General features: G+C 37.5%; 2 protein-coding genes across 4 annotated transcripts; one reads left to right on the forward strand and one right to left on the reverse strand.

Annotated features, from left to right (window-relative positions):
- Positions 1 to 46,678: 46,678 nt before the first annotated feature.
- TTC14 (tetratricopeptide repeat domain 14) lies at positions 46,679 to 56,633 on the forward strand. Of its 3 annotated transcripts, none has more exons than XR_005723046.1 (12): positions 46,679 to 46,991; positions 47,454 to 47,578; positions 47,679 to 47,878; positions 48,782 to 48,866; positions 48,964 to 49,093; positions 49,418 to 49,573; positions 49,994 to 50,065; positions 50,476 to 50,595; positions 50,700 to 50,822; positions 53,190 to 53,771; positions 54,208 to 54,317; positions 55,113 to 56,390. XR_005723046.1 is itself a non-coding variant. In XM_040251533.1 (12 exons), exons 1-12 carry the CDS (start codon positions 46,831 to 46,833, stop codon positions 56,026 to 56,028), a joined length of 2,316 nt encoding a protein of 771 aa, XP_040107467.1. In that variant the 5' UTR covers positions 46,679 to 46,830; the 3' UTR covers positions 56,029 to 56,633. The 3 variants fall into 3 exon arrangements, 1 of the variants encoding a protein (XP_040107467.1); XM_040251533.1 differs by having other exon boundaries at positions 53,190 to 53,307; positions 55,113 to 56,633; XR_005723045.1 differs by lacking the exon at positions 55,113 to 56,390 and having other exon boundaries at positions 54,208 to 54,448.
- CCDC39 (coiled-coil domain containing 39) lies at positions 54,498 to 113,367 on the reverse strand. Its single transcript, XM_040251519.1, has 20 exons — positions 113,142 to 113,367; positions 104,879 to 104,998; positions 101,387 to 101,533; positions 99,966 to 100,124; positions 99,051 to 99,143; positions 98,829 to 98,957; positions 96,083 to 96,274; positions 93,146 to 93,249; positions 92,693 to 92,825; positions 90,080 to 90,274; positions 89,079 to 89,243; positions 85,985 to 86,122; positions 82,158 to 82,366; positions 77,808 to 77,931; positions 65,768 to 65,927; positions 65,215 to 65,321; positions 64,233 to 64,373; positions 63,912 to 64,091; positions 63,685 to 63,770; positions 54,498 to 59,808 (listed from the first exon to the last, which is right to left on the reverse strand). The coding sequence occupies exons 1-20, from the start codon at positions 113,229 to 113,231 to the stop codon at positions 59,655 to 59,657; spliced, it is 2,826 nt and encodes a 941-aa protein (XP_040107453.1). The 5' UTR covers positions 113,232 to 113,367; the 3' UTR covers positions 54,498 to 59,654.
- Between the last annotated feature and the right edge of the window lie 30,812 nt (positions 113,368 to 144,179).

The following is a 144,179-nucleotide window of genomic DNA, read 5'->3' on the forward strand; positions in this document are numbered from 1 at the left end:
AATACATAATGAAAGAGCATGGTTCAGTCCCAATTAACCTTTAATTATAGATACTGAAATTTAAATATTAAATAATTTTCATATATAACAAAAGATTATTTCACTCTTTCTTTACTTTTCAACCATGTAAAAATGTAAAATCCACCCTTAGCTCATGAGCCATACAAAAATAGGTTACAATTTACTAATACTTCATCAAGACAGATCATTCTTAAACAGTTGTCTTTGGTACCTTGGGTGCTACAATTTTCCATCAAATGATATGTGATTCAAAATTATGAGTTCCTTCTTTAGTTGATATGGGTTGAATAAATCACATGAAATGTCACAGACTTATTGTTATGTACATGAGAGGCTACTTACTAGTAACCTAAATAGCTTACTAAATATTGCTTATATTTAGTTATAAAAAAAAAATACTAAAACTGATCCAATACTGGAATTTTTTTCCCACCTCTTAGCCTTTTCAGCTTTTACAAAGATTACAATATATTCCACAAATTACCTCACAGATATTACATAACATTATGACCATAACACCCTGTACTTTGATGTACCTTTTTTATCCCATATCACTTACCATAATTTCAATTAAATTTTTTCATTAAAATATGTTATTTCCACTAGACTATTAGCTCTATAAGATCCGTGGTCATGTCTGTTTTCTTCACCACAATATAATGAGCCAAAACCATATCTAGGAAATTGTAAGTATTTGGTATATATTTGTGGACTGAATGAACAAAATGAATTGCTATCTTCATTAATTGTTTTACCTCTTGTTCTTTAATTATAAAGAACTTTTCACTTAGTCTCAACATAATCAGTTCACTTTGTTAATGGCTGTTTACTGTTTGTAATAACGTTATGTTCATACTAACAATATTTGGGGTCTATAATTTTAAACTGACAGGTCTTAAGAATGAAATGTGGCTCTGTTGACTAAAAAAAGATATACAACTTGAGTGCTGTGAGTTAAGTTTTATTTGGGACAAAATAAGGACTGCAGCCCGGCAGCGGGGGCAGCATCTCAGATATTTCTGAGAGACTGCTCCAAACGTGCAGTGGGAGAAAGTCAATATATAAGGTTTTGGTGAATGGGGAGTTCAATGCCATGAAGCACTCATTTTACAAAAGGTTTTTGTTAGTCATGAGGATCTGATGTCACCATGAAGGGATTTAGTGCTTCTCTAGATATGAGGAGTTCGCTGGTGGTTCAGAGGTTAAAGCATCTGCCTGCAATGTAGGAGACCTGGGTTCGATCCCTGGGTCGGGAAGATCCCCTGGAGAAAGAAATGGCAACCCACTCCAGTATTCTTGCCTGGAGAATCCCATGGACTGAGGAGCTTGGTGGGCTACAGTCCACGGGGTCGCAAAGAGTCGGACACGACTGAGTGACTTCACTTTCACTTTCACTTTAGATATGAGGAGATGCAAGGATTGAGCCTTTGTTGTTCAGTCACTGGCAAAGCTCTTAAGTTAAGTCGCTCAGTCGTGTCCAACTCTTTGAGACCCCATGGACTGTAGCCCACCAGGCTCCTCTGTCCATGGGATTCTCCAGGCAAGAATACTGGAGTGGGTTGCCATTTCCATCTCCAGGGGATCTCCCCAACCCAGGGATCAAACCCAGGTCTCCTGTATTAGAGGCAGACGCTTTAACCTCTGAGCCACCAGGGAATTTGTAGTTGACAGCTCTAAAATGAGTCATTCACACTTCTGTTGTTAAAATGTGAAAGTGAAAGTGAAGTCGACTCTTTGTGACCCCATGGACTGTAGCCTATCAGGCTCCTCAGTCCATGGAATTTTCCAGGCAAGAGTATAGGAATGGGTTGCAAAATTCACTCCTGGGGGCACAGGGTGAAGGATAGAGGAGGGAAGGTTAACAAGAACACTGTTATTATAAGTTACAAGTCTTATTCCAAAGGAAAAGGGTCAAAAGTTTTAAAAATCTTTTTATTTGCAAGAAATATACTCTGTGGATAATAGGGCCATATCTCTTTTAGTTGACATGCTTTGGTTCAGGGATATTTAATTTCTTGATATTCTTGCTTCTTTAGCTCAAGGCTAGACTTTCAGAACAGTTCTGCTAAGCCTCACCTCAGTTCCACTTGGAGTAATACAACTTTTACTAGCTGTTTCCAAGACAAGATGTGAAAAGGAAGGAGTTCTCCCAACTCACAGTAATGATTCCAAGTCATTAGCCCTCTGTGTACTTTGTTTTTATAAATACACAGGTAAAAACAGAACTCCAGGGATTTCCATGATAGTGCCAAACCAACATCAAGGTCTTAAAATCCAGGCCTAATGTGAGATATAAGACTTCCTTGGAAAATAAATAGGACCACTGATCTGTACTCAATAGCTTCAAATACAGTTTTGGTCTATTTAAGAAAGATCCAATTCTTACGACTCTTATTTTAAACTGTTTTACTACGGGCAGCATTAAAGGTAATTTAGGTAAAAACAAAATTTAAACAAAGCAAGGAAAAAGAATGCTAATTACTTTAGGGAAATGTGTAAATTTCCTATTCATTGAATGCTCAATGGTTATTTGTTCTAATTGCTCTTTAGTGAGTATTTATTGTGCACACTGGCAAGCTGCTCATTAGAATTGCTGATTCAAAGATAAGAGGAAAACTGCAAAACTACCAGTAAGTTCACTGGATCCTGAAATCCTTTAAGTCCTTAATTCTTCTGGCAGCACAAAGTTATCAAGGAATCTAAAGACCCAGTTCTGCCAATCCCAACCTGAAACTCTGATATGTACTCAGAACTTAACTTGCAAGTTTTATACAGATTGACCCAGCTTGCAAAGTTGAAAATGGTGGCTAAATTGTTTCTGACACTACAACAAGTCCTTGAAAAAGAGGTAATCTTGTCAAGCTGTGATGTTAGTTATGTCAGGAAAAAAAAAAAAAAAAAAAACTTAAGGAAAGAAAACTTTTTAAAATAAATGTGGAAGTGCTCCTAAAGGAGAGAGCTGCTGCTTAAATTTAAACTGTCCTTTTTTTCTTTCTTTCTTCTTTCTTTTTTTGAGAAAAAAACACTCTAGTACTGGCAAAAAAAAAAAATGTTTTGCCCTTTGGCCTAACTTACACAAGTTAACAAGGGGGGCTCTCAGAGGGCCCCCTTTCCATCTCTTCAGATTCTCCTGTTCTTCCAATTGCAGCGGAAGTCCTTCCCCTTCCAAATTCTGCCTGAGTAACCTTCCAAAAGCTTCAGCCTGTATCAATTTCCTTTTTCACTAAAGCATCATTGTCTCTGCTGCTCATTATAGTTCTTGTTTCTTGGTTGCTTTACTGCTATTGAACTGTTCCTCTTCTCCATTATCAGAGTACAAACTCCAGGAGAGCTCGAAGAGTGCTTTATCTCCTTTCAAACTAGGAGAGGATGTTATGAGGAGCTACTGGTAGGGTGTTGTGACAGCACTAACACAGACTGGGGGCTTTGGAAAGACTGTCCAGAGGAGATACCCCAATGCAACATTCCCTCATTTCTTAGGCCTCTGCTTAACCTAATGATCCAGCCGGAGCTCTGGTTTTATCTTCCTTCTGACTATATTTACCTTTTTGAAAGCACATCCACTTTATACTCAATCTTTTTGGTTCTGCTTCAACTTTAAGTCTTTCTTCATTTCTTTTTCATAGAGGCTGAAAAGGCTGAGCTAGAAACAAGCTTGCTTCAGGTTTAATTGGGTACTCTGATTTATTTTATTTTTCTCTTATACCTCTGTGTTATGTATGCTCTGGTGCTACTGCATGTGGATAGGCTCCAGGTCACTAGTTGGCAAACCTGTACTCCAGTTCCAGAGTGGTAATTCACTTGCAGACTGCACTGTGTGTTGAGCAAGCATGTTATTTGTGTCAGAACAGAAGATAAATAACATTGCAGCAGATTTTCCACCCCTGAATTTTTGTGTTTTGCAAGCAAGTGGTAGTATTATATCCACTCTATGAGTAGGTGTCTGAGGACAGAGAAAGTTTATGTATTTAGAAAGCATAGGAATAAACTCAGAAGTTCTTTTTCTAAGTTATAAAGGGGGCTTTTTCCTTCAAAAACATATTTGTATAACAATGTTGATAGCAGCATTATTTAAGAAAGCCAAAATGTGGATGCAATCCAAATATCCATCAACAAATGAATGGTTAAACAAAATGTGGCATATACATATAGGAAGGCATATACATATACATATAGGAAATATTGGAAGAAATGAAAGTCACTAAGTCGTTTCCGACTCTTTGCAATCCCATGGACTATACAGTCCATGAATTCTCCAGGCCAGAACACTGGAGTAGGTAGCCTTTCCCTTCTTCAGGGGAACTTCCCTTCTCCTGGGATCCAACCCAGGAATTGAACTCAGGTCTCCCAGTTGTAGGTAGATTCTTTACCAGCTGAGCCATAAGGAAAGCCCAATAAAATATTATTCGGCCTTAAAAAGAAAAGAAATTCTGGCACATGCTACAACATAGATGAATCCTCAAGATATTATACCAAGCAAAATAAGCAGTTCACTAAAGGACAAATATTGTATGATTCTACTTATATGTGGTACCTAGAGTAGTCAAATTCATAGAGAAAGAAAGTAGAATGGTGGTTGCCAAGGGGTAGGGGAAGCACAAATGGGGTGTTAGTATTAATATTAATGGGTACATAGTTTTGGTTGGGAAACATGAAAAAGTTTCCAATATGGAAGGTGATGGTAACTGCACAACAGTGTGAATGTACCTAATGCCACAGAACTGTACACTTAAAAATGGTTAAAATGGTAAATTTTTTATTATGCATATTTTGTGCTTGTGCTTAATCTCTGTTGTGTCTGACCCTTGGCGACCCCATGGACTGTAGCCCACCAGGCTCCTCTATCCACGGGGATTCTCCAGGCAGGAATACTGGAGTGGATTGCCTGCCCTCCTCCAGGGGATCTTCCCAGCCCAAGTCTCCTGCATTGCAGGAGGATTGTTTGCCGTCTGAGCCACCAGGGAAGCCTTTTGGAATACTATTTCTCTCTTCCTTGAAAGTAACAAAACAATGAAAGAAACTAAAAATGGGATTCTGCCCATTTCTTCACTGGATTAACCCCAGTCTAGTGGTTTCAATAATGAGTTATACAAATAAGACTAACCTGACTGTTCTCTTTTAAAGGTGTTTTTTAAAAAAAAAAGATATCTAGGGGAAATACATATTTTAAAACCATTTAAAAACTTTTCTTTAAATCACTTATCTTTCATATGCCAGGTAGATTTTATTTATTCTGCCCCTAGATATTTCCCATACCTGAAATTCAATGTATAGAGACATAAAAATTATATTCTACAATAGAAAATAGGAATTAATATACACAGGTAACTTAGGAAAGGGAACACATTTTCTTAAATTAATTAAGCCAGTATTGCTGACAGTATGATCTTACAGCTCCTTGCATTACAATTAGAGAACCTATTAAAATTCTTATTCTAGATGTACTGAATCAGCATCTTTGGGACTGGTGACTTCTAACCTGCATTTTCAATTAGCTCCTCTAAGTTAAATTAATGTACACTGAAGTCTGAGAACCAGTAAACTAAAACAAAAGTAAATAATACCAATATCAGGAGTGTATCTCCTTAGACAAGCAGGCATGAATCTGATCAGAGGGTAGAAATATGAGACTCTGTATACTGAAATCAAAATTAAGATATCTTTATCTGTACTCACTGATTCTTCAACTATGATAGACAACATTAGAGTGATGTCACAGATTTAAATAACAAAACAACAAAGAAGCAAAGACTTTCATAGGGAGTTACAAGGAAGGGAACAGTTTGTTTTTGTGAAGTGTTTTATAGAACTTAAAAGAAAAGCCTAGTGTGTCATGTGTGTAAAAATGAATAAAACAGAAACCGCAACTAAGAGTCAGGAAGCCAGAAGGGGGAGCTCTCACAATCTATGACAATAGAGCCCAAGAGAAAGATGACTCATCTTGCCTGACAAGAGGTCAGCAAATGAGTTACTGCCACAGCTCAATTAAAAGCCACTATACTTTGAATTTTCAATTCCTCTGATGGGCTAACTTTACTATAGCCCTCCCAACTTCAATTATCCTCTCTTTGAGAGGGTTATCTCTTTGTTGTGCAGGGATTTGCACTGTGGTTCCCCATGGATGTAGATCCAAAATTGCAATTATTTGTTGATCCCAAATAAACCCATTTTGCTGAAAAAATATCTGGCAGTCTATTTGGGCACAGTCCCTTGGCATTTCCATCTTTGATCAGTCAGCCTGAACTCAGATATAACTTTGCATTATTATACAGTGCTTATATTTAATTTGAATTTCTAAGTAACTTCTAACCAGGGCCACCCAAGATGTATATGCTTTTCTTCCCTGAAGATGTTTGTCTTATGTCTTTGAGAATGTAGAGTGTCTTCCTATGGACCAAAAAAAAAAAAAAAAAAAATGCTATATATGTAGAAAGTGTCAAAAGAATTAAAAGAATGCATGAAATGATTTTTGTCTCTCTAGGAACTATACTTCTGTCAAAAAATAAAAAGGAGAGGAGGAAAGAAGGCTTAAAATTGAAAGCAACAAAATATTAAATAGTTTAAAATATTGTTAGTAATGCAAAAGGCTTGGTATTTACAAAGTCTTTTCCACAGTCCCAATATATATCCTATAAAAAGTATTTCATAACACTATGATTCTAATATGTTTCATAGTCAATGTGGTTTGAGTGATAAGGTTCATTTCTCTCCTCTTCCACTTCTCTAATGTCTGTACTATGCTTTCATCCTGTCTTTTCTGCCTGTATGTCTACATTTAACTCTTTACATCCAAATAAAGAACGCTGATTCTGATTGGAACTAATAAGAACAGTTACTTTTTCAAAACAATTCTAGTTTCATAGATAAACTATATAATGATATCTGTTAGCACTTTTTTAAGTACTGTGAATAAATCTCTTTGGAACAATTATCTAGGAAATGGTCATTATCACTCCCCACCCCAGCCCTGGGTGTTTCATATCCATGCCATATTCCCAGGTGCTCTGGGTTCAGAAAGAAGCAGCTGCCTGAGAAGTATGGGAGTACATTCATCTGTAGCACCAGATGGAAAGAATGGATACAAGAAAATCCATGAGGGAAAAAGAGCTTTCTGGTCTTCCTGGATGAATGGATAGGAGAGGCTAGGGAGAGGTGGAAGAGTACAACTTGAATCAGAGGTTTCAAGCTGGGTGATAAAGAAAATCATGACACCACCAGCAGAAATAGAAAAAATAAGAATTGGTTTTGAGAGAAAAATATTGCATTTCACTTGAGACAGAATCTTAAAACTGATGACTGGATATTCAAATAGAAATGTCTAGCAGAAAACTGCTGATACAATAACACAGTTAAAGAGGGGGCAGACCCAGAAAGGGTGATTTATCACTTTCATTTATGCAGTGGTTATGACATTTAAATGGATGAAACATCTCAAGAGAAGGAATAAAGAAACAAACCAAAGCACATGGATGGAACTTTATGAAGAAGAAGAGAAGTCAGTGAAAGGGACAAAAGAATAGTAAACAAGGAAACTGGATACGAATTTTAGTGACTCAGAGTTATAGAGGTCAAGGAAGGAAGAAAAGTAAGAAAGTGGGGATCTCAGTTTTGTGGTACACAAGAAAAAGGACCAATGACCATAGAAAGATAATATGCACATATATAATTTAAAATTTTCTAGTAGCCACATTTTTAAAAAGTAAAAAGAAATAAATGAAATTAATTTTAAGAACACATTTTTATCCCAATTTCAAAAGTAAATTTTAAAATGTCAATACATGATATAAAAATTAGTGAGAATTTAACACTCTTCTTATCTTTTGCCATCTTTTAAATTTATTGTATATTTTACACTTACAACACATCTCAATCTGATTGCTATATTTCAAGTGTTTAATACATGAATAGTGGCTTCCTTACTGGACAACTCAGGGTCAGAGAATGTAAATATGCCCCAGGAAACACAGTGAAGACAGGAATGGGTTATGGAATCAAGTAAGCAAAAGTGCAAGTGGAGATAAGATAACCAGATGGATTATCTGAACCTCAGATAAAAAGTGGGATGAGAGTGGCAGTTAAAGGTCCTAGAAATGACACTGGGGAGTAAGGAGCACATCTCTGTCATGTCTAATACACTAGGAGGAAAATGAGAAATGAGGATGAGGCCACTGTGAGACGGTCAAGGGGAAGGTAGTCCTATTGGGAGAGTTATATTTGAGTCATGTTGAAGGAAATATTTGATTATGAGGAACAGTGCTGCTGCTGCTGCTGCTGCTGCTGCTGCTAAGTCACTTCAGTCATGTCCAACTCTGTGCAACCCCATAGACGGGAGCCTACCAGGCTCCTCCGTCCATGGGATTCTCCAGGTAAGAATACTGGAGTCGGGTGCCATTGCTTGCTGCTGCTAAGTCACTTCAGTCATGTCCGACTCTGTGCGACCCCGTAGATGGCAGCCCAGCAGGATTCTCCAGGCAAGAATACTGGGGTGGGTTGCCATTTCCTTCTCCAATGAGGAAGAGTAGTATGGAAATAAAGATCAACCAAATTAAAACAAGCAAAGGCTATTTATGCAGAACTTGCTATAAAAGAGGAGTTAGCTACTATCACTTGCATTTTGGCAGAAACTCAAAGCAGGCAAAGAAATGGGGAAAGCTTTGCAGTGGAAAAAAAGAAAAGGTTTCAGGTATCCCTTGAATGGAGGCTGTTAGTGTGGAGAAGTTGCAGGCTGGCTAACTAGAAGTGGGACATCCTATGCAATTAGTTAGAGGTACATATTTGGCTTTTTCTGTTTGGTCCTAACTAGGAATCTGGGACAAAAATTAGGGAAGCTGTTAATTATTAATTAAATCCTAATTTGGAGCAAATTCTAATAGGGTTATTATTTGGTTGAGTTTTTTTTTTTTTAATTGTTACGAGAGGTATTCCTACCAGTCAGATTTATAGCAAGCTGGATTCCTCAGCTGCTTACTATAGGCAATGAGTCAGTTTCCTGGGCAGGTTACTGCAAATTGTGGGCCAGAGTTCTATTCATATATATGGTCTGGCCATTATCCATTTGTATATTATGTCTCTCACTAGCCTTGCTTCTGTTATTCATTGTAAAACTATACTTCTGAATTTAGTATAGCTCAGGAATGTCACATGTTAGATGTCAAAAGACCTGAGTCATTCTCTCCATTCTTTCACAATTAGTAGTGGAGAAGGCAATGGCACCCCCACTCCAGTACTCTTGCTTGGAAAATCCCATGGACGGAGGAGCCTGGTAGGCTACAGTCTATGGGGTCGCACAGAGTTGGACACGACTGAAGTGACTTAGCAGCAGCAGTGTGACCCTAAACTCATCATTAAGCTTTTCTGTACCTCAAATTTTCTCGTCCACAATTGAAGAGAAATCAAAAGTTTTAAGCTGCAAAAAATACAAAGAGAAGACAGAAAGGAAAATATGAAGGAAGATGGCAACTGCAGAACAGAGAAAATTAACAATGCTTCCATATAAATAAAATGTAATTAGACAATAAATTATAAATATAAAAATATTAAAACTCAATCTAGAAGTGAACAAGGAACAGAGAAATGAGAAGTCATAGTTAACCAAACAATGGGAGAAATTAGAAAAAAAAGTATGTCAACAATTAAGACTAAATTACAAAATGTCTATGTACCAACACAGGCAATAGGTGAGAATCAAACAATGTCATCTGAAAGTCATAAACTAAACAAAGGCCTAAGTAAGAAAAAGTGGTACTGAAGGGTATATATAAAGAAAATTATTAGAATTAGTATAAAATAAAATATGCTGGAATAAAAATACAAACTTTCTAAACCAATATAAAAAAGAACAAAGGAAACATAATAAATGTGAATGACAAACACCAAAACATCAATAATATTAACTAGTTAAAACTCATATATTACAAGTACAACCCCCCTCTATACCATATATAAGAGAAATCCCTAAAACAAACTTATTCAGAAAATTTAAATATAAAGAGATGGACAAAGGTATACCAAAATAAAAGCAAACAAAAAAGAAGGAAGGAATAGTGATCTTAATACCTGACAAACTAGAGTTCAGTACCTTAAGCAATAAAATAAATGACAATAAATGACATGTCATTAGCAGAAGAATATGGATATATAATAGTTTTGAATACTTATGTGCTATCACCTCATAAAGCAAAAACTACAAGAAATATAGGGGCTTCCCTGGTGGCTCAGACAGTAAAGAATCTGCCTGCAATGCAGGAGACCAGGGTTCAATCCCTGGATCTGGAAGATCCCCTGAAGAAGGGAATGGCTACCCACTCCACTATTCTTGCCTGGAGAAGTCCATGGACAGAGGAGCCTGGCAGGCTACAGTCCATGCGGTTGCAAAGAGTCAGACACGACTGAGCAACACAAGAAATGTAAGGAAAAATAGCCAGAAACACACAGTAAATGCACAATTTTAATATTCTACTCTCAGTCCCAGATACTTGACAAAAAATAAAGATATAGAAATCCTAAACAACATAAGCAATAAGGTAAGTTATATGAATATATATCAAACTTTGCAAGCCAAATATATCTTCAAGATCCCATAAACATTCATGAAGACAGTCAATATATTATGGTTCAAAGAAAATCTCAATAAGCATAATAACAAAGTAGAAGCAATACAAAAATAATTCTCTCATATTAAAAACACAAAAATCAATAACAAAATTAAAACATAAATAGACCTTTCCATATAAAGTTAAGTAATGATTAAACAACTCAAGGCAAAGGGGAACTAAAATTTCACAATTATTTATAAATAAAAATAATGGAAATGAAGTATTATTTATCAGTATCAATGAGATACAATCAAAGTGAAGGTCAGAGAAAAAAATCATAGCCTTAAATGGTTATATAGAAAAAAATGAAAGGATTGCAATAAATAAATATCCACTTGAATTGACAGACATTTCTTGTTCTTAAATAGGACTTATTTAATACAGAGGTGTCAATTCTTCACCAGTATATAAAATTTCACTTGGGAGTAATTAAAAATAAACAGAAAATGAAAAAAGGCAATATTAAAAATAATGGCAAAATAATGAGTTATAAATATAAAAAAGAATAAATTAAAATGTTCAGTTTTGGAAAATATTAGCAAAATAAGAATCAGCTAGCTAATTATTCAAGCAAAAAAGGAACACAAATATATAAAAGTAACCATTAAACAGGAACTTTTTAAAAAAAATCATAAGACATTGCATGGTACAACTCTGCTAATAAATTGTAAAACCTAGATGAAATATATACATTCATAATATTAACCCTAGTGTATATAAAATGTCCAACAAACTAATTTTCATAAAAGAAATAAATATAGTTTTTCACAACAGCAGCCCACAGAAGGCACAAGGCCAAAATGGTTTCATGAGGGAATTCTAGCAAAACGTCCAAAAATCTGTCTATCCTCCTCCTAAATACCTCTTTAATTATGATCCATACCCAGAACCATTCATTGCCTGAGCTCAGAGCTTCATAATTTTTGCCTGGATGGTCCATTCTTTTTCCTCTATTTTTTTCCTAGAATCTGATGCTGGAGTGCTATTTTGAAAATGAAAATATGATCACAATTTTATTTACTTTTTCAACTTTAATGTACTGGTAATTGAAGTCATAGGTGTGAAAATTACAATGGGGCAAATTCTGCCATCATCTTAAACATACTCTAGGAAAAGAAAGGAAAGTGAAGTCGCTCAGTTGTGTCCAACTTTTTCGGACCCCATGGACTGTAGCCTACCAAGCTCCTCTGTCCAGGCGACTGGAGTGGATTGCCATTTCCTTCTCCAGGGGATCTTCCCGACCCAGGGATCGAACCCAGGTCTCCCACGTTTTAGACAGACACTTTACCATCTGAGCCACCGGGGAAGTCCTTAAACACACTGTAATAAATCTTATTATCAATATACTTTCTGAGTATGTGGACTTAAGGTACCTTTGGTACATTCAGACTGTTTCTTTGGAAGACATTAATAGTAAAGAATCCACCTGCAATGCAGAAGATGCAGGAGCTGTGGGTTCAACCCCTGGCCTGAGAAGATACCCTGGAGGAAAATAAGGCAACCCACTCCAGTATCCTTGCCTGGAGAATCCCAGGGACCGAGGAGCCTGGCGGCTACAGTCCATGGGGTCGCAAAGAGTCGTACACAACTGAGCAACCGAGTACACTCACAGAATTGAAAACACAGGTAAAGATGGAGTTCTAGATAATATATCAAAGGACACTAAAGGGAAAAAAAAGAGGATTTAGTAGGGAAAAGATGAGGGCATAAGACATCTTTCCAGTGATTTTATGGCATAGTCAGGTAAGTAACCATTTCAATCTTAAGAACCTTGTCTCAAGATAGTCAGGGTCATATAACTAGCATGTGCTATAGCCAGGACTAAAGCCCAGATTGCAGCCATAGCCAGCATTCTGTAAATAACTGTCTTTCTTCATCTAATAGTCCTCCACATATCTATTCTTTGAAATGTCAAGATAAAGAGTATACTTTTATACTTTTGATAACTCACTTCTCTTAAATTTTATTCTCCTTAAAAGCAAGAAACATATTTTATGGTACCCTTTAATCAACAAGGGTGCCTAGCATAGTGAAGCACCAATTCATGCTGCTTAATTCTTGTATGTTATTAACCATTATTATAAAACATATTTTATTAAATCTATTAGATTTCTGTGAAGACTGGTACATACTTTTAATACAGTTTTGAATATGTCAAACAATAATCAGTATTGATGCTGCAAAAAACAAAGAGCTTTATTTGAGGGTCTTAGGAATTGCAATTTGGGGACTTCCCTTGTGCAGTGGAAAAGAATTCTGCCAGTGCAGAGGACATGGCTCAATCCCTAGTCTGGGAAGATTCCACATGTTATGGAGCAACTAAAGCCCATGCACTGTAACTACTGAGTCTGAGCTCTAGAGCCCATGAGCTGCAACTACTGAACCTGTGTGCCACAACTACTAAAGCCCGAACACCATAGAGTCTGTGCTCTGCAATGAGAAGCCACCACAATAAACCTGTGCACCGCTATGAAAAACAGCCTCTGCTTGTCACAAGTAGAGAAAGCCCATGCAAAGCAACAGCAACAAAGACCCAGCACAGCCAAAAATAGATTAATTAAAAAAAAAAAAAACAATTTAAAGAATCGTAATTTGGGACACACAGATTCAGGTGAAACCAAAAGACTGTTCTGAAGAAAGTTAGGAGTTTAAAAAGACAAAAACCACAGGATGTTAAATTGTGAGAGAATTGTGATAGATTCTGATGCAAATAGATGGGGAAACAATGGAAACAGTGAGAGACTTTATTTTCTTGGGCTCCAAAATCACTGCAGATGGTGACTGCAGACATGAAATTAAAAGACACTTACTCCTTGAAAGAAAAGCTATGACCAAACTAGACAGCATATTAAAAAGCAGAGACATTACTTTGCCAACAAAGTTCCATCTAGTCAAAGCTTTGGTTTTTCCAGTAGTCATGTATGGATGTGAGGGTTGGACTATAAAGAAAGCTGTGTGCCGAAGAATTGATGCTTTTGAACTGTGGTATTGGAGAAGATGTCTTCTGCAAGGAGATCCAACTAGTCTATCCTAAAGGAAATCAGTCCTGATTATTCATTGGAAGGACTGATGCTGAAGCTGAAACTCCAATACACCTGATGTGAAGAACTGACTCATTGAAAAAGACGTTGAGGCTGGGAAATATTGAAGGTGGGAGGAAAAGGGGACAACAGAGGATGAGATGGTTGGATGGCATCACCGACTCCTTGCACATGAGTTTCAGGACGCTCCAGGAGTTGGTGATGGACAGGGAAGTCTGGCGTGCTGCAGTCCATGGGGGTCACAAAGAGTGGATACGACTAAACGACTGAACTGAACTGAATTGATACAAGTCAGGGGATATTTGTCCTTAAGGAATCACGAGTTGTTTTAAGGTAAGGATTCAGTAAGTAGATAAGCTGTCACAAATTTATATTAGGGTACATGATGGATAATATCTTGAGTAGGATGATAAGTGTTCAAAAGGTCAGATTCCATCTGGACTGAGAGGTACATAAGTCACATTTCCTCAGTAGCTTCTCAGTCTCCATTTTAGAAAGCTCTCTTAGCAATACTGACTCTATTTTGATTTTCACAAAAGAGATTAAGAGGAAGTGTGTCATGCATAAAACCTGTACACATAGCAATCTTATGGCTTAGATATTTTTTCCTTAAACCAGAGACAATTTCAAATATTTTGATCCATTATCACAATAAAAAGTTCCAAAAATTATAGCAGCCATATATTTATTATTAGTTTGAACTGCTGTTGCATGTAAAAATTGTGCTGTAAATGATGTCAGGTAAATCTAATGACGTGGAAAAATATCTTGATTGATTTAATAAAGTATTCTCAACCTAACGTGTAAATAATATTTTGCTTAATCTTGACTACTGGATATACTTCACACTCTCAGGCTAATACTGAATATCTGAAAGAAGTGTGAAAGTATTAGTCACTCAGTCATGTCCAACTCTTTGCAATCCCACGGACTATAGCCCACAAGGCTCCTCTCTGCATGAGATTTTCCAGGCAAGAATACTGGAGGGGGTTGCCATTTCCTTTTCCAGGGGATCTTCCCGATCAAGGGATTGAATTTAAGTCTCCTACATTGCAGGCTGAGCCACTAGCTGTTAATCCATTATATACATTCAAGGGTTAATTTTTTAATATTATATCAGGAAAAATGCTCATCAGGGCTCATCATTCAGACTAACTGAAGTAAAGGCTAATGTGGTAAAAAGTTTGAAAGATGTATTAAAGTAAACTTACTACTTAAAATATACACAATAAATACATGATACCTAGTTAACTGCTTCAGTGAATAATTGGAAATTAGCATTTTACAACTGTGTCTTTCTGAAGTATATAAAGACCCATGGAAAGTTTGCTCTCTTAAGTGGTTTTTAACATAAACATGCAAATTTTATTAACATTGTTAATTTTCTTAGGAAACCCTTTTTACATAGATGGTACAAAAAAAATTTAAGCAAATTATCAGAGTGTAAATTCAGCGACTGAACTGAACTGAACTGAAATTCACTAGATGTAAATGAATATTTATGTGCATATAGATTGCTGCCATTTAATTTGGTGTGCATTTCTAGATTATTTATTCATTTTTATTCAAAGAAATTCAAGTTGCCTTCTTTTTACAACCTGAAGAAGTGAAAATGTAAGTTTGTGAGAGCATTGTGACTCTTACTTAGAGCTACTATGGATAACAAAGAAGACTCCCATCATGGCTGCACTAAAAGGTAGTTTCTAGAAGTGACAGACTAGGAAAGAATCCAAAAAATCTTAAATAAGCCCCAGCTCATATAGATGCCAACAGGCCTCAGTTCCCCTCACCGAAGACTTCCTAAAATTCTATGCATTGCAAAAAGTCTGAAGCCTTGTCTTGATACTCAACTGAGCATTCAATACCAAGCAATAAATTATTCAAATAGAAAGACTGATTGTCTTTAAACTACCACATATTTATGTGGTATATGTTTTTTTTTCCTTTATATTGAAAGTGAAAGTGTTACTCAGTAGTGTCTGACTCTTTGTGATCCTCTGTCCATGGAATTCTCCAGGCAAGAATATTGGAGTGGGTTGCAATTTCCTTCTCCAGGGGACCTTACTGACCCCAGGAAGCCAAGTCGAAGCCAGGTCTCCCGCATTGCAGATGGATTCTTTACCATCCGAGCCACCTGGGAAGCCCAAATAATCAGAGTAAGAACCACTCAGGTTCTGACACAAAGAGAGAACTCTGGATTAGCCTGAAATTGGATGACTGAGGATAATTTAATAGACTATAAAAGTATGGGAAGGGTTACAGGAAATCAATTAAGCACAATGCTTTAATCCAGGGCTAGCAGTTGTAGGGTGGTACTATTCCCCTATATCTGAGGGTATGAAGGGAGAAAATGGCTATTCAAACCTGGAGAGAGGACAAGACAGGATCTACATCCGCTGCAGGAAAGAGTGAGAACCCCTAAGAATAATAGGGAGTAACTGCCCTGACTTAAGCTTCCAGAGAGATTTCCATTGGCTGAACATAACCAGAAGCCAGAGGGTAATAGAACTCTCTGATGAAGTCCAGATAGGTTAGCCCTCTGGGGCATAGACAGAACGGAGAAGAGTAGGGAGTAAAGTTGGAAGGCAAATGGAAAATATCTACTATAGTACTCTTTTGCAGATAACATAAAATCTAACTCAAGCTTAGAGAAGAGCTACCCTGCGTCCGAAGTCAGGAGCGGCGGCCGAGAGGAGCTACCCTGCGTCCTAGTCAGTGGCAGCGGCTGGGAGGAGCTACCCCGCCTCTGAGGTCAGGGGCGGCGGCCGAGAGGAGCTACCCCGCGTCCAAGGTCAGTGGCGGCCGGGAGGAGACACCCCGTGTCCGAGATCAGGGGCGGCCAGGAGAAGCCACCTCGCACCGGAGGCCAGGGGCAGTGAACTTGAGGAGCCACCCCGAGCCCGAGGCCAGGGGCAGCAGCTGGGAGGAGCCACCCATGCCCGAGGCCAGGGCCGGTGGCCGGAAGGAGCAACTGGAGGAGTGGTGGCTGCGCAGGCACAGAAGGGCCTAGAGGAGCTATCCCACGTTGAAGGTCAGGAACGGCGGCGGTAAGGAGATACCCCTCGTCCAAGGTAAGGAACAGTGGCTGTGCTTTGCTGGAGGAGCCGTGAAGAGATACCCCAGGCCACGGTAAGAGAAACCCAAATAAGATGGTAAGTGTTGCAAGAGGACATCAGAGGGCAGACACACTGAAACCATACTCACAGAAAACTAGTCAGTTTAATCACACTAGGACCACAGCCTTGTCTAACTCAATGAAACCAAGCCATGCCTGTGGGGCAACCCAACATGGGTGGGTCATGGTGGAGAGGCCTCCTGTGGTCCACTGGAGAAGTGAATGGCAAGCCACTTCAGTATTCTTGCCTTGAGAACTCCATGAACAGTAGGAAAAGGCAAAATGATAGGATACCAAAAGAGGAACTCCCCAGGTCATTAGGTGCCCAATATGCTACTGGAGATCAGTGGAGAAATAACTCCAGAAAGAATGAAGGGATGGAGCCAAAGCAAAACCAATACCCTGTTGTGGATGTGACTGGTGATAGAAGCAAGATCTGATGCTGTAAAGAGCAATATTGCATAGGAACATGGAATGTCAGGTCCATGAATCAAGGCAAATTGGAAGTGGTCAAACAAGAGATGGCAAGGGTGAACGTCGACATTCTAGGAATCAGTGAACTAAAATTGATTGGAATGGGTGAATTTAACTCAGATGACCATTACATCTACTACTGTGGGCAGGAATCCCTTAGAAGAAATGGAGTAGCCATCATGGTCAACAAAAGAGTCCGAAATGCAATACTTGGATGCAATCTCAAAAACGACAGAATGATCTCTGTTTGTCTCCAAGGCAAACCATTCAATATCACAGTTATCCAAGTCTATGCCCCAACCAGTAACGCTGAAGAAACTGAAGTTGAACGGTTTTATGAAGACCTCCAAGATTTTTTAGAACTAACACCCAAAAAAGATGTTCTTTTCATTATAGGGGACTGGAATGCAAAAGTAGCAAGTCAAGAAACACCTGGAGTAACAGGCAAATTTGGCCTTGGAATACGGAATGAAGCAGGGCAAAGACTAATAGCGTTTTGCCAAGAAAATGCACTGGTCATAGCAAACACCCTCTTCCAACAACACAAGAGAAGACTCTACACATGGACATAACCAGATGGTCAACACCAAAATCAGATTGATTATATTCTTTGCAACCAAAGATGGAGAAGCTCTATACAGTCAACAAAAACAAGACTGGGAGCTGACTGTGGCTCAGATCATGAACTCCTTATTGCCAAATTCAGACTTAAATTGAAGAAAGTAGGGAAAACCGCTAGACCATTCAGGTATGACCTCAATCAAATCCCTTATGATTATACAGTGGAAGTGAGAAATAGATTTAAGGGTCTAGATCTGATAAAGTGCCTGATGAACTATGGATGGAGGTTCGTGACATTGTACAGGAGACAGGGATCAAGACTATCCCCATGGAAAAGAAATGCATAAAAGCAAAGTGGCTGTCTGGGGAGGCCTTACAAATAGCTGTGAAAAGAAGAGAGGTGAAAAGCAAAGGAGAAAAGGAAAGATATAAGCATCTGAATGCAGAGTTCCAAAGAATACCAAGAAGAGATAAGAAGGCCTTCTTCAGCAATCAATGCAAAGAAATTGAGGAAAACAACAGAATGGGAAAAACTAGAGATCTCTTCAAGAAAACTAGAGATACCAAGGGAATATTTCATGCAAAGATGGGCTCTATAAAGGACAGAAATGATATGGACCTAACAGAAGCAGAAGATATTAAGAACAGGTGGCAAGAATACACAGAAGAACTGTACAAAAAAGATCTTCACGACCCAGATAATCATGATGATGTGATCACTCACCTAGAGCCAGACATCTTGGAATGTGAAGTCAAGTGGGCCTTAGAAAGCATCACTACGAACAAAGCTAGTGGAGGTGATGGAATTCCAGTTGAGCTGTTTCAAATCCTGAAAGATGATGCTGTGAAAGTACTGCACTCAATATGCCAGCAAATTTGGAAAACTCAGCAGTGGCCACAGGACTGGAAAAGGTCAGTTTTGATTCTAATTCCAAAGAAAGGCAGTGCAAAAGAATGCTCAAACTACCGCACAATTGCACTCATCTCACATGCTAGTAAAGTAATGCTCAAAATTCTCCAAGCCAGACTTCAGCAATATGTGAACCGTGAACTCCCTGATGTTCAAGCTGGTTTTAGAAAAGGCAGAGGAACCAGAGAGCAAATTGCCAACATCCGCTGGATCATCAAAAAAGCAAGAGAGTTCCAGAACTGGACATGGAACAACAGACTGGTTCCAAACAGGAAAAGGAGTACGTCAATGCTGTATATCGTCACCCTGCTTATTTAACTTCTATGCAGAGTACATCATAAGAAACGCTGGACTGGAAGAAACACAAGCTGGAATCAAGATTGCCGGGAGAAATATCAATAACCTCAGATATGCAGATGACACCACCCTTATGGCAGAAAGTGAAAGAGGGGAGTGAAAAAGTTGGCTTAAAGCTCAACATTCAGAAAATGAAGATCATGGCATCTGGTCCCATCACTTCATGGGAAATAGATGGGGAAACAGTGGAAACAGTGTCAGACTTTATTTTTGGGGCTCCAAAATCACTGCAGATGGTGACTGCAGCCATGAAATTAAAAGACGCTTACTCCTTGGAAGAAAAGTTATGACTAACCTAGATAGCATATTCAAAAGCAGAGACATTACTTTGCCGACTAAGGTCCATCTAGTCAAGGCTATGGTTTTTCCTGTGGTCATGTATGGATGCGAGAGTTGTACTTTGAAGAAGGCTGAGCGCCGAAGAATTGATACTTTTGAACTGTGGTGTTGGAGAAGACTCTTGAGAGTCCCTTGGACTGCAAGGAGATCCAACCAGTCCATTCTGAAGGAGATCAACCCTGGGATTTCTTTGGAAGGAATGATGCTAAAGCTGAAGCTCCAGTACTTTGGACACCTCATGCGAAGAGTTGACTCATTGGAAAAGACTCTGATGCTGGGAGGGATTGGGGGTAGGAGGAGAAGGGGACGACGAAGGATGAGATGGCTGGATGGCATCAGTGACTCGATGGATATGAGCCTGAGTGAATTCCGGGAGTTGGTGATGGACAGGGACGCCTGGCGTGCTGCGATTCATGGGGTCCCACAGAGTTGGACACGACTGAGCAACTGAACTGAACTCTAGCTTATCTAAGTAAACAAGGGTATATATTCACCTAAGTATCTGAAAACTATAAAGGTAGCTCTATCTTCAGGCCCATCTTCACCCAGCATTTCAAAGAATGTCATGAGTGTCAGTATCTTTCCATCTGTTAGCTGTGCTCCCTTCTGTGTAGATTTAATTCAAAGCTGCAAGATATTTGATAGCAGTTTCAGGTTGAAATTTTGAATTTCAAAAATTCTTTTTGAAAAATGTAAAAGAATAATAAAATAAAAATAATAAAGTTAAAAAAAAAAAAACAACACAAGGTCTTTTCAACAAGTTTAAAGAGAGTTCCTGGGCTTAACGCTCAGCGGCCTAAGTCAAGTCACCTGCTCATTCCTAAACCAGGCAATTTAAACAGAAATGAAACATGATGGTCTATAGTGAATCACATGCCTATTCTTAGACTCAATAGTGTAAGCCACACAAAGCCCAAGGACAGAGGGTGGGGAAAAGGTGGGTAGTGTTACCAAAACTAATGAAAAGATAGGCATCCGAAAGACAAGGAATGACCACAGAAGTCTATTTGGTAATCTAATTCATGTCTCAGCTCTAATTATCATGACATTCAGGAATATATGAATCCACCAGTTTAGGCTGACCATGGAACATTAGAAAAATATGGTAAAAACTTTCACTTTTCTTTTATTTCTACATTTGATGCCAATAAAGCCATGGCACACTTATTAATATGTATGTATTTATGTGTACATATATGTAGATATCACTATATATAAATATGTATATAAAACTTTTCATCTTGGCAATAATTTGATTTGTTGTTGTATTAAACATTTATATTAGCTTTCTAGATCTAAAAGCAGTGTGCACACATAAGCATTCTCTTTAGGACACCAATTCTTGAAAAAAATGGGAGGCATTTCTTTTTTAGTTAGTGTCACTTCTTTCCAAACTATTGGCATAGAAAGATGAATTAGTGAGTCAATTTGGGGCTAATAATAATAAAATTACACTTTGGGAAATTTTTTTCTGAAAAGGAAACATCTTTACTTTCAAACATAAAGCACACTGTCACAGAAATTTAAAGCTGGAAAGGCCTGGATTATTTTAGAAACTGAGAACCAAACAAGTTCAAGTGACCTAAAAACTAGGTAACATTTTAAAATCAAATCCTGAAGAAAGGAAATTCTGTGTCCCATATAAATTATCCAGGGACACTATATGAACTTGCAGTCCACAGTAAATTAAACCATGTGAGTGGCAAGTGACTATTAAGGCTGAGCCTGGATGTATACTCCCCTTAAATCAACCTGTTAAAGAAAAAAAAGCTCAAAACAGGTAGACACAGAATTTAGTTCTCTCAGATCACATTTATAGGGTAAATGGAGTTTTTTTTACTGCAGCTGTTTATTTGCTGATAAGACGAAGTAAAGAATGCAAGTACTTAATCATCACATCTCAAAAATGATACAGAAAATCATCTATTTTTAGCTCTATACTGTGCTTTTTTTAACCTTTCCTCTTAATAATGTACCTACATATTGTTTTGAAATTGCTTACCTACACAAAGCACATAGCTTCTCATAGGTTTATAGGCTGCTGCTGTTTATAGGCTGGCTTAATGTTTATTCCTCTACAGAAAGATCACATCTCTAAAATTATCCAGTAACAAATCTAAAGCTAGATGATTAGAAAAGCAAGTGGAGAGCAGGAAATCATTTTCTTTTAGACTGTTTAACAATAAACAAACTAAGATGTATCAAAATGAAGACTCATTCCTATTTAAGATTGCTTTCCCTTTCTCCTCTTCCTCCTCCCTGTTGAGCTGGGGGCCTTAAATATACCACAGTGATATCTGGTACAAGAACTATCCATTTTGCATTTTAATCGGTCTCATCTTTGGAAAATGGTATCCTTGGAGATCATGTTTCACCACTGTGTTGTTGATAATCCATTGAGATGTGGCAGCAACCTCTTATCTTCTCCCATCTCCCTAGGGTTCTTCTTACCCAGGCTGAGAGACTGGTAAACCTCCTGCCAAGTCTGCTGAGTCTTTCTTTCTCTCTTATGTTCTGGGTCCTTTCTTGTGAACACAGAGAAATGTTCACTGTTTGATTGTTGGGGGCCAGCGTGAGGAACTCCGCCCATGGCAAAGGTCATGAGGAAGGAGGCTTGGCATAGGCAAAGGCGTGATCAAGCCTCAGGAAACCCCCTGTTCCCGAGCATCTACCCCAAAACCAGAGTCTGTTTTATGCTCTCGTCTACACCTCTGACTTTACGGGGGGCTCTCCCCCATAACCGTTTCTCTTGGAGAAGGAGTTAACTTGCAGCTCCAAGGCAATAAAAATTCTTGGGCGTGACAAGAGTGTTTCAGCTTACGGACTCCTCTGAAGGTTATCTAGCCCACCTATATAGGTTCGTCCAGCCACATGTGATTGTTTACAGCCTCCCAATCTGAGAGGCATGAGATGTTTTAGACTTACAAAAGGCAAATTCTTTTGGGGAGTTAGAAATTATCAGTATAGTGGGTTGGTTCAGAATTATATTGGTGAAGGGTTTTTCATTTGTTGTGTCAATGATTGCTGCTAATTCCCTGCTCTGGGTGGGACAAGGATGTCTCAGGTCAAACCTCTCTGCTGACAGACTAGCTTGTGTGACAGGATTATCCATACTCCTGCCACTAAACAGCACAGAGAGTTTTGGAGTATTTTGAGAGTCTTAATTAGCATAGGGCTTTTTCTTATCATTGAGTCAGTGATTGCTGCCAGGCCTCCATATCCTTAGGCACCTGGGAATATATTAATCAATGTATTTGGAATATAGAAAAGGAAATATAGTAGTTTTTGATGTTAGCAATACTAGACTTTTTGAGTTAATGGATTTTCTCTTTTGTAATAGATCATTGTGCTTTGTTATAAATCACTGTGTCCTTGTTATGTAAAAATGTAACTTTATCGCTATCTTAAGACTAAATAGATCTTAAGGGGAGCATTGGTAAAAGGATTTTCATTTGTTGGGCTGATGTTTGCTGCTAAATCTCCATATTCCCTGCCCTTATAATGAATATAACTAACATATAGGAGAAATAAGTATTAACCTTTAAACATATAGGAGAAATAAGTATTAACCTTTAAGATTAATCCTGTTAACCTTGGGTTAAATAAATTCCTTTCTTGATTGTAACTCACTACACCCTCACCCTATAGGAATGCAACTTTATCTGGAGGGTGGTGCCTGGTTTAAGAAAAAACACCCTTGGAGGAAATAAGGTTTTTGGTTATCAGAAAGAAAGGATCATAGAATGTCAGCAGGTCTTACTCATGGCCAGAAGATGATGTAATATCCCTAAGACCCCCGCGTGACTCTGTATTCATCCCTATGTGTAACAAAAGGTATATAAGCAAACCCCAAAATAAAGAAATCGGATCAGTTTCCGGAAAGACTGATTCCACCATGTCGCTTCTTTCTTGCTCCTGTTTCTCTGGCTGAATTCAGCCTCTTTTCTCCACTAATTCTCTTACTACACTATCTGTTTCTAATCTCTCTATATATCTGTAATTAAATATGTATTTTTCCAAAGATGCCGACGCTGTCCTCCCACCTTCGAATCACCCTGGATCCACTGGGGCTGGACCCCGGCATTTGATCATACATCTCTTCGACCACAAAGGTTCCATGGTGCAGCAGGCACTTGCTGTGACATACCATCTCTAGAGAACACTCTGTTCCATAATGTTCTCATGTTGTCATAGTATGGTAAACCTCAGCAAGTCTACCAAGGTCCCAGAGAGAAACAGTGATACATAGAGAGCAAACCCATCAGAGTAAGAGGGGGAGGATTCACGACCATTCTCTCCTCTCCCTATATGTGCCCCAGAATTTATTCCGAGGGAATTAATTTCATTTACATAGAAAATAACAAAGTTATCTTTTCTCTATCTCCATTACCATTCTAAATCTTTATATATATTTATAATAACTGCTTTAAAAGTCCTTGTCTATTAATTCCATCATCTCTTCATTTCTTGGTCTATTTCTACTGATGGATTTTTTTTTCACCTGGCTATGGGTCACAGTTTCATGATTCTCCATGTGTCTAGCAATGTTTTAATGAATGTTTAATATGAAGAATTTTATTGTTGAATGACTTTTGTGTTTCATTAAAGAGAGCTGAGTTTTGTTCTGATAAGTAATTAATTTACAGGCATACCTTGTTTTACAGCATCTCACTTTATTGTGCTTCATAGATACTGTAGTTTGTTACCATTTGCATTGTCAGATGATGGTAAACATTTTTTCAGGAATATTCTTAATTAAGGTATGTAATTTTTAACGGTTTTTTTAGATTGCATTCTTTATAACAGAGTTCAGTATAGTATAAACATAACTTTCACATGCACTGGAAAACCCCAAAATGCATGTGACTCAATTTATTGTGATATTCACTTTAGTGCAGGGGTCTGAACTGAACTGAACTGAACTAGAATGGAACCCACAATATCTTTGAGGTATGCCTACACCTGAAGTATAACATGATCATTTTGAAGCTTCTATTTTAACTTTATTAAGGTTAGTCTAGAACAGATTTTACTCTAGAGATAGTTTTAGTCCTTCTTCTTAGAAGTAAAATGAATGGCATATCCATTTGGGGATCTCTATTGAATTCCCTGAGCCTTTTCACCCAATTGGTCAGAACTCAAACATCTACCAACCCTGTGAAACTCTGATGGTTTTTCAGTTTATAGCTTTCTTATAGTTGCTTCTTTGCAAGTAGTCATTTGTCTTGTGGAGTCTCACTTCACATATGTACAACTTGTGTAGTTCTTGTGGAGTCTCACCTCATATATGTACAACTTAGTATTCAGTCAAAATTCTCAAAGGGACATACATCCATACAAATTTCTGGGGATCTTTCCCTACCTCCTTCCCTTGTTTTTGGCCCTCTGCCCCATAAATTACAGTTTTCTAAGCCTCTCTGAGTCTGTTATTTGTCTCCTCAGTTTAGAAAGGCTGCCATGTTTTGTCTGGGTCCCACATCTCTTCACAGCTGTCTGTCTGTGAAGTGCCTCCAGCCAGAAAACTGGGAATGGTAGGACTAATCTAGCTTGATTTCCTTCTTTCAGACACTGTAGTTTTCCACTGCCTGTTGTACGATCTCTGAAAACAGCTGTTTCATATACGTTGCCCAGTTTTATTTATTTATTTATTGTGGAAGGGTGAGTCAAGGCTTTTGATCATCTCATTTATATTATTATTATATATATATATTATAATATTATTGACAACCCCTAAAATAATGGATATCCTTTTATGTAGTGCCAACTGAGAAGAGGATCACCATTTAATCATTTATGGTAGGAAAAAAATCAATTAATAATTCATAAATCACACTATCAAAACCCACCCTAAATTTCATTAGGTATATAAAATAGATTGTATAGTCAAATTTTATTACTACTGTAATAACTATAATTCAGATATACCATGTAGAGAGATCAGCTAGTAGATTTATTCATAAAACAGAACAAAAGAGAAGTTATTGGAAGAGAAGAATATAGAAATTAAAAATGACTTCCTGGAGAACAAAGGAAAAGCAATTTCCTAGAGAACAAAGAAGGGATTAAGTTCTCCTCTTTTCTAATAAACTTGAAAAGTTTCAGAATTTAATAATATGAGTTTGCAGTAAATGACAGGATAGGGAACTGGTGTTTGTTCACTGCAAGGCCTTAGGATAACAAACCCATTAGAAGAGGGCAAATAGGGATTTAAGTAGGAATATCTAAGAGGATTTTCATGGTTCCCTCAAAAACTGAAAATGTGATAAGTTCAGACTATCCTTAGAGAAGACATTTTTGGAAAATTGGCAGAGTGTATGACCTAAATAGGACAAGCATGCCAAAAAGATGTGTATCCCAATGTTCATCGCAGCACTGTTTATAATAGCCAGGACATGGAAGCAACCTAGATGTCCATCAGCAAATGAATGGATAAGAAAGCTGTGGTACACATACACAATGGAATATTACTCAGCCATTAAAAAGAATACATTTAAATCAATTCTAATGAGGTGGATGAAACTGGAGCCTATTATACAGAGTGAAGTAAGCCAGAAAGAAAAACACCAATACAGTATACTAACACATATATATGGAATTTAGAAAGAAGGTAACGATAACCCTGTATGCGAGACAGCAAAAGAGACACAGACGTATTGAACAGTCTTTTGGACTCTGTGGGAGAGGGCAAGAGCAGGATGATATGGGAGAATGGCATTGAAACATGTAAAATATCATATGTGAAACAATCACCAGTCCAGGTTTGATGCATGATACAGGGTGCTTGGGGCTGGTGCACTGGAATGACCCAGAGGGATAGGATAGGGAGGAAGGTGGGAGGGGGGTTCAGGATAGGGAACAGATGTACACTCATGGCAGATTCAAGTCAATGTATGGCAAAACCAATACAACATTGTAAAGTTAAATTAATTAATTAATTAAAAAATAAAAATAAAAAAAGAAGAGCTAAGGCATCAATGTTTGGAAAAAAAGTTGGCTTGTAAATAATGAGACTGCCTAGAAAATTTCAGCATTTATGTGCTGTTAATTCACTTAGTATTTCTTATACAAAATGCATTTGTGTTTAATCATTTTAAATAGAAGCTGTCATAAGAACACTTGCTCACAATTCAACATTCTCTATCTCCATGAATGCTGGGAAAGGGGATTATGTTAATTCAGAATATTCCATAAAACAAATTTCCTAGTAAATGGTATAAAAATTTCAATTCCAATAATTCAGTTCTTATTCCACTAATTCCAAGGATCCTACAGATACTGTTTTGCTATATAGTACAGGAAATGAATTAGCCTTAATTTAATAAGAGCCAATGACAAAGACTTGGAAATATTTTAATTATACAGAAATAATCAATGTAATGACATGTTACTTTGAAATGATACTATAATATTGTGACGTTTATTCATCTCTAAATCTTTAAATTTTAACAAGAGTGCTAGTCCTTTTATAACTGATAAAACCTATGGAAATAATTCACTTTTGTATCCAGATCCATAGGTTTAGAATTAAGGAAGATTCATCAGGATGAAAGCAAAATATTGGCAATAACCATTCATGCTATCTTTTTCAAATGTGATGTTTCTATGACTTGTTCATCATTGAATTCCCAGCACCTCAAGATGCTTGGCACAAGTGGATATTCAGTAAACACTAGGTGAATGAATGAATAAGTTACAACTCTTACACCCATACTACTCACCATGATGCTAATAATGAATATAACAAATTCATTCAATACAAAAAATGAATGCAATAAATTCTGGACCAACAGCTAATGAAAGGTCTAAGTGTCACAGAAAAACAACCAAAAAACCCCAAATCAAAGACCTTTCCTAACATGATGGTTCTTGGTTTTGTTTGTATTTCTGGGGATGGGATTGAAATGTGCCCACAGAAATGAGCATGAGACAGTTTACAGTTAAGGCTGTTACCATAAGAAGAGATGTTTTATTCCTGCAAAAGGAATCACCTGGGGTCAATGATTCCCAGGCAGGGAATCAAAAGGCAGAAACATGTTTATGAAAAAGGCAGAAAATGTTCTACTCAAGGCTCAACATGGAAGTTATTTTGCAGAAATCAGAAGACTGAATAAGAAATCTTCTTAAGTTCTAGATCTTAGAAATAATAGCAAAATAAAAAACTACAAGCATAGAAATTTTGTTGATAAAGCCACTTAACTGAAATCAAAGCAATTTCAAGCCAAAGAACAGTGAAATGTCTACAACTCATACTATAACTCTGATATAAGATGTGATGATTCAACTCAGAAAGATACTGAGTATAAACAAGTGTGGAACTCAGTAGGCCAAACAACGCAGAATTTCTAAACAACCCTGTCCCTTCAGTTGTTCTTCACATGACATTGTCTCTAGCTGCTTTGCCATCATGGGGTTGCACAGCTCCAAATAAGCATCATTGTCTTAAAATGTGGCATTGAAGTACAACAAAAATGTGATAGTTAATTTTATGTGTCACTTTGGCTGGGACACGGTGCCTGGATATGTAGCCAAACATTCTGGATGTTTCTGTGAGGGTGCTTTGAGATAAAATTAATATTTAAGTTGGTGGATTCTAAATAAAGCAAATGCACTCCATTATGTGGGTAGGTCTCATCCAATCAGTTGAAAGGCAGAATAGCACAATAGACTGACTTCCCTCAAGCAAGAGAGAATTATGCATTTATACTTGAACTGCAACATCAGCACTTCCTGGATCTCCAGCCTGATGGCCTTCAGACTTGAACCGTAGCATCAGCTCTTTCTGCCTGCCCACCCTGCAGATTTTGGACTTGTCAGACTCTATAATCACATGAAGCAATTCCTTAAAATAAATCTCTTTATAAATATATAAATTTATATTTATTTATTAATAAATTTATATATATATATATATATATTACACACAGAGTACTGCAAAGAGATTATTCCTAGTTACACCTCAGAGAGGACAACCCTTAATCACAGATAAAATGAAATCAACAAAGATTAATACAAGATAAAGAACAACAACCAAATGTAAACCAGGAGGAAGAGAAAAAATTACATTTGCTTTTTCAATTATCACACCATTTAACTCATAATTGAGCTAAAGGGAAAAAAAAAAAAACCTCCTTTTAAGTTTTTTTAAAATAAATCAACCCATCTGCTTATAGAGTATCCAGTTACCATGCTCCTCTCACCTGTCCAGAAAGCACTTTTATTCCAAATTGAATAAATAGTGTGAATCACTTTTTTGAAATACCACCTTTTCTTTGTTGCTATAACTCTCAGATGACATGTTTTGTTTGCCATGACTACCTTGTAAGGCAAGAGGTAGTATCACAGCCCAGAATGTGAAATTATTTCCAGGTCCTCTTCATGGTTAATTAAGCCTCAGTTCAGTTTGGTTCAGTTGCTCAGTCGTGTCCGACTCTGTGGGAATCCCATGAATCGCAGCACGCCAGGCGTCCCTGTCCATCACCAACTCCCGGAGTTCACTCAGACTCATGTCCATCGAGTCACTGATGCCATCCAGCTATCTCATCCTCTGTCGTCCCCTTCTCTTCCTGCCCCCAATCCCTCCCAGCATCAGAGTCTTTTCCAATGAGTCAACTCTTTGCATGAGGTGGCCAAAGTACTGAAGTTTCAGCTTTAGCATCATTCCTTCCAAAGAAATCCCAGGGCTGATCTCCTTCAGAATGGACTGGTTGGATCTCCTTGCAGTCCAAGGGACTCTCAAGAGTCTTCTCCAACACCACAGTTCAAAAGCATCAATTCTTCGGTGTTCAGCCTTCTTCACAGTCCAACTCTCACATCCATACATGACTACTGGAAAAACCATAGCCTTGACTAGACAGACCTTAGTTGGGAAAGTAATGTCTCTGCTTTTGAATATGCTATCTAGGTTGGTCATAACTTTTCTTCCAAGGAGTAAGTGTCATTTAATTAAGCCTAGCTCAACCATATATGTGGCATGCTACATATATATGACATGCTACATCCTATCCCTACTCAGTGGGTGTGATCTCTACATGTAAATATTTCTTCATTGTTATTCATTCACTCAAACATATTTCCTTAGTACCTTATATGCACCAGACACTGAGCTAGCTATTGAGTACAAAGTCCTGAACAAGAGAATGTTCAAACTACCACACATTGCACTCATCTCACACGCTAGTAAAGTAATGCTCAAAATTCTCCAAGCCAGGCTTCAGCAATACGTGAACCGTGAACTTCCAGATGTTCAAGCTGGTTTTAGAAAAGGCAGGGGAACCAGAGATCAAATTGCCAACATCTGCTGGATCATGGAAAAAGCAAGAGAGTTCCAGAAAAACATCTATTTCTGCTTTATGGACTACGCCAAACTCTTTGACTGTGTGGATCACAATACTGTGGAAAATTCTGAAAGAGATGGGAATACCAGACCACCTGACCTGACTCTTGAGAAATCTGTATGCAGATCCAGAAGCAACAGTTAGAACTGGACATGGAATAACAGACTGGTTCCAAATAAGAAAAGGAATACGTCATGGCTGTATATTGTCACCCTGCTTATTTAACTTATATAAAGAGTACATCATAAGAAATGCTGGGCTGGAAGAAGCACAAGCTGGAATAAAGATTTCCAGGAGAAATATCAATAACCTCAGATATGTAGATGACACCACCTTTATGGCAGAAAATGAAGAACTAAAGAGCATCTAAATGAAAATGAAAGAGGAGAGTGAAAACATTGGCTTACAGCTCAACATTCAGAAAACTAAGATCATGGCATCTGGTCCCATCACTTCATGGCAAATAGATGGGGAAACAGTGGAGACAGTGGCTGACTTTATTTTTCTGGGCTCCAAAATCACTGCAGATGGTGACTGCAGCCATGAAATTAAAAGACGCTTACTCCTTGGAAGGAAAGTTACAACTAATCTAGACAGCATATTAAAAAGCAGAGACATTACTTTGTCAACAAAGGTCCATCTAGTCAAGGCTATGGTTTTTCCTGTGGTCATGTATGGATGCGAGAGTTGTACTGTGAAGAAGGCTGAGCGCCGAAGAATTGATGCTTTTGAACTGTGGTGTTGGAGAAGACTCTTGAGAGTCCCTTGGACTGCAAGGAGATCCACCCAGTCCATCCTAAAGGAGATCAGTCCTGGGTGTTCATTGGAAGGACTGATATTGAAGCTGAAGCTCCAATACTTTAGCCACCTGATGCAAAGAGCTGACTCATCTGAAAAGACCCTGATGCTGGGAAAGATTGAGGGCAGGAGGAGAAGGGGATGACAGAGAATGAGATGGTTGGATGGCATTACTGACTCGACAGACATGGGTTTGGGTGGACTCCGGCAGTTGGTGATGGATAGGGAGGCCTGGCGTGCTGCAGTTCATGGAGTTGCAAAGAGTTGGACACGACTGAGCGACTGAACTGAACTGAACTGTCTTCATGGATCTTATATTTTAGTGGATAAGACAGATAATCAATATGAAAATAAATTAGGATAACTGTTAAGATGGAAATAAATGGAGACAGAAGAGGTCACCTTTAAACTAATACCCAAATATTTAAAGAAATAATATTTTAAAGTAAGGGAAGAATATTTCAGAAAACAGCAAGTACAAAAGCTCTGAATTGGGAAAAACTTAAGAGTACTTGGAAAATATCCAAAAATCCATGTGGCTGAATATTGATGATAATGGACAAGATTGAAAATGAGATAGGATACATAGAGACCAAATTATAAACAGCTTCATAGTGAATTTATTAGGGCAAAAAATGGAGCTCTCCTGAACTTGGAAACCAGACTATTCTCTCAGAAAATGAAACTAGGAAAAATCAAAGCACAATGCACAAGAATCACCACCTGTGGAAGTTGCTACAAACAGAAGAGACATGTGTGTGTGTGACTGGAGAGTTTGAGAAATATATAATCTCAGAGTAACTACAGTATAGATACAGAGAATAATGATTAGAATATGATTAGAACTTAAGCTGAAACACAATCAATGATATTGAGCCTTGCTGAAAGAGTAATCTGTTAACAAGTCTCAGATATTACTTAAACATGCCTCTCCAGCCATGGCAGGGCAGGAAGAGATGCCAGAGATATTAATATGTTGTTCAATATCTTCCTGTCAATGTTCCAACAAAATTCTGTTGTCTGCTTTATACGCTGGGCTTCCATTTCAAAAAAGGTAAAAAAAAAAATCTTTGAAAGCTTCTTTACAAACAGAAACTATAATTTTATATATATATATAATATATGTATGCAGACTATAACTAATATATATTATATATATGGAAACTACAACTATATATGTGGGGAGGGGGGCAAGAAGAAAGATAGGAGAGAGAGAAAGTGAGAGGTGAGAGAAAGAGAGTGGAGGAGAGAAAAAGAGAAAAGAGGGAGAGACAGAGGAGGTGCCTAGGTGACCACAGTATCTGATAGCCTTAGCAGAAACACTCATATAGAGAAAATGCATAAGATTATGTGAAAATGGAGTGGCTCGGTCGTATTCGACTCTTTGCGACCCCATGAATTGTAGCCTACCATGCTCCTCCATCCATGGGATTTTCCAGGCAAGAGTACTGCAGTGGGTTGCAATTTCCTTTTCCAGAGGATCTCCCTGACCCAGGGATTGAACCCGGGTCTTCCGCATTGTAGGCAGACGCTTTACAGTCTGAGCTATTTGATGGAATTAGTCATTAACATCAAGCAACACACTGCTTTTGCTCTGATTCCAGGCTCACAAACAAACTTCTTTGAACTAAAGCTGGCGTCTCATTGAAGAATATATTGAAACTCCATGAGTTTCTGGTGCACATGACATTTCTTTTTCACCATTAAGCATCCTCAATGTTGTTTCTAAATCAATGTCTAGTTTGGTTAGTGTGTATCATTCTACCAAGCCCGACTTGAATTTCTGCATTGAAACCAGGATCCCACAGTGCAACAACTACCTCATGGAATTGTCATGACCAGTCAATGTCTCTCTGTGATTTCTGTGGCTGGTCTCTTTTCTATCCATAACCAATTGGAACTAGAGAATCCATTTAACCACAGCAGGAACCTACACTTGCCAGCAATGCAATATGATAGAAAAGAACTTCCTACCTTCTTCATAGAAAAAGAAGCACAGTGGGTTAAAGAGAGGCATGCAGTTTTAGCATTTGGACTGGTTTGTTTTTTATTTTTTATGATAGAACAGATAATGTAAAGGTTAGCTATGAAAGCTCTTGTATCCAATGTCTTAGTTTTAAAGATGACAAGAAGCTTGAGAGATTAGATGGTCTGCTTCCAAAACACAACCAGGGCTCCTGGGCTAAACTGTTTCCACTATAACTCCCTACCTCATGGTAATAGTTGCTCATATATTTAAACTTCCTGTAACCATTAAAACTTCATATTCTCATTCTATGCAATGATGGCTAAATTTTAAAATAAAATTATATTTCCTAAGAAACAAAAGATAGTTTTCTATAAAACTTTTCTCTTTCCTTTATAAGCAATAGGTTTTTAGTTAACTCCAGCCTATATGGTAGCCAAAATGATCCTTTCAAAATGAAAGTCATAATGTGCCTTTCCGCTTAAAACCCTGAAGCAACTCCTATTCCATGAAGAGTAAATGCCAGTTCCTCCCATAGCCTACAAATCCTGCACCTCTATGCTCATCTTGTTCCTGCCACACTGTTTTCCTTGATGTTCCCAATACATCAAGTACCTACCTATCCTAGGACCTTTGTACTGGGTGTTCCTTCTGCTTGGAACTCTTTTCTCCCAAAAAGCTGAATGACTAATTCCTTCATCTCCTTCAAGTCTTTGTTCAGATATCAGCTTCTCAGTGAGACCTGCACTGATCATTCTATTTAAAAGTACTACACTTACTCCTGGGTACTTCCAATGTTCATAACCCTGACTTACTTCCTTTTTTTATAGAACCTACCACCTTCTTGGAAGGAAAGTTATGACCAACCTAGACAGCATATTAAAAAGCAAAGACATTACTTTGTCAACAAAGGTACATCTACTCAAGGCTATGGTTTTTCAAGTTCAGTTAAGTTGCTAAGTCGTGTCTGACTCTTTGCAACCCTATGAAATACAGCACGCCAGGCCTCCCTGTCCATCACCAACTCCCAGAGTTCACCCAAACCCATGTCCATTGAGTCAGTGATGCCATCCAACCATCTCATCCTCTGTCATCCTTTTCTCCTCCTGCCCTCAATCTTTCCCAGCATCAGGGTCTTTTTAAATGAGTCAACTCTTCGCATCAGGTAGCCAAAGTATCGGAGTTTCAGCTTCAGCATCAGTGCTTCTAATGAATATTCGGGACTGATTTCCTTTAGGATGGACTGGTTGGATCTCCTTGCAGTCCAAGGGACTCTCAAGAGTCTTCTCCAACACCACAGTTCAAAAGCATCAATTCTCTGGCACTCAGCTTTCTTTATAGTCCAATTCTCACATCCATACATGACCACAGGAAAAACCATAGCCTTGACTAGATGAACCTTTTTTGACAAAGTAATGTCTCTGCTTTTTGATATGATGTCTAGGTTGGTCATAACTTTCCTTCCAAGGAGTAAGTGTCTTTTAATTTCATGGCTGCAGTTACCATCTGTAGTGATTTTGGAGCCCAGAAAAATAAAGTCAGCCACTGTCTCCACTGTTTCCTCATCTATTTGCCATGAAGTGATGGGACTGGATGCCATGATTTTAGTTTTCTGAATGTTGAGCTTTAAGCCAACTTTTTCACTCTCCTCTTTCACTTTCATCAAGAGGCTCTTTAGTTCTTCTTCACCTTCTGCCATAAGAGTGGTGTCATCTGCATATCTGAGGTTATTGATATTTCTCCTGGAAATCTTGATTCCAGCTTGTGCTTCCTCCAGCCCAGCGTTTCTCATGATGTATTCTGCATAACAGTTAAATAAGCAGGGTGACAATATACAGCCTTGAGGTACTCCTATTCCTATTTGGAACCAGTCTGTTGTTCCATGTCCAGTTCTAACTGTTGCTTCGTGACCTGCATACAGGTTTCTCAAGAGGCAGGTCAGGTGGTCTGGTATTCCCATCTCCTTCAGAATTTTCCACAGTTTATTGTGATCCATACAATCAAAGGCTTTGGCATAGTCCATAAAGCAGAAATAGATGTTTTTCTGAAACTCTCTTGCTTTTTTTGATGATCCAGTGGATGTTGGCAATTTGATCTCTGGTTCCTCTGCCTTTTCTAAAACCAGCTTGAACATCAGGAAGTTCGTGGTTCACGTATTGTTGAAGCCTGGCTTGGAGAATTTTGAGCATTACTTTACTAGCATGTGAGATGAGTGCAATTGTGTGGTAGTCTGAGCATTCTTTGGCACTGCCTTTCTTTGGGATTAGAATGAAAACTGACCTTTTCCAGTCCTGTGGCCATTGCTGAGTTTTCCAAATTTGCTGGCATATTGAGTGCAACACTTTCACAGCATCATCTTTCAGGATTTGAAATAGCTCAACTGGAATTCCATCACCTCCATTAGCTTTGTTCATAGTGATGCTTCCTAAGGTCCATTTGACTTCACATTCCAGGATGTCTGGCTCTAGATAAGTGATCACACTATCGTAATTATCTGGGTCGTGAAGATCTTTTTTGTATAGTTCTTCTGTGTATTCTTGCCACCTCTTCTTAATATCTTCTGCTTCTGTTAGGTTCCTACTATTTCTGTCCTTTATTGAGCCCACCTTTCCATGAAATGTTCCCTTGGTATCTCTAATTTTCTTGAAAACATCTCTAGTCTTTCCCATTCTATTGTTTTCTTCTATTTCTTTGCACTGATTGCTGAGGAAGGCTTTCTTATCTCTCCTTGCTATTCTTTGGATGTCTGCATTCAAATGGGTATATCTTTTCTTTTCTCCTTTGCTTTTCACTTCCCTTCTTTTAACAGGTATTTGTGCTTTTGAACTGTGGCATTGGAGAAGACTCTTGAGAGTCCCTTGGACTGCAAAGAGATCTAACCAGTCCATCCTAAAGGAAATCAATCCTTGGTGTTCATTGGAAGGACTAATGTTGAAGCTAAGACTCCAATATTTTGGCCACCTGATGCGAAGAGCTGACTCATTTGAAAAGACCCTGATGTTGGGAAAGATTGAAGGCAGGAGGAGAAGGGTACAACAGAGGATGAGATGGTTAGATGGCATCACTGACTCAACGGACATGAGTGGGTAAACTCCAGGAGTTGGTGATGGATAGGAGGCCTGGCATGGTGCAGTTCATGGAGTCACAAAGAGTCGGAGACGACTGAGCAACTGAACTGAACTGAAGTGAACTACCACCTTCTATCATATTATATTATTTACTTATTATGTTTATTGTTCTGTCTCCCTTCATCAGAATGTGAGCTCCATGAAAGTAGAAATCTTGGTGTATCTTTCCACTACTATATCCCTAATATCTGAAACACTGCCTAATTCTCAACAAATATCTGATGGATGAATTAAATCATTCGTTCAATTAACTGTATTTGGAAAATTGACCACTTGATGTCTACCAATAAACAAATGTCACATTTAAAGTGAATAGGATCAAAGTTGAATCTTTACCAAGATATGCTGGCTCTTCCAACAGATTCCACTAAGAAGGGAATATCCTAAAGCAATAATACATTTCTAGTCTCTGAAATTATTCTGTAGTGTTGCCATTAATAAAATAAAAAAGGGTTACTATTTAAAAATTAAAAGATGATCATCACAAGGATTTACTGTATAGCACAAGGAACTATATTCAATATTTTGTAAAACTCTATTCAATAAAATAGAAAAGAATATAGCACTATACCCTGAAATTAACACAATTTGTAAATGAAATACAGTTAATAATGTTTTTTAGAAAGATAATCAATTACTTTTTTTTCAAAGAGATGCCAAAATTGCATTAAAAATGAGTATCAAACCAACCCAAAATGTATTGACAAGAAATACTATTTATTTAGCTTCAATTAAACTGTCAATTTTTCTTGGTTATAACCTCGACATATTCTCTTGCATAATATTCTGAGAAACTGCCACAAAATGAGATTCTGAGAAGTGTATGTGTGTGTATGTTGGTATCTTTATAAACAGTCATGACAAATTACACAAAGCTAAGCATACTGATATGTCCATTGCATGTAAGTATTGCACATATCTTTCAACTGGTTTGTTTTCTCAACAGTCATAATAGATTTGTTCTTAAATATCCTCATTCTATTTCCAAGTATTTTTTGTAAACAAACATGGATTAATGGCTAAGTGAGAACAGCCCTGCAAGTGGCCACTGTGTGTGGTCAAGCATTACACATCTCTGGGAATGCCACATGTATCATACATGGACTATGATCCTAATGCGTTACCACCACCCTTCTGGAGTCACACAGTATTTACTCATGGGTCTGTTCAGTCTAACCAGCCCAGAGTGGATCTAAACTCAATGACCTTTTCTCTCATTGCTGTTCAGTTCCTCAGTCATGTCCAACTCTTTGCCACCCCATGGACAGCAGCACACCAGGCTTCCCTGTCCTTCACCATCTCCCAGAGCTTGCTCAAACTCATGTCCATTGAGTCAGAAAAAGTAATTCAAAATTACTGAGTTAATCAATCCTAGACAATGAGATATGAACTGATTTACATTAAAATAATATCCTCAAAACATTTACCAGTAAGTAAAAAAGAGAAGGTGTTAGAGACACAACTATCTTAAAATGACTTTATATGACAGGTCAGTTTCCCATTCCTGAATTTTCATTTAATGGCAGTTGGTTTTCTGGTAAAGGATAGAGAATTTGATACTCATGATGATCTTATAGCACCCTCAAGTGGCAATGTTTTTCTTAGATGTATTAGCTTTGATAGAAAATAAAATGAAAAAAGAAAGTGGTAGAAACAAAGAATTCTGAATGAACGAAGGTGTATGAACCCTTATCACAAGGGCTTGTAGCCATCAGTAGCTTATGCAGCTCAATACCAGAAAAACAAACAAAACAAAAAGTGGCCATAAGACTGAAATAGGCACTTCTCCAAAGAAGACATACAGATGGCTAATAAATACATGAAAAGATGCTCAACATCACCAGTCCATCCTAAAGGAGATTAGTCCTGGGTGTTCATTGGGAGGACTGATGTTGAAGCTGAAAGTCCAATACTTTGGCCACCTGATGTGGAGAGCTGACTCATGTGAAAAGACCCTGATGCTGGGAAAGATTGAGGGCAGGAGGAGAAGGGGACAACAGAGGATGAATGAGATGGTTGGATAACATCACCGACACAATGGACATGGGTTTGGGTGGACTCTGGGAGTTGGTGATGGACAAGGAGGCCTGGCGTGCTGCGGTGGACAGGGGTCACAGAGTCAGATATGACTGAGCGACTGAACTGATCACTCATTATTAGAGAAATGCAAATCAAAATATGATGATGTATTACCTCACACTGGTTAGAATGGCGATCATCAAAAAATCCACAAAAAACAAATACTGGAGAGGGTGTGGAGAAAAGGGAGCCCTCCTGCACCGTTGGTAGAGTCAGGGGAGTTTGCAATTTCCTCAGTTCTGTCTTGTCACAACAAAAATTTGAAGCAATGGACAGACCAGTGTTACAGCCCTCAGACAGACTGGTGTTACAACCCTCAAATGGACCAGTGTTACAGCTCCATGTTATAGCTCAGTTTGGGTTTGTTTGTTTTTTTAATTAATTTATTTTAACTGGAAGCTAATTACTTTATAATACTGTAGTGGTTTTTGCCATACATTGACATGAATCAGCCATGGGTGTACATGTGTCCCCCCTCCTGAACACCCCTCCCACCTCCCTCGCTATCCCATCCCTTGGGGTCATCCCAATGCACCAGCCCTGAGCACCCTGTCTCATGCATTGAACCTGGACTGGAGAGCTGTTTCACATATGGTAATATACATGTTTCAATGCTATTCTCTCAAATCATCCCACCCTCAACTTCTCCCACAGAGTCCAAAAGACTGTTCTATACATCTGTGTCTCTTTTGCTGTCTCTCATATAGGGTCATTGTTACCATGTATATGTGCTAATATACTGTATTGGTGTTTTTCTTTCTGACTTACTTCACTCTGTATAATAGGCACCAGTTTCATCCACCTCATTAGAACTGATTCAAATGCATTCTTTTTAATAGCTGAGTAATATTCCATTATGTATATGTACCACAGCCTTCTTAGTTTTATTTAGAAAGTAAAGGAAAATACATCCTCGAGGCATGAGGGCATGCCAACCCAAAAGACATCAAGAGAAGAGAGGCACCCCACCCCCGGCCCAATTTTGGCTCCTCTTTTTATATGTTTTTTTCTCCTCCCCCTGGACCTGCCGTATGTAAACTGGGCTGGCCAGGAGTGCTGTTTGTTTTACTTGAGGTCCTCACTCCAGTCCTCAGACTTTCCTTTGTTCTATTTTCATGGGCTTTTCCCTTCCTTGTCTTTTAGCCACCGCCATTCTAGATTCCTTTTTCCTATTCTAACTGCCTAACAGTAGGAATCTAAACTGATACAGCCACTATGTAAGACAGTATGGAGATTCCTTTAAAAACTAGGAATAAAACTACCAAACGACCCAGGAATCCTACTACTAGGTATATACACTGAGCAAACCAAAACTGAAAAAGACATATATGTACCCCAACTTTCACTGTAGGACAATTTACAGTAGCTAGGACATGGAATCAACCTACATATCCATCGACAGATGAATGGATAAAGAAGTTATGGTTCATATATACAATGGAATATTACTCAGCCATAAAAAGGAATGAATTTGAGTCAGTTCTATGAGGTGGATGAACCTAGAGCCAATTATTATACAGGGTGAAGTAAGTCAGAAAAACAAATATTGTATATTAATGTATATATATATGAAATCTAGAAAGATGATACTGATGAACCAATTGCTAGGGCAGTCAGACACAACTGCAGTGACTTAGCATGCAATGGAGATGCAGACATAGAGAAAAGACTTATGGACATGGGAATGGGGAGGAAGGAGAGGGTGGCACAAATTAAGAGAGTAGCATGGAAATATATACACTACCATATGTAAAATAGATAGCCAATGGGAATTTGCTGTATAATTCAGGGAACTCAAACCAGGCTCTGTGACAACCTAGAGGGGGAGTTGAGGTGGAAGGTGGGAGGGAGGTTCAAGAGGGAGTGGACATATGTATATCTATGGCTTATTTATGTTGATATATGGCAGAAACCAACACAATATTGTGAAGCAATTATCCTCCAACAAAAATAAATAAATAAATAAATACACAGCTTGTAGTTTGAATTATTTCTTTAATAATGAAGGTGGATTTGGGCTGGTCTAACCATACTTTCCATTTAATATTCTTCACTTTTTCTTGAGTCAATTTAGGAGGACTTTGAATAGAACCCTGAATAGACCAAAGCTACCCTATATGCAGAGTACATCATGAGAAACACTGGACTGGAAGAAATACAAGCTGTAATCAAGATTGCTGGGAGAAATATCAATAATCTCAGATATGCAGATGACACCACTCTTATGGCAGAAAGTGAAGAGGAACTAAAAAGCCTCTTGATGAAAGTGAAAGAGGAGAGTGAAAAAGTTGGCTTAAAGCTCAACATTCAGAAAATGAAGATCATGGCATCAGGTCCCATCACTTCATGGGAAATAGATGGGGAAACAGTGTCAGACTTTATTTTTCTGGGCTCCAAAATCACTACAGATGGTGACTGCAGCCATGAAATTAAAAGATGCTTACTCCTTGGAAGAAAAGTTATGATCAACCTAGATAGTATATTCAAAAGCAGAGACATTACTTTGCCGACTAAGGTCCGTCTAGTCAAGGCTATGGTTTTTCCACTAGTCATGTATGATGTGAGAGTTGGACTGTGAAGAAAGCTGAGCACTGAAGATTTGATGCTTTTGAACTATGGTGTTGGAGAAGACTCTTGAGGGTCCCTTGGACTGCAAGGAGATCCAACCAGTCCATTCTGAAGGAGATCAGCCCTGGGATTTCTTTGGAAGGAATGATGCTAAAGCTGAAACTCCAGTACTTTGGCCACCTCATGCGAAGAGTTGATTCACTGGAAAAGACTCTGATGCTGGGAGGGATTGGGAGCAGGAGGAGAAGGGGACGACAGAGGATGGGATGGCTGAATGGCATCACTGACTCGATGGATGTGAATCTGAGTGAACTCCGGGAGTTGGTGTTGGACAGGGAGGCCTGGCGTGCTGTGATTCATGGGGTCGCAAAGAGTCAGACACGACTGAGCGACTGAACTGAACTGAACCCTATATGGTAAAGCATTAGTCACTCAGTCATGTCTGACTCTTTGTGACCCCATGGACTATTGCCCACCAGGCTCCTCTGTCCACGGAATCTTCCAGGCAAAAATACTGGAGTGGGTTGCCATTCCCTTCTCCCGGGGATCTCCCTGACCCAGGGATCAGAATCCGGGTATCCTGCATTGCAGGCAGATTCTTTACCGTCTGAGCCACCAGGGAAGCCCACATGGTAACAAGTCATAATCTAAACCTCTTGGACCACATGCTTTTGAATGAAACCAAGTGTCCTTGTTACAGGAAAAAATGTTCAAGATTATCTTTAGATGTTAAGATACTAGACCTGCTTTAAATAAAATAAGTTTGATACATATATACTTATAAATTACATCCTTAAGGAGCATAATTTCAGTCGACCCTATAAACGATACAGCATGGTAGAAAGAGTACCAGATATACAGTAAAATAATGTGTATTATAAAATTATTTTTGAACAAATTATTAACCTCTCTGTATCTGTTTCTTCACACACACACACACACACACACACACACACACACACACACACACAATTAGAGTAGAAACCAGAGCAGAGAGTAGTTGGTGGCTTCTTCGTGTATTAGTCAAAGTTCTTCTGGTTCCCTAAATTTACTCAAGCTGGCTTAGGCAATAAAAAAGAACTTTTTTAACCAAAAAAAAAAAAAAAAAAGAGAGAGAGAGAGATGCTGAAAAATTAAAGGGAGGAGTAGTAACACATCACTAGGATGTTTTCAGTTCTACTCACTCTTTACTGATATACACATCCCAACCTTGACCCCAGATGAGGAATGGGCTTTGTTGAAATTGTTTATATCAGTTCAAGAAGCAGAAAGAACCTGTCTACAAATATTTCTTATAATAGTCATAGATTAATCTGTGTAAATCTTTTGCAAATGGTAATATACAACTTTCTGAGATCCAGACAGACCTTATCTGTGGCATACAGTGTTACCAGTAACCACACATGTTATTTTGGGAAAATTGGGGGATCTAAGAAAAGCTACTTTGTAATATGCTGTTTCTTCCCCTACTTCATGTGGCTACCTTTTTTCAGCTAAGTTTTTGTGCTCTTTGTTAAATAAATCAGGAACTTAATCTGTGAGTTTGTGTGTGTGCGCGCGCATTCACATAGAGACAGAGGATCTCTTACCACCAATCTATAATTTGCCTGAAAACACTTAAATAATCAAAATGTCCATTCTTAAAGTAAAAATAAAATATCCCTAATTCAATTTCAATCTTGCAATCGCCAGAAAGTATTTTGCTTTCATACATCTCTACTCCTTTAATTATGTTGTTCCTCATCCTAAAATACACATACTTGCCCCCTCCTGTCCTCTCTTACCTTCATCAATTCCCACTACCTCATCCCCCAGAAACAAAAGGGGAAAGCAGATGCATAGCAGGTGTTCACAACAATAGTACTTACCATTGTGCCATATGTGTTTCTTTTTGTGTTTATTCTTTTGTTGAATGGTGTGCCAGAAAAGAGCCAGATGTGGGTTTTTTTTTTTCATATTTAAATATCCAGAGCCTAGAGAGAATTTATTAAAAGCTGTAAATATGTATTTATTTAGAAATGAAATTTGACATAAAAATATGCCCAGGATTAAGACACCAAAGATCTAGTTGTCTTTAATGCTCTGCCCTCTTACCTCCCATATATTCATGTAATCACTCATACTGCTTAGTGTGGAAAAATTACTTTGAAAATATTTTTAATGGTCAAGCCAACAACCAAACAAATTAAATCAAGAAATGAAAAAAAGGTTCAGCTTTCTATGCCCAACTCGAAAAGCCCCATATGTAGGACTAGTTTCTCCCAGAAGCAAAACTAGTTTCCCCATTTTCTCTCCTCAGTTCCTCCAGTCCTACTTCAAAGATCCACTACTTGGTCCCCTTCAAAGCCAAAAGCATCCATCCCAGCAGAAAATGAATTGAAACACACTTGTAACTGTAAAAGGTTCAAACCCCTGCTGTGGGAGTGTTATTTGGAAAGTGAAGAACAATGTTGCCTCTACACTTAACTATCACTACTCCATTCAAGGCACTAACCAAAGATGGAAAACCCCAGCCTGAGCTTTGATTACCCCTGCTTGAAATTTATTAGCATTTGTTAAATATCACTCTTGACAACAATGCTTATCCTCTAAAAGCAGCTACTTTTTCCTATTTTCATGGCCATATCACAGTTTTAGATGTTCAAAATATGGGATAGTAACTCTGATGTTGCAATTGGGAAAAGAAGTGCTGCTGTTTAGTTGGTAAGTCGTATCCAACTCTTCTGCAAACCCATGGACTGTAGCACCCCTGGCTCCTCTCTCTGTCCATGGAATTTCCCATGCAAGAATACTGGAGTGGGTTGTTTCATCCTTATCCAGATCTTCCCCAACCAGGGATCCAACCCACGTGTCCTGCACTGGCAGGTAGATTATTTTACCACTGAGCCACCAGGGAAGCCCAAGAAGAGTAGCCAGATCCAATAGCAATGTTACTCAAGAATGGCTTTATAAGGGGACATTCTCAGAGTAGGTGCCACATCTGCTTCTCAGCCACTAGCTTCTCAGCCCCTCCAGAGATAATTCAGTTCAGTTCAGTCGTTCAGTCGTGTCCGACTCTTTGCAACCCCATGAATCGCAGCACGCCAGGCCTCCCTGTTCATCACCATCTCCCAGAGTTCACTCAGACTCACGTCCATCGAGTCAGTGATGCCATCCAGCCATCTCATCCTCTGTCGTCCCCTTCTCCTCCTGCCCCCAATCCCTCCTAGCATCAGAGTCTTTTACAATGAGTCAACTGTTCGCATGAGGTGGCCAAAGTACTGGAATTTCAGTTTTAGCATCATTCCTTCCAAAGAAATCCCAGGGCTGATCTCCTTCAGAATGGACTGGTTGGATCTCCTTGCAGTCCAAGGGACTCTCAAGAGTCTTCTCCAACACCACAGTTCAAAAGCATCAATTCTTCGGCGCTCAGCCTTCTTCTTCACAGTCCAACTCTCACATCCATACATGAGCACTGGAAAAACCATAGCCTTGACTAGACAGACCTTAGTCGGCAAAGTAATGTCTCTGCTTTTGAATATACTATCTAGGTTGGTCATAACTTTTCTTCCAAGGAGTAAGCGGCTTTTAATTTCATGGCTGCGGTCACCATCTGCAGTGATTTTGGAGCCCCCCAAAATAAAGTCTGACACTGTTTCTACTGTTTCCCCATCTATTTCCCATGAAGTGATGGGACCATATGCCATGATCTTCATTTTCTGAATGTTGAGCTTTAAGCCAACATTTTCCACTCCTCTTTCACTTTCATCAAGAGGCTTTTTAGCTCCTCTTCACTTTCTGCCATAAGGGTGGTGTCATCTGCATATCTGAGGTTATTGATATTTCTCCCGGCAATCTTGATTCCAGCTTGTGTTTCTTCCAGTCCAGCGTTTCTCATAATATACTCTGCATATGAGTTAAATAAGCAGGGTGACAATATACAGCGTTGATGTACTCCTTTACCTATTTGGAACCAGTCTGTTGTTCCATGTCCAGTTCTAACTGTTGCTTCCTGACCTGCATATAGGTTTCTCAAGAGGCAGGTCAGGCGGTCTGGTATTCCCAACTCCTTCAGAATTTTCCACAGTTTATTGTGATTCACACAGTCAAAGGGTCTGGCTTAGTCAATAAAGCAGAAATAGATGTTTTTCTGGAACTCTCTTGCTTTTTCCATGATCCAGCAGATGTTGGCAATTTGATCTCTGGTTCATCTGCCTTTTCTAAAACCAGCTTGAACATCAGGGAGTTCACGGTTCACATATTGCTGAAGTCTGGCTTGGAGAATTTTGAGCATTACTTTACTAGCATGTGAGATGAGTGCAATTGTGCGGTAGTTTGAGCATTCTTTTGCATTGCCTTTCTTTGGAATTAGAATCAAAACTGACCTTTTCCAGTCCTGTGGCCATTGCTGAGTTTTCCAAATTTGCTGGCATATTGAGTGCAGCACTTTCACAGCATCATCTTTCAGGATTTGAAACAGCTCAACTGGAATTCCATCACCTCCACTAGCTTTGTTTGTAGTGATGCTTTCTAAGGCCCACTTGACTTCACATTCCAAGATGTCTGGCTCTAGATGAGTGATCACATCATCATGATTACCTGGGTCATAAAGATCTTTTTTGTACAGTTCTTCCGTGTATTCTTGCCACCTCTTCTTAATATCTTCTGCTTCTGTTAGGTCCATACCATTTCTGTCCTTTATAGAGCCCATCTTTGCATGAAATGTTCCCTTGATATCTCTAATTTTCTTGAAGAGATCTCTAGTCTTTCCCATTCTGTTGTTTTCCTCTTTTTCTTTGCACTGATCGCTGAAGAAGGCCTTCTTATCTCTTCTTGCTATTCTTTGGAACTCTGCATCCAGAGACAATTAGATCCTTAATAACAGATCAACTCTAACTAAAATCACATACCTTATTTATCAGAAGGTCCATATAGTTTCTCTTTAGAAATCAGTTTTCCTTTTCAGTGACAGCACCCTCTTTCCTAAAAATAGCCACTGTCTGAAGCTATAGCTTAACACAAGTCAGTCTGTACCACTGATTAAACTTTCCTGATGTGCTCCTCATGACTTGAAAGTTATTATCTTTTAAAGTTACACTCATTGTTTCATTTTCTGGAGTCTCAATAAACTGTTTACCTATTTGCCTGGGTTTTTCCCAAAATAGTGTGGAGGCATTCACTATATTCTGACTGGATCTTCTATCCAGGTGGTGAGAGGGCAAACTAAATTCCCAAATATACATAGCTGAAGATGTGACAGAATAACCATTGCTATTTATTTTTGTTCAAGAGGACTATACTAAACTACACGATTTAAGTAGTACAGACGTTTGATATATTTTAATAAAACAGTCACATTATTTTAATATTAAAGACAGCCCTTCTATATAATAAAAAATACTTTCTCCAGCAACTCTGCCGGTGAAGATCTATTCAATGGTAGGTTGAAATTCTAACTAGCATTTTGCCAGCTGGTGATATTGAGCAATATACTGAGAGTCTCTGGGCTTGTTTCCTCAGTAGAGCAGTTAGGATCCAAAGTCAGTAAGTGTGGGGGAGGAGGTGAGAGCCTGTCATAATTTTCTTCGAAAAATCACTTGAATTACACAGTAAACCTTATGGGCACTAAATTTTGAGAAAACACTTAAACTAAAACAAATAAAAAGGAATGTATATATACATTTGGGCCTTCCCAGGTAGCTAGTGGGTAAAAAATCCGCCTGCCAACACAGGAGAGGGGGTTCGATCCCTGTGTGGGGAAGATCCCTGAAGAAGGAAATCGCAACCCACTCCAATATTCTTGCCTGGAAAATTCCATGTCCAGAGGAGCCCGGAGGGCTACAGTCCCTTGGGTCGCAAAAAAAGTCCCACACGACTTAGGGACTAAAGAACAAAACAAAATATGCATATGTCTAGGCATTAGAGTCATTCTGGTTTTAACTCTAAAATCACTAACAGTGAACAGGGTACGGCTAAAAAACACAACTCTGGTCTTTAATAAATGTTAATGTTCTTCCTTTCTTCTGCCCTACAACCTAACAGGAAGTCTCCCAGAGCAGTCGTTTTAATGCGGTTATGCCTGAGGCATAGATACTTATCCAGCGATAACTCCAAGGTACGAAACTTTGTAAGAGTTCAGGGTTCTTTTCCTGACACCGGCTTTTAGAAGCGCCTCGCTAAACACCTGGATGAATTATTATTTACCACAGATTAGAACTTGGGCCATTTCAATGTAATAACACCTCAGATATTTTAAAACGAAAACTTGTTACACACTGCACTACCTCAGAGCCACAACCGACCCTAAACTCCGGAAAATCTTGCCCCAATCCTCCCGGCTTCCGTAATCTCGCTCAATTTCGCGATACCAAAACTGCGCTCCGCAGCACCGCCGCTGGGGGCGGTTCCAGAACACTTCCGGGAGGCCTCTCTGGAGGTGTCTGCGATGTGTGCTTCCGGCGGCTTCCAGGCCGCTTCCTCAGCCTCCACGACAACGGCCTGAAGTAGTGGGCACCGAACCGGGGGCTAGCAGCCCACTGGCCTTTGGTCACGACAGTCTCTAGCCATGGACCGAGACCTTTTGCGGCAGTCACTAAATTTCCACGGCCCGTCTTTGCTCTCCCTGCTCCGGAGCGAACAGCAGGACAACCCGCACTTCCGGAGCCTCCTGGGGTCGGTGGCCGACCCTGCCCGGGGCCCGCCGGGCCAGCAGCAGTTTCCGGGCAGGTAATGGGACGGCGGCGCCGCTGCGAGACGGGAGAGGGGACGCAGCTCCGGGCTTCATTACCGCAGTCCGGCTGCTGAGCCGAGGCTGTTAGCACGTGAGGACTGCGGCGCAGGTTTCGAGGGCAGGGTGCAGGAGGATACCTTCTCCCTAATGTGGGCAATGCGGGATGTGGGTTGAACTTTTAAATCTAGTACTGCCACCAGAGGCGCGGATTCTTTAGCTAAAATCTTTTGGGCTTGTGTATATCTGGAACAGCGCGGCTGTGTTTTTAAGTTTCCGCGCCCTCCATCTACAGACTGGCGTATGAGGGGATCCCTGGTTAAAACTTTCTTTCGGAGGATGTGTGGCCAAGAGCTTAGGATGGTCACGATTGGGCGATGAAAGCAGAGAGCAGAAGCTTGTACGTACTAAAAAAGTTTTGCAGAAAAACCAGTTTTCATAAATTTTGTTTTCTTTTTAAGAAAAGAGAGGAGAGTTGACAACATTGAAATACAAAAATTCATTTCCAAAAAAGCGGATCTGCTTTTTGCACTTTCCTGGAAATCAGATGCACCTACAACTGCTGAAGTTAGTGAAGACAATGATGGTGTGTTTAGTCTTAAAATCGTTGCGTTTTGGTTTAACAGCACTTTGATGAAGCAGAACACAGAGCTGTTGTTAGTTAATTTTGTTACTTATTTTTTCAGATTATTATGCAGTCATGCCACCGTTAGAGCAATTCATGGAGATACCTACTATGGACCGGAGAGAACTGTTTTTTCGAGATATTGAACGTGGTGATATAGTGATTGGAAGAATTAGTTCCATTCGGGAATTTGGGTTTTTCATGGTGTTAATTTGTTTAGGCAGTGGCATTATGAGAGATATATCCCACTTAGAAATCACAGTAAGTTACTCACCTTTTAGTTATTTGTTTTTGTTTTTGATAAAAATGTCATCTCAGTGCAAAAATTACATCTTTTCATCCAGCTGTAATTAAGTGTACTCTGCAGACCTAGTTTTGAGAATTAAATAAGTACTAATAGAAAAATTAAGTACTTTTTTACTTTTTAAAAAAATTAGTAGCAGTAATATTTCTGCCACTGTTTCTAGTTTGGGGGGTTTGGTCCTTTGGCTGGCAGAAGTGGGGTCCTGTTTTAAGTGCTCAGATATTGGTGGACCTGGTGAGATTCATTAGTAGCCTGGGTTATCTCTTCTAGCTGAAAAATCTTTATTTAGTACTCAGCATTAGATACTTGCATGTGGATAATTCAGAAACAAATTCCTGTCTTTTCTGTATATTTCCAATAATTAAGTGATTTGTACATCATGATACTTTGCCCAAGCTGAATAGATCTAAATTTGAAATACACTATGTCGCTTTAATTTGAAAGATTTGATATTGTCTATTAAGACAGATAGGGAAGAAAACCAGAAGATACCGCAAACTCGATAACACATTGAAACCTAGAAGAATTCACATTTCATTTTCTTCGAAGTCTCCTACTTTCTGGACACATTTTAGTTTTATATTTAATAAGCACAAAATATCTTTTTGTTTCATCATACATACTTATATTCAGTTTCTAAAACTAATTGCAAGTTTCATGAGAGTTTAGCTTTGACCTGAACCAGAAAACTATTTTTACTTATGTTTGGGCACAGAAATTTAAATTTAGACTCTAGGTTGCTAGTTGTTTTCTTAATGTTCCTGTCAAGTCTTAGCTGTTTATACTGAACTGCTAGAATAAAAGAAGACACCTCTCTGAAGAATAGAATGTCTAGTGTTTTACAGTGCTTCTTATTGCAGGCTCTATGTCCACTAAGAGACGTGCCTTCAATCAGTAACCATGGGGATCCTTTATCATATTACCAAACTGGTGACATCATTCGAGGTGATCAGTTTCCTCATATTAGTAAAAAGTAACTGTGGTTATGTTTATGTTAGTTTGCATTGCTTTGCTAATCAACTTAATTTTCTTATATTTTAAGCTGGAATCAAGGATATTGACAGATACCATGAAAAGCTTGCAGTGTCTCTATATAGCTCATCTCTTCCACCACATCTATCTGGTATTAAATTAGGTGTAATTAGTTCTGAAGAACTTCCTTTGTACTACAGGTAATTTTATCCACATTGTCTCAACAAGTTAATTGCAAAACAGTTTCTTGGCTAAAAAATTGGAAATTTTGCCCAGCTTCTAACAAGAAAGTAGAATTCTTATTTCAAAATATGCTACTTTTATTTTTATAACCCATAAATCGGTTCAAACTTGGCAAAAGGAACCAAATCACAATTGCCACACTTTCATGTACTAAAATGGACTGAGTATTTAAATCCCATATAATAATGTTATTTCCACAGTGAAAATGGGACATGCTATTTAATTGTCTTAATCATCTTAATCATCTTTATATTTTGTGATTTTTTTTTTTTTTTTTTAAGGAAAAGCGTTGAACTAAATAGCAATTCTTTGGAATCCTATGAGAATATCATGCAGAGTTCTTTGGGATTTGTTAATCCAGGAGTAGTTGAATTCCTTTTAGGAAAACTAGGAATAGATGAATCTAATCCACCATCTTTAATGAGAGGCCTTCAAAGGTACAGTAAATCAGTATTTGTTCCGTTAAGTGTTGAGGTCTGTGGTGCTGTGAGAAGCTGCATAACTGAAGAACATAATTGGTTATCCTAAGCCTGGTGGCAGCAGTATGCCAAAGTTTGAATGAACTAGGTTATCCCTTCTCCTTCTGGAGTGGAGTCTTATTGGTGATTGATGTGTGCCATGTGACCAGGTAGATGCAGAAAAAATTTATAAGATGCAGAAAATTTACAAGAATTTCATGTATATGCTAAAGGAAAATACTTCTTAATAATAATAGTCATTCCTGAGAGTTCAAAAATTTCACGTTATAAATGGGAATACAGATTTCTTGCTTGAGATTCAGTTTTTATCTGTCAGGTAAAGTGAGATGTAGTTACCCAAAAAAGTGTTTACATTTTGACTTTTATTTTCTTTAATAGCAAAAATTTCTCTGAGGATGATTTTGCTTCTGCGTTAAGAAAGAAGCAGTCTGCATCATGGGCTTTAAAATGGTATGAACATTTTGTCATTCAACAATTGCATTATTTAACCTAACAGGTTAAGTTAAGGCAAGCATGCTTATGTCATCTTTAAGACAAAATTTGTTCATAAATGAATTTAAATGATACCTTTTTGAGATTAGCTTTTTTATAGATATAAATGCTAGTATGTTGTAAACTTTAAAGATTTACATTTTAGCCAATATTTTTTTAATTTTGTTAAAAAGGAATTAGTATATTGATATCTGGATTTCATAAATATTTGTTACAAAATTATCTAAAGACTGTTTCTTAGTTATACTGAGAATATTGAAGACTAATAACTAATAAATTTGGTTTGCTTTAAAATTTTATGTATACTAACATTTTGTTTGGATATTCTGTGAAATATTTATTATGTATGCTTTAAAATATATTTTTAGTGTGAAGATTGGAGTTGATTATTTTAAGGTTGGACGCCATGTGGATGCTATGAATGAATACAATAAGGCTCTGGAAATAGACAAACAAAACGTGGAAGCTTTGGTAGCTCGTGGTGCATTGTAAGTGGATCATGGGTTTTGAGGAATATTTACAAGATAAATGTATACAAGATTTATGAATAGCTCACAAGATAAATTCCTCTAATTTTGTCTCATGTCTATAGATATGCAACAAAAGGAAGTCTAAACAAAGCAATAGAAGATTTTGAACTTGCACTGGAAAACTGTCCAACTCACAGAAATGCAAGAAAATACCTCTGCCAGACACTTGTAGAAAGAGGAGGGCAGTAAGTGTTAGATTTGCTTAATGGTAGAGATCTAATATTTAATAGCCAACTACTATAAAATCTTAAACTTAAAGAAATAGTAGCTTTGACTTAGTTCAGATACTCTTAGTTTCAGTTTTGATTGAAAATGTTTTTTAAATATAGTTCTTTTTACATTCTCTGGTCCTTTTATCCTTCCTTATTAGTTACTTTCTTCATGATTGGAGATATTTTAGTGTCTTGAGTTCACTGTTCTGAGTATGTATTTTAATACATAGAAAGTTAATAGGTAAATCTTATCCTAGACACACACCAAAAGTTTTTGTTTAATAGAAATTTCTAACTCATTTAATCATTCTACTAATTATAATGCCAAAAATATAAACTGAGAACTCTGTAGTTCATTGTACATAAGATTTCACTGTTGTAGTCAACTTATTGCTCTACTTTGTCTAATAAAATCCATGAACTTAGATTAAATGAAGAGCAAAACATTAAGAACAAACCCTGTAACATAACCTATATTATACTGTCCTGAGATACTGGCATAGTACTTGGCATAATGACTAACAGACTAGTCTAACTTATAAAATATTTTGAAGAAATATAGTACTTTTAACATAAATAATTTGGTAACATCATGCTTTAATAATTAATGGCCAGCATCTTTTTTGCTATCTTTTTTTTTTTTTTCTTTATTTTACTTTACAATACTGTATTGGTTTTGCCATACATTGACATGAATCTGCCACTGGTGTACATGAGCTCCCAATCCTGAACCCCCCCCCCACCTCCCACCCCATATCATCTCTCTGGATCATGCTATCATTTTTTCTTAAATAGAATCATCCCCTTTCTGCTTCATGAATTTGCCAGATCATTATAGTTTGTATGATCATTTCAGAACTCCATATAAATGAAATTTTGCAATGTTTGTTTTTAACTGATAAGAACTTCTACTTGGACCCAAGTGATTGGAGCAGCTTTTTTCTTTCTTACATAGCTTACATAACTGTGCTTAGTCATTCAGTTGTGTCTGACTCTTTGCGACCCAGTGGGTTGTAGCCTGCTAGGCTCCTCTGTCCACGGGGATTCTCCAGGCAAGAATACTGGTGTGCATTGCCATGCCCTGCTCCAGGAGATCTTCCCAACCCAGGGATCAGACCCAGGTCTCCCACATTGCTGGCAGATTCTTTACCGTCTGAGCCACCAGGGAAGCCCCTAGGTATTTAGGTAGTGCCTCCTTAGATGTGGTTGTCTTACTATTCACATACTTGTGATTTTTAGCTCTCTGAATGGCAACACCATCTATTGGGTCATCCAGTCCAGAAATCTTGATCGTCTTTGGCTTGTTCCTTCCTCCCCTCATCCTATCTGACACAGAAGTGATTGCATTGAAACCACTGGGTTTATTCATTTGTTTTACAGTGAATACCTTTTCTTGCTTTCTAAAAACTGAAAATATTGTGCAAAATCCTTTCACTGATCTGTGTCTAAACTTTCTAATTCTGATATTTCACAACATAGACTTGTATCATCTTATAATGATGATTATTATCTTTTCTGCAGGCTGGTTGTGATATGTGTGCCTTGATATTTGTGATGTTAGCAGTGAATTTTCTGGAAAAATTTTTCTGTAGAAAGGAAAACTCTTCATAAACTACTAGGAGAAGCCAGCCTACATAATTCTGTGCTAAAGTTCAAGATGATAACTAAATTTCAGAGGTTGATAGTGTGTTTTCACAAATTATACTAAAATGCCACTGCTTGACCTACAATATGGCTTTAGTTATCAGTAATGAATTCCTGTTTGTTTTTTATTTGTTTAATTGAGATTTAGTTGACACATAACTTTATGTTAGTTTCAGGTTATGTTCAACACAGGATTCAATTTATGTATATATTGTGAAGAGTTGACCATTGTGTCTGGTTAACATTCATCATCGCACAGTTATTTATTTATATTTTTTCTTGTGATGAGAACTTTTAAGATGTACTCTTTTTGCAACTTTCACATATACAGTATGGTACTAACTCTAATCACCATGCTGTATATTACATCCTCAGGACTTTATTTTATACCTGGAAGTTTATAAAATGAATCATTTTCACCCATTTTACCCACCCCCAACCCCACCTCCAGCAACCACCAGTCTCTGTATCTTTGAGTTCAGTTTCTCTGATTTGTTTTATGTAGTTTTATATTGTCTTTTACAACAACACTAACAAAAAAATAGCAGAAGTATGGTATTTAAGTATTGTTCAATTTGGAAAATAATTTGCTAAACATAGTTTTCTCTCATGAACTCACATAAGCTTCTGCCCTATATGCATATTTGAGAACTTCTAATTTTTACCAAAAAAGCTAAATTTTTCTTTCGAATTTAGGTTAGAAGAAGAAGAAAAGTTTTTAAATGCTGAAAGTTATTATAAGAAAGCTTTGGCTTTGGATGAAACTTTCAAAGATGCAGAGGATGCTTTGCAGAAGCTTCATGTATATATACAGGTGATTCTTTATTTCCTCTTAGAAATGTAGTCATTTTTAAGATTAATGCCAAAACTTCTAGGGAAACTATTCTAGATCACTTAATTATGGCATTATGAAAAGTCTTTTAGATACAGCTTTTCTTAATTGGGTTTGACATTACTTCATAGTTTTGTTGAGAAAATTTCCATTGCCTGTTTGGTATGCAGTTGTCCTTGTAGAATTGTCCTTGTAGTGAGCTCTCCTGATGGTTACAAAATTCAGTATTATTACTGTAATTGAGCTAATTATAAAAACCATTCTGAAAAATATTTTAAACTGTCTTTTCCTGTAATACTGATGATGATGTTTTCTCATGCATTTTCTTCTGAATTGGACCATTGCTGCTGTGTCTGACATCTGGTGCTGCTCATCCCCATCCTCAAACTGGAAAATGATTTCTTATGTAACCATGCATCCAACTGGGCTGTGCTATTTTTTAAATGGTTTGTATTTGAACATGGTGATTCCCCTCTCAACTCACCATATCGGGATTTCTTCCTTTGAATTTTATTTATAAAATTTGTGTCCTGTTTCAATTTTTAATGGTTTTTTGAATATATATATTTTTTCATGTATTTTATTTTTTCTCTTCTTGCACTCTGGGTCATGGGTATCAATGCAATGGCTTCCCTTTTTTTTCCATGGAATACCAACTGCAATATGGTCCTCAATACTGTTCTGGCTGTTTAATGATTAATGCCAAACACCTGTGATTAATTTTTATATGTTAAAAATACTTTTTTAATGCTGGATATATGGTGATTTGGGTATACCACATTTGGTTTCTGGTTGGGGGGTGGGTTGGTCTTTTGAAAACTGGGTTTTATATATTCTGCTATTTTTAACGTGTGGTTTTTTCCGATATCTGGGTTCTAAAAGAAATCTTTGGAATTAAGAGAAAAACAAGCTGAAAAGGAAGAAAAGCAGAAAACAAAGAAAATAGAAACAAGTGCAGAAAAGTTGCGTAAGCTCTTAAAAGAGGAGAAAAGGTAAACTATAATATTCAGTATTTTTAAACTTAAAGCAAGTACTCAGTTCAACCAAAGTGCCATTTGGGAGATAAAGTAAGTAACAAATTAAAGTGTTTCAAGTCATAATCAATGATTCTTAGTAAGTATGTGTACCATAAATTTTTCTGTAAAAGAGATAGAGCAAAGTAGAGTTCTGCAAAAAAAAAAAAAAAAAAATACAATTAAAATGTTATTTTAATTATCTGTATTTTAGGGAGAAATGTTTCAAAATTAGAGCAGTAGTTCTCAAATGGGTGTGGTTTCCCATGGGACATTTTTGGTTTTCATAGCTGGTAGGTGCTACTAGTATATAGTAGATAGAGGTCAGAGATGCTGCTAAACTTAAACAATGATATAGAATTTCCCCACTACCACCCTACCCTCCCAGCAAAGAGTTATTTGGCCAAAAATGTTAATAGTCCTGAGGTGGTAAAATCATGAACTAGACGTAGCCAAATGTAAAACTTCAGTTCTCCTTTATGTATTCAGATGCTCTTAAATTTTTAAGGTAATTTTAGAAATGTCAGCGTGTATTTGAAAAATGATGGATTTGCTTACAGTGACAATTGTCTACACAAGTATTTTTTCCCAAAAGTCACGACTAATGGTAAAATTGGATACTGTAGTAAAAACTAAACTTATTACTATAATTCTTATATAAGCTGCAAACTTTTTATGAAATCTTTAAAGAGAATAAAATAGAACTAAAATCTTTATGGGTAATTAAACATTTTTATACTCAACATATCTGATGAGTTAACTACATTTTTTTAGGCTAAAGAAAAAAAGAAGAAAGTCAACTTCTTCTTCGAGTGTTTCTTCTGCTGATGAATCAGTTTCTTCTTCATCATCCTCTTCATCTTCTGGTCACAAAAGGCATAAGAAACATAAGAGGAACCGCTCAGAGTCTTCTCGAAGTTCTAAAAGGCATTCAGCTAAGGCATCCTCAAATCAGATAGATCAGAATAAGAAAGATGAGTGCTTCCCAGTTCCAGCTAATACGTCAGCATCTTTTCTTAACCAAAAACAAGAAGTGGAAAAACTATTGGAAAAGCAGGATAGGTTACCATATCAAAAGAAACAGGTAAAAGAAAAAGATAAATGTTCTTTCTCATCATCTTCTGTTGAAATTCCGGATGATTTTGGAGGTAGGTCTGAAGATCCAAGAGATTTTTATGATAGCTATAAAACTCAGGCAGGTAGTAGCAGAACAGAAAAGCCATATAAATCAGAAAGACATTTTTCCAGTAGAAAAGATTCCTCAGATTCTTTTTATAGGAATTCAGAGGATAAGGTAAAAATGTATGGTTATAGAAGATTTGAAAAAGATACAGAAGGAAGAAAAGAGCACTATAGAAAGTGGGAACCAGGTTCCACAAGACATGCTCCTTCACCAGCAAGCTCAGACTACTCTTGGAAGTCAGGAGAAAAATATAAGAAATCCACTTACTCTGGATCACGTGATCTAAGTAGACATGAGCAAAGATATCAATTAAATAAAAACCAAGGAGAATATGAAAGAGAGGGTAATTACGAGGAGGATATTAAAACAGAGATTCAGGGAGAGGGACTCAATAGCAAAGACCATTCAGAAGGTGGAGTTAAAAAAAATTTACCTCAAAATTTACTCAATATATTTAATCAGATAGCTGCATTTGAGAAAGAAAAAGGAAATAAGCCAAAAAACTAATATGCCAAGGATATCCTCAACATTACACTAAAGACTTAAATTTGGATCTTTTAGTAATACAGTCCAGTGTAGAAATCTCTGCTTCCATGGTTATTTTATTTGTAGACATTATGGAAATCAATTGCTTTTTATAGCAGTTCTCAAAGTATATTTGTTTCAGTTATAGGTCCCCTTTTCATAGCTTGATTTTTTTAATGTGTGTATGTTATGTACAGTTATTATTCTGATGATTTAAACTTCTTCACCTAAAGATAACTCTCAAAGTATTGTTTCTTCATTGTACTATGGTATGTTAGAATTCCTCAGGTTCACCTTATCCTGCTGTTTGACAAAATATTAAATTTGTGCATTGAACACTTGGATCATTTTTATGAAAAATTATTTCATTCTGTTAAAAGTTCTTGACTTTCTAAAGAGATTATTTGAATGTTAAATACCATTTTATAATCATTATTTGTTTAAAGGTGAATTTTCTTGCATAACATTTTTAAGTGGTAGACAGATACGTGTCTTGTCTAATTGACCTCTAAAAGCCTGATTTAATTAAAATGATTTATGTACCAGATGTTTAAAAGTACTTTAGGAATAAAGCCATGAAAGTTGAATAGGGGCCCATTTTGCTCATCTCTTTTTTTTTCTTCCTTGCTAGCAGTGTAGCCGTAAGAAATTTCTTTAAATATTGACAAGACCATACATTCCAGGCAAGAGTAGATCAGAGTAGGAAAGAATCCTTCTGGCAAAAGCAGCAGTGGCAAGTGAAGCACACTATAAATCTGGTCTTCCACTAAGGCAAAGGAAGTTAGGAGACTGTCCTAGTATTGCAAATGTCCAATTGAGTGTGTTTTTTGATAGCCTAGAGCTGGCTTCCATTTTTGCTTTTCTTCCTAGAGTCTGAATAAATGATTCAGCTGACAGAAGCTGGACTTACTCAGAATTAATTTCAGCAACTAGAGCTGAAGAAGGAAGGAACTTGGATCATAATGATTCTTCCCAAATTATTAAAAACAGTATAGATGAGAATAGAGATAGTATACATAGGAGTCATAGGTGTTTAGAATCTCATAGGCTTTAGAATCTTTCCAATTCATGATGACACTGGATGGGTGGGTTGAAGGGTAGAGAGTATCCCCATCTACAAATATCTAAGTGACAGACAATGCTGGGGAAGAAGACACTTAGTCCTTGTTCTGTCTCAGTTCTTGCCAGCAATAAAATACCAAAAACTTAATATAACTTAGTTCAGTTCAGCCGCTCAGTCGTGTCCAACTCTTTGCGACCCCATGAATCGCAGCACGCCAGGCCTCCCTGTCCATCACCAACTCCTGGAATTCGCTCAAACTCATGTCCCATCGAGTTGGTGATGCCATCCAGCCATCTCATCCTCTGTCGTCCCCTTCTCCTCCTGCCCCCAATCCCCCCCAGCATCAGAGTCTTTTCCTGTGAGTCAACTCTTGGCATCAGGTGGCCAAAATATTGGAGTTTCAGCTTTAGCATCAGTCCTACCAATGAATGCCCAGGACTGGTTGGATCTCCTTGCAGTCCAAGGGACTCTCGAGAGTCTTCAACACCACAGTTCAAAAGCATCAATTCTTCGGTGCTCAGCTTTCTTCACAGTCCAACTCTCACATCCATACATGAGCACTGGAAAAACCAACCATAGCCTTGACTAGATGGACCTTTGTTGGCAAAGTAATGTCTCTGCTTTGGAATATGCTATCTAGGTTGGTCATAACTTTTCTTCCAAGGAGTAAGCATCTTTTAATTTCATGGCTCCAGTCACCATCTGCAGTGATTTTGGAGCCCCCCAAAATAAAGTCAGCCACTTTTTCCACTGTTTCCCCATCTATTTCCCATGAAGTGATGGGACCAGATGCCATGATCTTCGTTTTCGGAATGTTGAGCTTTAAGCCAACTTTTTTACTCTCTCCTTTCACTTTCATCAAGAGGCTTTTTAGTTCCTCTTCACTTTCTGCCATAAGGGTGGTGTCATCTACATATCTGAGGTTATTGATATTTCTCCCAGCAATCTTGATTCCAGCTTGTGCTGCTTCCAGTCCAGCGTTTCTCATGTACTCTAACTTAACCATTCCACAAATACTGTGCTAGGCTTTGGTTGGTGGCTTAATGATAGGTAGAAGCTACTGTGCAATTCCAGGGCTTCCCTGATAGCTCAGTTAGTGAAGAATCCACCTGCAATGCAGGAGACTCCAGTTCAATTCCTGGGTAGGAACGATCCGCTGGGAAAGGGATACGCTACCCACTATGCTATTCTTGGCCTGGAGAATTCCATGGACTGTATAGTCCATGGGGTCACAAAAGAGTCAGACATCACTAAGCGGCTTTACATTTTCACTATGCAATTTCAGTGTGTTGGGCCATGTGCCTTTATATAAATTATCTGATTTCAGTAAACGCAGATAACTTTTACTGTCTATATTATAAATGAGAAAAAAAGCATAGAGAAGTAACTTTCCCAAGGTCACAGTACTAATCCCTGCCTGCTTGGAATACACTTCAACTTCCAGGTAATTTGCAAAGTAAAATAGGGCAAAGAATGAGAATTTTGGTGAACATACAAAGTGATGGTAAGATTAATCAGTTTTTATATTTCACAAATCTCACTGGAATAATGTTTTACAAAAAAAAAAAAAAATCAGCTTTTTACGCATCTTATTCATTTGACTTGGCTGTGCCTTTTGCTGCCTATTACAAGAAATGACAGTACACCAGTGACCCAGAGAAACAGGTTTACTACCATTACTGCCTTTCAGAAGGAACTGCAAGTGACAGTTGTAAACAATGACAGTCTTTGTAAGAAATACTTTTTCCCAAGATTTGAAGGAGACAGTACTCATTTAAGTATATATATTCTGATACATTTATTTGAAAACCTGTTTTATAACATAGTCATACTTCACCCTCTATTCCAAAGTTCAAAGTGTTGGGCACATGTAATGATAAAGAACTGACAGAAATAACTAATTCTTAATCTGGTAGTCTACTGGAAATTCACAGAATTCCTATTGCAAATCTAATTATGCCTGGCTTTCTTTAAACTGTTGATTAAATCAAGGAAATATTGAAAACATATTCTTGGTTGTATCTTGAGAGCAGAATCTTAACTACGTTTGACTTCTTTCAAGATCAGAGTGGCCTACTTCTAGAAATTTAAGTTCCACTGTTGATACATAGTGGTTCTCTTTCCTATCAGCTGTTTTCTGGTGGAGGGAGGGGGAGAAGTAATGCTAAAAGAAGAAACTAATATTTCTTCTCCTAAAGTCTGAGAAATATGTTTCTTGTTAATAAATAAAACCTACTTTCAGGATCATCTAGGCTAAAAGAAAATTTTAATAGTGTTACAAACTATATAGTACAATAAATCTTTAGAGATTTCTTCCTAAAAGATTTTGTTACATTAGAAGTGAGAAGTTTCATGGCTAGCATGAAGTTTTTACATTTTCCACTGGATAAAAGTTTTCTCTGGTCATTTTGTATTTCTAACACTTATCTCACTAGGCACTTATCTCAGTATAAGGCATCCAGAAGTATAGGGTGTGATATACTATTTTAAAATTAGGAGACTTTTGGTTTTGTGTTTACAACCTGTTCAAGAGAGATTTAAAATTTTATTTGTTGGTCTTTCTGCTTTTACCGGTACTGGAGGCACTGCTGGCACTAGTTGGTCTGGAAGTGCTGCCAGTTAGCGGAGAGGCTGGGAAGTTCAGCTCTAATACATTGATTGAAGTGTGAGAAGCAGAAGTGCTTGTACTCTTAGATGACCTAGAATAAAACCAGAATTACTGTAATTCAGAATATTTTAGTAGAGACTCCCTCATTAATTGCAAAAATGCCATAATCCCACAAGTACTTAAAGAGATCAAAAAAGATAATCCTGTTAAGAGTGCTAATAATGAATTTTAAAAGATGACCATTAATAGTATCAGGAAATTAGTTTAAGGAAAAAAAGATAAAAAGTTTCAAATCAGTAGAAAAATAGTTCTGCAACTATATTTCTATTTAAAAAATGTTTCAACTATAACTAACTTAGAATCATTAGGTATTAAAAGTTTGCCAAAATCATTCAACAAAAGGTAGGAAAAGAGGCAAGAAAATTTGAGTGCTGGCAAGAGTGATTAAAATGATAGATTATATAATTTGAGCCAAAAAAAAAAAAAAATGAGGGACCTGTTGACAGGATAAAGTGGTGGGGTCATTTGAAAAGCATAACTATCCATACAATTCTGAATGCTAAGTTTTGAAAGTATGCTTTTATGAAAATACTAGGGTGGAATGGGTGAATTTAACTCAGATGACCATTATATCTACTACTGTGGGCAGGAATCCCTTAGAAGAAATGGAGTAGCCATCATAGGCAACATGAGTCTGAAATGCAGTGCATCGATGCAGTCTCAAAAATGACAGAATGATCTCTGTTCATTTCCAAGGCAAACCATTCAGTATCACGGTAACCCAAGTCTATGCCCTAACCAGTAACGCTGAAGAAGCTGAAGTTGAACAGTTCTATGAAGACCTACAAGACCTTTTAGAACTAACAGTCAAAAAAGATGTCCTTTTCATTATAGGGGACTGGAATGCAGAAGTAGGAAAGTCAAGAAACACCTGGAGGAACAGGCAAATTTGGCCTTCAAGTACAAAATGAAGCAGGGCAAAGGCTAATAGAGTTCTGCCAAGAAAACGCACTGGTCATAGCAAACACTCTTTTCCAATAACACAAGAGAAGACTACACGTGGACATCACCAGATGGTCAACACCAAAATCAGATTGATTATATTCTTTGCAGACAAAGATGGAGAAGCTCTTATACAGTCAGCAAAAACAAGACCAGGAGCAGCTCAGATCATGAACTTCTTAAGCCAAATTCAGATTGAAATGGAAGAAAATGGGGGAAATCACTCAACCATTCAAGTCTGACCTATATCAAATCCCATATGATTATACAGTGGAAGTGAGAAATAGATTTAAGGAACTAGATCTGATACAGTGCCAGATGAACTATGGCTGGAGGTTCGTGACATTGTACAGGAGACAGGGATCAAGACCATCCCTAAGAAAAAGAAATGCAAAAAAGCAAAATGGCTGGCTGAGTAGGCCTTACAAATAGCTGTGAAAAGAGAAGCGAAAAGCAAAGGAGAAAAGGAAAGATATAAGCATCTGAATGCAGAGTTCCAAAGAATAGCAAGGAGAGATAAGAAAGCCTTCCTCAGCAATCAATGCAAAGAAATAGAAGAAAATAATAGAATGGGAAAGTCTAGAGATCACTTCAAGAAAATTAGAGATACCCCTGCAAAGATGGGCTCAATAAAGGACAGAAATGATATGGACCTGACAGAAGCAGAAGATACTAAGAAGAGGTGGCAAGAATACACAGAAGAACCACAAAAAAAGATCTTCATGACCCAGATAATCATGATGGTGTGACCACTCATCTAGAACCAGACATCTTGGAATGTGAAGTCAAGTGGGCCTTAGGAAGCATCACTATAAACAAAGATAGTGGAGGTGATGGAATTCCAGTTGAGCTATTTCAAATCCTAAAAGATGCTGCAAAAGTGTTGCACTCAATATGTCAACAAATTTGGAAAACTCATCAGTAGCCACAGGACTGGAAAAGGTCAGTTTTCATTCCAATTCCAAAGAAAGGAAATGTAAAAGAATGCTCAAACTACTGCACCATTGCACTCATCTCACACACTAGTAAAATAATGCTCAAAATTCTCCAAACCAGGCTTCAGCAATACATGAACCATGAACTTCCAGATGTTCAAGCTGGTTTTAGAAAAGGCAGAGGAACAAGAGAGCAAATTGCCAACATCTGCTGGAAAACAAAAAAGCAAGAGAGTTCCAGAAAAAAAAAATCTATTTCTGCTTTCTTGTCTATGCCAAACCCTTTGACTGTGTGGATCACAATAAACTGTGGAAAATTCTGAAAGAGATGGGAATACCAGACCACCTGACCTGCTTCTTGAGAAACCTATATGCATGTCAGGAAGCAACAGTTAGAACTGGACATGGAACAACAGACTGGTTCTAAATAGGAAAAGGAGTGCATCAAGGCTGTATGTTATCACCCTACTCATTTAACGTATATGCAGATTACATCATGAGAAAAGCTGAGCTGGAAGAAGCACAAGGTGGAGTCAAGATTGCTGGGAGAAATATTAACCTCAGATAATGCAGATGACACCACCCTTATGGCAGAAAGTGAAGAAGAACTAAAGAGCCTCTTGAAAAAGAAGAGTGAAAAAGTTGGCTTAAAGCTCAACATTCAGAAAACTAAGATCATGGAAACTGGTCCCATCACTTCATGGGAAATGGATGGGAAACAGTGGCTAACTTTATTTTTCAATCACTACAGATGGTGATTGCAGCCATGAAATTAAATGATGCTTCTTGGAAGGAAAGTTATGACCAACCTAGATAGCATATTAAAAAGCAGAGACATTACTTTGTCAACAAAGGTCTGTCTAGTCAAGGCTATGGGTTTTCCAGTAGTCATGTATGGGTGTGAAAGTAGGACTGTGAAGAAGGCTGAGCGCCAAAGAATTGATGATTTTGGACTGTGGTTTTGGATAAGACTCTTAAGGGACTGCAAGGAGATCCAACCAGTCCATCCTAAAGGAGATCAGTCTTGGGTGTTCTTTGGAAGGACTGATGTTGAAGCTGAAACTCCCAATACTTTGGCCAGCTGATGCAAAGAGCTGACTGATTTGAAAAGACCCCAATGCTGGGAAAGATAGAGGGCAGGAGGAGAAGGGGACGACAGAGGATGAGATGGTTGGATGGTATCATTGACTTGATGGACATGAGTTTGGGTAAACTCCAGGAGTTGGTGATGGACAGGGAGGCCTGGTGTGCTGTGGTTCATGCGGTCGCAAAGAGTCGGACACTACTGAGCGACTGAACTGAACTTAGGGTGTTCAAGTGGGTGCTCACCATGTTTACATAGAAAGTGTTTTTGTTTTGTTTTACTTAAAAAAATATCTTTTAGGAAATCCTTTCATGACATCTTGCTGTGGAGTAATGAAAAGTAATATGGCACTGAATGTGGCAGATAGGAATTTTAAGATGAGGATCATCTTTAATATTAATAATTATTATTTTGTCAGCAAGGCACAGGAATGTTGACTAAATGTCTACCTGATAGAATTCTGGATAAAACTAAACTGCAGAAGAAAGAATAATTTCCTTTTTAACAAAACAAAGCAGCATAAATAAAATTCTGACTCCTTAGATTTTACAGTGGATTTTAATCTTATAAATCTTACTGAATATCTGTGTACAGCTAAGTGGTCCTTTTATGGTATAATCAATTCACCCCACACTCAGAATGACCATGCTATGTGTATCATCCAAAATTTCACCCTGCTTTATCCTACTGAAATATCTGATAGTCACAAAGCACTATATGTCAAACTGGAAATGCTAACTCAAGACAGAAGCCAGAAGGGAAGAGTCTTGTGCTGCTGGCTGGCTTCTGCCTCTGACACAAACATCAGAAGGTAGGGAAAGTTGGGGAGAGTACTAGCAGTGCACTGGCAGGTCCAACAGCTATGGCATATGAAGTGGCCGAATTTGCTTGGGATGGAAGCTGTAACTGAGTGAATCAGGAGATGGTGGTTTCTCCTTCCACTTACCTTGCTGATAACAATGAAGTCTGGGAAGGAGATCTAGAACTGTGACGACTACCTTTAGTACTAGCTCTAGGTAGTTCTAAACCATTCTGGAAAAATATTCAAGAGCAATCATTAGTACCATGCCATTTCAGAATATTTTTCAGTAGAATTCATTTTATGTTGAATACCCTAGATTTTTCTTCATGAAATGTTTAAGAAATATTTGACTAGAAGATAAGTCTTATTACCTGTTGAAAGTATGTTTGAAGGATAACACCAATCTCAGCATTTTCTTGTGTGATATCAACTAACATTTCATCAATGATCTTGTGAAGCTGTTTCACTTCACGAAGTTTGATATCTTGTTCTTCTAATGTTTCATCTTTTGTATCTTTCAAAAGACGGACTTCCTTGGTGAGTTTTGCACACTGTTGGTCAACAGCAGTCAGTTATTTAAACTTATTTTCTAGAACTAAGTATTTTTTAATGGATGAAGGAAGATGTGAGGTTACCATTTGGAACTCCAAAACATAAATATGACAGGTCAGTTTTTTTAAAGTTTCCAATACCTGTTTAGTTACTCTTTCTAATTTTGGCTTCTGTTCCTCAGTTTCTCTTTTTAATTGAAGTACATAAGCTTGCTTCTCTGTTACTTTTTCTTTGACATTATTTGTTAAGTGTTCTATAACTGTTAAAGTATTTTCCATGCTCTGCAGAAAATAAATATTAACATATTTATTGGTTAGGTTCAGAAATAACTTTTATAGTTGCCACTTGTCAAGTATTTAATTCTGATTCCTTTGTTTTTGTATATATGTGCTCAGTTACTCAGTCGTGGCCAACTCTTTGCATATATAATGTACATTCTATTGGTAGATAATAAGCATAATGGCTTTATGGATTAAGTTTTATGTAATTCCACTGGAAGGTTAACAACGACTATTGAAAGAACACAGTTTTCAAAGATTCCCAAATCATATAATCTATTTCTTTAATCAAGAAAAAAAAAAAAATCTCTGTAAGTGCACTCAGTAATGTCCAGCTCTGTGACCCTTTCAACTGTAGCCTCTTCTGTTCATTGTATTTTTCAGAGAAGAATACTGGAGTGGGTTGCCATTTCCTCCTCCAGTGGATCTTCCCAACCCACGGATTGCACCCCTGTCTCTTGTGTCTGCTGCATTGGCAGGTGGATTCTTTACCATCAGGGAAGCCCTTAAATGTTTATATAGAGCCTGCTTATTACCAAACACATTGTTTTCTCATCTTTCAAATTTTTGTTTTCAGGAACAGTCTTTTAAGGTGATTTTAAAGGATTTAACTGAAATAAAGATTAAGGGGATATCATAGTTAGCTAGCTATAATTTATCCACTGATTACCAAGTAATTGTCAGGGCTTAGCACTGGGATTTTAACTAGTTAATACTTTGATCACTTTTTTCTCATTTAAGTAACTGCTTCTCTAAAAAATTGTATATTAACAAGAGTATAATAATTATAATAGTGATAGTTAACTTTTACTAAGGGCTTATTATTAAAGCCTATAGAATTTACCTGGATATCTTCCTGTAGTTCTCTGATTTGTCTTTGTTTGTGTCTGTATTTTTCATCAACAGATCTTTTTTGTTCTTCTAGTTGAATTTTTACCTCATACTCAGCACCTAGAATTTAAAAGAATTTTTGCTTTAAATTTTTAACATGCTGTAGAAAGCAAATTTAAAATATTACATAATTTAAACTTCTAACATTTTTCATTATGAAAGGTCAACTTCCGTATGTCTAATTTTTGAAAAATAGGATGTGAAATAACTATTCTTATTTTGTCAACATAGAACACCCAGTATACTGCTGTTTTTTTTTCAGATTTGAAATGAACTCTGTAGAGAAGTACTATGCCACATCACTACAACTAGTAACAGCTGGAATTAACACCTTAGCACTTATTTTAAGTGGGGGAGGGAAGGGGGGTTGTGGTGATTAGGTTTTCCAGCTGAATCAAATATGATGCACTTGTTTTCCTTATCGCATAGTGATCCTCTTTTTAAAATAACTATGCAGCTTTCATTGCATGTGCATTAATTTAAAAGTTTCAATAATTTCTACATACTAGATGGAGTCACTTTCTGAAAAGATTGTTTGTAATTGTTGTTGCAGCTGTTCAGCACTTGCAGGGTGTTTCCTAGAGCATAGATTTCTTTTTCAGCTTTGTTGATTTTAGCATCCAAACTGTCACCTTCCCTTTGAAGTTCTTCTTTTTCTTGAGCAGCCTATTTAAAACAGAATAGAATAGATTGGTTGAAAGTATTTATCATGATGGGGGGCCAGAAGAATGTCTGTGATCAGGGCAGGAAGTACTTCACTCACAACAATAACAATTTGCCTTGGGAAGTACATGCAGCACCAAGCATTTATTTCTTGCACTTGATTTACCAAATCCTGAAGGCCTTCCAAATACAGCACTTAGGATACAAAACCATGATGGGAGTTAACTAAAACTTAACATGAAAACTCGAACAAAAATGACCAAAAAATATAAACTTTACTGAGAAAAGAAAAGGTTAAGTAGAAGAGGTTTCAAGCTAGATATTAAATAAAAGGAATGTGTGTTTCTTGCCTGGAAGAGGCTTGGCACACTTTGTCATTTTAAATCTTAGGAGTAAAAGAGGTTAGCAAGCTAAACCCATGAAAGTAAAAGTGTTAGTTGCTCAGTTGTGTCCAACTCAGCAATCCCATGGACTGTAACCCGCCAGGCTCCTTTGTCCATAGAATTCTCCAGGAAGAATATTGGAGTGGCTTGCCATTTTACTCTCTAGGGGATCTTCCCAACCCAGAGACTGAATATTTTTAAGAGAAAAAAATACTGCATGATTCTACTTATATGAGGCACCTAGAGTAGTCAGATTCACAAAAGCAAAGTAGATTGGTGGTTGCCAGGGATTTCAGGGAGGGAGAAATGGGGAGTTACTGTTTAACAGGTACAGTTTCAGTTCTGAAAGATAAAGTTCTGGAAATGGCTGTTGTGTTGACTGCACAACAATATGAATATACTTAATACTAATGAACTGTACACTTAAAAACTATTAAAACAGCAAATTTTGAGCCCAATTTCATGTATATATTCCTGGAGAAGGAAATGTTAACCCACTCCAGTATCCTTGCCTGGAAAATCCCATGGACAAAGGAGCCTGGTTGGCTAGTCTGTGGGTTGCAAAGAGTCAGACAGAAGTGAGCAACTAACACTTCACTTCATGTATATATTATCATATTTTAAAACAGCTTTAATTAAAGATTATTATGATAAATGTGGCCAGGAACAAGTGAAGTCTATAAACTGCTGAAAACCAAAAATTCCTCAGTGAGTAGTCAGTGGACTTCTGGGCTAGGCCTTCTAGAGTTGTACCAAAACAGTTCCAAAACACTTCTCCAATTAAAGACTGAGAGAGTATGCATATATATTTTTAAATGCCCCCATGAAAAGATGCTCATCACTATTCATTCAGTTCAGTTCAGTTCAGTCGCTCAGTCGTGTCCGACTCTGCGACCCCATGAATCGCAGCACGCCAGGCCTCCCTATCCATCACCAAATCCCGGAGTTCACTCAAATTCACGTCCATCGAGTCAGTGATGACATCCAGCCTTCTCATCCTCTGTCGTCCTTCTCCTGCCCCCAATCCCTCCCAGCATCAAAGTCTTTTCCAATGAGTTAACTCTTTGCATGAGGTGGCCAAAGTACTGGAGTTTCAGCTTTAGCATCATTTCTTCCAAAGAAATCCCAGGGTTGATCTCCTTCAGAATGGACTGGTTGGATCTCCTTGCAGTCCAAGGGACCCTCAAGAGTCTTCTCCAACACCACAGTTCAAAAGCATCAATTCTTCGGCACTCAGCCTTCTTCACAGTCCAACTCTCACATCCATACATGACCACAGGAAGAACCATAGCCTTGACTAGACGGACCTTAGTCGGCAAAGTAATGTCTCTGCTTTTTAAGATACTATCTAGGTTGGTCATAACTTTTCTTCCAAGGAGTAAGCGTCTTTTAATTTCATGGCTGCAATCACCATCAGCAGTGATTTTGGAGCCCCAAAAAATAAAGTCTGACTGTTTCCACTGTTTCCCCATCTATTTCCCATGAAGTGATGGGACCGGATGGCATGATCTTCATTTTCTGAATGTTGAGCTATAAGCCAACTTTTTCACGCTCGTCTTTCACTTTCATCAAGAGGCTTTTTAGTTCTTCTTCACTTTCTGCCATAAGGGGGGTGTCATCTGCATACCTGAGGTTATTGATATTTCTCCTGGCAATTTTGATTACAGTTTGTGTTTCTTCCAGTCCAGCATTTCTCACTAATCATTACAGAAATTCAAATCAAAACTAACCCTAAGCCTAACCTTATACCAGTCAGAACAGCCATCATCATAAAGTCTAAAAATAACATGCTAGAGAAGATATGAAGAAAAGGGAAACTTCCTACACTGTTGGTGGGAATGTAAATTGGTGCTGCCACTGTGGAAGACCTGTATGAAGGTTCCTGAAAAAACTAGAGTTGCCATATGATCCAGCAATCCTATTCCTGGGCATATACCCATATAAAATGATAATTCAGAAAAGTTACATGGACCCCTCTGTTCACAACATTATTCACAAGACATGGAAACAACTTATATGTCCATGGACAGATGAATGGATAGATGTGGTACATATATACAATGGAATATTAACTCAGCTATAGAAAAGAATGAAATAATGCAATTTGCAGCAACATGGTGGACCTAGAGGTTATCATAGTGAAGTAAGAGAGAAAGACAAATATCATAATATCACTTACATGCAGACTCTAAAACAAGCCTATCTATGAAACAAATAGTCCCACAGACATATTAAACAGACTTGAAGTTGCAAAGGGTTGGGTAGAGGAAGGAAAGATTGGGAGTTTGGGATTAGCAGATGCAAATTTAGCCACTGGCCCACCAGGGAAGTCCAGAAGACTGTTGGTTTTTAATGACCAACAAATTTAGAAAACTCAGCAATGGCCACAGGACTGGAAGGGTCAGTTTTCATTCCAATCCCAAAGAAAGGCAATGCCAAAGAATGCTCAAACTACCACACAATTGCACTCATCTCACATGCTAGTAAAGTAATGCTCAAAATACTCCAAGCCAGGCTTCAGCAATACGTGAACCGTGAACTTCCTGATGTTCAAATTGGTTTTAGAAAAGGAAGAGGAACAAGAGATCAAATTGCCAACATCCGCTGGATCATGGAAAAAGCAAGAGTTCCAGAAAAACATCTATTTCTGCTTTATTGACTATGCCAAACCCTTTGACTGTGTGGATCACAATAAACTGGAAAATTCTGAAAGAGATGGGAATACCAGATCACCTGACCTGCCTCTTGAGAAATCTGTATGCAGGCCAGGAAGCAACAGTTAGAACTGGACATGGAACAACAGACTGGGTGCAAATAGGAAAAGGTGTACATCAAGGCTGTATATTGTCACCCTGCTTATTTAACTTCTATGCAGAGTACATCATGAGAAACGCTGGACTGGCAGAAACACAAACTGGAATCAAGACTGCCGGGAGAAATATCAGTAACCTCACATATGCAGATGACACCACCCTTATGGCAGAAAGTGAAGAGGAGCTAAAAAGCCTCTTGATGAAAGTAAAAGGAGGGTGAAAAAGTTGGCTTAAAGCTCAACATTCAGAAAAAGAAGATCATGGCATTTGGTCCCATCACTTTATGGGAAATAGATGGGGAAACAGTGGAAACAGTGTCAGACTTCATTTTTGGGGGGCTCCAAAATCACTGCAGATGGTGATTGCAGCCATGAAATTAAAAGACGCTTACTCCTTGGAAGAAAAGTTATGACCAACCTAGATAGCATATTCAAAAGCAGAGACATTACTTTGCCAACTAAGGTCCGTCTAGTCAAGGCTGTGGTTTTTGCAGTGGTCATGTATGGATGTGAGAGTTGGACTGTGAAGAAGGCTGAGCGCCGAAGAATTGATGCTTTTGAACTGCAGTGTTGGAGAAGACTCTTGAGGGTCCCTTGGACTGCAAGGAGATCAGCCCTGGGATTTCTTTGGAAGGAATGATGCTAAAGCTGAAAGTCCAGGACTTTGGCCACCTTATGCGAAGAGTTGACTCATTGGAAAAGACTTTGATGCTGGGAGGGATTGGGGGCAGGAGAAGAAGGGGACGACAGAGGATGAGATGGCTGGATGACATCACTGACTCGATGGACACGAGTCTGAGTGAACTCCGGGATTTGGTGATGGACAGGGAGGCCTGGCATGCTGCGATTCATGGGGTCGCAGAGTCAGACACGACTGAGCAACTGAACTGAACTGGTGGTAAAAGCAGGGTTCAGGAATCAAACCTCTAGTTCTCATTTATTCTAAGCAAGCAAAAAGTTCTCACAGTCAACATTACTGCCTCCTTCAAAACTGATCAAATTTTACATAACTTAAGATCTCCAGTTTTTCTTTTTAAAGTCTTCTCAGGTTCACTATTGTGAAATTAACTATATTTTAGTTATCTTTCCTAAAGTGTTAGATATTACAATTGGCTCAATTACTGAAGCAAATTTGGGATAAAATGTATTTCTAAAAATAAACTGATTGACATAGAGAACAGACGTGTGGTCACCAAGGGAGAGGAGGTGGGGAAGGGATGGGAGTTTGACATTAGCAGATGCAAACTAATATATACAGGCTGGATAAACAACAAGATCCTGTTGAATAAACCATAATGGGAAAGACTACTGGAAAAAGAATATATGTATGTATAACTGAATCACCTTGCTTACAGCAGAAATTTAACACTAAACAAATCAACTATACTTTAATAAAGTTTAAAAAAAAAAAAGTACCAAAACCTATTTTTAGGCAAAATCAACTAATAATTTCTTTGGTAAAGTTATTCAATCCAAAGTATCTATCTTTAAATCAGAATGTGGTCTCTGGAAGAGTTTTGGTAACATTTCAATTCTTAACATTTTCACTGTTTATTGTTTTATTATGCCTCAAGATATACATTTTATATCAAATAGTATGTAATGAAACGCTTAGCAAACAAAAACATTCTGAGATAAATTACATCTAATTCTTTCAAGTTGAGTTTAGAATTAGCAAACATTTCATTTAAAATATAGTGTAGTGGGGAAAAGAGCTAGAATGAGTCAAAACAGGTTTCCCACTAGTAAGTTGAATAGCATTAAATAATTTACTTCACTACTCCCTCCAAGTTCAGTTTGTCAAATAAAGGCATTGGATTTGTTCATTTATACAAATTCCTGATCTAATTCCATAAATACCTTAAACTTCTAAACCTTTATGGTCCCATTTGCCTGTAAATCACCAATTATATAATCTTTACCTTTTATCCTGGATTAGAAGAGCAGTTATTTGGAAAAAATGTTGATAACCTTTCTGTCAATATTTTTAAGTAATTTTATTGGGCTGTTTCATTAAATTCTGATCAGAATTGAACTGTTTCCTTATAAAGATAAAAAGGAACTTGGAAATGTGATTTGAAAGATGCTAGATAGCATAGTGAAAAGCAGAGATATTACTTTGCCAACAAAGGTCTGTCGAGTCAAGGCTATGGTTTTTCCAGTAGTCATGTATGGATGTGAGAGTTGGACTGTGAAGAAAGCTGAGCACTGAAGATTTGATGCTTTTGAACTGTGTTGTTGGAGAAGACTCTTGAGAGTCCCTTGGACTGCAAGGAGATCCAACCAGTCCATTCTGAAGGAGATCAGCCCTGGGATTTCTTTGGAAGGAATGATGCTAAAGCTGAAACTCCAGTACTTTGGCCACCTCATGTGAAGAGTTGACTCATTGGAAAAGACTCTGATGCTGGGAAGGTTTGGGGGCAGGAGGAGAAGGGGATGACAGAGGATGAGATGGCTGGATGGCATCACTGACTCAATGGACGTAAGTCTGAGTGAACTCCAGGAGTTGGTGATGGACAGGGAGGGAGGCCTGGCATGCTGCGATTCATGGGGTCACAAAGAGTCAGACACAACTGAGCGACTGAACTGAATTAGACCTTCACTGATTGCTGATTATATATTTTTCTGACTCTTTTAAGAGTCAAGATATAGAAGCTGCTAAGGTGGGAAAGATTGAAAGCAGGAGAAGGGGACAGGGGGACAAGGTGGTTGGATAGCATCACCAACTCAATAGACATGAGTTTAAGCAAGCTCCAGGAGATGGTGAAGGACAGAGAAGTCTCATGTGCTGTAGTCCATGGGGTCACAAACAGTCAGACATGACTGACTGACTGAACAATACAAGGTGGGTAAAAGGGAACATGACCATGTGTGTAATACAGACAAGAGGATACTTGCAGGACCAAAAATGAGGACTGTGGGTTAAACTGTTAACCTAAAAAAAATACAGGAAGTCCCAACCCTCAGTACCTCAGAATGTGACCATATATGGAAATAGGGTCTTCACAGATGTAGTCAAGTTATGATGAACTCATTAGGGTAGGACCTAGTCCACTATCCCTAGTGTCCTTACAAAAATGGGAAATTTGAACACAAACACAGACAAAGAGGAAAGGCTGAAGAGACACAAGAAAAATGCCATGTGAAGATGAAGGCAGAGCTAATGATGATGCTTCCATAAGCTAAGGAACTCCAAAAACTGCCAGCAAACCACCAAAAACTGAGAGAGAGGCATATAACATATTGTCCCTCCCAACCCTTAGAAAGAACCAATCCTGCTGACACCTTCATCTTGGACTTCCAGCCACTACAACTGTGCGATGTCTATAGTATAAGCTACCTAATTGTGATACTTTCTTATAGCAGCTCTAACAAATTAATACAAGAGGTCACCAAACAGTATGGGAAAGAGTAAATATTTTAGGCTTTATGGGCCAGTCAGTCTCTAAACCACTAGTACTTAATACCACTGCTATTGTAGCATGAAAGCAGCCAGAGACAACGCATAAATCAATGAGTTTATGTATTGTGTGGTACAGCACTTATTTATAAAATGGTAGTGGGCAGCATTTAGCCCAGAGTCCTTGGTTTGCTTACCCCTGAAATACAGTATGCAGAAAATAAAAGAGTGGTTTGCTCTATAACCAAACTCCTCTCCCCCAGTGCTATAAACATACATATATTCGCCTATCAGGAAAGACCACCTCCGGGAGGAATGTAAAGGATATAAGGAAGGGAAAGGAGCCTGAATTGAGTGAATTTACATCCTAAGTCTATGACATTCAAAACTAGAAATGATGTTTAGCTTCTATGTTTTTTCCAGCAGTGAAACTGCTGAAATCATATTTTCAAAAAGTTAAATATTATGCTCATATGAACATAAACATGTCAAAGAGCTAATCCAATTCATTAGTGAAGGAACTAGTAAGACATTTAGACGTTCAAAAAGAGAATTAGAACAGATTTTACACACATACAGAGTCAGAAATGCTGAAATTAATTTTCTTTTAAAACTGGCTAATATCTTTTCAATTCAGTTCAGTTCAGTCACTGTCATGTCCGACTCTTTGTGACCCCATGAATCGCAGCACACCAGGCCACCCTGTCCATCACCAACTCCTGGAGTTTACCCAAACTCTTGTCCATCGATCGGTGATGCCACCCAGCCATCTCATCCTGTGTCGTCCCCTTCTCCTCCTGCCCCCAATCCCTCCCAGCATCAGGGTCTTTTCCAATGAGTCAACTCTTCACATGAGGTGGCCAAAGTATTGGAGTTTCAGCTTCAGCATCAGTCCTTCCAATGAACATCCAAGACTGATCTCCTTTAGGATGGACTGGTTGGATCTCCTTGCAGTCCAAGGGACTCTCAAGAGTCTTCTCCAACACCACAGTTCAAAAGCATCAATTCTTCGGTGCTCAGCTTTCTTCACAGTCCAACTCTCACATCCATACATGACCACTGGGAAAACCATAGTCTTGACTAGACGGACCTTTGTTGACAAAGTAATGTCTCTGCTTATATGCTATCTAGGTTGGAAATAACTTTCCTTCCCAGGAGTAAGCGTCTTAATTTCATGGCTGCAATCACCATCTGCAGTGATTTTGGAGCCCAAAAATATAAAGTCTGACACTGTTTCCACCGTTTCCTCATCTATTTCCCATGAAGTGATGGGACCAGTTGCCATGATCTTAGTTTTATGAATGTTGAGCTTTAAACCAGCTTTTTCACTCTCCCCTTTCACTTTCATCAAGAGGCTCTTTAGTTCCTCTTCACTTTCTGCCATAAGGGTGGTGTCATCTGCATATCTGAGGTTATTGATATTTCTCCCAGCAATCTTGACTCCAGCTTGTGCTTCTTCCAGCCCAACGTTTCTCATGATGTACTCTGCATATAAGTTAAATGAGCAGGGTGATAATATACAGCCTTGATGTACTCCTTTTCCTATTTGGAACCAGTCTGTTGTTCCATGTCCAGTTCTAACTGTTGCTTCCTGACCTGCATACAGGTTTTTCAAGAGGCAGGTCAGGTGGTCTGGTATTCCCATCTCTTTCAGAATTTTCCACAGTTTATTTTGATCCACACTGTCAAAGGCTTTGATAATATATAATGCTTGGGTTATCTTTCCTACAAGCATAAGTGAGTTGTATTACACTGGGCAAAATTCATTTGCATTGTTATGAATGAGAATCACATGCATTACCATCATTTTTCCATAAGATAAAGTCTATCCCTCTAGAGAATGGTAAAATAGATTAGTCAACAGAAAATCAGTCAGAGGTGTGCATTCCTGTAGAATCAGATAATCCCTGGAGGGCCTGATAGAAAATGGCAAACCTTCTTTGTCACCATGAAGTGGCATCATTGTACACCCACTGATTGCTTTTCCCCATTTTCAGACTATGGATGATTTTTCTCAACATAAGCCAGACTGACTTTAGTTATTAAAGAAAGTTTCAGTTTTATACATCTGGCACACATGAGGTATAGTGAGTAAAACATTTAAATGTGCTGTAAACAAAACATGTAAATAACTGTGTGGCAAGCTATGAACCCTGGAGAAGATGGAAAGTGGAATGTGGCATCAGGAAATTGAGAACAACTGACAGCCTTGATTAATGTCACATATTAGTTATATTGGCACAAAGGAATACTCCTCCTCATATGACCTGCCTGTTTTTTCCTAAAAAGTGGATACTTCCCATCAACATCATCATCATAACAGCAATAACAATAATTTCATTTAACATTCATTGAGAGCTCATTTTGGTCCAGGCACTGCTGTAAGGGCTTTACATATATTTTCTCATTTACTTCTTACAACAAATGTAACAGTATCCTAATTTTGCAAGTGAGGACATTGAGGCCCCAAATGTTTAACTAACTTATTCAAGGTCACCTACCTAATCAGTGATAGAATTAAGACTCAGACAAAAGCACTGTAACACCAGTGCTTTTTATGTAACTCTCATCAGAGCCCTTGTTGGGAGAGAAACTTCACTGCAATTGCAGCATCTATCTGCTTCCCAAGAATTAACAGAATAGAGCCTCCAATTCACCCCTTGGGAACCTTCAAAACCTGAGAGGAGGAAAATACTGTTAATAGTGGACAGAAGCCTGAGGTACTAAAGACTGATGAGATAAGAAGCATTTGGGAGCTGGGACTCATTTCTCATATAGGTTGGATGAAATTTCCTGAGGCAAAGTGGCAGACATATCGCACAGTGTAGTATGTGTTCAGGGCAGCCTAAAAGAAGGGCTACAGAAGGAAACTGAAGAATAAGTAGAAGTCAACCACAAGATGGCGATCAACCCTCAAAACATCAGGAAAAAAACAGTAAATTCATCTGATCTGTTTGTCTCCTAATATGAAGGCAAAGGAACAGCCCCCTTCCTCTCTGGATATGTGCCATACCAGGACAGCAATGGCAAACTGAAGTGTAAGATTCAGAGGTGGTGGAGCTCCAGGAGACAAAGTCTAGGTTGTGGTCATATGAGTGGATACAGTGAAGTAAAGCTTTGAGCCTAAAGTGAATGGGTTGTCACAAGCATGTGATACGGAGAGTGATAGTAGGTTTTAGAGTAAAAGAGTTTATGAACTTTGAATAAATGGGGGAACATAATATGACACAGGTGTGAAGAACTGACTCACTAGAAAAGACCCTGATGCTGAGAAAGATTGAAGGTAAGAGAAGAGGACAACAGAGGATGAGATGGTTGGATGGATCACCGACTCAATGGACATGAGTTTGAGTAAATTCCGGGAGTTGATTGGCAGGGAAGCCTGGGAGGCTGCATGCAGTCCATGGGGTTGCAAACAGACACGACTGAGCGACTGAAGTGAACTGAACTGAACGTGACACAAATGATAGCCAAAAAAAAAAAAAAAAAACCTGTATCAGAATGGTCTAGGCTCTTCTTTGACCTCATGTGTATAAAACTAATAGTCCTTCACTACCTCCATCTAGCAACTCATGTTCTATGACCCTAATTATGTGCAATAGCTTCTGGAGTGCTATGAAATTTGAAATTCCATAGCAAAAAAAAAAAAGCCATTTTGATTGATAACAAAGAGCTTGGGATTCATTCCAATCCCAAAGAAAGTCAATGCAAAAGAATGCTCAAACCATCGCACAATTGCACTCATCTCACATGCTAGTAAAGTAATGCTCAAAATTCTCCAAGCAAGGCTTCAGCAATATGTGAACCATGAACTTCCTGATGTTCAAGCTGGTTTTAGAAAAGGCAGAGGAACCAGAGATCAAATTGCCAACATGTGCTGGATCATCAAAAAAGCAAGAGAGTTCCAGAAAAATGTCTATTTCTGCTTTATTGACTATGCCAAAGCCTTTGACTGTGTGGGTCACAATAAACTGAGGAAAATTCTGAAAGAGATGGGAATACCAGACCACCTGACCTGCCTCTTGAAAAACCTGTATGCAGGTCAGGAAGCAACAGTTAGAACTGGACATGGAACAACAGACTGGTTCCAAATAGGAAAAGGAATACGTCAAGGCTATATATTGTCACCCTGCTTATTTAACTTATATGCAGAGTACATCATGAGAAAAGCTGAGCTGGAAGAAGCACAAGCTGGAGTCAAGATTGCTGGGAGAAATATCAATAACCTCAGATATGCAGATGACACCACCCTTATGGCAGAAAGTGAAGAGGAACTAAAGAGCCTCTTGATGAAAGTGAAAGGGGAGAGTGAAAAAGCTGGTTTAAAGCTCAACATTCAGAAAACTAAGATCATGGCATCTGGTCCCATCACTTCATGGGAAATAGATGATGGGGAAACAGTGGAGACAGTGGCTGACTTTATATTTTTGGGCTCCAAAATCACTGCAGATGGTGACTGCAGCCATGAAATTAAAAGACACTTACTCCTTGGAAGGAAAGTTATGACCAACATGGACAGCATATTAAAAAGCAGAGACATTACTTTGTCAACAAAGGTCCATCTAGTCAAGGCTATAATTTTCCCAGTAGTCATGTATGGATGTGCGAGTTGGACTGTGAAGAAAGCTGAGCACCGAAGATTTGATGTTTTTGAACTGTGGTATTGGAGAAGACTCTTGAGAGTCTCTTGGACTGCAAGGAGATCCAACCAGTCCATCCTAAAGGAGATCAGTCCTGGGTGTTCATTGGAAGAACTGATGTTGATGCTGAAACTCCAATACTTTGGCCACCTGATGCAAAGAGCTGACTCATTGGAAAAGACCTTGATGCTGGGAAAGAATGAAGGTGGAAGGAGAAGGGGACGACAGAGGATGAGATGGTTGGATGGCATCACTGACTCAATGGACATGAGTCTGGGTGAACTCCAGGAGTTAGTGATGGACAGGGAGGCCTGGCGTGCTGCGTTCATGGGGTCGCAGTGTCGGACACGACTGAGTGATTGAAATGAACTGAACTGAATGGATACTTCATTTTACCACAACTGTAAATCCATTAGAAGTGTAAGTATAAGTCACTCAGTCATATCCCCCTCTTTGAGACCCCACGGACTGTAGCCCACCAGGCTTCTCTGTCTGTGGAATTCTCCAGGCAAGAGTACTGGAGTGGATAGCCATTCCCTTCTCCAGAGGATCTTCCAAACCTAGGGATCAAAGCCTGGTCTCCTGCATTGCAGATGGATAATTTACTATCAGAGCCACCAGGGAAGCCCATAAATCCATTAAGCTTACCTTTATTACATAGTAGGCCTGTGTTTTCTCCTCTTCTCCTTCAGGAGGCAGCATAACAACAGTAAGAATTTCATATCTATTCTTCAGCTTATCAATTTTACTTAGTCGCTCATGAAACTCAGCACTAACATGAAAAGAAAAGTTAAACAAAAAAACAAACAATATACTTTTTTAAAAGACTATACTGTTCTTAGAGAAGACATCTGTATTTGTGTTACTACTGAAACAGTTTAAATAGGTTCTCACTTTGCAGTTTTACATTTCAGTTTGAAAATAGGAAATCAGTCCTGAATATTCATTGGAAGGACTGATGCTAAAGCTGAAACTCCAATACTCTGGCCACCTGACGTGAAGAATCAACTCACTGGAGAAGACCCTGATGCTGGGAAAGAGTGAAGGTGAGAGGAGAAGGGGACAACAGATGAGATGGCTGGATGGCATTACTGACTCCTTGTATATGAGTTTGAGTAGGCTCCGGGAGTTGGTGATGGACAGGGAAGCCTGTCGTGCTGTAGTCCATAGGGTCGCAAAGAATCAGACACGACTGAGCAACTGAACTGAACTGAAATGAACTGTGAAAGGTCTCAGATTTCACCCTATTTAAAAGCTAGCAAGCTAGTCTGCCACTTTCATGGATGCTGGCAGAAAACACAATATATCTGGGTAACAGAAAAAGGACTTTACCACTCATTGGCATACCAAGTAGCATGAGCTGCCTATTTGCATTGGTTCCCCTTGCTCTTGAAGTCACATGCAAGTAAGGAGAGGCTCAAATGGATGCTGCACATACAGTAGGTTTATGTCACAACTGAAGAACTCAAGCTTAGCTAATCCAAATATTTCATAATGGGAAATAAGCAAACATACCTAACCTTTGCTCCGGAGGGAGATACTATCTCTAGTTCCCAAGGCTACTCACTATCCAAATATCCTTTAAAGGGATATGCAAATCAAAACCACAAAAAGATATCACCTCACACCCGCAAGAATGGCTACTATCAAAAAGAGAAAAAAAAAAATATTGGTGAGTGTGTAGAGAAACTGAACCTTTAAGAACTCTTGGTGGGACAGTAAAATGGTGCAACCACTATGAAAAATACGGCAGTTCCTTAAAAAGTTAAAATAGCCGTATGATCCAGTCATCCTACTCCTGGGTATATATCCTAAAGAACTGAAAATGTTTTTCAAAGACATGTCTTCACATTGATGTTCATATATTATTCACAATAGTTCACAATAGCCAAGAAGTGGAAGCAAGCCAAATGTCCATAGGCAGATGAATGGATAAAATGTGATACATACATACAATGAAGTATTATTCAGCCTTAGAGAGAAAATCTATCACATGCTACATGGGTGAGTCTTACGGACATTATGCTAAATACAATAAACCAGTCAAAAAAGACAAATATCAATACTACATGATCCACTTATGTGAGGCATCTAGTGTAGTCAAATTCATATAGGCAGAAAAAATAGTGGCTATCAAGGGCTAGGGGAAGGGGGAAATGCAAAGCTAATATTTAATGGGTATAGAATTTCAGTTTTACAAGATGAAAACGTTCTAGAGATTTGTTGCTCAAAAATGTGAAAATACTAATACTACTAACTGTACATTTTTAAATGGTTAAGATAAATTTTAGGTGTTTTTCACCAAAAATTTTAAAAAATATGGTCCAGAACAGGATAGCTATTGCCTCTCCTCGCAAGCTATGCAGAAACATGAGAAACCTTTGGAGAATTATCTCCTGAGATTTACAGCCTTAAAATTGCTGGTTACTTTCTTCCTTTTATTCCAGTAAATTATTTTTTTAATCATTTTAACTTATTTTGTAATAATACTAATAATGCTAATATATGTACAGCAACATGGAGACTCATTTGCCTGCTACAGCTTCATGAAAATAAGCCTTCTAACCATAGTGAAAAGAAATCTTCAACATACTAGGTTCCTACTCCTAAAGAGAGTTGATGGTCAAATATAGTAAGTATCAGAAGTTATAGCTTTGCTTATTTTTAAGTATTAATATTGTTTCATCAGAAAATATTTACTCATCCTTTATGTGATTGTAAAAGACAAGCCTTGTTGGCCTTTCAGCTTAAGATGGTGGACCAAGCACAAACATGTCTCCTCCTTCCTAAAACAGAAAATATTAAAAGGAAAAAAAACCTACCACAGCTCTGGAAACAAGAAATATAATTTTCTTTATGAATGAAAAAATGGAAAACAAATGTGATATGATTGACAGGAGGAAAAAAAGAAGATACAGAAGATTATGCAGAAATAAGAGCCACTTTTCATGAAAGAAGTCTGTAGAAAATTTTTTTCTAGAGAAAAATAAGAAACTTACTAAAACAGATGCAAGAAAAAATACAAGATCCACACTGCCCCATAACCAATAAATAAACTAAACCAACAGTCCAACTGAACTAAATCTTCCTCAAAAAACTCCAGATGTCCAAAGGCTTTACCGGTGAGGTGTTTGAAAATTCAAGGTGTAATTCTGCTCTTTTACAAACTTACCTAGAGTATAGAAAAAAAAAGAAACACAAAAATCACTTTATAAAAGTAGATGTAACCTTAATAACCTGATAATCTGACAAGGACAGGAAAGAAAGGAACTATAAGCATAGAATGTAAAAATTATATAAAAATATTAGCAAACAAAATCTAGATACATACAAAATATAATATGTGACAGTTACATTTACTACAAGAAGGTAAGTTAGTTTAACTTTGAAAAAGCGATCAATATACAGTTTTCAATTATACTAACCGATTGAAGAAGCTATATCATATCAATGACTGAAAAAAAATCACATAATAAAAGTCAACATTCATTTCTGATTAAACAAATTAAAACAACCTCTTAGCAAAGAATGAAAATAAATGGGATCTCTCTTAATATTGTAAAAAGAATCTCAAAAAACACTATAGTAAACTTGATACTTAATGATAATGAACACTTTCCCTTTGAGATCAAGCACCTGTAAGACAAGGGTACCTGCAATCACCATTACTATTTGGCATTGAACTGGAGGTTAAATAGCAAGGACAATAAAGCAAGAACAAGAAAAGTCATAGAGGTTGAAAAGGAAGACAGAAAACTGTTGTTTGCATATGATGTCAATTAAATACCTGGAAGGTAGAATCTACAGATCAACTGTTAGGATTAATAAAAGTTTAAGCAAGGTTGCTGAATACTTAATGAAACCAACTGCAGTTCTACATACCAGCAACAAATCAAATATGAAATGCTTTAAAAAGAGATAACATTGACAGTAACACTTAAAAAGTAGCATGTAATCCAGGAAGATGAATTCACTCAGTCGTGTCCAACTTTTGCGACCGCATGGACTGTAGCCTACCAGGCTTCTCCGTCCATGGGATTCTCCAGGCAAGAATACCGGAGTGGGTTACCATTTCCTTCTCCAGGGCATCTTCCTGACCCAGGGATCGAACCCAGGTCTCCCACACTGGAGGCAGATGCTTTAACCTCTGAGCCACCGAAATAATCTTATACAAGATAGGTGAAATCTCTAGGGAAAAACTGCTTCAATAAATGCAGCTATTGGGTATCCATAAGGGAAAGCATGTTATTGGACCCCTGGGCATGCGTGCATACTCAGTTGCTTCAGTCATGATCGACTGTGCGACCCCACAGCCATAGCCCAATAGGCTTCTCTGTCCATGGGATTTTCCTGGAAAGAATACTGGAGTGGGTTGCCATGCTCTTTTCCAGGGGATCCTCCCAACCCAGGGGGGATCTTGGGTCCCCCTGCAGGATCCTGAACCTGCATCTCCCGCATCTCCTGCATTGCAGGCAGATCCATTAAGGGAAAGCATGTTATTGAACCTTTACCACAAACTCTATATAAAAATCAATTCCAAGGGAATTGGTGATCTTAACGTAAAATGATAAATCTTCAGAACAAGGAGTTAGCCTAAGGAAAGAAAGAGAGAGAGAGAAGCATAGATTTGCTACTAAAATATGGCCTATGTATTATGTTAATCTTCCCTGGTGGTTCAAACAGTAAAGATTCTGCCTGCAATGCTGGAAACCCAGGTTCAATCCCTTGGTCGAGAAGATCCCTTGGAGAAGGAAATGGCTACCCACTCCAGTATTCTTGCCTGGAGAATTCCATGGACAGAGGAGCCTGCCAGGCTACAGCTTATGGGGTCACAAAGAGTCGGACACGACTGAGCAGACACACACACATTATATTAATAGCCTTTTCAAACAAATAAGAAAAAGATGGACATCCAAGGTGGTGGAGGGAAGTCAATTCTTCTAACATTACTCATGTTTTCAAAATTCATTAGCAATATTTAAAAATTCTAATTATTACCTTATATTTTGCCGTTCTTGATCAACATATCTTATTTGTGATGCAAGCATTGTTTTGTGAACCTTAATTTCTTCAGTCCGTTCCTCCATAGCTGTGTGTAACTGTTGTTTTCTTTTTTCCAGAGAAAGAACTTCTTCTGCCTTACTGTGAAGCAGTTCTCGAGTACGTTTAACCTCAAGTTTTAAAAGATTGTCTTCTATCATCAAATCCTATCAACATAACAAAATCATCAAATATTGAAACAATTATTTGTATAACCAATCCAAAATATGTTTCTTTTTTATTGATACAAAAGTCAAACTTGAAAATACAATTTTTTCTAATTTGACTATTTTCCAAGATATTAATTAGCGTTAAGTTTAGATTGCTCTGAGTCATATCTCTGCTTTTTCCTTTTATTTTAAGGGAAGGGTTTATGACTATTCCAACTTTTATTATAATGTAATTGTAAATTCAAGTTTTACTATTAATAAAAAAAAAAAGAAAATTGAAAGTTATAATATCCAGAAAATATATGATGCCCTATGGATAAGCATTTTTATATTTTAAACTAATTCTTACAAGATAATGTGTAAATACACTTTTATTTTAAAATAGTTCAATCATAAGTAGAATCCTGAAGGAGAATCATGAGTAGAACAGAGTACAGAAGCAGAAGAGATTAAGAAGAGGTGGCAGGAATACAAAGAACTGTACAAAAAAAGATCTTAATGACCTGAATAACCACAAGGTTGTGGTCACTCAACTAGACTTGGACATCCTGAAATGTGAAGTGGGCCTTAGGAAGCATTACAAACAAAGCTAGTGAAGGTGATTGAATTCCAGCTGAGCTATTTCAAATCCTAAAAGATTAAGACTTTTAAAGTACTGCACTCAATATGCCAGCAAATTTGGAAAACTTAGAAGTGACCATAGGACTGCAAGTCAGTTTTCATTGGAATCCGAAGGAAGGGCAATGCCAAAGAATGTTTAAACTACCATACAGTTGTACTCATTTCACATGCTATCAAAGTTATGCTCAAAATCCCTCAAGCTAGGCATTACTAGTATGTGAACCAAGAATGTCTAGATGTGCAAGCTGGGTTTCAAAGAGGCAGAGGAACCAGAGATCAAATTGCCAATATGTCTTGAATCATGGAGAAAGCAAAGGAGTTCCAAAAAAAAAAAAAAATCTGCCACATTAACTACGCTAAAGTTTACTGCGTGGTTCAAAACAAACTGTGGAAAATTCATAAAGGGATGGGAGTACCAGACCACCTTACACGCCTCTGAGAAACCTGGTATATAGGTCAAGAAGCAACAGTTAGAACCAGACATGGAACTGACTGGTTCAAAATTGGAAAAGGACTATGACAAGGCTGTATATTGTCACCCTGCTTATTTAACTTATATGCAGAGTACATCATGTGAAATGCTGGGCTGGATGAATCACAAGCTGGAATCAAGATTGCTGGGAGAAATATCAACAACCTGAGATATACAGTTGATACCACTCTAATGGCAGAAAGTGAAAAGGAACTGAAGAGCCTCTTGATGATGTGAAAGAGCAGAGTGAAAAAGCTAGTTTGAAACTCAGCATTCAAAAAAGTAAGATCATGGCATTCAGTCCCATCACTTCATGCCAAATAGAGGTGGAAAAAATGGAAGCAGTGACGGATCAGATTTTCTTAGGCTCCAAAATCACTGCAGACAGTGACTGCAGCCATGAAATTAAAAGGGAAGCTTTGACAAATCTTACCTGGTGACTCAGTGGTAAAGAATCCGCCTGCCAGTACAAAAGATGTAAATTCAATCTCTGGGTTGAGAAGATCCCCTGGGGAAGAAAATGGCAATCTGCTCCAGTTCATGCCTGGGAAATCCCATGGACAGAGGAGCCTAGTGGGTTATAGTCCATGGAGTCACAAAGAGTCAGACATGACTTAGTAACTAAACAACAATGACAAACCTAGACAGTGTATGGCAAAGCAGAAACACCGCTTTGCCAACAAAGGTCCTTATAGTTACAACTGTGGTTTTTCCAGTAGTCATTATGGATATGAGAGTTGGACCATTAAAGAAGGTTGAGAGACAAAGAATTGATGCTTTTGAACTGTGGTATTGGAGAAGACTCTTGAGAGTCCCTTGGACTGCAAGGGGATCAAACCAGTCAATTCTAAAGGAAATCAACCCTGAATATTCATTGGAAGGACTCATGCTGAAGCTGAAGCTCTAACACTTTTGCCACCTGATGCAAAGAGCCAACTTATTGGAAAAGACTTTGATGCTGGGAAAGATTGAAGGCAGGAGAAGAAGAGGATGACAGAGGATGAGACAGTCAGATAGCATCACCAACTAATGGACATGCATTTGAGCAAGCTCCAGAAGTTGGTGATGTACGAGGAAGCCTGGCTTGCCATAGTCCATGGGGTTGCAAAGAGTCAGACATGGCTTAGTGACTGAACAATAACAGAGTACTGACATAAGATCACACTTAATAGATCAATTTTCAGAAGAGAAAGCCCAGAAAAAAAAAATCCAGAATATAAGATTTTACTATTTCAAGACAAAGCTTGTTATTTAGAGCAAAGATGAAACCCCCATATCTCATATGTACCAGAAATAAATTCCGGTTGAATGAAAGAACTTAATGTAAGAGATGAAACCAAATGCAGCCACTAGAAATAGTAAATATTTTTAGTGTCACTAAAAAGTTTCTAAGCATAAAAATTACACAGGGAAAAATACTTAAACGTATGATGTTTTAAAAAGTTTTATGGAAAAAACTGAATAGAAGTTTAAAGACAATGGGACAAATACTTATCAGTTAACATACAAAGATCTTTTGCCAAGTATTTTAAAAATATAAACCACCTAATGGAAATATATGCAAGAAAATGAACTAGAAATCCAAAAGAAAAATTATAGAAAATAACAGCAGAAAAAATGCTTAAACATTTTCAATGAAACATAAATATTTTAAATTTTATGCTTAAAATGTTTTAAAATGTCACTAAAATGCAGGCTTCCCTGGTGGCTCAGATGGTAAAGTGCCTCCCTGCAATGTGGGAGACCCAGGTACGATCCCTGGGTCGGGAAGAACCCCTGGAGAAGGAAATGGCAACCCACTCCAGTACTCTTGCCTGGAAAATTTCATGGATGGAGGACCCTGATAGGCTACAGTCCATGGGGTTGCAGAGAGTCAGCCACGACTGAGCAACTTCACTTCACTCACAACTTTAAAATGCAGACTAAAAACAATGAAATACCATGTTTGCCCATCAAACCAATAGTAATTTTATACATTATATTATCCAGCCTTGGTGGTGGTAAATAAAATAGAATGCTTATACATTGCTGGTGGGAGTATTAATTCAACCTTCTAGAAGGCAAATGGTTTGAAAATAGTTTCAAGATACTAGAAATATACATTCAAATTATACAGCTAGAAATTTATCCTAAGGAACTATATGAACAACTGTACAATGAAATATGTGCACAGTACATGAGAGTACTATCTATAATAGCCAAACACTGGAAAAAAATACATATCCAAAAATAGATGGTCAAATAAATTATAGTAACTTCATGCAATGGAGTGTAGGAAGTCTTTAAAGATACTTAATGTTTAGAAAACATGTATCATATATTTTTAAAGTTTTGAATACAATATATAAATCCATTTTCTTTAAAAGACTGAAAGACAATAATATACTATAACACTGCTTATTATCTGTACAGTGATTATAGTGACTTTTTTCTTTATAATTTGGTATATTAAAAATTTTTTCTACAATTAGCATGAAAATATGTGGATTTTAATATTATATATAAACATGACTTTATTGCACCTGTTTTAAAGCTTTGGCTTTAGTAAGTTCTTTCTCTGATCTGTCATTGAAAAGGGTTAGTTCATTTATTTTGGTCATGAGGGACTGTTTTTCATCACGATATTTACTATTTGACTTCTTGGTAAAGTAAAGATCATTCTGTAAAGAGGAAAAAAGGTACATAAACACATTTTAAAAATAACAATATTACATGCATGACACATTGAATCATATGCTCCATTAAATATTTATAATAATCAGATTTTTAAATCTCACCCCTTCATACTCTGACATCTCTAATAAGATACACATGGATATTCTCATAGAAACACTTTCATTTTTATTATTTGTTGATGTTTGGGTTCAGTTTGATTTTAGTAATTCTAGGAAATATCATGTATGATTACCATTCAAACTGAATTATTAAGTGATTGTCCTTTATGGGAAGACATGGGAGGGCAGAGTTCAAGTTTTGTTTAAATACAGGGTTCACCTTCTGGATTTCATCATTTGATTCAACCCAAGCCCCAGAAGGTAAAAATGTTAACAGTGTGAGAAAGCAAAGGGTTTTGGTTAACTACAAGCTCTGGAATTAGACGGTCTTAATTACTTATCCGGAGAAGGCAATGGCAACCCACTCCAGTACTCTTGCCTGGAAAATCCCATGAATGGAGGAGTCTGGTAGGCTGCAGTCCATGGGGTCGCTAAGAGTCAGACACGACTGAGCGACTTCCCTTTCACTTTTCACTTTCATGCATTGGAGAAGGAAATGGCAACCCACTCCAGTGTTCTTGCCTGAAGAATCCTAGGGATGGGGGAGCCTGGTGGGCTGCCGTCTATGGGGTCCCACAGAGTTGGACACGACTGAAGCGACTTAGCAGCAGCAGCAACTACTTATCAGCCATCCAACGCCAGTGGACAACCTATTCTTCCTTAGTTTCCTCATCTCTAACTACCTACCTACCTGGGCTGCTGTGGAGGATTAAAGAAGTTACTGTAATATGTGCAATAATGTTTGACACAGGAAAATGTTGTTATGATTATTATTAGGTATATAATCACATATTGCTGAAGAGAAAAATGCTAGATAAGATCTAATTCCATCGACTGAATGAATGGGTCATACATACTCATCAGTCTTCCAGCTTTATACAAGTTTGCATCCTCCCTCCCACCCAGAACTAGAATGAGGTTTGCTCTCTTTGTCCTCATTAGTCCCTCTTAGGGGACCTAAAGCAAAAAGTTTCTAGTGCCAAGATCTCTCTCCCTTTCCCCTCGCTTCCTCTCTCCCTTGCTTCCTCCCTCCCCTACTTTCTCACTGCCTGTATTTCTCTAAACAATCAGAACCTAAAATTGAAACAAGACAGTAAGAATTTTTCTTTCACATGAAGATATGACTTCAAAAAATTAACTTTTAGAATTAAAACATTAATTTAAGGTAATTTTCAACTATAGGAAATTTGTTTGTTATTCAAAATAAGAGATGGAGTGGCATGGGAAAGAGAATGTAGAATGACTACAATCTAACGCTACTATCGAGAAGATAAAACCTTCATTAGAAAGTTAACTAGCTTTAATATCTTTAAAAATTCACTTGTATGTCTATTAATTTATTTACCTCTCTGTCAAAACCAGAGTTGGGATAGACATAAGTACTAGCCTACTGTATCATGGACAGAGCCCCACGGTAGTTAAAACGGGGAACACTAGAACCATTCTCACACAGCAAAACAGACACAATTGAGTTAGCATCAAAAAACACATCCAGATATGAATGTCATCCTCCTATCATTCTATAGCACTAATATTCTCATATTCTATATAATTAAAACAATACCATTTATTGAGAACATACTAAAGGCACTGTGTTAAGATACACATTGCTTCTAATTCTCCCAAATGTCCTAAAATAATATCAAATATTGTTTTCCATTTGAAATGAGTAAACTAAGACTCAGAAAAGTTAAAAAAGCAGTACTGTGCTGTGCTAAGTCACTTCAGTTGTGTCTAACTCTGTGTGACCCTAAGGACTGCAGCCTTCCAGGCTCCTCTGTCCGTGGGATTCTCCAGGCAAGAATACTGGAGTGGGTTGCTATGCCTTCCTCCAGAGGATCTTCCCAACCCAGGTAGTTAGGTATAATCTTGACATTGAAAACCAGTTCTGATTCCAAAACATGTGTTCCTATTACTAATCCAAGGAAATAGTCTTTTAAAAATTTAATCAGGCTATAAACCACTCAAAACCAATATTTTGTCATGTTGAATTTTTTTTTTTCTTTCCTAATTTAAAAAAGTAATAGCTCCCTTTCACCTTTGTAGCCCTTAAGGAATTCAGGACAATTTTTCATTTAACCACTAGAGGACATTCATCACTAGCCTTTCCAGCTGTTCAACATTTAAAGTTGGAGTTCTCCCCCCAGTTCAGATCCATGCTTTTAACTGGCCTTCACTCTTGCCAGTTAAACATTAGCATAGGTTCTATCTTACATAGGTTCCCCTAACACAGGTTTTATATTACCATAAACATATTAAAGTACCTAAGGATGAAGAACATTTTTAACCTTTTTAACAAAATAGTCATATGAAATATGTAACTAAGTAAATATTTATAAAATATTTTTGTAATAATAAAAGAAGACCCATAAAAGAGCAGCTTCTTTTAGATGCCACTTCAGTGATAAGAAGCAATCAAGTTATTATGGGAGACACATAATAGAAACTAGAACTTATCAATTTTTAAAATCATGTACCACTTAAGACTATTTTTAAGTCACATGGACCAAGGATCAAATCCTCGCTTGAAATCATGAACAAGTTACTTATCTGTAAAACAGGTAATAATATCTTCCTCACAAGACATTTATAAGGATTAAATGAAATGAAACACTCAAGGCATAAACGTAGCATACAGCAAATGCATAATCAATGGTAACGTTATTTTCACATTTCCATATGAGAATGTAAGCACAGAAATACGGGCATTAGTTCATACATTTATTACATATGCGGGTAGCTTGGCAATCATCCTATTCAAAGTCAGTCTTAGGAACATGTTAACGTAAAATGACTAATAATTAGGATATTTGAAGCATAAAAAGTATTTTAGCTAAGTTACATGAAGCTTCTTGATCTGTGTTTCCAAAAGGCAAAGTGCAGATTTTTTCTCTTCCAATGTCTTCTGAAGTTCAACTGTTTTTGCTTCAAGGGCTTGTTTTTCTTCTGAATTAATTTCTCCCTTTAAGCGCGACATTCGGCGTTCTACTTGTTGAATGTAAAAATCCTGTTACAGGTTTTATAGAAAGTTAGTAGGGAGAAAGAGTTAAAACCATTTTTGTAGATGCAAACACACTGTAAATATTTTCATGAGTTTGGTCTGATGTCATCGTTTACTAAAGTCACTTTAATTCTCTAGTGATGAAGTCCTTCTTACTCCAAGGGGAGAAACAGTAAACTATTCTTCAACAACCGGAGTATATGATAATAACACACAACTAATCTGAAAATATGATAGAGCAGTTAGGTGGGTATTTATCATACTATCATCACAGAACATCAGTAAATCCACTAGGTTTACATGGACATGGATTTTGGAGGGTGTTTTTCTATAGAGTACAAAAAAGAGTCACAGATTGTTAGCCATGAAAGGCTCAAATATGATGAACTTTTAAACAATATTTTGAAAATTATACTTCAGCATCTGTAATTCTGAGAAATTAAGAATATATAAGATGCAGAAATTAAGATATAGAGAGGGAGGACATTAAACAATTAACATGGACAGAATATGTAAAGAGAACCAAAAAGGAAAACTTTAAAAATACTTTTAACCTATTGGTCCAGGGACAGGGGTGGAGAGGCTGATGTATGCATAACATACAGTTTTGCAGGGGTTTTAGGAGTTCTTTTTGTTGTTGTTTTTTGGCTGCACCATGCAGCATGCAGGATCTTAGTTCCCTGGCCAGAGATGGAACCCACACCCCCTGCAGTCTGTAGCATCTGTCTATGCGCCCCCAACCTCAAGAGTTCATAGAAATCTTTTTCTTAGGACACTGCGGTATCTTGACCATCACAATTATGACAAATCAATATGAAGACATTTATAAGAGTAACATCTACCTGAGTGTACATAATTTCTTGCTGCTGCAAGGTTTCAAAGTCCAGTTTATGTAACTGATGGTTGAGGTGCTTTAGAGAAGAACGGGTTCCTTCAATTTCAGATACGAGAGCTTTTTCTTTCATTGTTTCAGTCTGTAATTCCTGAACTTTCTTAAATAACACATCTTTCACTATGTTCAACTGAACTTCTACTTCCTGATAATAAGAATAACAATGATTAATGTAATATAATACCTTTAAATGTTTTACTGAATGAATATTATAATTTAGGGGTTCATCAAGAACCTTCATTTTAGCCCTAGAGAGTATAAAGCCCTTCTTACAATTTCAACACATTCCCAACATTGCTTGTAGTCTACTCTCATCCACTATTCCTGTATCATATACCTTGATACGTCATCTACCCTGTGTCACCTTAGCCTTAGAACTTGACCATTTTCACTGGTTTCTTTGGAACATAAAATACATTGAAGACACACAGCTTATAAGTTCCCAAAGTTTACTAAAGTTAAGGGAAGAACTCTCCCACCTTCTTTTCAGCACTATTCAGTGGTGAGCAGATAAATGCTTAACCACCAGGTTTCTAGTAGATGGGAGGTTAGGAAAAAGAGGCTGATTTCCATAATTATTTATATTCCCACTAAGGCCAATTTCAAGCTACTCACATGATTCTTCTATATTCAAAGCTGGGAAGAGATATGCAGTTGCAGATCACTATGCAGTATATGTACTATACAGATATAATAGTCAGACACAACTTGGTGATTGAACAACACTATACAGATATGATAGATGTTAGTAATTTTAAGTAACTTTAAAAGCATAGACAACAGTAAAGTGTAGAAAACTAATTTAGAAGTGATATGTGCTGAGTACTTTTTACTTTGTTTTTAATATAATTTATTTAATTGTGAGTCTATATAGTTTGATTTTTAATAGTAGCTACATTTAGCGGCTGACTTATAAAATTCCAGAAAATTTAACTATCAGCTTTTGTGAGCTGGTAAGCACTGGCACTATTCCTTACTCACATTTTGCCTGCAGCTGACTTCCCTACCCAGGCAGCCCACTAGGAAACAGAAGCCAGTACCCCATTTTCACTTCTCCCATCTCAGGAGGCAGGTCTGTCTTGACCTCAAAGTGTCACATTAATGTATTCTAGACTTCAAATAGATCTCACATGCCAAGATCTATTGAAAGCACTCATTTTAGAATGTTGAAATAATTTCCTTCTGTGCTGTTATACACAGGTAAGCATATTTCTCTTTGGCCTCCAATGAACCTCAATATGTAACAAAAGAAGTCTGTGATTGGTACATCTGAATTTTCACAAATGAAGAAACCTAATCTGATATACAAGCTTATAAACTGTATTGCTTTTCATATAATAGAAAATTTCCACTGGGTTCAGGACCTTCTCAATGACTGCCTGGCTGAGTTTTAAAGTCAGGGCTTGGTGGTAAATAAGTCAGCAAAACATACAGGGCTGAGATTTTTCCCAAACAAACAAAACCCCAAGAACACAGCCCTGCTCACACATGTGGCCAACCTTACTGTTTATTAATTCAGCTAATTTCTTTTTAAATATCACTAGTTTTTAATTCTTTCTTCAGAAGGTTTATTTCATATAAAATTCACAGTCTTTAAGATTTCTAATAAACTCCAATACTGTCCCATTTCATGTGCTAACAGAAAATCATGCTTTCTGAGGGGAAAAAGTCATAATATTTTTTAAAATAATGTTGTATGATTTGGACTCAAATAACACTCAAATCAAGACTGTTGCATGACATTGTTACTCAGGATTTTAAACATACAACAGCACACTAAGGAAGCTGGATTCTATCCAGATATGAATGAAACCATACTTGAAACAAGCCTCTGCAAACGGGAGATTCTACAAGCACCTTGAGCTGCCCTTCCTCTTCCCCCATTAGACAAAAAAGAGTAAAAGCAAGAAGTAGTGCTTACACAGTGCCTATGGTGACAGGTCACATAAATCATTTGGAGTTTTCAAAGAGGAAACGGCCAACTAGCCTATTCCAGTTCCTCAAAAATTGGCTTTAATGCTACCAGAATGCCAAACAGATTATGGTAGAAAGGGGGTGCCAGGGAAGTTAGTAAGGTGTTAGCATTTATAAGCCCATTTACCAATAATGGTGCCAAGCTGGAAGAGGTTAAAGAGACAGCAGATGCTGAAGAAATATATGTAATGAATGCAGACCACTGGGAGGGAATTGGATCACAAGAAAAAAATGATAGGCAGGTAGAAATCAGCTGTAAAACAAGGGCATTTTTCAAGATACATTTGCAATTTAAGAAAATACATATGGATTGCAAACAGGGACAAGGACACAGTAGGCATTGGGAGGACATGGAATCTCAGAGGATCTACCTTTCAGAGACGACATCAAAGTTAAATGCTGAAAGTGAAGCAAATGGAGAATTAAGAGCTTAAAATAAAAAGAGGTTCAACAATCTAATTACAAATGGGATGACCTCAGAAATCACAGCTTTATTAAAAGACCTCCTGCTCGTCTGATCTCAAGAGTCTAGTTTATTCACTATTACTAAATTTGCTGTAATTTTTTAAAAACTGAAACTAAACTTTACCTTCACACCTCTTTCTTCCTCCCTTAGCATGTCTTCCAAGTTGGTAGCTTTCTCCTCTACAGACATAGTTTTCTCAGTTATCTCCTTTAATTTTTTTCTTACAATCTGATTATGATTTTTAATTTTGCGTAACCTATAGAGAATTATGACGAAAAAGCAGAAAACATGTCTAAAAGATATTTAATGCAAACAAAGAAAGAACAGTTTATCCTAAGATTTCTTCATATAACGTGAAGCTTCTTTTGCCATAAACCTTTTAATACCAGCATATATTTAGTAGGTCATAAAAATATTGCTCCTAAGGCTTTGTATTGAAAAACTCAGGAAAAATTGTTTAGGTTTAATAAATTAGTAGCTATAATTTTATAGTTATTGAACCAAAAAAACAATATTCAATAATTTTTCTAGAAATATTAAAAAACTACAAACATTCTTAAATATCTTTTTTCTTACCTTGCTGTTTCTTCATTAATGTCCATCTTTATTTTGGAAATATTTTTCCTCAGAGCTTCTAAATCACTGGAACTTCTATTCACAGTGGCTTTTAAAGAATCCAGCTATTTATTAGTTAACAGACAGAAATTATATATTTACTCTGCATCTTATAATTTCATTTCTGAGAATTTTTATTCTGAACACATTCATTTCTAACTACATAACAGTGACAAACATAATAACCATGTTTCTGAAACATATTTAACAATTTTTCTTCTTGATCTGATAATAAATTTCAAATGACTTGTAAGATACTGACAAATTATAGAGATCTATATATGAGTTAAAAGCACATAGAACAAAAGCTTCAGAATATTGCATTCGGCAATGATTTCTTGGATATGACACCAAAGGCACAGACAATCAAAGAAAAATAGACAAGTTTGACTTCATTAAACTAAAAATTTTTGTACAGCAAAAGTAATATCAACAGAGCAAAAAAGAAACACAAAGAATGAGGGGGATATAATTACAAATTATATATTTGATAAGGGACTAATATCCAGGATTATATAGGGAACTTCTAAAACTCAACAACAACAACAAACAAGCCTGATTCAAAAATGGTCAAAGATCTTGAATAGATATTTCTCCAGAGAAGAGATACAAAAGGTAAATAAGCACATGAAAAACTGCTCAACATCATTAATCATTAGGTAAACAAAAATCAAAACTACACTGAAATACCATTTCACAACCATTAATATAGCTACCATCAAAAAATCTCAACATAACAAGTGGGATGAGGATGTGGAAATTGGAACCCTTGTGCACTGTTAGTGCAAATATCAAATAGTACTACCATTGTGTGGTAATTCTTCCAAAAATTAAAAATGTAATTATTGTTTGATAAGGCGATTCTGAGGTAATTCTACACCCATGCTCACAGCAGCATTATTCAACATAGCCAAAGCAGGAATGCAGTCCAAGGTCATTGACAGGGGAATTGATAAGCAAAATATAGTATATATACACAATGGAATACTATCCAGCCTTAAAAAGGAACAAAATTTTGACATATGCTGTAACATGGATGACCCTTGAGGACATCATACTAAGAAAAATAAGTGAAATAGACCAGCCAGAAAAAAACAAGTATTTTATGACTCCATTTATATGAGGTACTTGGAGTAGCTAAAATTATAGAGACATAATGTAGAATGGTGGTTTCCAGGGGCTGGGAGGACAGAGAGATGGGAAATTATTGTTCAATGGGTACAGAGTTTCTGCTTTACAAGGAAAGAGTTATGAAGATGGTTGATAGTGGTGGTTGTACAACATTAGTGATGTAGTTAACACTAAACTGTCCATCTGAAGACAGTTAAGATGGTAAATTGTGTATGTATCTCACCACAATAAAAAAATTTTGAGAAAAAATGAAGTACTTTTACATGTTACATCTTATAAGAGCCTTGAAAACATTATGTAAGTAAAAAAAAACCCTGACACAAAATGCATCATGTTGTATGATGTCCAAAATAGGCAAATCCACCAAGACAAAGTAGATCAGGAGTTGCAGGGTCTGCGTGGGAGGAGGAGAGGGACATAAGGAAAGCCATTGCTAATGCTTATGTGGTTTCCTTCTGAAAGCCCAAAATACTCTAAAATTAGATAGTGATAATGGTTTCACAATTCTGTAAAATACTAAAAATTATTGAATTGTATGCTTTAAGAGTGTGTATTTGATATGTGAATTCTATCTCAATAAATAAATTATAAATAAATGAATACCTGCATTTTTTTCTACAACTGGTTTAAGCTTTAAAATTTTGGAGAATGAGCTATTAGCAGTGACATTTAATTTACGTAAGAAGTTCACTTTTTTGCTTTTGCAAGATCTTACTTATTCTCTTCAGATAGAAAAAAACTTTCCTTCTTTATCAGAAATATAAAGTATAACAACTTATAAAATGAAATGCTCTGCAATGTTTCAATTTCCCATCCAAATATCAGTAACTTCAGATAATTTGCTAACTATGGGAACTGCTAACTCTACCCATGGAATAATCTAGTTGACATGTATGCTCAAAAGAAGAAAAGACCAAAGCAGAAGATTTTATTCTCTCTGTTTAAAGACATTATACCACTACATTGTCCCATTACTACACTGAAATGTTTTCCCTTAACAAGGTAAAACACTGAACTTCAACAGTAGTTTCTGCTAGAATTTGAGTGGTAAAACTACCATATACATGTATCTCTGGAAAGACACTTCAAGTGGGTTGCCTTTTCCTTCTCCAGGGGATCTTCCCGACTCAGGGATCGAACCCAGGTCTCCTGCATTGCGGGCAGACGCTTTACCCTCTGAGCCACCAGGGAAACCCTTTCCAAATATCACCAATGTCAATAATTCATCTTCACATTTATCCATTTTCCTTTATCTTATGATTTCCAGCCTAGACCTTTCAGAAGTCTTTTGCCTTGAGTTAATAACAGAACACCACGTGTGATAGGCAAGTTGGGCACTGCACAACACCAGAGGAACCCTTTATACCACCTGAATGACAGCCACCTGTTGCCTTTATCCAATCAAAGTTTCAATAGAAAGTGAGAGTGAAATCACTTAGTTGTGTCCGACTCTTTGCGACCCCATGGACTATAGCCAGGCTCCTCGGTACATGGGATTTTCCAGGCAAGAATACTGGAGTGGGTTGTTGCCATTTCCTTCTCCAGGGGATCTTTCCGACCCAGAGATCGAACCTGGGTCTCCCGCATTGTAGGCAGACGCTTTACCATCTGAGCTACCAAGAAAGCCCTAGTGTATCCTAAAAGTTCAAGTTTCACAATACGAAGCAATGTAACAAAAAGGCAGGACCTTAACAAAGGAAAGCCTTTATGCTTATCTGTATAGTTATTTGTTATAAACACACAAACCAGTCCTTTTAATTGACATACCTCATCCTTCAGCTGAATTCTATTAGCTTCATGACGTTGATATTCTGTTCTACATTTTAAAACTTTACGATCAGCAACAGAAATTTTTTTTTCATACTCTGTGTTATTCCCAATCTCACTTTCCAAAAACTTGATTTTTTCCTTAACCAGATTTTCTTTTTCTCTTATTTCTTGCTTTATTCTTGCTAATGCCTAGAATTTGAAATACACATTAAATACATGTGTAATATGACAAAATTAAAACTAAAAGGAATTCAGGTTTTATAGTACTCATTTTACCAAAATTTAAGGAGAGACTAATTTAAATGAATAAAATAAAATATTAGTATGCCACTAGTATCTATAAGCTCATATTTTTAAAGAACCCTATATTTTATTTCATCCATCTGGTACTTTGCTAAAGGGATAAGAAAAATGTCAGTCTTTTATCAAGAAAAGGTGACATCTAAAAAATAAAACAGTATTGAATAGTTTTCACATTTCAATGCAGTTTTCCCAGTCCAGTTTAACAAGACCAGTTTTTTTTTTCATTTTTTGAGAATATTATTTTTGTTATTTGTTTCAATAGGAATATCTTCATCACTCAGGCTTCCTGCTGGTGGTGGAGATACAAAATAACTAGAATATGCAAAGTAGTAACTGTGGTGTGGACAAAGTACCATGGGAGCAAAGAGATGATGAAATCTACCCAAGAGAAATCATTAAAAGCATTACCTAAGAGGTTTCATTTGAGTCGGGCATAAAGAGATAAGTGAGGATGCATAAATATTCTAACATGGTTAAAGTGTAGGGTGGGAGGGCAAAGATGGAATGGGGGGATGTTAAGAAAGAGTGGATACAGATGACAGAGATGAAGGGTGGAAGGCAGAGGTTAGGGCCAAATGGTGAAGAATTCAACTTTTCAATTGCCATGTTAAGGAGAGTCAAGTTTTAAGCGATATGGAATAAAGATCTTAGAGTTGGGGAATAAAAAGATCATATGTGGTTTTTCAGGTGATTCTGATGACAGTATGTTAGATGAGTTGAAGAGAGAAGGAAAATTTACCCTAAGATATATTTCTTTCAAGTTTTCTGAAATAGAGTCTCACCAAACAACTAATCTCAGGAGACTGGGTCAAGGGAGGCTATGTTTCTGAAGTTGGTAAGTTTTAGAAATGCTACATGTAATATTGTACATATTAGCATATTAAATCAATATACATCTGAAATTCACTGCATTTTAAAACACATTATAGATTTGTTTACTCTAGTATTCCCATATATATAACAATTAACATTTTATAATTGCAACATTCTATATCTCTACTGTGTCCATTCAACCAAAGGATAGGTTAAAACTTCCTAAATTTGTATGTGTCAAATAATTATTCTAGAATTCCCTGCTTTATATTAATTTTCTACCACTTACTCAGAAGCTTTAATTCCTACATTACAGGCATTAACAGGGCAATCTATTCACAGTTAAGTTTTCATGTAGGTGATGCCACAGATCAAAAATACCACAAATCAAGAGCTAGTTGTTAAACACTTAGAGGCATCCCACTACCTATAGAACCACTTCTGAGCACCCTCTCTAGTCTTTTTCAATACATATAGCCAGGAGATGTCACCCTGTGAACAAGGAATCACTGAGGATGTAACCAGAGAGCTGTAGGCTGTGGATTCCACCAAATCAACAGGCTGAGTAACTTTAGCTACAGGATTGTATGAGCATTCAGATTATGGATTTGCAGTCTTAGATCTTAGTCTTAGATGTGATCTACACAGAGGAAGCAGTCAGGACTTGATGTTTGAAACCAGTATAAAGCAAGAAAGAGAAACCAACATTAGTAGCAAGAAATAAGAGGAACTCATAGTTAAGATTGGTTCTTCTAACTCCCTGCTAAGGAGGCATAAGCCATTTTGTTGATAAAATGATTACTCACAGAAATTTAAAATACAGAAATAACATTTTCATATAAGTTACAAATAACAAGTAAACCACATCCAGATATCAGAATTCCAAACTTCCAGTGACCTGAATTGCTTGCCAGATGCCTTTCCATGGAGTATATATTCAGAATGGAAGTTCGCACATTTCCTATGTGCCTTCTTTCCTCCTCAATTCCTTCTCCCTCCCCAACTTCCCTAATCTTCCCATTTTCACTCACCACTATTTCACTCTTTAATGACTTCCCCAAAAAGTTTTCCTAAATTACCTCTGAAAGGAGCAAAAGATAACACTAGACCAGTGTTTAATCAGCATGGTGTTCCTCCCCTTCAGAACTTTTACCCCATTCTGAATGGTAACTCAGTTTCAAAAGGGAGAATTTATTGCACTCAGGGTTTCTTTCCTGACTCTCCATCCTTCTTTCTTGGCTACCCATGAGGCTTATTTCCCTACACCTTTTGATTCACACAGAAACAGCACACATGTTAAATCCAAGGCATCGTGGACAACCATGTATATATGAGTCAAGGCATTGGCTTTGCTGCAATAAAGTTGTCTGTTGATTTTCTCTTGTTTCACATTTCAGAGATATTAGAATTCAGTCTTCGGCATTATATACCATAAGTAAATAACCTTCATAAAATCACATTTCCAAATAGATATAGAACCAGCTTTAGAAAACATTTACTCAAACTATTGGATCATGCTACAAAAGTGACTTTCAAATAATAGTGTGATTTAATTTGAAATGAATGAGTTAAATACAAAAAGAGATAAATACAGCTGAAAGTTGAAAGAACCAAACAACCACTTTACCACGGCACAGTTATCGATGTCTTTATCTCTCTTCTGCATCTGTTCTATTGTGCTCTCCCACTGTAGAATGAGTTTTTGCCTTTCATTATGAATCTTTCGAAAATCTTGGGCAGCTTTATCCAATTCTAACTGTAAAATGAAGACCAAATAATACTTCTGTGAATTTAAGTGCTTTTGTGAACATCATTTTGACAATTAAATAAAAATCTTTACTAAACCAACCTGTACACTTAGAGTCTCTGCAAATTCATTATCAAGTACCTTTCTTCTCTGATTACATTCCACAGTCAGTCTTTCTAATTGCAGGGTCAGGGCCTAGAACGTAGTTACATACAAAAATATTCATAATTATCATTTTACTAACATAAAAGCTGTTAGACAGCATATCTCACATTAATATTATATTATACATATGTAAAGAGTCGGACACGACTGAGCGACTGAACTGAATTGAACTAATACATATACATATTATATGACACATATTCATTTGACATCTAAAATAACTCCAAATAATATATATATTCTTTATCTTCTAACTTCAATGGAAACCCAATTGTTTCTAAAAAGGCTTTTAATACTTTTTTAAATGAGTTAGAAAAAAAGATTAAACAATAAATTTTCATTTAAGGTTATTGTAACTAATGCATGCAGTTTTAACTTGTTAGAAAACAGAATGTTTCATGATACTAATATATCACCAGATTTAATTACAAGTAGATTTTTATAATTATTATTATTTTATTTAATATATTAAATAATCAATAGCACTATAGTCTCAAATTAGCAAAAATTATCTGTAATATTCAAACTATTATGCAAAATAAGTTAAAATATTAATACATAGTTCTAGTACAAAACTTTATTTTCTGAAATGCTTTTGAGAAACCTTCTCAATCAGGATTCTTAACCTGGAGTCCAAAGATCCTTAAATGGTCAAAGGGCTTTAGAGGAGCTATAAAAGTGGCATCAAGATTGTGTATTAGAGTACATTCATTTTTCTAGAGAGAGAATAATTGGCTTTATTAGACCCAAAATGTTTAAGCACTACTTCAAAATTATAAGTCCAATTTAAATTACAGGTTGCTTTACTATAGATTCAGAGAAAATCTAACACTACAATGTATAACATCTCACCCTAATCTTATTATCATCTTGCTGAGCATACTTCTGAAGAGTGAGAGCATCACTATCTTTATGAGCCGATTCTTCCAGCCAGGCCTCCAATGCTTGCTGGTCCCAGTTCATTTGACATTTCAAACCATCCAATTTTTGAGTAGTTTTAAATATGGAATTCTAATTTCCAAAGAGAGGGAACAGGGAGAAATAATAAAACATTATTATAAAACATAACATTACATATTTAAAAGGAAGAAAGAAATCTTGTCTCTGTCCCCAGTCTCCAGATGTATACAATATATCATATTTAATTATATAACTATCATACTGTATTTCAATTCTTTAGTTCTGAAATAGAGGGAAGTGATTATCAAATTGAGAACAATAGTTGAGTCAAAGTTTACTTAAAAAGACATTAGGGTATCTCCCCTAGAGCAATCTCATTAGTCACTCTACCAAAACTACCTAACCAGATATGAAATTATAATAAAAATAATGGGCCTCATATGCTAACTCAAGCCCAAGACAAGTTCTCTTCAGCCCCATTTCCAATCAGATTGCTGTCTCTAAAAGGTCTATTATATAGAAATTTTGGAAGCACATTTAATTAAAATGAATATAGTAATTAAGGAGATAAAATATTTTTCAATGTATTTAACAAATTTAGATTCATAAAGGAAAACAGATCAATACACAAACAAATACAAATTAACATGATAAAATAGGTATGTATGTGAATATATAGGATTCCCTGGTGGCTCAGATGGTAAAGAATATGCCTGCAATGCAGGAGACCCAAATATGTATATACACATATATATGGATATATCCATATATATGTGTATATACTTATTGTATGTATATATGTTTGTTTAATATTATATTTATTATATATGTATAAGAATATATATATTTCCATATATACAAATACATTTCCATAAGTATATACATATGTAAAGAGAAGAATTGAATTTGGAAAGTGCTCCCAACCAAGTAACTAAAAGCTAAGGAAAAGAGTAAAACAGGTTATAGTACTTTAATATTAGAGTCACACGTTGATAATATGAAAGGTAAAAATTCTGACTGAAAAATGAAATTCAAAATTATAAGTGACTTTTTAAATGTAGATTTTTTAAATGTAGCACTTATAAATAAATTATGCCTAGTATGGTGTAATAGGCAGACAGCAGGGTACCTCACATATTGTAAGGCTCAATGACTATTTGGTAAGTGAACACTGAGAAAATAAATGTAATATTCTATCACTGTTGATTTAAATCACAGCTCCATGTGACTTTCATTGTCCAAAAAAACAACATAAGTAAACATCAGGAAACTAAATGTCTTTCCCATACAGAAAAAAAAAAAAACCAACGTTTATCTGGTGAAGGAAAGAAGGAGCAATTGCACAAAATTTTAGGTAACAGTTCAATACATACTTCCTTATCATTTTTTTTTTCCCGTATTGAAGTTATCTCATTTTCCAGTCGTTGAATTTCATCCTTCACTCGTCCCAGTTCTCTTTCAGCAATCATCTTAAAATGTTCTTCACTCTCAATCTCATGATCCCTGGCTTTGCAAAGAGACTACAGAATAACATACGAAAGAGAAAGACTTTTTACATTTTAAAATTATAAAATAACACTAAAACTAGACAAAAAATAACAGAGTTCCCACAAAATGCTTAGATGACCTATTATTAATTCCACTTCTCTGAAACTTGAACATTAGATTTTGTGATTCAGTGTAGGCAGTGCTGCTTACTAGTTGTGAGAAAGAAAGACAGCTCATTGAATGTGCTAGGAAAAAAATGTTTTCAGCAGATTTCAGTTTTGGTCTAGGGAAGCTGTTGGAAACCAAGTTTACTGAGACTTTAAAAGAGACATTCCATGTTCCTGGGTAGGAATAATCGATATTGTGAAAATGATGATACTACCAAATGCAATTTACAGATTCAATGCAATCCCTATCAAACTACCAATGGCATTTTTCACAGTTCATATGGAAACACAAAAGACCCCAAACAGCCAAAGCAGTCTTGAGAAAAAAGAATGGAACTGGAGGAATCAACCTTCCTGACTTCAGACTATATATGTTAGAAAGCTACAGTCATCAAGACAGTATGGTACTGGCACAAAAACAGAAATATAGACCAATGAAACAAGACAGAGAACCCAGAGATAAACCCATGTACCTATGGGTACCTTATTTTTGACAAAGGAGGCAAGAATATACAATGAAGCAAAGATAGCCTTTTCAATAAGTGGTGCTGGGAAAATTGGACAGTTACGTGTAAAGGAATGAAATTAGAGCACTTCCTAATGCCATACAAAGATAAACTCAAAACTGATTAAAGACCTAAATGTAAGATCAGAAACTATAAAACTCTCAGAGGAAAGCATAGGTAGAACACTCAATGATATAAATCAAAGCAAGATCTTCTATGACCCACCTCCTGGAGTAATGAAATAAAAACAAAAACAAAAAAGTGGGATCTAATTAAACTTAAAAGCTTTTGCACAGCAAAGGAAACTACAAACAAGGTAAAAAGACAACCCTCAGAATGGGAGAAAATAATAGCAAATTAAACAACTGATGAATAATTAATGTCCATAATATACAAGCAGCTCATACAACTCAACACCAGAAAAACAAACAGCCCAACTGAAAAATAGGGAAAATATCTAAAAAAGACATCTACAGAAGACATATAGATGGCTAATAAACACAATAAAAGATATGCTCAACATCATTCATTATTAGAGAAATGCAAATCAAAACTATAATGAGATACTATCTCACACCAGTCAGAATGGCCATCATCAAAAAGTCTACAAACAATAAATGCTGGAGAGGGTGTGGAGAAAAGGAAGCCCACTTGCATTGCTGGTGGGATACAGCCACTATGCAAGATAGTATGGAGATTCCTTAAAAAGCTAGGAATAAAACCACCATATGACCCAGCAATCCCACTCTTAGGCATATACCCTGAGGAAACCAAAATTGAAAAAGACACATGTACCCTAATGTTCATTTCAGCACTATTTACAACAGCCCGAACATGGAAGCAACCTAGATGTCCATCAACAGATGAATGGATAGGAAGTTGTAGTACATATATACAATGGAATACTGCTCAGCCATAAAAAGGAATGCATTTGATTCAGTTATAATGAAGTGGATGAAACTAGAGCCTATTAAACAGAGTGAAGTAGGTCAGAAAGAGAAATACAAATATCATACACTGATGTATATATATGGAATTTAAAAAGATGGTACTGATGAATTTATATTCAGGGCAGCAATGGAGAAACAGAGAGAGAACAGACTTATGGACACAGGAGGAAGGGAGGAGGGAAAAAAAAAACTAGACAGAAAATAACAAAGTTCCCACAAAATGTTTAGATGACCTACTATTAATTCCACTTCCCTGAAACTTGCACATTAGATTTTGTGACTTAGTGTAGGCAGTGCTGCTTACTAGTTGTGAGAAAGACAGTTCATGGAATGTGCTAGGAAAAAATGTTGTCAGCAGTTTTCAGTTTTGGTCTAGGGAAACTGTTGAAAACCAAAGTTTATATACTGAGACTTTAAAAGAGAAAATTCATTTATTTAAAACTAAGAAATTAAATTAATATTAAAATACTTAGGAAATGGTATGCTTATAAGAATTGACCACATATCCAATAAAGAGAAATAATTTTAAAATAATATGTAAACAGTGATGGTTGTAAATATGCCTTAGAGTATGTTAACATACAATGATGCCTTTGTGTTCAGTTTTACTTAATAAAATTGTATTTGTTGCCTACTGATCCTGTAGAACTTCAAAATTATCACCAGTGGTATTGTTTTTACATTATTAAGGCTGTTAGTGTTGAAGGAAGTTTATTGTCTTTCATCTCTATTAGCCTACTTGAAGTATGACTATAATGAAATATACCTAAAGAAGATCTCTCCTTCTCAAATCCCCAACTCAGTGGTATAATAACTTGAGGAAAAGATGTTATCCTAAACTGTTTATTAACTACTAAATCACATCAGGATTCCAAAATCTTGGGATTGTTTTTAAAAGTTCATTAAATTTATAGCTTTCTAATGAGACTTGTAAAAACCCATGAAATAGTTACTTATCTATATTAATTATAAACTGGTATTAGAAATATGACTCATTCAGTTTTAAGAATTACATATTTGTACTTAAAAAAAGTTTGAGAGAGAAGCTAGTAAAGTCTCCAATGCTGATTTACAGAGCTTTTGGATTTTCTGGGCATCATCAGGGCAAGAGATTCTTCACATGAATAGACTGTCCATAAAACAGATGCTTACTTAATTAATTACTCTACGTTTTAATTTTTATTGTTGTACTAATATTTCTAAAATGCATTGTACTGTCCCTAGTCACCTTAGCTTCCTGAACATAAATTAACTTTTCTATTATCTCAGGATTGTTATTATAAAATTCAGTCCTTAAACTATGCTAAAATATTGTGGTGTCCTTAGGGCTACTGAAGTGTGTTGACAGTTTGCCTCCTCTCAAAATCACTCCAGGAAGTTGTGCTGAAATTTTTTAAAGTAGACAGAAACTCTCTTATAATGTTTTATTAGATCTATTTCCACTTAGGCCATCATTTCTCTGCACTGCCATCACTGCACCCTTCTCATATAATCAGCTGCCTAATATTATATCAGACTGTCTGAATGATGATATCTCCTGATGAATTAATTGTTCCTTGAATTTGGTGGTAGTAGAGTTCCTAAAAATCTTTTTTTCTACCTACTTTCAGGTTTAATGATTACGTTCATAATCATTTAGCTATGTGAAACTTTCTTATTATATCTCTAAAATCAAATCACAGATGTAAATGCAATGTGAAATGTTCCATGACTACACATGATACAATCAATGTAAATTTCAAACAGTATTTTACCTGGGTAAACAAGAACTCTTGCTTAACATTTTTGAAGTGAGAAGTCATAGCATTAATTCGATCTTCATAGTCACGTAGCTGATCTTGCATGGTTGACCTTTCATCTTGCAACTTTGATAACTGTAAATAATAAATGCTATGATCAACCAAAGTTCTACTAAGTTTTTACCATATTAAAAAATATAAAATCAAAAGAAAACTAAATTTTCATTTATTTTGCCTCTTTTGATATCCATTTGAATTTCTAAAATCTACTGATCTTTTAAATGTTACAAAATAGTGTTGTGATTTAGAGATAACTGTGGGAAAATTAGCACCATAATATGTGAACCATGAACTTCCAGACGTTCCAGCTGGTTTTAGAAAAGGCAGAGGAACCAGAGATCAAATTGCCAACATCCACTGGATCATCAAAAAAGCAAGAGAGTTCCAGAAAAACATCTATTTCTGCTTTATTGACTATGCCAAAGCCTTTGACTGGGTAGATTACAATAAACTGTGGAAATTCTGAAAGAGATGGGAATACCAGACCACCTGACCTGCCTCTTGAGAAACCTGTATGCAGGTCAGGAAGTTCCAGTTAGAACTGGACATGGAACAACAGACTGGTTCCAAATAGGAAAAGGAGTACATCAAGGCTGTATATTGTCACCCTGCTTATTTAACTTACATGCAGAGTACATCATGAAAAACGCTGGCCTGGAAGAAACACAAGCTGGAATCAAGATTGCCAGGAGAAATATCAATAACCTCAGATATGCAGATGACACCACCCTTATGGCAGAAAGTGAAGAGGAATTAAAGAGCCTCTTGATGCAAGTGAAAGAGGAGAGTGAAAAAGTTGGCTTAAAACTCAACATTCAGAAAATGAAGATCATGGTATCTGGCCCCATCACTTCATGGGAAATAGATGGGGAAACAGTGGAAACAGTGGCTGACTTTATTTTGGGGGGCTCCAAAATCACTGCAGATGGTGATTGCAGCCATGAAATTAAAAGACGCTTACTCCTTGGAAGGAAAGTTATGACCAACCTAGATAGTATCTTAAAAAGCAGAGACATTACTTTGCCAACAAAGGTCCATCTAGTCAAGGCTATGGTTTTTCCAGTGGTCATGTCTGGATGTGAGAGTTGGACTGTGAAGAAAGCTGAGCGTCAAAGAATTGATGCTTTTGAACTGTGGTGTTGGAGAAGACTTTTGAGAGTCCCTTGGACTGCAAGGAGATCCAAACAGTCCATCCTAAAGGAGATCAGTCCTGGGTATTCATTGGAAGGATTGATGCTAAAGCTGAAACTCCAGTACTTTGGCCACCTGATGCGAAGAGTTGACTCATTGGAAAAGACTCTGATGCTGGGAAGGATTGGGGGCAGGAGGAAAAGGGGATGACAGAGGATGAGATGGCTGGATGGCATCACTGACCTGATGAACATGAGTTTGAGTGAACTGCGGGAGTTGGTGATGGACAGGGAGGCCTGGTGTGCTGTGATTCATGGGGTCGCAAAGAGTCAGACACGACTGAGTGACAGAACTGAACTGAAGAAGAGTAAGAGAGACCAGAGCTCACTCAGTCTTAGCCATGTGAGAACAGAGCCAGAAGGCAGCCATCTACAGGCCAGGAAGAGGGCTCTCACCCAATATATTCACCCAATATGGCACCCTGATCTTGACTTCTAGCCTTCAAAATTTTGAGAAATAAATGTCTGTTTTTTATTGAGTTTATGTTATTTCAGTAAAGCAACCCAAGCTAAGACACTGATTTAAATATAAAGGAATTTAAAGCTACAAGTTTTCTGTAAGATTTTTGCTGTTTTTCATTCCATGGACAGAGGAGCCTGGTGGGCTACAGTCTGTGAAGTCCAAAGATCTGGACATGAATGAGAACACATGGGTGTGGGTACGAAGTAGTCTCCTTTTACTGTTTTCTAAAAGGTGATTTTTTTCTCCTTTCAATTTCTCTTTAATATAAAGCTATCCAGATGCTGAGGGGCAGGGAAGCTTGGTGTGCTACACTCCAAGGGGGGGACAAAGAGTTGGACATGACTGGGTGACTGAACAACAACAATTCAGAATATATTTCTGAGAAACTTGCCTAAGCATTTAAGGTGTCTATCTTAGTCAGCTCAGACTGCCATAACAAAAAATCATAGACTGGGTGGCTAAAACAATGGAAGTTTATTTCTCACAATTATGGAGGCTAGGAGGTCCAAGATCAAAGCGCCAGTCAATTTGGTTTCAGTGAAATTTTTCTTCCTGACTTGCAAATGACTGCCTTCTTACTGTGCCCTCACATGACAGAAGGAGCCCTGGTCTCTCTTCCTCTTCTTACAAGAGCACTAATCCCAGTGCAACCCCCTCTCCCCTATATCTTGCTGTCCTTGTTCAGTTATGTCCAACTCTTTGCAACCCCATGGACTGCAGCATGTCAGGTTTCCCTGTCCTTCACTATCTCCCAGAATTTGCTCAGACTCAAGTCCATTGAGTTGATGATGCCATCCAACCACCTCATCCTCTGTTGTCCCCTTCTCCTCCTGCCCTCAATCTTTCCCAGCATCAGGGCATCGGGGTCTTTTCCAATGAATTGGCTCTTTGCATCAGGTGACCAAAGTATTGGAGCCCCCAGTCTAGAACTCCCAAAGGCCCTACCTCTAAAGACCACAGTCTCTCTTACTCTTCTGGTTGTTCAGTCATCCAGTCGTGTCCAACTGTTTGCAACTCCATGAACTGCAGCACACCAGGCTTCCCTGTCCCTCTTCATCTCCCGGAGTTTGCCCAAACTCATATTCATTGCATTGGTGATGCCATCCTGTCATTTCATGCTCTGATACCCTCTTCTCTTTCTGCCCTCAATCTTTCCCAGCAACAGGGACTTTTCCTATGAGTTGTCTGTTCACATGAGATGACCAAAATACTGGAGCTTCAGCTTCAGCAACAGTCCTTCCAGTGACTATTCAAGGTTGATCTCCCTTAAGATTGACTGGTTTAATCTCCTGCAGTCCAAGGGACATATAAGAGTTTTCTCCAGTACCACAGTTTGAAAGTATCAATTCTTTGGCATTCTGCCTTCTTTATGGTCCAGCTCTCACAACCGTATGTGACAACTGGAAAGACCATAGCCTTGACTATACAGACCTTTGTTGGCAGAGTAATGTCTGTTTTTTCAACACACTGTCTAGGTTTGTCATTGCTTTTCCGCCAAAACGCAAACGTCTTCTGATTTCATGGCTGCAGTCACCATCTGCAGTGATTTTGGAGCCCAGCAAGAGGAAATCTGTCACTACTTCCACATTTCTCCCCTCTATTTGGCACGCAGTAATGGGGCCAGATGCCATGATCTTAGTTTTTTTAATATTTAGTCTTAAGCCAGCTTATCACTCTCCTCCTTCACCCTCATCAAGAGGCTCTTTAGTTCCTCTTTGCTTTCTGCCATTAGCACATATCTGAGGTTGTTGAGGTCCTGCTTATCTTGATTTCAGTTTGTAATTCACCCAGCCCAGCATTTCTCATGATATGCTCAGCGTATAGGTTAAACAAACAGGTGACAGCAGACAGCCCTGTTGTACTCCTTTCTCAATCTTGAACCAATCAGTTGTTCCATACAGGGTTCTAACTGTTGCTTCTTGACCCACATACAGATTCCTCAAGAAGTAGGTAAGATGGTCTGGTATTCCCATCTCTCTAAGAGCTTTCCACAGTTTGTCATGATCCATACAGTCAAAGGCTTTAGCACAGTCGATGAAATAGAGATAGATGTTTTTCTGAAATTCCCTTGCTTTCTCTATAATCCAGCAAATGTTGGCAATTTGATTTCTAGTTCCTCTTCCTTTTCTAAACCCAACTTGGAAATCTGAAAGTTCTTGGTTTGCATAATGCTGAAGCCCAGCATGTAAGATTTTAAGCATGACCTTACTAGCATGAGAGATGAGTGCAACTGTCTGACGGCTAGCAGATTCTTTGCTACTACCCTTTGGTGGCTGGCATGAGGATCAACCTTTTCCAGGCCTCCTTCCTCTTTTTATAAGAACACTAATCCCAGTCCCCACCCCATCTAGACCACATCTAAACCTAACTGCCTCCCAAAGACCCCACCTCTAAAGACTATCACATTGGGAGTTAGGGCTTCAGCACATGAATTACTGGGAGAGGAACACAAGCATTCAGTCCATAATAATGGACAGTAATCTTTTAAACTGTTTATTATTAATTCTGTTGGCTTATGATCAGAAAATGTGACCTATAAAATTATCATTTATTTTTAATTGTTGTAAATACATATAGCATAAAATTTACCATTTTAAACATTTTTCAGTGTATATTAAGTACAATGGCATTATGTATATCCACACATTGTACAATCATCACTAGCATCCATTTCCAAAAATTTTTCATCCTTCAAAACTGAAATTCTGAATCCATTAAATACTAATCCCACATCCTCCTTATCTCCAGCCCCTGGAAATCACCATTCTACTTTATGTCTATGAATTTGACTTCTCTAGGTTACCTCATATAGGTGGAATCATACCTTTGGTAATCATACCTTACCAAACCATATCAAGTATTTGACCTTATGTGTCCAGCTTATTTCACTTAGCATACTGTATTTAAGGTTAATCATTCATTTTTAGGTTTTTGCTCTGGTCTAGTACACAATCTACATTTGTAAGTGCTTTATGAACATATTATACTTAAAGGATGTATGTTCTCTTTGTTTTTACTTTTGTTGTATTATTCATATATTGCATATCTTTATTTTTGCCTATTGTGTGTGTGTGTGCATTCAGTCACTCAGTCATGTCCCACTCTTTGTGACCACATGGACTGTAACACACCAGGCTCCATTGTCCACGGAATTTTTCCGGCAAGAATACTAGAACATATTTTTATTTTCTACTCTGGGGATCTTCCCAACCCAGGGATCAAATCTGGGTTTCTTGTGTCTCCTGCATTGGCAGGCAGATTCTTTACCTCTGCGCCACCTGGGAAGTCCAGATATTGAAGTACCTCACTGCATATTTTTGTCAAGGTCTACTAGCATTTATAATAGCTTTTACTTTTATGTATTTGGCTGTTGTGTTGTTTGGTACTTTATCACTTTTATTTTCTTTGTCAATTATGACTTTTATCATTGCATAATTAACCCAAAGCAAAAGAATCTGCTTTTTAAATTAAAGCATAATGATTAATTCTCCACAACTTGATAATTCCTTCCCCATAGAGCTCCCAAACAACATTTTACTGCCTCTTTCTTAAATATAAAAGGATATGCAAGGATCACCAGCTACTTATTGAAAACTTACATAATGTATGGGACATCAAGATAAAAAGATTCCAAAGAAAACAGATAATTCAGGACAAAAAAGATAAGAACTAAAGACACACACATACATACACACTCAGATTGTAATTGATAATATACTCCTAAAACAAGACCATGTGACACAAAAAAGCAACAAGCACATAACCTAAAAATTTTAAATATGATTGATATAGTTGCAAAAATTAAAGCTGCTATATAAAGATGAAACAAAACTCTAAAAGCTTCCAGAGAATGAAAAAGTAACCTACAAAGAAATGGAAATCAATTAAAAAAAATAAGAACTGGAAATCATTTTAATGTAAGATTATTCACCATCAACACTGCTTGAAAGACAATAAGGCAAAATTCTTGATAAATTCTGTGGAAATTTTATTTTTAATCTAGGATTTTTTTTATCTAGCCAAATTATCATCAAATGTGAAGACAAAAATATTTTCAGATTCAGAGTGTTTACCTCACATAGACACTTCTTAGGGAGACACAAGAAAATAGTTCATCAAAATAAGGGAATGACTCAAGAAAAAAAGAAGATATATGATGTAGGAAATAGACCATCAACCAAGTAAAGGAATAAAGTGAATTCACAGGTTAACAGCTGGGAAATAGGCTTTCAGAAAAACAGTCCACTTTGGGAAACACAGGATTCCAGGAGGAAGTAGAAAGGCAGAGAGAAACTATCCTGATGATCTGATACTATGATTTAAGGAATATAAAGTTAAAGCAGGCAGTGCAAGGAACCAGACTGGCAAAGCACAGTACTGTAGGCCCTTCTTGAAACAACCGCACATGAAAAGTATCCAACCAGTCAAAAGATGAATCAAAAGTGAAAACTTCAAAATAAGATAAACTTAGTAGAGTAACTGCATAAAAGACAATTAAATCATATTAAATATAAAATTAAGACTAAACACTTATAGTAAATTAAGAGCATTGAATAGAATGCAAATAAAATAAACCTTGATAATATAAAAATAATAAAACCACTATTTTTAATGGAGAATAGAAGGCAGCAGAAAGGGTAGGATAGCTAATCTCTTCATTTCAAAGATGCAAAATGAAAGATCAGCGAGTCAACTCATACTGTCTACAAATGAAGAAAAGAATTTTTTTTAGAAACACTTAATTTAACCATTTCATTTTTTCTTATTTAGTTTTTCTTAAGGTTACAGAAATTTTTTCACAACCACTATCTCTTATAACCAAGTAACATTCACGGATAGTCAACAATTTCTTTCATTTTCTCCTCTTAAACACAAGTAAAATTAAATTTCTATGCTAAAAATAGCACATGTAATAGATCTTATTTTTATAATACTCCTGTCTTTTTTGTCTACATACCTGTAGATCATGATGTCTAAGATATTTGTTTAAAGCCATGATAGTCATATCTATGGTCAATAGTGAGTATTCTGGGGAGAGAATATCTTGTATTTTTTATTTTATACCCTTCTCTTCTGTTTGAATATTTTAAACTTTCAAGAGTTGCTTGTTTAATATCAGAGCTTATTGGGTGATGTGATTATGGGCCTCATTATTCTTTAATTGTTCTTTAATATTTTTAAGTAGCTAATTCAAGTAATAAGTATATAAAATCCTATAAGACATATTATGGCAATAATACCCAAAATGAACATTTTAATGGAACTTAACCTATATTAATGTCCTTAGAGCAGTATAACAACCTTGTGAAATGATTGTTTTACTTATCTCCAGTTTACCTAAGAAGAAGAAACTGACTCAACGCTGATATACAGGATCTGAACCCAGGACTGGATACTTATTAACATTATTATTCCTCAGTATTCAGTGCTAGATCTCTTATATTTCCTAATGTAGTTCTTCACTTAAAAAGCAAAATCTGAAACCATCTAATTAGATATAAGTAAATAAGTAAGAATATTTTTTAAAATATATTTTCAAGAAGCAGAGCGGAGGATTTTCATTTTCATTTCTCAGAGGAGAGAAGACCTTGTCTTCCATTCTCTAAAGCAGTGTAAGCATCATAGGTTCTTCTTGGACTCTTCCACACAACACATTGCCATGTGATGGAACATTAGACTCAAGGTCTTTAAAAGTTTCCTGAGCTGGTTACAGTTTTTAACAACAACCATGCTTTGGTTGCAAGCTGGTTAAGATACTCCTTTGTTGTTGTTTAGTCACAGTCCTGTTGGACTCTGCGACGCGCACGAACTACATCCACCAGGCTTCTCTGTCCACGGAAGGATTTCTCAGACAAGAATACTGGAGTGGGTTGCTATTGCTTCTCCAGGGGATCTTCTGGACCCAGGGATGGAACCGCCTCTCCTCCATTGGCAGGCGAATTCTTTACCGCTGAGCCACCAGGGAATCCCCCAAATACTCCTTGCAACGTAAAATATTTTTATACTGTTCTATGACAACTTAATCTCACTTTGAAAAGCTGTAAACTGCACACTGAACATACTTACTAGAACATCCCTCTTGAAAACATTTCCTCGAGTCATTTCAAATATCATAGGAAGAAACTCAAAAAGAAAAGTCAGCCATACGTGTTTCGTTTACAAACATCCGCAAATAACTGTTGCTACGCAAATCTCAGAAGTCACTTTGCAAACCGCGCTTAATTCTGAGGCAGGAAAAAGCTGGCGCTTTTTCCCTCTACTACTCAGGAGTTTGCAAATGAGTGCAAGAAGTGGAAGAGGAGGGAGTAAAGATTCAGACTTTATAGTCTTGTATACCAATTATCGTTTCAATTGGATTGACTGATATCAACGCTTAGCAAGTACCGAAAAGGGCTAGCAGGTGAGCAAAGAGATGGTACCGAAGAGGTAAACCAAGAAAAGATGGCATTAGGGAAGGAACGAGATAAATAAAAGGGTTTGGGTATTTCTGCCAACCAAAAAAGTCCCCCCAAAGGCCCCCTCTCCCCTCGCCCGCCCCACCTCGCCTTCTTCACCTGATCCTTACCTGCTCTTCCAGTGTCTTGTTCTCCTCGTTCGCCACCGGGATAGCGAACCCATCCTCCCAGCGCAGCTCCGCCAGGAATTCACTACTCATGATGACAAATAGATAGGGGACCTCAGAAAAAGTGCAGAAGAAAGAGCCACCTTCTCAATTCACCCGTGAGCGGCACCGGGGTAGTTGCTACCCGAGCTCTAGCAACCGTTTCGCGCCCTTAGTTACCAAACCGGAAGCGCTCAGGTCCTGAGGCAAAACTTCCGGTCGAGAACACTGTCCCTGAATCCAGGTAAACTTTTTCTTCTTGAGCACCCAGGGAAGAGAATCAATTTACTCTTCCAGAGGTTCCTTCGGAGAAGGCGATGGCACCCCACTCCAGGACTCTTGCCTGGAAAATCCCATGGCCGGAGGAGCCTGGTGGGCCGCAGTCCATGGGGTCGCTAAGAGTCGGACACGACTGAGCGACTTCACTTTCACTTTTCACTTTCATGCATTGGAGAAGGAAATGGCAACCCACTCCAGTGTTCTCGCCTGGAGAATCGCAGGGACAGGGGAGCCTGGTGGGCTGCCGTCTATGGGGTCGCAGAGTCGGACACGACTGAAGCGACTTAGCAGCAGCAGTAGCAGCAGAGGTTCCTTGGGGTTGCCAGTTGCCGGCATAACAGTCCCTCAACTTGCAGCTCGGGATAACCCCCATCTGCGGTCCCGAGGGCTGTAAAATCCGGGGCCTGCGGTCTCCCGGGGGCCGCAAGGCACAGATCCGCACTGCGCCAGGCGGCAGATGAAAGCTGACGAAAAGAATGTTCAAGTGGCGTTTGAGTTTCATTAGCAGGTGAAATCTCGGTAGACTGAAGTAGACAGGGATTTTGAAGCAGAATTAACTCCCTGGAAACATTGCTGGATGTTTTGATCCTCGTCTTATTTAACTTCTGGTCTTCCAGCTAGCTTACAATCTTAGCTAACCGCAGACGTGAACTGCGCAGAGGTGGCTGACTTGCAGCGCAGAGTTCCTACACCTTTATTTTCTTTACATTTTCATTTGTTAACATGTGTAAAATCTTTAACTCAGCACAAAAACTTGTATTGCTTCCTGATCTCAAAAAAGGAAATCTAGAATGGCAAACACGTCCATTAACTCACTTGGATTACCTACTTGGCACCGGTAGGTGTTTGAGTTTATGCCCTGTGTTGTAGAGCTTCTCAGAACTGTAAAGGACAAAACAGTGAACTAATTTAATCCCTTCAGTTCCTAAATAATAAACTGAAGCTCCCTGAAGAGGGTAAGTGGACAGAACCAGACAGAACCTAAACTAAGATACAGGTCTCAAACTATGCTTTCTGCAATGAGGGGTGTTCTTGGCTGGAATACTCTCTACCACTGCATGTGATAGTGAAAGTTGCTCAGTTGTGTCCACTCTTTGCAACCCGATGGACTATAGCCTGTCAGGCTCCTCTGTCCATGGCATTCTCTAAGTCAGAATACTGGAATGGGAAGCCAATCCTTTCTCCAGGGGATCTTCCCAACCCAGTGATCAAACCCAGGTCTCCCGAATTGCAGGCAGATTCTTTATGGAGAGCCACCAGGGAAACCCCTACCATGGCATCCTGAGGATCAAATAATTTTGCTTATCCAATAGTTCACTTATCTGTTGCTTTTTTCCCCTTTTCTGAGTTTTATTTTAGCTGTTCATAGTTAAACTTTTATAAAGTTTAAATATATATCCTCATATACTCAGGAACCAGAAATCAAATTGCCAAAATCCTCTGGATCCTCAAAAAGGCAAGAGAGTTCCAGAAAAACATCTATTTCTGCTTTATTGACTATGCCAAACCCTTTGACTGTGTGGATCACAATAAACTGTGGAAAATTCTGAAAGAGATGGGAATACCAGACCACCTGACCTGCCTTTTGAGAAACCTGTATGCAGGTCAGGAAGCAACAGTTAGAACTGGACATGGAACAACAGACTGGTTCCAAATAGGAAAAAGAGTACGTCAAGGCTGTATATTGTCACCCTGCTCATTTAACTTCTATGCAGAGTACATCATGAGAAACTCTGGGCTGGAAGAAACACAAGCTGGAGTCAAGATTGCTGGGAGAAATATCAATAACCTCAGATATGCAGATGACACTACCCTTATGACAGAAAGTGAAGAACTAAAGAGCCTCTTGATGAAAGTAAAAGAGGAGAGTGAAAAAGTTGGCTTAAAGCTCAACATTCAGAAAACGAAGATCATGGATGGCATCTGGTCCCATCACTTTATGGCAAATAGATGGGGAAACAGTGAAGACAGTGGCTGACTTTATTTTTCTGGGCTCCAAAATCACTGCAGATGGTGACTGCAGCCATGAAATTAAAAGACACTTACTCCTTGGAAGGAAAGTTATGACCAACCTAGACAGCATATTAAAAAGCAGAGACATTACTTTGTCAACAAAGGTCCGTCTAGTCAAGGCTATGGTTTTTCCAGTGGTCATGTATGGATGTGAGAGTTGGACTATAAAGAAAGCTGAGTGCCAAAGAATTAATGCTTTTGAAGTGTGGTGTTGGAGAAGACTCTTGCGAGTCCCTTGGACTGCAAGGAGATCCAACCAGTCCATCCTAAAGGAGATCAGTCCTGGGTGTTAATTGTTAGGTCTGATGTTGAAGCTGAAACTCCAATACTTTGGCCACCTGATGCGAAGAGCTGACTCTTTTGAAAAGACCCTGATGCTGGGAAAGATTGACGGCAAGAGAAGGGGACGACAGAGGATGAGATGGTTGGATGGCATCACCAACTCAATGGACATGGGTTTGGGTGGACTCTGGGAGTTGGTGATAGACAGAGAGGCCTGGCATACTGCGGTTCATGGAGTCACAAAGAGTTGGACGTGACTGAGTGACTGAACTGAACTGAACTGACTTATCACCTTAACACTTTTTTTTTCCATATTAACTTCATCTATATCTTTTGCTTAAGCATTTTAAAGTAAGACACAAATCTAACAGTTCACTCATAACTGCTTGAGTATACATTACCAACATTTAGCTTATTAATATTTTATAACATAAACAGTATCATTATCGCATCTAACAAAATTAACAGTATCAAAATATCTTAGTGATCAATATCTTTTCACATTTATATTTCCTCAAATGTCTTGAAAATGTTTTTTCCCTTGGTTTGTCACTATACTTTTGAAATCCTCTTTTCTAGCTTTGGCTCTTTGTGCTCACATGGTTTTCCATGTATTTAATCATTCAGACTTAGAAGTAATGACTTCAAAGACTAGAGTTAGTAAGGTATTTTAATCTCTATTTCTACAATGCCTGAGTTTCCAAGGTGGTTGCAAGAAAACAACTTGTAGAGGGAATATTGACCTATATGAAATAATGGACTTTTACAGCTTAAATAACTTATAGCTTGTAGAGATCATATTCCATTTCACAGTAGCTTAATCATCCATGCTAACGAAAATGTTAGTATCTAGCATATATTAAGATGGCATAGTTATTTATACTTGAAAATTGTTATAGCAGTGTCTTTTTTAAACAATTATTTTAAAATGTGAATACTGAGGCAGCTGCCTTGGCCTGTGCTGATCTGTTGATCCACCCCTCTCAGTGTCAGCTGTAGCTGCCAACTGCATGACTGCAGCTGTCTTTGCTGGGTACTCCTCTAGACCCATGGACATAAGAAATTTGGCAGCCAAATCCCTGCAAATAGTCCCATTTCCCATAACTCAAGGCTTCTGTTTCCTGAATTTCAGGATGATGATTGTATCCATGTTGAATTTTGGACAAAATATCCATACATCCTCCAAATTCTACCTTTCCACCTTTAAATAATATCCCTACTTCTCCCCTTCATCGCCATAGTATTTCTGTCATCCAATTCCCACTTTTATAAATTCTACAGTTTCCAGATTATAACTGTATTCATTTGGATCTAGATTTAGAAACAAAACCCAAAGTTTTACAAGCCTTGTCACTGACCATGAAATAATCAATTTAATTCCCAAATGCTAAGGTAGATGTTACCCTTTTACTATTTCATTCCCAAGTAGATAACTTCATTCAAATTAGGTTGTTTTGGCTAAAATATTAAGAGATATTTGGTTTTGCAAAAAAATAATGTGATCTTTGTTTTAAAAAGAAAAATACATATAAGTATGAAGTATGCCAATCTCACTCTCAAAAGTTTGCCACATTTTGGCATTTATCCTACTGGCATTTTTTAAAATGAAGCTATATATATATATATATATAAATGAAGCTATATATATAAATTTTTCTTATAGAAATAAAACAAAACATTCTTTTGCAAATTCATTTTTTCATCTAACAACAGTTGCCATGCTTTCACATCAGTACACTACATCTTTGGTCTTTTAATGGCAGCTTAAAATTCAGTATTATCAATCAATTTTAACTTTATAAACAATGCTATAATGAATGTCTTTAAAATACACCAATTATGGAGTATAATTATTTTCATATTTTAATATCTCCAAAATTGGAATCCAGTTTCAATTAGTGTTTTATCTGGTGAATAAGATATAATCTTACACACTTATGTGTGTCAGCATGACATTTTCTTAGAAGTAAAATTAATGGAAAACAGGTATAAGTGATTTTATTTTTATAGATAACACTAGATTTCTTTCAAAATGTCTTAGATACCCATAAAGTATGACAGTATTCCTGCATACTCTGGATGTTATGAAGTATCAAATATTTTACAACCTAAGGAGAAAATATATTATCTCATTGTTTATTGACAATTCAATGAGTGCGACTGAACATCACATTTCTTCTGCAAAGAATTTCTATAGCATATCTTTTGCCCATTTTTTCCCATTAGGCTGTCTTCTTTTATTGAATTACCGCAGTGTTTTTCATGATATAGGTAGTTTCTTTGTGCATTTTTGTGTCTGTGTCTGCTGCTACTGCTGCTAAGTCGCTTCAGTCGTGTCCGACTCTGTGCGACCACATAGACGGCAGCCCACCAGGCTCCTCCGTCCCTGGAATTCTCCAGGCAAGAACACTGGAGTGGGTTGCCATTTCCTTCTCCAATGCATGAAAGTGAAAAGTGAAAGTGAAGCCACTCAGTCATGTCCAACTCATAGCGACCCCATGGACTGCACCCTACCAGGCTCCTCTGCCTGTGGAGTTTTCCAGGCAAGAGTACTGGAGTGGGTTACCATTGCCTTCTCTGTCTGTGTCTAAGAATATTTTTTCACCTAATCTTTTTTGTTTGTTTTTTAAAAATTTATTTTTAGTGTATTTTGCTGTACACACCTCAGACACTGCTCATGTTGCCATCAATATCCTTCATATTCCAATGGCTATATTGATCTTTAACTTCTTTTGCTCTTTGAGCTGCATTCAGCTCAGCTATTCCTTCCCTATTAAAACATCTTCTTCTTTTGGCTTTTATGACTTCTCCCCCATCTCCACTGCCACCATTCCAATTTAGACTATCATCATCTCTTATTCACCACTGTAATTGCATCCTCAACAATCTGTCCACTTCTACTCTTGTTTCCCTGAAATCCATTCTCCCTCAACAGCTAAGGTAATCTTCTACTTCCAGCATCTAATTCTGAAGTACTTCCCATACAGAAAATCTGAAATATTACACTGAGCACCGTTATCCCCCAGATCTCGACGTTTCCTAGGTCCTACCATGAATGGTTGACTATTCTTGTTATCACATATCTATCTATCCATTTATCAATCCATGTTATTTATTGGTGCATTTCAAAGTAAATTGCAGTAATCAATACACTTCTCTACTAAATACTTCACTATGCATATGGCGACTTTTGTTGACATTCTTCCCTCTGTAGGTAAATTTATATACAAATACACAAATCTTGAGCTTTGACAGATGCATATACCAGGTTAACCTAGACTATGCTCAAGAAGTGGAACATCACCACTACTCCAAAAAGTTTCTTCTTGCTTTTCCACTCAGTCCCTGTTCTTACCCTCCTCTAACCTCCCAGAGGTAACTTACTGTTCTAGTATTTTCTCCAGCATAAATTAGTTTCCTCTCTTATAAAACTTCAAATAAATAGAACAACATTGAGACTATATCATGCCATATTTACTATATTTACAATTTATTGCCTCTCAGCTTCAAATTCACCCATTTTGCCACTCTGTGAAAACAGATAATGGCCCTTAAAATTTTCTCTTTCGACAGCTGGCACACCATCAAGCTTTATCAATTAAGCGCACAGGAGAGACACTGCAGGAGGAGAAAAGCCTTTTCTTTCCCCCTGGTTTCAGTGTGCTCACCTGGCAGGTTCCTGCAAGCATCCACAGTTTCTTCAGCATCCAGCTCCTGCATCTCAAGCAGTTTTTCCAGCATCAGGTTCCAGCAGTGCTTATGGCTTCTCCAAGTCCCTGCTCATGCTGTGCACAGTAGCAGCTTTCCTTAGCATCCACCCCCACCCCCAACTTGAGAAACTTGCAACGGAGTGCCCCCAGTGAGACATCACCCCTTTAATAGATTTCCCTGGCCCCAAAGAGAACAGATTTCCAACAAGTTCAACCAGCACAATGACTTTGCCATTCATTTAGCTGGGAGGGCTGAGTGAGAAGGTTCCTCCTGGGGCTCACTATCTCAGGTTTAAGGATAGTAACTGCTCTTATATCTGCTGTTTCTACATTCTTTACAGTTATTCTTACAGCTAGCCTCTTGTTACTCCATCCTCTGTTACAGTTAATAATTCTTTTTATTGAGCCTTCTCTATAAGATCACTGTGTGATTTTTCACTCTCCTGATTGCACCAAGATGGATAGAATTATGTACTTTTGATGTTAGCCTTTTTTTCACTCAGATTCATGTTTTTTATATTCATCCATATTGCAGTATCAATGGTTCATTTCTTTTTATTGCTGAATAATATTCCCTTATAATAAATATAACACATTCTGTTTATCTGTTCTCCTAATGATGAACACCTGGACTGTTTTCAGTTTGGGGAAACTATGAATAGCTCTATTATAAATATTCTTCTTTTTTAATACAATTTTTATTTTATTTTTAATTTTTAAACTTATTTTATATTGGAGTAGAGTTGATTAGAAGGGAAATTAGAGATACCGAGGGAACATTTCATGGAAAGATGGGCACAATAAAGGACAGAAATGGTAGGGACCTAACCAAACCAGAAGATATTAAGAAGAGGTGGTAAGAATACACAGAAGAACTATACAAAAAAGATTTTCACGACCCAGATAATCACAATGGTGTGAGCACTCATCTAGAGCCAGACATCCTGGAACGTGAAGTCAAATGGGCCTTAGAAAGCATTACTACGAACAAAGCTAGTGGAGGTGATGGAATTCCAGTTGAGCTATTTCAAATCCTGGAAGATGATGCTGTGAAAGTGCTGCACTCAATAAGCCAGCAAATTTGGAAAACTCAGCAGTGGCCACAGGACCAGAAAAAGTCAGTTTTCATTCCAATTCCAAAGAAAGGCACTGCCAAAGAAGGTTCAAACTACTGCAAAATTGCACTCATCTCACACGCTAGTAAAGTAATGCTCAAAATTCTCCAAACCAGGCTTTAGCAATATGTGAACCGTGAACTTCCTGATGTTCAAGCTGGTTTTAGAAAAGGCAGAGGAACCAGAGATCAAATTGCCAACATCCGCTGGATCATGGAAAAACCAAGAGAGTTCCAGAAAAACATCTATTTCTGCTTTATTGACTATGCCAAACCCTTTGACTGTGTGGATCACAATAAACTGTGGAAAATTCTGAAGGAGATGGGAATACCAGACCACCTGACCTGCCTCTTGAGAAATCTATATGCAGGTCAGGAAGCAATAGTTAGAACTGGACATGGAACAACAGACTGGTTCCAAATAGGAAAAGGAGTATGTCAAGGCTGTATATTGTCACCCTGCTCATTTAATTATATGCAGAGCACATCATGAGAAATGCTGGGCTGGAAGAAACACAAGCTGGAATCAAGATTGCTGGGAGAAATATCAATAACCTCAGATATGCAGATGACACCACCCTTATGGCAGAAGGTGAACTAAAGAGCCTCTTGATGAAAGTGAAAGAGGAGAGTGAAAAAGTTGGCTTAAAGCTCAACATTCAGAAAACTAAGATCATGGCATCTGGTCCCATCACTTCATGGGAAATAGATGGGGAAACAGTGGAAACAGTGGCTGACTTTATTTTGGGGGGCTCCAAAATTACTGCAGATGGTGATTTCAGCCATGAAATTAAAAGACACTTACTCCTTGGAAGGAAAGTTATGACCAACCTAGACAGCATATTCACAAGCAGAGACATTACTTTGCCAACAAAGGTCCGTCTAGTCAAGGCTATGGTTTTTCCACTGGTCATATATGGATGTGAGAGTTGGACTATGAAGAAAGCTGAGTGCCAAAGAATTAATGCTTTTGAAGTGTGGTGTTGAAGAAGACTCTTGAGAGTCCCTTGGACTGCAAGGAGATCCAACCAGTCCATCCTAAAGGAGATCAGTCCTGGGTGTTCATTGGAAGAACTGATGCTGAAGCTGAAACTCCAATACTTTGGCCACCTGATGCGAAGAGTAGACTCATTGGAAAAGACTCTGATGCTGGGAGGGATTGGGGGCAGGAGAAGAAGGGGATGACAGAGGATGAGATGGCTAGATGGCATCACTGACTCGATGGACATGAGTTTGGGTAAACTCTGGGAGTTGGTGATGGACAGGGAGGCCTGGCGTGCTGCGATTCATGGGGTCACAAAGAGTCGGACACGACTGAGCGACTGAACTGAACTGATAGTTGATTAACAATGTTGTGATGGTTTCAAGTGTACAAAGTGATACAGTTATGCATATACATATATCTATTATTTTTCAAATTCTTTTCCCATTTAGGTTTTTCCATAATATTGAGCAGAGTCCCCTGTGTTATACAGTAGTCCTTGTTGATTATCCATTTAATATGCTTTTTACTTCACAGTAACTTTGATTAACAGAAAAATTGCAAAGACAATATACCCATATATCCCTCATACAGTTTCAGTTTCCACTGACATTATCATCACACATTACCATGATATGTATGACAAAAGAAAGAAGTCAGAAAGTGAAAAGTCTATTACTATAAAATAAACTCCAGGTTTTCTAATCTTTCCATTAATGTTCTTTTTCTGATTCAAGGATATAATCTAGCTTGCCACACTGAATTTTATTGTTTTATCTCCTTAGTTTCCCCTGGTCTGTAACAAGTTTTTAGTTTTTGTCTGTTTTTTTTATAAGCTAGACAGTATTGAGAAGTCCTGGTCACATAATTATAGAATGTCTCGGAATGTCTCCTAATGGTTTAATCTCTTGGCTTTCTCCTGAATAACCTGGAGTTATGAACTTCAGGCAGAAAACCACAGAGATGAAATACACTTCTCATTACGTCATATCAGAGGGCTCATGATGTTAAATTTCATGGCATTACTGATTATTTTAACTGTCATCCTTTTGTTTAAATAGCATTTTCCAGGTTTCTTCATTCTAAAGCTACTATTTCCCTCCCATACTCTGAATAATTCACTGAGCTCAGTCTGCCTTCAAGAAGAGAGATTACACTCTATCTCCCAAAGAGAGAGTATCTACATATATTATTTGAAATTCTTCTGTAAGTGAGATCATTTTTTCATTTACTTATTCAATTATTTATTTATATTACCATGGACTCATTTTACACTTTGGATTATAATTCAAACTATGCTATTTTGTTACTCAATTTGTTCCAGGTGCCATTGGCCCTATTTCTTTGATATCCTTTCATCTTTTTGTTTCTTGAGTATCTCCTTTCTGGCCTGCAAAATGCTCTAGGTTTATCTAGTATTTTCCCTTCCACAACCCAAGAACTAGCATTTCTCCAAGGAGCTCTGATTCTTTTTATTGGAAAATGGTATGTATAAATCAAGATCTAGGCTCTGGGCCTGTTTGCTGTTGCTGGGTTGTCATTGTTTCTGGGCCCTCTCAGCAGACCAAATTAGATATTATACTGATGTTTACTAACCCAGGAATTCATGCATATCTGTAATTGTCTTTGTGTCTGTGTATCTGTATAAGCTAAACACTGGATATACTGATGTCTCTGACTCCAATCCAGTACCACAAGTCCATTCTTGCCTTCCCTTCTTATTTATTTGAAACTTCCCTTCTAATAGCGAGAAATCTTGCTCCCACTATGCACCATACATTTACTTATTTGATCAACTCCAAAGTATTAAATTTTTTTTTTCAGAATTGTTAATGTGTTCCCTGGTGGCTCTTGATGAAAGTGAAAAAGTTGGCTTAAAGCTCAACATTAAGAAAACGAAGATCATGGCATCTGGTCCCATCACTTCATGGGAAATAGTTGGGGAAACAGTGGAAACAGTGTCAGACTTTATTTTGGGGGGCTCCAAAATCACTGCAGATGGTGATTGCAGCCATGAAATTAAAAGATGCTTACTCCTTGGAAGAAAAGTTATGACCAACCTAGATAGCATATTCAAAAGCAAAGACATTACTTTGCCGACTAAGGTCCGTCTAGTCAGGGCTATGGTTTTTCCTGTGGTCATGTATGGATGTGAGAGTTGGACTGTGAAGAAGGCTGAGCGCCGAAGAATTGATGCTTTTGAAGTGTGGTGTTGAAGAAGACTCTTGAGAGTCCCTTGGACTGCAAGGAAATCCAACCAGTCCATTCTGAAGGAGATCAGCCCTGGGATTTCTTTAGAAGGAATGATGCTAAAGCTGAAACTCCAGTACTTTGGCCACCTCATGCAAAAAGTTGACTCACTGGAAAAGACTCTGATGCTTGGAGGGATTGGGGGCAGGAGGAGAAGGGGACGACAGAGGATGAGATGGCTGGATGGCATCACTGACTCGGTGGACGTGAGTCTGAGTGAACTCTGGGAGTTGGTGATGGACAGGGTGGCCTGGCATGCTGCAATTCACAGGGTTGCAAAGAGTCAGACATGGCTGAGCGACGGAACTGAACTGAACTGAACTGGTGGCTCAGAGAGTAAAGAAACTACCTGCAATGCAGGATATCCAGGTTTGATTCCTGGGTTGGAAAGATAGCCTGGAGAAGGGAATGGCAACCTACTCCAGTATTCTTGCCTGGAGAATTCCATGGACAAAAGAGCCTGTCAAGCTACAGTCCATGAGTTTGCAAAGAGTCAGACATGACTGAGCGACTAACACTTTGAACTTATCTTAGTACAAGCCTTTTCAAGGGCATATGTTTTTATTTCCTTTGGATAAAAACCAAGGAGTACAATTGCTGACCTTAGGATAGGTGCATTTTTAGTTTTATAAAACATACCATACCTTTTCCAAAATAGTTGTACCATTTTAAGGACATTAAAAAAAATTAAATCAGATTTCTCCCAAGTTAAAACTCTTCAGTGGGTTGCTGGTTTAGTTGCAATTAAACCCAAACTTCTTAACCTGGTCTACAAAATCCTATGTGATCTTATCTCAGCTGATTTTTGTTTTTCCAACTTCATCTCTTGGCCTCTTTCCCGTTATTCACCATGTTTTAGCCAACTTGAATTTTTTAAAAGCTATTTCCTCAGAGCTTCAGTAACACCAAGGAGTCTCATAGCCTTTGAGTCTTCATATATGCTGATCCTCCAACCTGGAATATTTTCCTTCCATAATGTCTAGTTTTAGAGTATTCTTCAGGGCTCTACAGTCTTTAGTTTATATATAACCTTCTTAGGTCTTCCTTGTCCATTCAACTGAACATAGCTCTTACCAGTTACTCTCTCTTATAGTAGAATCTTCACATTTGGTAATTAAAATCTGACATTCACCACAATGAGTACTTATGTTTTTATTTCCTTGTTAACTTATTTGTTTTCTATCATTGCCACTAGACTGTAATATATAAGACAGTAGGAACCATATGCATTTTGTTAACCCTATATTCAGAAACTAGAACAATACCTGCACATGCTCAATAAAAATCTGCTGAGAGAATAAATATATAAATGAAAAGAGGAGTTTTAAGTTTTTACATAGTTAAATCTGTCAGTCCTTTGCCTGATAACATATATTTTACATCTCACTAAGGAAATAATTTCCCAGAGGACTATAGAGATGATCTATTTTAATATATTATTTATACACAAATATTATACATAATATGTAATTTTATTTATTAAATGTTTTAGTCAGTTCAGTTCAGTCATTCATTCGGGTCCAACTCTTTGCGACCCCATGGACTGCAGCACACCAGGCCTCCTTGTCCATTACCAACTCCCGGAGTTTACTCAAACTCATGTCCATTGAGTCAGTGATGCCATCCAACCATTTTATCCTCTGTCATCCCCTTCTCCTCCTGCTTTCAATCTTTCCCAGCATCAGAGTCTTTTCCAAGGAATCAGTTCTTCCCATCAGGTGGCCAAAGTATTGGAGTTTCAGCTTCAGCATCAGTCCTTCCAATGAATATTCAGTGCTGATCTCCTTCAGAATGGACTGGTTGGATCTCCTTGCTGTCCAAGGGACTCTCAAGAGTCTTCTCCAACACCACAGTTCAAAAGCATCAATTCTTCAGCACTCAGCTTTCTTTATAGTCCAACTCATGTTAAAATTTAATATATTTAATATTAAATTTATATTAATATTAAAATTTAGTATTTAGTCATTTAAATGTATCATTGATTATACATTAAAGTATTTATATATAAATTATTTATATATTTTTCTAGTACTTTTTTTCAGCTTCCTGAGAACTTTTTTTTAATTGAAATATAGTTAATTTACAATGTTGTGTTAATTTCTGTTGTACAGCAAAGTGATTCTGTTATACATACATATACATTCTTTTTTTATATATATCCTTTTCCATTATGGTTTACCATATAATATTGAATATAGTTCCATGTGCTATACAATGAGACCTTGTTCTTTATCCATTCTATATAAAATAGTTTGTATCTGCTAACACCAAGTTCCCAAGTAGTTTTATAATTATGTAATTACTTTTAAAATCATATATTTGACATTAAAATTTTAATGCACATAAAATTTATGTTTGTGTATGAGACAAAGTAGATTCATAGTTCTTTTCCAAAACAAATAGGAATTTTCCCAACACCGTTTTTTAAATAGCCTATGTTCTGTGGTTTGAAATGTGTCCTTTTTTGTATACTAAATTCTCATATGCACAATTTACATATTTCTGGATGTCTGGTATTTTATTGATTTATTTATCTATATGTACAAAAGTACCAAACTGTTTTGAGTAGCATAACTTCTTATTATGGTAGGGCCAAACACATCATCTATCACCACCATCACAACTACTCTTATTTTCAAACACTTCCTTGCAATCAAGTTATCAAGTTCATAAAAAGTTGAAGAACCCTAGGAATTTTCATTGAAATTCCTTGAATATACATGACAATTTAAGAAGAAATTAAACTTTTATTGTCTTCATATCCAGAAACGTGGTAAACATCTCCATTTTCTCAGATTTTCATTTTTACAATTTGTTCTTAATATAGCTGCATATGACTAGATTCAGAACATTCATATAACCTCAGGATTAGAAGAAAATTCTAAGATTGCCTCCAGCTACAACATGCACCTCAGCAACATGCAATGCTTTTACATTGCTACTGTACTATTTAGGTACTCACTCCCTCCTGAGGAAATGCATTTTTTTATGAACTAGAAAATGACTTGAATAATGAGATAACAATCTCATTGGAAGAAGGTCAGAAGGGTCTTTTAATTGTCCTGTTCCACAATTTCCTTCCCTATATGATATGTGTTTCTAGTACTGAATATCTTAAGCAGTATCTATAACATTTTGTAAACTTGTACATTTCACAAGGCTCTATTGGATGACTGGCTGCTCACTTAATGAAACAAATGGATGTAAGTTTTTACAAAGGAACACTTACCTCAGCCAAATATTATACAATATTACTAAAATTATTGTTCCATTTTTTCAATGTTTTTATCATTGTTACTGAATATAGTAATCCCTTGATTAATACTTGCTGAATCGACAAATGGATCCTTTTTAAGGATTTATTTCTCCTCATAACGGAGCCATAGCTATTTTTAAAGAAAACATTTTCTACTGCAGAGAAACAGTAGAGGAAAGACCTCCCTGATTATAGACTTTCTAATACCCTTTTCTATGAAATTACATTTACAAATTTAGTTTGCCAATGGCAACCAGTGCTTTGTAAAAAAAAATTACGCAATTTTATTTTTTGATGTGCCTCTGTGTGCGTGTGTGTGTACATAAAAAATCAATTGCTATAGATGGGTAACCTAAAATAATACCTACCAATTTTTTGGTGACTATTTCCTAAATGCAAGGACAAAGGGGAAATGAAGGCCCTTTATAGCAAAGTAGGCTCATCTAATAGTAAAACAAACCTCAAAATCAAAAGAACTGGCTAAACCAATACTATAGGAAGCTTTAATATTCATAGTTTCATACTTTTGCTAGTGGAAACACTTGTTTTACAGATTTTATTCATTTATTCTAATCCAGTAGATGGTGCTACATGTCTGTCTATGTAAAGTACCACAAATGTCTCTTTTTTTCAATCTTTTCTTTCTTTTAGCTAGAACTCTCATCAAGGTCTACTATTATAATGAAGCTCATTATTCCTGACATCTGAGCCAAATCTCTGGGTGCAGCGTTAAGGATGTACTTAAGGAGAAAACCCCCAGAAATAATTTTGGCTCAAATACCAACCTAACAATCTCTTAACAATTTTTCCCCTCATCTCATTCTCACTCTAATGACAAAATCTTTGGTGTCACACAGAACTCTGTGTCATTCCATTTAAAAACATCCAGATGCAAAATCATAGTCCATCTTATTCTTCTAAACACTGTTAGTTACTATTATCGTGAAGCAACCATAACAATGATAATAATTAACAGTGAAAGTTTAAATGTAAGATCATCATGGATAAATGGACACATAAATTAATCACTTGGAAGATAATGTACACTAAAAAATTTAGATATGTGAAATTTTATAAACAAAGTTTGTTGTTGAATCTGACTACATGAACCATGCAAATTAATGTTTCATTGTGAATCATGAAAGGCTGAAAGCTGTAGAAAAGTAGGGATTCTAGTTAGGTATTAGCAAAAATAATCCATGTTACCCAGCAACCTACAAATAGTTAATTTATGTTACTCATTTATTTGAAACACAATAATGAAACACAATATGATCTGAATCAGAAATCATCAAGTTTTTTGTCTTTTTTATCTTTGTAGATTTGAAATGTGTTATTAGTTCACAGATTTATAATGATTTGAAAGTATCATTGTATCATAAAATAGGGAGAAGATGTAAGTGCTAACATAAAAATTAGAACAGTTTTATTATTGCATTAGTTTATTGTATAGAATTTTGATTGAGTTAACTGTGATGTGATTTCACAAAGTCCTTTCACATACTTTGAAAATTCTTTTACACTTTTTCATTGTATTGAAAGAAAAATGAGAGCTGTAATCACTAATTTTAGATGAGTTCTATACATAATATAGGTATTAATAATCTGCTGACCAAAGGCTTAATAAAATGATTTTATTCAGTAAATTATATCACTTTAATGATTAGATTCTAATACAAATACAGGGAAGTCAGTAGAAACCTTTCAAATGTCTATTTCATCATTTATACTTTCTTTCATTTGTATCTTCATTAACTCACTAGTCTTTGAATAAACACAAAGAGGCAGAATTGCATAGATTATTCTTGGGTAGGTTGCGCAGCATGGAAAAGCCATGATATTAATCCAGCAATGACATCTTGATGAAAAAGCAAAAAAAAAAAAAAATACAATTTAACTGGTCAGCTGTAATACAGGCAAGGTAAGGTGAGATCAATCAACTTAGGGATATAAGAGGAGCCACCAGATCAGGGCAGAGTTGCCACTAAATCTTCTTTGTGTAACTAGATTACCTGGAGGGAGTTCAGTTCAGTTCAGTTCAGTTGCTTACTCGTGTCCAACTCTTTGCAACCCCATGGATGCAACACGCCAGGCCTCCTTATCCATCACCAATTCCCGGAATTTATTCAAACTCATGTCCACTGAGTTGGATATACCATCCAACCATCTCATCTTCTGTTGTCCCCTTCTCCTCTTGCCTTCAATCTTTCCCAGCATCAGGGTCTTTTCCAAGGAGTCAGTTCTTCCCATCAGGTGGCCGAAGTATTGGAATTTCAGCTTCAACATCAGTACTTTCAATGAATATTCAAGACTGATTTTCGTTAGGATTGACTGGTTGGATCTCCTTGCTGTCCAAGGGACTCTCAAGAGTCTTCTCCAACACCACAGTTCAAAAGCATCAATTTTCGGCTCTCAGTTTTCTTCATAGTCCAACTCTCACATCCATACATGACTACTGGAAAAACCATAGCCTTGACTAGATGGACATTAGTTGGCAAAGTAGTGTCTCTGCTTTTTAATATGCTGTCTAGCTTGCTCAAAACTTTTCTTCTAAGGAGTAAGTGTCTTTTAATTTCATGGCTGCAGTCACCATCTGCAATGATTTTGGAGCCCAAAAATATAAAGTCTGTCACTGTTTCCACCATTTCCCCATCTATTCCCCACTAAATCTCCTTTGTGTAACTAGATTACCTGAAGGGAGTTACATTCATTCAAAGACCAGATGAGCCACAAGGAAAATGGCTTTTTTTCTTTTTAATTTTTTGGCTGTATCACATTGCATGTGTGATCTTAGTTCCCTGACTAGGGATTGAACCTATGGCCCTAGCAGTGCAAGCATGGAATCCTAACCACTGGACCACTAGGGAAGTCCCCAGAAGTGGACATTTATTCATTCATTCATTGTATAGTCACTGAGCACCTATTATGTGACATGCTGTCTGTAGTAAGTGAGAGGGACATGTGTCATTGAGCAAAACTAGAGTAGGATGCTGCCTTCCAGAACTTTCATTAACTAAGCTAAAGCATACCAAGTGCACACAGTTTGGCAAAGCTCTCAGAACTCATCAGGGAAGCATGTCTGTCTCCAGGTGGGAGAGGATCAGGGGCACAGCTGTCACACTACTAAAACAAGGTCTTAAAAGAAAGGGTGGGATGATTCATGTTGATATATGACAGAAACCAATGTAATATTGTAAAGCAATTATCCTTCAATTAAAAATAAATAATTTTTTAAATGAGGTCTTACCTTCTAAATTTAAGGCTAAATACTATAAAACTCTTAGAGGAAAACATAGGCAGAACACTTTTTGACATAAATTGCAACAAAAATCTTTTTCAATCTGTCTCCCAGAGTAATGAAAATTAAAAAAAAGGGGGGGAGGACCTAATTAAACTCAAAAGCTTTTGCATAGAAAAGGAAATCATAAACAAAATGAAAAAACAACCCACAGAATGGGAGAAAATATTTGCAAACAATGCAACAAGGAATTAGTCTCCAAAATTTACAGATAGCTCATATGGCTCAATACCAGAAAAACAAACAACCCAATCAGAAAATGTGGGAAGATCTAAATAGACATTTCTCCAAAGAAGACAGAGAGATGGACAAAAGGAACATGAAAAGATGCTCAACACCACTAATTATTAGAGAAATGCAGATCAAAACTACAATGAGGTATCACTTCACACTAGTCACAATGACCATCATCAAAAAGTCTATAAAGCAATAAAAGCTGGAGAGTGTGTGGAAAAAACGGAACCCTCCTTTACCATTGGTGGGACTGTAGATTGGTATAGTCACAATGGAGTACATTATAGAGGTTCCTTAAAAAATGAACACTAGAGCTACCATATGACCCAACAAGCCCACTCGTGGGTGTATATCCAGAGAAAACTATGGTTCAAAAAGATGCATGCAGCCCAATGTTCATTGCTATACTGTTTACAATAGCCAAGATATGGAAGCAATCTAATGAATGAATAAGGAAGATGTGGTATACATATATACAATGGATTACTTAGCCTTTAAAAAGAACAAGATAAGTCCACTTGCAGCAATATGATTGGACCTTAAGATTATCATACTAAATGAACTAAGTCAGACAGAGAAAGACAAATATCAAATGATTTTGCTTATATGAGAAATCTAAAAATAATGATGCAAATGAATTTATTTGCAAAACAGAAATGTTCACAGACTTAGACCATGAATTTATGGTTACTGGGGGAAGTGATGGGGGAGGAACAGTCTGGGAGTTTGGGATTGGCATGTATACACTATCATACTTAAAGCAGAAAAGCAACAAGGACCTACTATATAGTACAGGGAACTTGGCTCAATATTCTGGATTAAACGAAATAGGAAAAGAGTTTGAAAAAGAAAAGAAACTTCTATAGGTATAACTGAATCACTTTGCTATAACACCTGTAACTAATAAATCGTTACTAATCAACTATACTCCAATATAAAATAAAAATTAAAATAAATAATGTAGCCAATGAGAAAACAATAAAATATATACACTCTATAAAAAAATAATAAGGTCTTATTTGAAACCTCAAAGATGGGGATACAAAGGTCCCTGGTGAAAAGCTGAGATGAAAATGTATACCAGGTAGAGAGAATAATAATAATGCAATAATGTGGAAAATTTTGAGCCTAGGAGGTGGAGAGCAGCAAGAAATTACAAGCAGTTCAGTACTGCTGAATGGGGAAGGGAGTGACTTTTGAGGGTAGCATTTGCCTAGGAGAGTCATATGAGATGAGTTATAGAGTTAGTCGTTAAGTCGTTTCCAAATCTTTGCGACCCCAGAGACTGTAGCCCACCAGGCTCCTCTGTCCATGGAATTCTCCAGACAAGAATACTGGAGTGGGTTGCCATTTCCTTCTCCAAATATGAGATGAGGCAGGGAGAACTGAAAGGTCGCAAAAAATTTTTCATATAGACAATAAGGACACACTGAGTAATTTTAAATGGGGGAGGTGAATGGAAAAGAGATTAGTAATGAGGATGCAAAATAGGGAAAGAGAAAAAGGCAGAAGATAAGACTATGTGACTGTTTAAAAGTGGGACCAACCAAGAGGATGGTCCTCTCATTCTGTGGGAAATATTGGCGCTGAGTGGGCTTGGGATAAGAAAAGCTAGTTCCAAAACCTGTCAACAATATTGTGTCACAAATAGAAGTGTTCTCAAAATATCCTTAAGACTGCAAGGAGATCCAACCAGTCCATTCTGAAGGAGATCAACCCTGGGATTTCTTTGGAAGGAATGATGCTAAAGCTGAAACTCCAGTACTTTGGCCACCTCATGCGAAGAGTTGACTCATTGGAAAAGCTGATGCTGGGAGGGATTGGGGGCAGGAGAAGGGGACGACCGAGGATGAGATGGCTGGATGGCATCACTGATTCGATGGACGTGAGTCTGAGTGAACTCCGGGAGTTGGTGATGGACAGAGAGGCCTGGCGTGCTGTGATTCATGGGGTCGCAAAGAGTCCAACACGACTGAGCGACTGAACTGAACTGAACTGAACTGAATGTGGTTTTGCTTAGCCTTTCAAATCCTCTATATTCTCCCACTTGCTTGACAATGCCACTCTACATCATCAGAATATATAGCATCACCTACTCGTACCTGTATGTTTGTGTATATCATCAGAGTGTTCTTATTCTCTTGGTCCATGATAGACACAGAAAAATAGAGAAAGAAAACAAGCAGGAAACAATGTCCTGCATTTTATGCTATCCCAGCAGTTAATAAAAAATATATATATTGGTATTAGCTTTCTTTGCTTCCAGTACTGCTCTTCAAAACAATACAGAGATTTTTTTATATCCTTCTTTGCTCTTTCGTGAACTCTTTCATATTCTGTACAAGCCTGAATTATTTTTATGACCAAAAGAAAAATACGTTTAACAACAATACCACCCCCAAAAAATCCTTGAGAGGTAGCAGGGAGTGATGAAACTGCAAACAAAAATGCACACCCACCATACAACTACTGTATAGAAAAAGTAGGGTAAATATACAAGGAAATGTGTGTTATGATATGTACACACCATCCATGTGGACAAAATATAAAAGCAAGTCTGGTGGAACAGGGCTGTGGCTTCCATGCTGCTACATGGACAAAGCACCATTCCACTAGGCTAAGAAACATGGCTTTTTTTTTATAGTTGTGGCTTTAAGAAATACCACAGAGTGGTGGCCTGCATTAATTCAGTGAGCTATAGCTCTCCACATAATATATGGGTAAGTTTACTCAAAGCACTTTTTATGAGCTATCAATCTGTTTTCCAGCCTGCATTTGGCTACAGTTCAGGTAGCAAAGGAGAAAGGAGGAATTGTTCTATGGTTTTTGCGCTAGGGGACATAACTGTTACCCATTACTTTAGTGAATTGTATGTGAAGTAATTGCTCTTCTCCTGCTGTGTTTTGTAGTTTTATTCACGTAAACCTATGTAAAGCTAGGTCTCTATGCCATCTACTCAGTTTAGTCAAAAGTGGATGTCTGAATCTCTTTAACAAGTGGTACTGGGAAAACTGGTCAACCACTTGTAAAAGAATGAAACTAGATCACTTTCTAACACCGCACACAAAGATAAACTCAAAATGGATTAAAGATCTAAATGTAAGACAAGAAACTATAAAACTCCTAGAGGAGAACATAGGCAAAACACTCTCCAACATAAACCACAGCAGGATCCTCTATGATCCACCTCCCAGAATTCTGGAAATAAAAGCAAAAATAAACAAATGGGACCTAATTAAAATTAAAAGCTTCTGCACAACAAAGGAGAATATAAGCAAAGTGAAAAGACAGCCTTCCGAATGGGAGAAAATAATAGCAAATGAAGCAACTGACAAACAACTAATCTCAAAAATATACAAGCAACTCCTGCAGCTCAATTCCAGAAAAATAAATGACCCAATCAAAAAATGGGCCAAAGAACTAAATAGACATTTCTCCAAAGAAGACATACGGATGGATAACAAACACATGAAAAGATGCTCAACATCACTCATTATTAGAGAAATGCAAATCAAAACCACAATGAGGTACCACTTCATACCAGTCAGAATGTCTGCGATCCAAAAATCTGCAAGCAATAAATGCTGGAGAGGGTGTGGAGAGAAGGGAACCCTCCTACACTGTTGGTGGGAATGCAAACTAGTACAGCCACTATGGAGAACAGTGTGGAGATTCCTTAAAAAATTGCAAATAGAACTGCCTTATGACCCAGCAATCCCACTGCTGGGCATACACACTGAGGAAACCAGAATTGAAAGAGACACATGTACCCCAATGTTCATCGCAGCACTGTTTATAATAGCCAGGACATGGAAACAACCTAGATGTCCATCAGCAGATGAATGGATAAGAAAGCTGTGGTACATATACACAATGGAGTATTACTCAGCCGTTAAAAAGAATACATTTGAATCAGTTCTGATGAGATGGATGAAACTGGAGCCGATTATACAGAGTGAAGTAAGCCAGAAAGAAAAACACCAATACAGTATACTAACACATATATATGGAATTTAGAAAGATGGCAATGATGACCCTGTATGCAGGACAGCAAAAAAGACACAGATGTGTATAGCGGACTTTTGGACTCAGAGGGAGAGGGAGAGGGTGTGATGATTTGGGAGAATGGCATTGAAACATGTAAAATATCATGTAAGAATCGAATTGCCAGTTTATGTCCAATGCAGGATATGGCACGCTTGGGGCTGATACGCAGGGATGACCCAGAGAGATGTTGTGGGGAGGGGGGTGGGAGGGGGGTTCATGTTTGGGAATGCATGTACACCTGTGATGGATTCATGTCGATGTATGGCAAAACCAATACAGAATTGTAAAGTAAAATAAAAAATAAATTAAAAAAATAAAAATAAAAATTCAAATTTCAAAAAAAACAAAAGTGGATGTCTGCATACATGTGCCTGGATAGTTGGAAGTGCTAGTTTTGTCATCTCATGTTGAGACATCTGTGAAGATATATTGAGTCCTTCCTCTTGAAATCTGTTCAGTGTGTCTACCCACACTGTAAGAAATTTGTGCCATCATTGTTTTTCTTCTCTACACATTGAATGATGATTTCATGTTAATCCTCTAGCATTACCTTACTCCAAAATCTTTTGTGAATGAGTTTCTTAAGTTTCAGTGAGGATGCTGAAAATACAAACTATCCTACCCTCTTTTCTCATCTTCTTTTAACTCTCTCACTGAGGTTCATGTAAGTGTGGCTAGTAATGTGAGGAGAGAGAGAATGAAAGAGAGACAGGTGGGGGAGAGAGGGAAAAAGATGCACACATTAACCAACAGTTTTCTTTTATGAACAAGAAAATTGGCCGTTTTCCTATTAGCATATGAGGAACCTAAGAATGTCCCTTGTTGTCAAGGCAACAGCTGTTCCTTGGGTAGCTGCAATAGAAAAGAAGCCAGAGCAATCTTTATAGGATCAAGTCTTTTTTATCATCAAATCATAGAAAGGAACCTTGAGAGTGTACCCAGTCTATTCTCCTGCCTTTAGTTAAGACCTACTAAAATAATTTGAAACTAAAACAGAAAAAGTCTAAATTTAAATAATTCTACAAATGTTGCATAGTATTAATTAGTAATCATTTGCAATGTTTTACAGTTCAAATTACTTAAAAGTTTTTTTTTTCAATCATCCTAACTTAAATCTTCCATCCTGCAGTTTGAAAGCCACTTCCTATTATTCTAATATCAGTGGAAATAAACAACTGTACACTTTCCTCTCTAAGAGAATCTTGCCTGTACTGGAAAAAAAAAAAGTCTGATAAATTCCTCAAAGTGAATAACACTAAGTTCTTTCATCTTTTCAGCCATTTGTATTATAGGTCTCCTGTGATGACATCATACACTCTGTAAGACCACACCTATTCAGGAAACCCATTCCTATCTTGTTACTTATCTGAAAGCCTGATCAATGGTGCCCAAAAGAGGTAGGACACCACCCAGTTCTCAGTCTCTCCAAGTCTTTTAGGGTACTGTAATCTTTAGATTTACATTCATCATACATTGTTTTGCACAGACTGGTTGATAGAGCTTTTGCTTCTTGGTTTACTCACAATAATTCATTCCTCACCAGATACTTGGGCAACTGATTTTCCTTCTTCAAATAGACTACTATCACTTTTCCTGGTAGAAGCGCATTTTCTTGCTTCTTTCTTTCAAGGAGAAGCTCATGCTCTCTCTCCCTCACACTGGCAGGCTTAATAAGCATATTTTCTGTGCCACTGTCCAGGTTACTAATTTATATATGCTGAGCACTAGCCACAGGAAAGCATCATGGAAGTATATTCTAAAATATACCTACATTGTTCAGTCGCACACAAAGAACAATAAGTATTCTCCTCACTCTATTTCCTGTATTATTTTTGCTTATGGGAGATTAGTTCTTCAGCTATAGATTACATACTTTCTGGCCCTAATTTTTCTTATCTTTAAAATGGAGGGACTGCAAATACAGGCTAATAGTTAGCATTTATTGATCCCTTCCTCTATGAGAGGCTCTATTGTGAATCATCTCATTTCAATTTCATGGCAATCCTAAAATGTAGATATTTTTATTGTCATTCCTATTTTATACAAAACCAAAGTGAAGCTTAGCATGGTCAAGTCACTTTTCCAAAATAACATGGCTATCAGACGATGGAGCCAGAATTTGGCCTGACCTCTCATAGCTCAGTTGGTAAAGAATCCGCCTGCAATGCAGAAGACCCCAATTTGATTCCTGGGTCAGGAAGATCCCCTGGAGAAGGGAAAGGCTGCCAACTCCAGCATTCTGGCCTGGAGAATTCCATGGACTGTATAGTTCATGGACTCACAAAGAGTTGGACACAACTAAGTGACTTTCACTTCACTTCATGTCCTGTACTTTTAACTAGTCTGCCATGGGAGCAGGAAAATGGGTACTCCACTCATATGCTGCTTTAATTGGTAGGAGCTTTCTGAAAGGTAACTTGGTAATATCAGAATCCTTTAAAAGATGTGCATCCTTTTCTCTGGGATTTATTTTTTACTTAACAAAAATCTATATAATGCTTACTATTTGCCATTAACTGCCCTAAGCACTTTTTAATATATTAAAAATAAACTTTCATGCCAACTTTATAACATCTCTATTTTACAAAAAAGCAAATTGAGGCACTTGGAAACTAAACAATTTTCCTAAAGTTTCACAGTTTAGAAGATGTGAAGCTGGGTTGTGGCTAGCTCCTGAATCATATATTGATAAGAGACAGTAAATGAAACACTATTATGGTATATCTAATTTTTATTTAGAAAATAGACATTTATATTCATATATGGACACACAAAAAACTAGAATACAAGAACAACAAAATTAAACAGTGATGAGACTATATATGGGTGATTTTTTCTTGAATATATCTATGTTTTTCTTCTTTATACATCTATATTTCATACAGATATATGAAAGTGAAATTGTTAGTCACTTAGTCACATCTGATTCTTTTCAATCCCATGCACTGTAGTCCGTCAGGCTCCTCTGTCCATGAAATTCTCTAGGCAAGAATATTGGAGTGGGTTGCCATTCCCTTCTCCAGGGTATCTTCCCAGCCCAGGGACTGAACCTGGATCTCTTGCATTGCAGGCAGATTCTTTACTGTCTGAGCTATCAGGGAAGCCCATATACATAGCAATTCTTAGTTTAAAAGTAAGCTAAAGAGATGTAATAAGGTTTCTCTGGAGTCTTTTTGGCAGTGTATGATGCTTATATATGCTTATATATGTGAACAGCCATGCTTGGAACAAACTTTGACTGGAAATCTATCTCAGTAGTCCATCCTTTATTAATATCAGCCTTGCAAGCAAGGAAGATTATTTTATTTGCTTTAATTAAGTTATGTGATCTAGTGAACAACCCTAATTTATGAATTTGGAAAACCTCATCCTAGATCCATCAATACGACAAACCATTTAACTCCTCTTGCTACATCTCTGGGTCATGTTGAAGTTATTTGTGGTTCTGGGATAGAGTGATGGTTAAGAGCCAGTTTGGAGGGCTGTAGTTCCATTCGATTCCACCACATGTTTTAGCTGCATGAACTTGAACTCTATAGGATTCATTTCCCTTATCAATAAAATGAGGATACTAATAGCATTGAGCATTAAACCCTAAGGCTTTTGAAAGTATTAATTGAGATAATCTGTGTAAAATACCACTATGTCAGGTACAGAGTTGTAACTCAGTATAGGATAGCTGTTTTATTATAACTACTTATTATTGCTTAATGTTCATTTTTAAAGTACTTTTGAGATTTTCTAGTAAAAGTTACCATGCACTTTCTTTAGGTATATTCATCTGAGGGATTTAAATTTTTCTTTAGTAAGGAGATGAGAAAAACCAAGGCATCATCTAAGATCTGATCTACTTAAACACTTGTTAAACTTCAATATTTTATTATTTTAAATGATCCCTATGGTTTTCTAAGATCGGTTTTTATAATGAATTTGATTACTACATCTATAATGATTAGTAATTATTTTATGAACTAGTCAGGATCAAGAACAGAATGGCAACCCATTCCAGTATGCTTGCCTGGAGAATCTCCTGGACTGAGGAGTCTGGCGGGCTGCAGTCCAGGGGGGTGCAAAGAGTTGGACATGACTGAGCGACTGACACTTCCACACTTAATCTATAGTCAATTTGTACTTGTTTTGGCTATGCCACAAACTATTTGCTTTTGCATATAGTCTCAGATAAAGCTGTGGACCCTCATGCATGCTAATCTTAATCAGACACCCATGCTATATTGTTTGACTATTGCCAGTTTCTATGGGAAAGGAACATCAGATTAAATTCTCTGTGTTACAGAAAATAGCAATGAAATAGCTTCATCCTGTAGCACTCTATGGCCTTGTCCAAGAGAGACTTCTTCCACGTTTCTCTGCCTGTGCAGGGAAGAATGAGTGAGTGCACACATGTACACACACACAAACACACACACACCCCTAGACCTCTTTCAATAAAACAAATTAAGAGAGTAGTATTTGCATCCTTCTAGCACTGTTTCTTCTGAATCCTGAAGAAACAGCTTGAGGAAAACCCTTGCTGTCTTTGGCAAATAGAGTCATTACACCAAAATCTGAATTGTCTTTTCAACTGGATTCGGTCTGTGAGTCAAAGCAGAGCTTGTATTGTTATATGTCTCCCTACCCCTCTCCACTCCCCACATTAGTTGAGCCTCACTGCTCTTCCCTGTAATCCTCCTTGCCCCACTCTCCAGGTTGGTTGAGGCTCACTGCTCCAACAAGTAATGCACTCCTGACACAAAGGGGGGCAGGAGGGGCAGTGTGGGGGCAATCAGATATTGCACACAGCAGCTTGACAGACTTGCTTCCCTTCAAGTGTCACATTATAAACTGGCCAAGTGAAACAGAAAGGCACTATTCTGTCTTATCTTGCGCTTGAAAGGGGTTGCAGCCTCCTTATTGGTAAGGTGGTGGTCTTGTTGCCAAAGGATTCTCCCTTTCAACTGCTTCCCGTCTCCTCCCCTCTGTGAGCTGTTTTGACTTGAACTTGCTCCAGGATGAGAGATCATGACCTGTCAGGACCAGCTGATGTCACTGCTACACAGGTTTTATGAAGAACAGGTCAATTCTGAAGTCAAATTAGAAATGTCTACAACTGGAGGGAGAGTTTAGGGACTCCAGGATACCTCAGAGATAACCTAGATTTCTTAGAGTTTCTCACCCCCTCCCCAGGACTGGTTCTAGTTTTCTCCCAGGGAAACCTTTGCTCTGGGATCACTGTCTTCCTATCTCAGAGAAGAGCATGTAAACATACACACACATATACACACACTTCAGAGTCAGAATCTGCTTCTAATGGCTCCAGAGTTGTTTTTTTTTAAGCTTCACAAGCGAATCTGATGCCTAATCTGAATTTTGAATGAGAATGACTGCCCACAGCATTCCTATAGTCCCAACTAGAGTCAAATTCAAGGACTAACTTTTAAAATTTATGAGCCATTCTATTAGAGCAAAATGTCCTGCAGCTCAAAGTTCCTCTTATTGCTGATCATCAATAATAAAATGTACAGCACTACTTTTGAAAAAATATCCAAAACACATACCTAGTTTTTACTCAGTGTTAAGAGTAAATGGCTTAGTATGCTGCACCAAAAGCATAGCCTTTTCGCAGTATAATTAATTCTACAGAGATCGGCACACGACCATCATCCAATTGTTGTTTGGTGACCTTGAAGAAAATTATCAAATGTATCTGAAGTTTGGTCTCATTATGGGTAAAATGTATTCTCTATTTCATACAATTTTCTAAAGATTAAAGATAAGTAAATACCCTTACTCAACATGCAGTTGGTAGATAGGACCATCCAGTTCCAAAGGGAAAGTTGAGTTCCTTCCCTTTTATATTTCTGTACCTCCCTTACAAACAGCCAGACTTTGTTTTTCACTGAACCAAAGACCTTAATTTACCCATTTGTCTGTGATGCTAAATAGCTACTCTATGCAAGGACTTAGGAAAGTAATGCACACTATCCTAGGAATTCAAAGGCATATATAGGTAATATTTCATTAAAACACATAAAAGTCTGATGTTGAAGGAAGCAAAGATTCTCATTTTCATTTTACAGGCACTTGAATTTTTTGAGGTTGTATGCTTCCAAGAAAACAACCAATCTGTGACCAAGATGTAATTAAGACCCACGATTTCTAATTCCCAGGCTTTGACTCCAACCTCTGAAAATGCTTCAATTCAATAAAACTAATGGCACTTCAGTCTCTGGAATTAGATCCTGTTATCAATGACTTCCACATGGAAAGATCATTCCAAAATGTGTAATTAACCAAGAAAATGCAAATAAACCAATTTGTACCTGCTATTTAGAGGTAAGACACAGAAGTGGCTTGAGTTCATTATTTGAAAACTACCCTTTTTCTGCTTTGAATGTAGCTTATGTTCTTCACTTGTTCACATATTTTTCAAAAATTACATTTTCAGTGAAATATTGTAGATCATTAGTGATTCTATTACCAGCACAGGGCTTGGAACAGAGAGAGAAATACATATCATCAGGCACAATCAAAGAAAACCCTTCTTTGAACAACCTTAACAATTCAATGTAATAAATGTTTTTTTAAATTCTATTGTGTACTAGGCTCTGTGTTGAGTGGGGTATGAGTCAAGCTTCCAGTCTAGTCCAGTGGGAAACATGGTAACACTTGGCAAATATTACTAAATGATTGAACCTAATGGAATAGGAAAATAATTAGCTATACCTTCAGAAAAAGCATATGGCAATTGCATAATAAAGCAGATCTATAAGGTTACAGTCTAGAAAGGCTTCATAGAAAAAGAAATATTTAATGTGGATGGACCTGGAGGACTATTTATTTTAAGTGACAGACTCAATTCTAAAAAAAGAAGAAGAAAAAGAAGAAGATTATGATTTGGCACTGTTAGATCAAGGTCTGGAACACCCTGACTCTCTCAGTCTCCCCAACTCTCTTATCTGATTCTCTTCGCATGTTGGCCTCAGAACCTCCTACTACACGTGAGCTTTCTCCTTGTCTTAGGAAACATGGTCACCTGCAGCTTTGGGCTAAACATCACTCCAAAGTAATGATTCAGAAGGCAAGGGTATCTCTCGAGTACCAGCAATCTTGGAAGGACTCCAACTGGCCCAGTTTGGATTACTTGCTCACATTTCGGTCAGTTATTGTGACCACAAGCATGATGATGTATATGGCCTTGGTTGGTGGGCAAGGCTTTCGGAAACAGATCATTGCAAAGTGAGAGAAGCAAGTTTTCCCAAAAACAGGAGTTCTGGGTGGGTCAAAAGAAATCCACTGCAGTCCAGAAAAATAAATTGGCTACTCCCATGCTAAGATGGAAAGAAGAGTCATTCTGAGCAGATAGTTTGAGCAAAGGCTAGAAGATGGGTACCACTGGATGGTATTGGTGGTAGTAACGTAAGGTTAGACTGAAGTAAGGAAAGGCTAAAGAGCCTCTTGATGAAAGTGAAAGAGGAGAGTGAAAAAGTTGGCTTAAAGCTCAACACTCAGAAACTAGGATCATGGCATCTGGCCCCATCACTTCATGGCAAATAGATGGGGAAACAGTGGAAACAGTGGCAGACTTTATTTGGGGGGCTCTAAAATCACTGCAGATGGTGACTGCAGCCATGAAATTAAAAGACGCTTACTCCTTGGAAGAAAAGTTATGAACAACCTGCTGCTGCTGCTGCTAAGTCGCTTCAGTCGTGTCTGACTCTGTATGACCCCATAGACGGCAGCCCACCAGGCTCTCCCGTCCCTGGGATTCTCCAGGCAAGAACACTGGAGTGGGAAACCTAGACAGCATATTAAAAAGCAGAGACATTACTTTGCCAACTAAGGTCCATCTAGTCAAGGCTGTGGTTTTTCCAGTAGTCATGTATGAATGTGAGAGTCAAACTATAAAGAAAGCTGAGTGCCAAAGAACTGATGCTTTTGAACTGTGGTGTTGGAGAAGACTCTTGACAACCCCTTGGACTGCAAGGAGATCCAGCCAGTCAATCCTAAAGGAAATCAGTCCTGAATATTCATTGGAAGGATTGATGTTGAAGCTGAAACTCCAATACTTTGGCCACCTGCTATGAAGAACTGACTCATTTGAAAAGACCCTGATGCTGGGAAAGAGTGAAGGTGGGAGGAGAAGGGAATGACAGAGAATGAGATGGTTGGATGGTATCACTGACTCAATGGGCATGAGTTTGAGTAAACTCTGGGAGTTGGTGATGGACAGGGAGGCCTGGAGTGCTGCAGTCCACTGGGTAGCAAAGAGTCGGACACGACTGAGCAACTGAACTGACTGAAGGTAAGTTTACTTACCTTACCTTACCTTACCTTACCTTAATGGGAAAGAATGGAAGGTTGGTTGAGGTCAATAGTGTGCATATTTGAAGCCCTATAAAGAAGTTGGTGTTCCTAAGCAGGGTACAGGTTTTTAAGGTTTTGAGAGTTACATAATACAGTCTGTATTTCAGAAAAATACTTTTCTTATATCATGGAGGATATGCTAGACAGAAATAACTAGCGATGAGGTTGGGTAGAAAGGTATGGTGGGCATGCTGTTTTGTCTGAAAACCTTCATTTCCGAGTGAGAACTTCCTCCCCACTCTGTGTGGTCTTAATGAGACTGTCTGTCAATCAGTGTCTCACAGAACTAAAAGGTTGGGTCAATTTTAATGCTGTACTTCCTGGAACACACAGTTGGTTCATGGACAAACATGTGACTCAAGCAAAGCCAGAGTTCTTTCCTAAAGTTAACTCATAGTTCCTTTCAGAAAAATAGTCTAAAGGTACAGGCTAAGAGCTCCCATCCCATGGACAGAGGAGCCTGGTGGGCTTATAGTCCATGGGGTCACAAAGAGTCCGACACAGCTGAGTGACGAAGCACACACATGCACGTCCTGTCATTACACAGGGTCTGTGTAAAATAGAATCTAACATAAAAGAAAAAAATATGTGAAAGGAGAAAAAAAGCTCTACAGACATTGTGTCAAGCTGGGTGAGAGTGAAATTCCCAGTTGCTTGTGTCAGTATCATTCATCTTTCATTTGTCTCTTAATTGCATTTACCTCAAAAAGTACCTGTCACTTATTGAACACCTATTAAGTACTAGGCATGGTACTGGATACTTTATGTACATTAAAATATTAAGTCTTTACAATAACCTCAAAAATAAATATTATGATTCCCTATTTCATAGGAGGAAAAACCATAGGTTTGAGACTAATATATCTATACTAGTGTTTGCCTCTGGAGTGGATGGGACTGTTCACAGACAACCTGTGCAAGTGAGCTCAGTCACTTTAGTCATGTTCAACTCTTTGCAACCCTATGGACTATAGCCCGCCAGGCTCCTGTGTCATGGGATTCTCCAGACAAGAATACTGGAGTGGATTGCCATACCCTCCTCCAGGGGATCTTCCTGACGCTGGGATCGAAACTGAGTTTCCTGCATCTCTTGCATTGCAAGCGGATTATTTACCACTGAACCACCAGGGAAGCCCCACAGACAGCCCATAAAATGAGAAGAAGAAAAAAAAC

The sequence above is a fragment of the Oryx dammah genome, unplaced genomic scaffold, assembly GCF_014754425.2.
Source record: "Oryx dammah isolate SB20612 unplaced genomic scaffold, SCBI_Odam_1.1 HiC_scaffold_2, whole genome shotgun sequence".
NCBI lineage: Eukaryota > Metazoa > Chordata > Mammalia > Artiodactyla > Bovidae > Oryx > Oryx dammah.

Bases quoted from the DNA above. Each gene is read 5' to 3' on its own strand.
- CCDC39 (XM_040251519.1), bottom strand. From the start codon at position 113,231: ATGAGTAGTGAATTCCTGGCGGAGCTGCGCTGGGAGGATGGGTTCGCT. The intron at 99,144-99,965 runs GTGAGATGTTAT...ACTACGTTCTAG, and splicing joins AAGATGATAATAAGATTAGG to GCCCTGACCCTGCAATTAGA. The intron at 89,244-90,079 runs GTAGATGTTACT...AACCTGTAACAG, and splicing joins AAGAAATTATGTACACTCAG to GATTTTTACATTCAACAAGT.
- TTC14 (XM_040251533.1), top strand. From the start codon at position 46,831: ATGGACCGAGACCTTTTGCGGCAGTCACTAAATTTCCACGGCCCGTCT. The intron at 50,066-50,475 runs GTATGAACATTT...ATATATTTTTAG, and splicing joins GCATCATGGGCTTTAAAATG to TGTGAAGATTGGAGTTGATT. The intron at 50,823-53,189 runs GTAAGTGTTAGA...TTTCGAATTTAG, and splicing joins CTTGTAGAAAGAGGAGGGCA to GTTAGAAGAAGAAGAAAAGT.